We start from the raw sequence: 144,179 nt of genomic DNA, 5'->3' as shown, positions 1-144,179 counted from the left end.
ATATCTATTTTTCCGTTATGAAGTAGCGAATAATAGCTAATAAACTGATAAGTTTTGGAAAATTTTTATTTATTATTTATTTTATTTTATGCATTTTTTAAACTTCTTCTTCAATATTTTTAAGTGAATAAAGTGTTCTATATATAAAAATAATTATTTTTCTTTTTTAAAGAGCGAATAATGGCGTAAAAAGGGACAAAAGTCGTTTCGGGAGGCACGCACACATCACACCCCGTTACTCCCTATAATATTAACCTATAAATTTCTAACTCTGCCCGAAATTAGAGTTTAATGTATCAAGCAAATGTACCAAAGCAGTTTTTTATAAACCAATTAGTGGGTTCTCAATAGGCCAAAATATGTTTTGTTGACTAACCGGGAGAAGGTGCTTTAAGCTAAATATTCACGCGGCTAGTATGTGTAGCGAGCTGCAGTTGGTAGCGCGGTGGGCAAGGTTGATATGTAGTCCCGGAAGTCCAGGGTTCGAAACTATTCAAGGGCCGACTTTAATTTTTTTATTATTTATCTTATATTATGATTTTTAATATACTTTTCGTCAATTTAACGTGAATCAAGCGTTCTGAAATAGAAATATCTATTTTTCCGTTATGAAGTAGCGAATAATAGCTAATAAACTGATAAATTTTGGATAATTTTTATTTATTTATTTATTTTATTTTATGCATTTTTTTATTTTCTCTGACAATATTTTTAAGTGAATAAAGTGTTCTATATATGAAAATAATTATTTTTCTTTGTTAAAGAGCGAATAATGGCGTAAAAAGGGACAAAAGTCGTATCGTCAGGCACGCAAACATCACACCCCGTTACTCCCTATAATATTAACCTATAAATTTCTAACTCTGCCCGAAATTAGAGTTTAATGTATCAAGCAAATGTACCAAAGCATTTTTTTATAAACCAATTAGTGGGCCTTCAATAGGCCAAAATATGTTTTGTTGACTAACCGGGAGAAGGTACTTTAAGCTAAATATTCACGCGGCTAGTATGTTTAGCGTGCCGCAATTGGTAGCGCGGAGGGCAAGGTTGATATGTAGTCCCGGAAGTCCAGGGTTCGAAACTGTTCAAGGGTCGACTTTAATTTCTTTATTATTTATCTTATATTATTATTTTTCATATACTTTTCGACAATTTAGCGTGAATCAAGCATTCTGTATATAGAAATATCTATTTTTCCGTTATGAAGTAGCGAATAATAGCTAATAAACTAATAAATTTTGGAAAATTTTTATTTATTTATTTATATTATTTTATGCATTTTTTTAACTTCTTTGTCAATATTTTTAAGTGAATAAAGTGTTCTATACATGAAAATAATTATTATTCTTTGTTAATGAGCGAACAATGGCTGAAAAAGGGACAAAAGTCGTATAGGGAGGCACGCACACATCACACACCGTTACTCCTTATAATATTAACCTATAAATTTCTAACTCTGCCCGAAATTAGAGTTTAATGTATCAAGCAAATGTACCAAAGCATTTTTTTATAAACCAATTAGTGGGCCCTCAATAGGCAAAAATATGTTTTGTTGACTAACCGGGAGAAGGTGCTTTAAGCTAAATATTTACGCGTCTAGTATGTGTAGCGTGCTGCAGTTGGTAGCGCGGTGGGCAAGTTTAATATGTAGTCCCGGAAGTCCAGGGTTCGAAACTATTCAAGGGCCGACTTTAATTTTTTTATTATTTATCTTATATTATGATTTTTAATATACTTTTCGACAATTTAACGTGAATCAAGCGTTCAGTATATAGAAATATCTATTTTTCCGTTATAAAGTAGCGAATAATAGCTAATAAACTGATAAATTTTGGATAATTTTTGTTTATTTATTTATTTTATTTTATCCATTTTTTTAACTTCGATGTCAATACTTTTAAGTGAATAAAGTGTTCTATATATGAAAATAATTATTTTTCTTTGTTTAAGAGCGAATAATGCCTGAAAAAGGGACAAAAGTCGTATCGGGAGGCATGCACACATCACTACCCGTTACTCCCTATAATATTATCCTATAAATTTCTAACTCTGCCCGAAATTGGAGTTTAATGTATCAAGCAAATGTACCAAAGCATTTTTTTATAAACTAATTAGTGGGCCCTCAATAGGCCAAAATATGTTTTGTTGACTAACCGGGAGAAGGTGCTTTAAGCTAAATATTCACGCGGCTAGTATGTGTAGCGTGCCGCAGTTAGTAGTGCGGTGGGCAAGGTTGATATGTAGTCCCGGAAGTCCAGGGTTCGAAACTATTCAAGGGCCGACTTTAATTTTTTTATTATTTATCTTATATTATGATTTTTAATATACTTTTCGTCAATTTAACGTGAATCAAGCGTTCTGAAATAGAAATATCTATTTTTCCGTTATGAAGTAGCGAATAATAGCTAATAAACTGATAAATTTTGGATAATTTTTATTTATTTATTTATTTTATTTTATGCATTTTTTTATTTTCTCTGACAATATTTTTAAGTGAATAAAGTGTTCTATATATGAAAATAATTATTTTTCTTTGTTAAAGAGCGAATAATGGCGTAAAAAGGGACAAAAGTCGTATCGTCAGGCACGCACACATCACACCCCGTTACTCCCTATAATATTAACCTATAAATTTCTAACTCTGCCCGAAATTAGAGTTTAATGTATCAAGCAAATGTAACAAAGCATTTTTTTATAAACCAATTATTGGGCCCTTAATAAGCCAAAGTATGTTTTGTTGACTAAGCGGGAGAAGTTGCTTTAAGCTAAATATTCACGCAGCAAGTATGTGTAGCGAGCCGCAGTTGGTAGCGCGGAGGGCAAGGTTGATATGTTGTCCCGGAAGTCCAGGGTTCGAAACTGTTCAAGGGTCGACTTTAATTTTTTTATTATTTATCTTATATTATGATTTTTAATATACTTTTCGACAATTTAACGTGAATCAAGCGTTCTGTATATAGAAATATCTATTTTCCGTTATGAAGAAGCGAATAATAGCTAACTAACTGATAAATTTTGGATAAATTTTATTCATTTATTTATTTTATTTTATGCATTTTTTTAACTTCTTTGTCAATATTTTTAAGTGAATAAAGTGTTCTATACATGAAAATAATTATTTTTCTTTGTTGAAGAGCGAATAATGGCTGAAAAAGGGACAAAAGTCGTATCGGGAGGCACGCAGACATCACACCCCGTTACTCCCTATAATATTAACCTATAAATTTCTAACTCTGTTCGAAATTAGAGTTTAATGTATCAAGCAAACGTACCAAAGCATTTTTTTATAAACCAATTAGTGGGCCCTCAATAGGCCAAAATATGTTTTGTTGACTAACCGGGAGAAGATGCTTTAAACTAAATATTCACGCGGCTAGTATGTGTAGCGTGCCGCAGTTGGTAGCGCGGTGGGTAAGGTTGATATGTAGTCCCGGAAGTCCAGGGTTCGAAACTATTCAAGGGTCGATTTTAATTTTTTTATTATTTATCTTATATTATGATTTTTAATATACTTTTCGTCAATTTAACGTGAATCAAGCGTTCTGAAATAGAAATATCTATTTTTCCGTTATGAAGTAGCGAATAATAGCTAATAAACTGATAAATTTTGGATAATTTTTATTTATTTATTTATTTTATTTTATGCATTTTTTTAACTTCTTTGTCAATATTTTTAAGTGAATAAAGTGTTCTATATATGAAAATAATTATTTTTCTTTGTTAAAGAGCGAATAATGGCTGAAAAAGGGACAAAAGTCGTATCGGGAGGCACGCACACATCATAACCCGTTACTCCCTATAATATTAACCTATAAATTTCTAACTCTGCCCGAAATTAGAGTTTAATGTTTCAAGCAAATGTACCAAAGCATTTTTTTATAAACCAATTAGTGGGCCCCCAATAGGCCAAAATATGTATTGTTGACTAACCGGGAGAAGGTGATTTAAGCTAAATATTCACGCGGCTAGTATGTGAAGCGTGCCGCAGTTGGTAGCGCGGTGGGCAAGATAGATATGTAGTCCCGGAAGTCCAGGGTTCGATACTATTAAAGGGTCGACTTTAATTTTTTTATTATTTATCTTATATTATGATTTTTATTATACTTTTCGACAATTTAACGTGAATCAAGCGTTCTGTATATAGAAATATCTATTTTTCCATTATTAAGTAGCTAATAACAACTAATAAACAGATAAATTTTGGATGATTTTTATTTATTTATTTATTTTATTTTATTCATTTTTTTAACTTCTTTGTCAATATTTTTAAGTGATTAAAGTGTTATATATATGAAAATAATTATTTTTCTTTTTTAAAGAGCGAATAATGCCTGAAAAAGGGACAAAAGTCGTATCGGTAGGCATGCACACATCACTACCCGTTACTCCCTATAATATTAACCTATAAATTCCTAACTCTGCCCGAAATTAGAGTTTAATGTATCAAGCAAATGTACCAAAGCATTTTTTATAAACTAATTAGTGGGCCCTCAATAGGCCAAAATATGTTTTGTTGTCTAACCGGGAGAAGGTGCTTTAAGCTAAATATTCACGCGGCAAGTATGTGTAGCGTGCCGCAGTTGGTAGCGCGGTGGGCAAGGTTGATACGTAGTCCCGGAAGTCCAGGGTTCGAAACTATTCAAGGGCCGACTTTAATTTTTTTATTATTTACCTTATATTATGATTTTTAATATACTTTTCGTCAATTTAACGTGAATCAAGCGTTCTGAAATAGAAATATCTATTTTTCCGTTATGAAGTAGCGAATAATAGCTAATAAACTGATAAATTTTGGATAATTTTTATTTATTTATTTATTTTATTTTATGCATTTTTTTATTTTCTCTGACAATATTTTTAAGTGAATAAAGTGTTCTTTATATGAAAATAATTATTTTTCTTTGTTAAAGAGCGAATAATGGCGTAAAAAGGGACAAAAGTCGTATCGTCAGGCACGCACACATCACACCCCGTTACTCCCTATAATATTAACCTATAAATTTCTAACTCTGCCCGAAATTAGAGTTTAACGTATCAAGCAAATGTACCAAAGCATTTTTTTATAAATCAATTAGTGGGCCTTCAATAGGCCAAAATATGTTTTGTTGACTAACCGGGAGAAGATACTTTAAGCTAAATATTCACGCGGCTAGTATGTGTAGCGTGCCACAATTGGTAGCGAGGTGGGCAAGGTTGATATGTAGTCCCGGAAGTCCAGGGTTCGAAACTGATCAAGGGTCCACTTTAATTTCTTTATTATTTATCTTATATTATTATTTTTAATATACTTTTCGACAATTTAGCGTGAATCAAGCATTCTGTATATAGAAATATCTATTTTTCCGTTATGAAGTAGCGAAAAATAGCTAATAAACTATTAAATTTTGGAAAATTTTTATTTATTTATTTATATTATTTTATGCATTTTTTTAACATCTTTGTCAATATTTTTAAGTGAATAAAGTGTTCTATACATGAAAATAATTATTATTCTTTGTTAACGAGCGAACAATGGCTGAAAAAGGGACAAAAGTCGTATCGGGAGGCACGCACACATCACACACCGTTACTCCTTATAATATTAACCTATAAATTTCTAACTCTGTTCGAAATTAGAGTTTAATGTATCAAGCAAATGTACCAAAGCATTTTTTTATAAACCAATTAGTGGGCCCTCAATAGGCCAAAATATGTTTTGTTGACTAACCGGGAGAAGATGCTTTAAATTAAATATTCACGCGGCTAGCATGTGTAGCGTGCCGCAGTTGGTAGCGCGGTGGGAAAGGTTGATATGTAGTCCCGGAAGTCCAGGGTTCGAAACTATTCAAGGGTCGATTTTAATTTTTTTATTATTTATCTTATATTATGATTTTTAATATACTTTTCGTCAATTTAACGTGAATCAAGCGTTCTGAAATAGAAATATCTATTTTTCCGTTATGAAGTAGCGAATAATAGCTAATAAACTGATAAATTTTGGATAATTTTTATTTATTTATTTATTTTATTTTATGCATTTTTTTAACTTCTTTGTCAATATTTTTAAGTGAATAAAGTGTTCTATATATGAAAATATTTATTTTTCTTTGTTAAAGAGCGAATAGTGGCGTAAAAAGGGACAAAAGTCGTATCGTCAGGCACGCACACATCACACCCCGTTACTCCCTATAATATTAACCTATAAATTTCTAACTCTGCCCGAAATTAGAGTTTAATATATCAAGCAAATGTAACAAAGCATTTTTTTATAAACCAATTATTGGGCCCTTAATAAGCCAAAGTATGTTTTGTTGACTAAGCGGGAGAAGTTGCTTTAAGCTAAATATTCTCGCGGCAAGTATGTGTAGCGTGCCGCAGTTGGTAGCGCGGAGGGCAAGGTTGATATGTTGTCCCGGAAGTCCAGGGTTCGAAACTGTTCAAGGGTCGACTTTAATTCTTTTATTATTTATCTTATATTATGATTTTTAATATACTTTTCGACAATTTAACGTGAATCAAGCGTTCTGTATATAGAAATATCTATTTTCCGTTATGAAGAAGCGAATAATAGCTAACTAACTGATAAATTTTGGATAATTTTTATTTATTTATTTATTTTATTTTATGCATTTTTTTAACTTCTTTGTCAATATTTTTAAGAGAATAAAGTGTTCTATACATGAAAATAATTATTTTTCTTTGTTGAAGAGCGAATAATGGCTGAAAAAGGGACAAATGTCGTATCGGGAGGCACGCAGACATCACACCCCGTTACTCCCTATAATATTAACCTATAAATTTCTAACTCTGCCCGAAATTAGAGTTTAATGTATCAAGCAAATGTACCAAAGCATTTTTTTATAAACCAATTAGTGGGCCCTCAATAGGCCAAAATATGTTTTGTTGCCTAACCGGGAGAAGGTGCTTTAAGCTAAATATTCACGCGGCTAGTATGTGTAGCATGCCGCAGTTGGTAGCGCGGTAGGCAAGGTTGATATTTAGTCCCGGAAGTTCAGGGTTTGAAACTATTCAAGGGTCGACTTTAATTTTTTTATTATTTATCTTATATTATGATTTTTAATATACTTTTCGACAATTTAACGTGAATCAAGCGTTCTGTACATAGAAATATATATTTTTCCGTTATGAAGAAGCGAATAATAGCTAATAAACTGATAAATTTTGGATAATTTTTATTTATTTATTTATTTCATTTTATGCATTTTCTTAACTTCTTTGTCAATATTTTTAAGTGAATAAAGTGTTCTATATATAAAAATAATTATTTTTCTTTGTTTAAGAGCGAACAATGGCTGAAAAAGGGACAAAAGTCATATCGGGAGGCACGCAGACATCACACCCCGTTACTCCCTATAATATTAACCTATAAATTTCTAACTCTGCCCGAAATTAGATTTTAATGTATCAAGCAAAAGTACCAAAGCATTTTTTTATAAACCAATTAGTGGGCCCTCAATAGGCCAAAATATGTTTTGTTGACTAACCGGGAGAAGGTGCTTTAAGCTAAATATTCACGCGGCTAGTATGTGTAGCGTGCCGCAGTTGGTAGCGCGGTGGGCAAGGTTGATACGTAGTCCCGGAAGTCCAGGGTTCGAAACTATTCAAGGGTCGACTTTAAATTTTTTATTATTTATCTTATATTATGATTTTTAATATACTTTTCGACAATTTAACGTGAATCAAGCGTTCTGTATATAGAAATATCTATTTTTCCGTTATAAAGTAGGGAATAATAGCTAATAAACTGATAAATTTTGGATAATTTTTATTTATTTATTTACTTTATTTTATACATTTTTTTAGCTTCTTTGTCAATATTTTTAAGTGAGAAAAGTGTTCTATATATAAAAATAATTATTTTTCTTTGTTTAAGAACGAAAAATGGCTGAAAAAGGGACAAATGTCGTATCGGGAGGCACGCAGACATCACACCCCGTTACTCCCTATAATATTAACCTATAAATTTCTAACTCTGCCCGAAATTAGAGTTTAATGTATCAAGCAAAATTACCAAAGCATTTTTTTATAAACCAATTAGTGGGCCCTCAATAGGCCAAAATATGTTTTGTTGACTAACCGGGAGAAGGTGCTTTAAGCTAAATATTCACGCGGCTAGTATGTGTAGCGTGCCGCAGTTGGTAGCGCGGTGGGCAAGGTTGATACGTAGTCCCGGAAGTCCAGGGTTCGAAACTATTCAAGGGTCGACTTTAAATTTTTTATTATTTATCTTATATTATGATTTTTAATATACTTTTCGACAATTTAACGTGAATCAAGCGTTCTGTATATAGAAATATCTATTTTTCCGTTATAAAGTAGCGAATAATAGCTAATAAACTGATAAATTTTGGATAATTTTTATTTATTTATTTACTTTATTTTATACATTTTTTTAAATTCTTTGTCAATATTTTTAAGTGAGTAAAGTGTTCTATATATAAAAATAATTATTTTTCTTTGTTAAAGAGCGAATAATGGCTGAAAAGGGGACAAAAGTCGTATCGGAAGGCACGCACACATCACACCCCGTTACTCCCTATAATATTATCCTATAAATTTCTAACTCTGCCTGAAATAAGAGTTTAATGTATCAAGCAAATGTATCAAAGCATTTTTTTATAAATCAATTAGTGGGCCCTCAATAGGCCAAAATATGTTTTGTTGACTAAGCGGGAGAAGGTGCTTTAAGCTAAATATTCACGCGGCTAGTATGTGTAGCGTGCCGCAGTTGGTAGCGCGGTGGGCAAGGTTGGTATGTAGTCCCGGAAGTTCAGGGTTCGAAACTATTCAAGGGTCGACTTTAATTTTTTTATTATTTATCTTATATTATGATTTTTAATATACTTTTCGACAATTTAACGTGAATCAAGCGTTCTGTATATAGAAATATCTATTTTTCCGTTATAAAGTAGCGAATAATAGCTAATAAACTGATAAATTTTGGATAATTTTTATTTATTTATTTACTTTATTTTATACATTTTTTTAGCTTCTTTGTCAATATTTTTAAGTGAGAAAAGTGTTCTATATATAAAAATAATTATTTTTCTTTGTTTAAGAACGAATAATGGCTGAAAAAGGGACAAATGTCGTATCGGGAGGCACGCAGACATCACACCCCGTTACTCCCTATAATATTAACCTATAAATTTCTAACTCTGCCCGAAATTAGAGTTTAATGTATCAAGCAAATGTAGCATAGCATTTTTTTATAAACCAATTAGTGGGCCTTCAATGGGCCAAAATATGTTTTGTTGACTAAGCGGGAGAAGGTGCTTTAAGCTAAATATTCACGCGGCTAGTATGTGTAGCGTGCCGCAGTTGGTAGCGTGGTGGGCAAGGTTGATATGTAGTCCCGGAAGTCCAGGGTTCGAAACAATTCAAGGGTCGACTTTAATTTTTTTATTATTTATCTTATATTATGATTTTCAATATACTTTTCAAGAATTTAACGTGAATCAAGCGTTCTGTATATAGAAATATCTATTTTTCCGTTATAAAGTAGCGAATAATAGCTAATAAACTGATAAATTTTGGATAATTTTTATTTATTTATTTACTTTATTTTATACATTTTTTTAACTTCTTTGTCAATATTTTTAAGTGAGTAAAGTGTTCTATATATAAAAATAATTATTTTTCTTTGTTAAAGAGCGAATAATGGCTGAAAAAGGGAAAAAAGTCGTATCGGGAGGCACGCACACATCAAACCCCGTTACTCCCTATAATATTAACCTAAAAATTTCTAACTCTGCCCGAAATTAGAGTTTAATGTATCAAGCAAATGTACCAAAGCATTTTTTTATAAACCAATTAGTGGGCCCTCAATAGGCCAAAATATGTTTTGTTGACTAAGCGGGAGAAGGTGCTTGAAGCTAAATATTCACGCGGCTAGTATGTGTAGCGTGCCGCAGTTGGTAGCGCGGTGGGCAAGGTTGGTATGTAGTCCCGGAAGTTCAGGGTTCGAAACTATTCAAGGGTCGACTTTAATTTTTTTATTATTTATCTTATATTATGATTTTTAATATACTTTTCGACAATTTAACGTGAATCAAGCGTTCTGTATATAGAAATATCTATCTTTCCGTTATAAAGTAGCGAATAATAGCTAATAAACTGATAAATTTTGGATAATTTTTATTTATTTATTTACTTTATTTTATACATTTTTTTAGCTTCTTTGTCAATATTTTTAAGTGAGAAAAGTGTTCTATATATAAAAATAATTATTTTTCTTTGTTTAAGAACGAATAATGGCTGAAAAAGGGACAAATGTCGTATCGGGAGGCACGCAGACATCACACCCCGTTACTCCCTATAATATTAACCTATAAATTTCTAACTCTGCCCGAAATTAGAGTTTAATGTATCAAGCAAATGTACCATAGCATTTTTTTATAAACCAAATAGTGGGCCTTCAATGGGCCAAAATATGTTTTGTTGACTAAGCGGGAGAAGGTGCTTTAAGCTAAATATTCACGCGGCTAGTATGTGTAGCGTGCCGCAGTTGGTAGCGTGGTGGGCAAGGTTGATATGTAGTCCCGGAAGTCCAGGGTTCGAAACAATTCAAGGGTCGACTTTAATTTTTTTATTATTTATCTTATATTATGATTTTCAATATACTTTTCAAGAATTTAACGTGAATCAAGCGTTCTGTATATAGAAATATCTATTTTTCCGTTATAAAGTAGCGAATAATAGCTAATAAACTGCTAAATTTTGGATAATTTTTATTTATTTATTTACTTTATTTTATACATTTTTTTAACTTCTTTGTCAATATTTTTAAGTGAGTAAAGTGTTCTATATATAAAAATAATTATTTTTCTTTGTTAAAGAGCGAATAATGGCTGAAAAAGGGACAAAAGTCGTATCGGGAGGCACGCACACATCACACCCCGTTACTCCCTATAATATTAACCTAAAAATTTCTAACTCTGCCCGAAATTAGAGTTTAATGTATCAAGCAAATGTACCAAAGCATTTTTTTATAAACCAATTAGTGGGCCCTCAATAGGCCAAAATATGTTTTGTTGACTAAGCGGGAGAAGGTGCTTGAAGCTAAATATTCACGCGGCTAGTATGTGTAGCATGCCGCAGTTGGTAGCGCGGTGTGCAAGTTTGATTTGTAGTCCCGGAAGTTCAGGGTTCGAAACTATTCAAGGGTCGACTTTAATTTTTTTATTATTTATCTTATATTATGATTTTTAATATACTTTTCGACAATTTAACGTGAATCAAGCGTTCTGTACATAGAAATATATATTTTTCCGTTGTGAAGAAGCGAATAATAGCTAATAAACTGATAAATTTTGGATAATTTTTATTTATTTCATTTTATGCATTTTCTTAACTTCTTTGTCAATATTTTTAAGTGAATAATGTGTTCTATATATAAAAATAATTATTTTTCTTTGTTTAAGAGCGAACAATGACTGAAAAAGGGACAAAAGTCATATCGGGAGGCACGCAGACATCACACCCCGTTACTCCCTATAATATTAACCTATAAATTTCTAACTCTGCCCGAAATTAGAGTTTAATGTATCAAGCAAAAGTACCAAAGCATTTTTTTATAAACCAATTAGTGGGCCCTCAATAGGCCAAAATATGTTTTGTTGACTAACCGGGAGAAGGTGCTTTAAGCTAAATATTCACGCGGCTAGTATGTGTAGCGTGCCGCAGTTGGTAGCGCGGTGGGCAAGGTTGATACGTACTCCCGGAAGTCCAGGGTTCGAAACTATTCAAGGGTCGACTTTAAATTTTTTATTATTTATCTTATATTATGATTTTTAATATACTTTTCGACAATTTAACGTGAATCAAGCTTTCTGTATATAGAAATATCTATTTTTCCGTTATAAAGTAGCGAATAATAGCTAATAAACTGATAAATTTTGGATAATTTTTATTTATTTATTTACTTTATTTTATACATTTTTTTAAATTCTTTTTCAATATTTTTAAGTGAGTAAAGTGTTCTATATATAAAAATAATTATTTTTCTTTGTTAACGAGCGAATAATGGCTGAAAAGGGGACAAAAGTCGTATCGGAAGGCACGCACACATCACACCCCGTTACTCCCTATAATATTATCCTATAAATTTCTAACTCTGCCTGAAATAAGAGTTTAATGTATCAAGCAAATGTATCAAAGCATTTTTTTATAAATCAATTAGTGGGCCCTCAATAGGCCAAAATATGTTTTGTTGACTAAGCGGGAGAAGGTGCTTTAAGCTAAATATTCACGCGGCTAGTATGTGTAGCGTGCCGCAGTTGGTAGCGCGGTGGGCAAGGTTGGTATGTAGTCCCGGAAGTTCAGGGTTCGAAACTATTCAAGGGTCGACTTTAATTTTTTTATTATTTATCTTATATTATGATTTTTAATATACTTTTCGACAATTTAACGTGAATCAATCGTTCTGTATATAGAAATATCTATTTTTCCGTTATAAAGTAGCGAATAATAGCTAATAAACTGATAAATTTTGGATAATTTTTATTTATTTATTTACTTTATTTTATACATTTTTTTAGCTTCTTTGTCAATATTTTTAAGTGAGAAAAGTGTTCTATATATAAAAATAATTATTTTTCTTTGTTTAAGAACGAATAATGGCTGAAAAAGGGACAAATGTCGTATCGGGAGGCACGCAGACATCACACCCCGTTACTCCCTATAATATTAACCTATAAATTTCTAACTCTGCCCAAAATTAGAGTTTAATGTATCAAGCAAATGTACCATAGCATTTTTTTATAAACCAATTAGTGGGCCTTCAATGGGCCAAAATATGTTTTGTTGACTAAGCGGGAGAAGGTGCTTTAAGCTAAATATTCACGCGGCTAGTATGTGTAGCGTGCCGCAGTTGATAGCGCGGTGGGCAAGGTTGATATGTAGTCCCGGAAGTCCAGGGTTCGAAACAATTCAAGGGTCGACTTTAATTTTTTTATTATTTATCTTATATTATGATTTTTAATACACTTTTCGACAATTTAACGTGAATCAAGCGTTCTGTATATAGAAATATGTATTTTTCCGTTATAAATTAGAGAAAAATAGCTAATAAACTGATAAATTTTGGATAATTTTTGTTTATTTATTTATTTTATTTTATGCATTTTTTTAACTTCGTTCTCAATATTTTTAAGTGAATAAAGATTTCTATATATGAAAATAATTATTTTTCTTTGTTTAAGAGCGAATAATGCCTGAAAAAGGGACAAAAGTCGTATCGGGAGGCATGCACACATCACTACCCGTTACTCCCTATAATATTAACCTATAAATTTCTAACTCTGCCCGAAATTAGAGTTTAATGTATCAAGCAAATGTACCAAAGCATTTTTTTATAAACTAATTAGTGGGCCCTCAATAGGCCAAAATATGTTTTGTTGACTAACCGGGAGAAGGTGCTTTAAGCTAAATATTCACGCGGCTAGTATGTGGAGCGTGCCGCAGTTGGTAGCGCGGAGGGCAAGGTTGATACGGAGTCCCGGAAGTCCAGGGTTCGAAACTATTCAAGGGTCGACTTTAATTTTTTTATTATTTATCTTATATTATGATTTTTAATATACTTTTCGACAATTTAACGCGAATCAAGCGTTCTATATATAGAAATATCTATTTTTCCTTTATAAAGTAGCGAATAATAGCTAATAAACTGATAAATTTTGGATAATTTTTATTTATTTATTTACTTTATTTTATACATTTTTTTAACTTCTTTGTCAATATTTTTAAGTGAGTAAAGTGTTCTATATATAAAAATAATTATTTTTCTTTGTTAAAGAGCGAATAATGGCTGAAAAAGGGACAAAAGTCGTATCGGGAGGCATGCACATATCACTACCCGTTACTCCCTATAATATTAACCTATAAATTTCTAACTCTGCCCGAAATTAGAGTTTAATGTATCAAGCAAATGTACCAAAGCATTTTTTTATAAACTAATTAGTGGGCCCTCAATAGGCCAAAATATGATTTGTTGACTCACCGGGAGAAGGTGCTTTAAGCTAAATATTCACGCGGCTAGTATGTGGAGCGTGCCGCAGTTGGTAGCGCGGAGGGCAAGGTTGATATGTAGTCCCGGAAGTCCAGGGTTCGAAACAATTCAAGGGTCGACTTTAATTTTTTTATTATTTATCTTATATTATGATTTTTAATACACTTTTCGAAAATTTAACGTGAATCAAGCGTTCTGTATATAGAAATATCTATTTTTCAGTTATAAAGTAGCGAATAATAGCTAATAAACTGATAAATTTTGTATAATTTTTATTTATTTATTTATTTTATTTTATGCATTTTTTTAACTTCTTTGTCAATATTTTTAATTGAATAAAGTATTCTATATATAAAAATAATTTTTTTTATTTGTTTAAGAGCGAATAATGGCAGAAAAAGGGACAAAAGTCGTATCGGGATGTGCGCACACATCACACCCCGTTACTCCCTATAATATTAACCTATAAATTTCTAACTCTGCCCGAAATTAGAGTTTAATGTATCAAGCAAAAGTACCAAAGCATTTTTTTATAAACCAATTAGTGGGCCCTCAATAGGCCAAAATATGTTTTGTTGACTAACCGGGAGAAGGTGCTTTAAGCTAAATATTCACGCGGCTAGTATGTGTAGCGTGCCGCAGTTGATAGCGCGGTGGGCAAGGTTGATATGTAGTCCCGGAAGTCCAGGGTTCGAAACAATTGAAGGGTCGACTTTAATTTTTTTATTATTTATCTTATATTATGATTTTTAATACACTTTTCGACAATTTAACGTGAATCAAGCGTTCTGTATATAGAAATATCTATTTTTCCGTTATAAATTAGAGAAAAATAGCTAATAAACTGATAAATTTTGGATAATTTTTGTTTATTTATTTATTTTATTTTATGCATTTTTTTAACTTCGTTCTCAATATTTTTAAGTGAATAAAGATTTCTATATATGAAAATAATTATTTTTCTTTGTTTAAGAGCGAATAATGCCTGAAAAAGGGACAAAAGTCGTATCGGGAGGCATGCACACATCACTACCCGTTACTCCCTATAATATTAACCTATAAATTTCTAACTCTGCCCGAAATTAGAGTTTAATGTATCAAGCAAATGTACCAAAGCATTTTTTTATAAACTAATTAGTGGGCCCTCAATAGGCCAAAATATGTTTTGTTGACTAACCGGGAGAAGGTGCTTTAAGCTAAATATTCACGCGGCTAGTATGTGTAGCGTGCCGCAGTTGGTAGCCCGGTGGCCAAGGTTGATATGTAGTCACGAAGTTCAGGGTTCGAAACTATTCAAGGGTCGACTTTAATTTTTTTATTATTTATCTTATATTATGATTTTTAATATACTTTTCGACAATTTAACGTGAATCAAGCGTTCTGTACATAGAAATATCTATTTTTCCGTAATGAAGAAGCGAATAATAGCTAATAAACTGATAAATTTTGGATAATTTTTATTTATTTATTTATTTCATTTTATACATTTTTTTAACTTCTTTGTCAATATTTTTAAGTGAATAAAGTGTTCTATATATAAAAATAATTATTTTTCTTTGTTTAAGAGCGAACAATGGCTGAAAAAGGGACAAAAGTCATATCGGGAGGCACGCAGACATCACACCCAGTTACTCCCTATAATATTAACCTATAAATTTCTAACTCTGCCCGAAATTAGAGTTTAATGTATCAAGCAAATGTACCAAAGCATTTTTTTATAAACCAATTAGTGGGCCCTCAATAGGCCAAAATATGTTTTGTTGACTAAGCGGGAGAACATGCTTTAAGCTAAATATTCACGCGGCTAGTATGTGTAGCGTGCCACAGTTGGTAGCGCGGTGGGCAAGGTTTATATGTAGTCCCGGAAGTCCAGGGTTCGAAACAATTCAAGGGTCGACTTTAATTTTTTTATTATTTATCTTATATTATGATTTTTAATACACTTTTCGACAATTTAACGTGAATCAAGCGTTCTGTATATAGAAATATCTATTTTTCCGTTATAAAGTAGCGAATAATAGCTAATAAACTGATAAATTTTGGATAATTTTTGTTTATTTATTTATTTTATTTTATGCATTTTTTTAACTTCGTTGTCAATATTTTTAAGTGAATAAAGTGTTCTATATATGAAAATAATTATTTTTCTTTAATTAAGAGCGAATAATGCCTGAAAAAGGGACAAAAGTCGTATCGGGAGGCATGCACACATCACTACCCGATACTCCCTATAATATTAACCTATAAATTTCTAACTCTGCCCGAAATTAGAGTTTAATCTATCAAGCAAATGTACCAAAGCATTTTTCTATAAAATAATTAGTGGGCCCTCAATAGGCCAAAATATGTTTTGTTGACTAAGCGGGAGAAGATGCTTTAAGCTAAATATTCACGCGGCTAGTATGTGTAGCGTGCCACAGTTGGTAGCGCGGTGGGCAAGGTTTATATGTAGTCCCGGAAGTCCAGGGTTCGAAACAATTCAAGGGTCGACTTTAATTTTTTTATTATTTATCTTATATTATGATTTTTAATACACTTTTCGACAATTTAACGTGAATCAAGCGTTCAGTATATAGAAATATCTATTTTTCCGTTATAAAGTAGCGAATAATAGCTAATAAACTGATAAATTTTGGATAATTTTTGTTTATTTATTTATTTTATTTTATGCATTTTTTTAACTTCGTTGTCAATATTTTTAAGTGAATAAAGTGTTCTATATATGAAAATTATTATTTTTCTTTAATTAAGAGCGAATAATGCCTGAAAAAGGGACAAAAGTCGTATCGGGAGGCATGCACACATCACTACCCGATACTCCCTATAATATTAACCTATAAATTTCTAACTCTGCCCGAAATTAGAGTTTAATCTATCAAGCAAATGTACCAAAGCATTTTTCTATAAAATAATTAGTGGGCCCTCAATAGGCCAAAATATGTTTTGTTGACTAACCGGGAGAAGGGTGCTTTAAGCTAAATATTCACGCGACTAGTATGTGTAGCGTGCCGCAGTTGGAAGCGCGGTGGGCAAGGTTGATATGTAGTCCCGGAAGTTCAGGGTTCGAAACTATTTAAGGGTCGACTTTAACTTTTTATTGTTTATCTTATATTATGATTTTTAATACACTTTTCGACAATTTAACGTGAATCAAGCGTTCTGTATATAGAAATATCTATTTTTCCGTTATAAAGTAACGAAAAATAGCTAATAAACTTATAAATTTTGGATAATTTTTATTTATTTATTTACTTTATTTTATACATTTTTTTAACTTCTTTGTCAATATTTTTAAGTGAGTAAAGTGTTCTATATATAAAAATAATTTTTTTTCTTTGTTTAAGAGCGAATAATGGCTGAAAAAGGGACAAAAGTCGTATCGGGAGGCACGCATACATCACAACCCGTTACTCCCTATAATATTAACCTATAAATTTCTAACTCTGCCCGAAATTAGAGTTTAATGTTTCAAGTCATGTACCAAAGCATTTTTTTATAAACCATTTAGTGGGCCCTCAATAGGCCAAAATATGTTTTGTTGACTAAGCGGGAGAAGATGCTTTAAGCTAAATTTTCACGCGGCTAGTGTGTGTAGCGTGCCGCAGTTGGTAGCGCGGTGGGCAAGGTTGATATGTAGTCCCGGAAGTCCAGGGTTCGAAACTATTCAAGGGACGACTTTAATTTTTTTATTATTTATCTTATATTATGATTTTTAATATACTTTTCGACAATTTAACGTGAATCAAGCGCTCTGTATACAGAAATATCTATTTTTCAGTTATAAAGTAGCGAATAATAGCTAATAAACTGATAAATTTTGGATAATTTTTATTTATTTATTTACTTTATTTTATACATTTTTTTAACTTCTTTGTCAAAATTTTTAAGTGAGTAAAGTGTTCTATATATAAAAAAAAATATTTTTCTTTGTTAAAGAGCGAATAATGGCTGAAAAAGGGACAAAAGTCATATCGGGAGGCACGCACACATCACACCCCGTTACTCCCTATAATATTAACCTATAAATTTCTAACTCTGCCCGAAATTAGAGTTTAATGTATCAAGCAAATGTACCAAAGCATTTTTTTACAAACCAATTAGTGAGCCCTCAATAGGCCGAAATATGTTTTGTTGACTAAGCGGGAGAAGATGCTTTAAGCTAAATATTCACGCGGCTAGTATGTGTAGCGTGCCGCAGTTGATAGCGCGGTGGGCAAGGTTGATATGTAGTCCCGGAAGTTCAGGGTTCGAAACTATTCAAGGGTCGACTTTAATTTTTTTATTATTTATCTTATATTATGATTTTTAATATACTTTTCGACAATTTAACGTGAATCAAGCGTTCTGTACATCGAAATATCTATTTTTCCGTTACGAAGAAGCGAATAATAGCTAATAAACTGATAAATTTTGGATAATTTTTATTTATTTATTTATTTCATTTTATGCATTTTTTTGACTTCTTTGTCAATATTTTTAAGTGAATGAAGTGTTCTATATATAAAAATAATTTTTTTTCTTTGTTTAAGAGCGAACAATGGCTGAAAAAGGGACAAAAGTCATATCGGGAGGCATGCACACATCACTACCCGTTACTCCCTATAATATTAACCTATAAATTTCTAACTCTGCCCGAAATTAGAGTTTAATGTATCAAGCAAATGTACCAAAGCATTTTTTTATAAACCAATTAGTGGGCCCTCAATAGGCCAAAATATGTTTTGTCGACAAAGCGGGAGAAGATGCTTTAAGCTAAATATTCACGCTGCTAGTATGTGTAGCGTGCCGCAGTTGGTAGCACGGCGGGCAAGGTTGTTATGCAGTCCCGGAAGTCCAGGGTTCGAAACAATTCAAGGGTCGACTTTAATTTTTTTATTATTTATCTTATATTATGATTTTTAATATACTTTTCGACAATTTAACGTGAATCAAGCGTTCTGTATGTAGAAATATCTATTTTTCCGTTATAAAGTAGCGAATAATAGCTAATAAACTGATAAATTTTGGATAATTTTTATTTATTTATTTACTTTATTTTATACATTTTTTTTTACTTCTTTGTCAATATTTTTAAGTGAGTAAAGTGTTCTATATATAAAAAAAATTATTTTTCTTTGTTAAAGAGCGAATAATGGCTGAAAAAGGGACAAAAGTCGTATCGGGAGGCACGCACACATCACACCCCGTTACTCCCTATAATATTAACCTATAAATTTCTAACTCAACCCGAAATTAGAGTTTAATGTATCAAGCAAATGTACCAAAGCATTTTTTTACAAACCAATTAGTGAGCCCTCAATAGGCCGAAATATGTTTTGTTGACTAAGCGGGAGAAGATGCTTTAAGCTAAATATTCACGCGGCTAGTATGTGTAGCGTGCCGCAGTTGATAGCGCGGTGGGCGAGGTTGATATGTAGTCCCGGAAGTTCAGGGTTCGAAACTATTCAAGGGTCGACTTTAATTTTTTTATTATTTATCTTATATTATGATTTTTAATATACTTTTCGACAATTTAACGTGAATCAAGCGTTCTGTACATCGAAATATCTATTTTTCCGTTACGAAGAAGCGAATAATAGCTAATAAACTGATAAATTTTGGATAATTTTTATTTATTTATTTATTTCATTTTATGCATTTTTTAACTTCTTTGTCAATATTTTTAAGTGAATGAAGTGTTCTATATATAAAAATAATTTTTTTTCTTTGTTTAAGAGCGAACAATGGCTGAAAAAGGGACAAAAGTCATATCGGGAGGCATGCACACATCACTACCCGTTACTCCCTATAATATTAACCTATAAATTTCTAACTCTGCCCGAAATTAGAGTTTAATGTATCAAGCAAATGTACCAAAGCATTTTTTTATAAACCAATTAGTGGGCCCTCAATAGGCCAAAATATGTTTTGTCGACAAAGCGGGAGAAGATGCTTTAAGCTAAATATTCACGCTGCTAGTATGTGTAGCGTGCCGCAGTTGGTAGCACGGCGGGCAAGGTTGTTATGCAGTCCCGGAAGTCCAGGGTTCGAAACAATTCAAGGGTCGACTTTAATTTTTTTATTATTTATCTTATATTATGATTTTTAATATACTTTTCGACAATTTAACGTGAATCAAGCGTTCTGTATGTAGAAATATCTATTTTTCCGTTATAAAGTAGCGAATAATAGCTAATAAACTGATAAATTTTGGATAATTTTTATTTATTTATTTACTTTATTTTATACATTTTTTTTACTTCTTTGTCAATATTTTTAAGTGAGTAAAGTGTTCTATATATAAAAAAAAACTATTTTTCTTTGTTAAAGAGCGAATAATGGCTGAAAAAGGGACAAAAGTCGTATCGGGAGGCACGCACACATCACACCCCGTTACTCCCTATAATATTAACCTATAAATTTCTAACTCTGCCCGAAATTAGAGTTTAATGTATCAAGCAAATGTACCAAAGCATTTTTTTACAAACCAATTAGTGAGCCCTCAATAGGCCGAAATATGTTTTGTTGACTAAGCGGGAGAAGATGCTTTAAGCTAAATATTCACGCGGCTAGTATGTGTAGCGTGCCGCAGTTGATAGCGCGGTGGGCGAGGTTGATATGTAGTCCCGGAAGTTCAGGGTTCGAAACTATTCAAGGGTCGACTTTAATTTTTTTATTATTTATCTTATATTATGATTTTTAATATACTTTTCGACAATTTAACGTGAATCAAGCGTTCTGTACATCGAAATATCTATTTTTCCGTTACGAAGAAGCGAATAATAGCTAATAAACTGATATATTTTGGATAATTTTTATTTATTTATTTATTTCATTTTATGCATTTTTTTAACTTCTTTGTCAATATTTTTAAGTGAATGAAGTGTTCTATATATAAAAATAATTTTTTTTCTTTGTTTAAGAGCGAACAATGGCTGAAAAAGGGACAAAAGTCATATCGGGAGGCATGCACACATCACTACCCGTTACTCCCTATAATATTAACCTATAAATTTCTAACTCTGCCCGAAATTAGAGTTTAATGTATCAAGCAAATGTACCAAAGCATTTTTTTATAAACCAATTAGTGGGCCCTCAATAGGCCAAAATATGTTTTGTCGACAAAGCGGGAGAAGATGCTTTAAGCTAAATATTCACGCTGCTAGTATGTGTAGCGTGCCGCAGTTGGTAGCACGGCGGGCAAGGTTGTTATGCAGTCCCGGAAGTCCAGGGTTCGAAACAATTCAAGGGTCGACTTTAATTTTTTTATTATTTATCTTATATTATGATTTTTAATATACTTTTCGACAATTTAACGTGAATCAAGCGTTCTGTATGTAGAAATATCTATTTTTCCGTTATAAAGTAGCGAATAATAGCTAATAAACTGATAAATTTTGGATAATTTTTATTTATTTATTTACTTTATTTTATACATTTTTTTTACTTCTTTGTCAATATTTTTAAGTGAGTAAAGTGTTCTATATATAAAAATAATTATTTTTCTTTATTAAAGAGCGAATAATGGCTGAAAAAGGAACAAAAGTCGTATCGGGAGGCACGCAGACATCACACCCCGTTACTCCCTATAATATCAACCTATAAATTTCTAACTCTGCCCGAAATTAGAGTTTAATGTATCAAGCAAATGTACCAAAGCATTTTTTTATAAACCAATTAGTGGGCCCTCAATAGGCCAAAATATATTTTGTTGACTAAGCGGGAGAAGGTACTTTAAGCTAAATATTCACGCGGCTAGTATGTGCAGCGTGCCGCAGTTGGTAGCGCGGTGGGCAAGGTTGATATGTAGTCCCGCAAGTTCAGGGTTCGAAACTATTCAAGGGTCGACTTTAATTTTTTTATTATTCATCTTATATTATTATTTTTAATATACTTTTCGACAATTTAACGTGAATCAAGCTTAATGTATATAGAAATATCTATTTTTCCGTTATAAAGTAGCGAATAATAGCTAATAAACTGATAAATTTTGGATAATTTTTATTTATTTATTTTTTTTATTTTATACATTTCTTAACTTCTTTGTCAATATTTTTAAGCGAGTAAAGTGTTCTATATATAAAAATAATTATTTTTCTTTGTTAAAGAGCGAATAATGGATGAAAAAGGGACAAAAGTCGTATCGGGAGGCACACACACATCACACCCCGTTACTCCCTATAATATTATCCTATAAATTTCTAACTCTGCCCGAAATTAGAGTTTAATGTATCAAGCAAATGTACCAAAGCATTTTTTTACAAACCAATTAGTGAGCCCTCAATAGGCCGAAATATGTTTTGTTGACTAAGCGGGAGAAGATGCTTTAAGCTAAATATTCACGCGGCTAGTATGTGTAGCGTGCCGCAGTTGATAGCGCGGTGGGCGAGGTTGATATGTAGTCCCGGAAGTTCAGGGTTCGAAACTATTCAAGGGTCGACTTTAATTTTTTTATTATTTATCTTATATTATGATTTTTAATATACTTTTCGACAATTTAACGTGAATCAAGCGTTCTGTATATAGAAATATCTATTTTTCCGTTACGACGAAGCGAATAATAGCTAATGAACTGATAAATTTTGGATAATTTTTATTTATTTATTTATTTCATTTTATGCATTTTTTTAACTTCTTTGTCAATATTTTTAAGTGAATAAAGTGTTCTATACATAAAAATAATTTTTTTTCTTTGTTTAAGAGCGAACAATGGCTTAAAAAGGGACAAAAGTCATATCGGGAGGCATGCACACATCACTACCCGTTACTCCCTATAATATTAACCTATAAATTTCTATCTCTGCCCGAAATTAGAGTTTAATGTATCAAGCAAATGTACCAAAGCATTTTTTATAAACCAATTAGTGGGCCCTCAATAGGCAAAAATATGTTTTGTTGACTAGCCGGGAGAAGGTGCTTTAAGCTAAATATTCACGCGGCTAGTATGTGTAGCGTGCCGCAGTTGGTAGCGCGGTGGGCAAGGTTGATACGTAGTCCCGGAAGTCCAGGGTTCGAAACTATTCAAGGGTCGACTTTAATTTTTTTATTATTTATCTTATATTATGATTTTTAATATACTTTTCGACAATTTAACGTGAATCAAGCGTTCTGTATATAGAAATATCTATTTTTCCGTTATAAAGTAGCGAATAATAGCTAATAAACTGATAAATTTTGGATAATTTTTATTTATTTATTTACTTTATTTAATACATTTTTTTAACTTCTTTGTCAATATTTTTAAGTGAGTAAAGTGTTCTATATATAAAAAATAATTATTTTTCTTTGTTAAAGAGCGAATAATGGCTGAAAAAGGGACAAAAGTCGTATCGGGAGGCACGCACACATCACACCCCGTTACTCCCTATAATATTAACCTATAAATTTCTAACTCTGCCTGAAATTAGAGTTTAATGTATCAAGCAAATGTACCAAAGCATTTTTTTATAAACCAATTAGTGGGCCCTCAATAGTCCAAAATATGTTTTGTTGACTAAGCGGGAGAATTTGCTTTAAGCTAAATATTCACGCGGCTTGTATGTGTAGCGTGCCGCAGTTGGTAGCGCCGCGGGCAAGGTTGATATGTAGTCCCGGAAGTTCAGGGTTCGAAACTATTCAAGGGTCGACTTTAATTTTTTTATTATTTATCTTATATTATGATTTTTAATATACTTTTCGACAATTTAACGTGAATCAAGCGTTCTGTACATAGAAATATCAATTTTTCCGTTATGAAGAAGCGAATAATAGCTAATAAACTGATAAATTTTGGATAATTTTTATTTATTTATTTATTTCATTTTATGCATTTTTTTAACTTCTTTGTCAATATTTTTAAGTGAATAAAGTGTTCTATATAAGAAAATAATTATTTTTCTTTGTTTAAGAGCGAATAATGGCTGAAAAAGGGACAAAAGTCGTATCGGGAGGCACGCAGACATCACACCCCGTTACTCCCTATAAATTAACCTATAAATTTCTAACTCTGCCCGAAATTAGAGTTTAATGTATCAAGCAAATGTACCAAAGCATTTTTTTATAAACCAATTAGTGGGCCCTCAATAGGCCAAAATATGTTTCGTTGACAAAGCGGGAGAAGATGCTTTAAGCTAAATATTCACGCGGCTAGTATGTGTAGCGTGCCGCAGTTGGTAGCGCGGCGGGCAAGGTTGTTATGTAGTCCGGAAGTCCAGGGTTCGAAACAATTCAAGGGTCGACTTTAATTTTTTTATTATTTATCTTATATTATGATTTTTAATACACTTTTCGACAATTTAACGTGAATCAAGCGTTCTGTATATAGAAATATCTATTTTTCAGACCCGTTACTCCCTATAATATTAACCTATAAATTTCTAGCTCGGCCCGAAATTAGAGTTTAATGTATCAAGCAAATGTACCAAAGCATTTTCTTTAAAACCAATTAGTTGGCCCTCAATAGGCCAAAATATTTTTTGTTGACTAACCGGGAGAAGGTGCTTTAAGCTAATTATTCACGCGGCAAGTATGTGTAGCGTGCCGCAGTAGGTAGCGCGGTGGGCAAGGTTGATATGTAGTCACGGAAGGACAGGGTTCGAAACAATTCAAGGGTCGACTTTAATTTTTTTATTATTTATCTTATATTATGATTTTTAATACACTTTTCGACAATTTAACGTGAATCAAGCGTTCTGTATATAGAAATATCTATTTTTCAGTTATAAAGTAGCGAATAATAGCTAATAAACTGATACATTTTGGAAAATTTTTATTTATTTATTTACTTTATTTTATATATTTTTTTAACTTCTTTGTCAATATTTTTAAGTGAGTAAAGTGTTCTATATATAAAAATAATTATTTTTCTTTGTTAAAGAGCGAATAATGGCTGAAAAAGGGACAAAAGTCGTATCGGGAGGCACGCACACATCACACCCCGTTACTCCCTATAATATATTAACCTATAAATTTCTAACTCTGCCCGAAATTAGAGTTTAATGTATCAAGCAAATGTACCAAAGCTTTTTTTTATAAACCAATTAGTGAGCCCTCAATAGGCCAAAATATGTTTTGTTGACTAAGCGGGAGAAGGTGCTTTAAGCTAAATATTCACGCGGCTAGTATGTGTAGCGTGCCGCAGTTGGTAGCGCGGTGGGCAAGGTTGATATGTAGTCCCTGAAGTTCAGGGTTCGAAACTATTCAAGGGTCGACTTTAATTTTTCTTTTATTTATCTTATATTTTGATTTTTAATATACTTTTCGACAATTTAACGTGAATCAAGCGTTCTGTATGTAGAAATATCTATTTTTCCGTTATAAAGTAGCGAATAATAGCTAATAAACTGATAAATTTTGGATAATTTTTTTTATTTATTTATTTTATTTCATGCATTTTTTTAACTTCGTTGTCAATATTTTTAAGTGAATAAAGTGTTCTATATATGAAAATAATTATTTTTCTTTGTTTAAGAGCGAATAATGGCTGAAAAAGGGACAAAAGTCGTATCCGGAGGCACGCACACATCACACCCCGTTACTCCCTATAATATTAACCTATAAATTTCTAACTCTGCCCGAAATTAGAGTTTAATGTATCAAGCAAATGTACCGAAGCATTTTTTTATAAACCAATTAGTGGGCCCTCAATATGCCAAAATATGTTTTGTTGACTAAGCGGGAGAAGATGCTTTAAGCTAAATTTTCACGCGGCTAGTATGTGTAGCGTGCCGCAGTTGGTAGCGCGGTGGGCAAGGTTGATATGTAGTCCCGGAAGTCCAGGGTTCGAAACAATTCAAAGGTCGACTTTAATTTTTTTATTATTTATCTTATATTATGATTTTTAATACACTTTTCGACAATTTAACGTGAATCAAGCGTTCTGTATATAGAAATATGTATTTTTCCGTTATAAAGAAGCGAATAATAGCTAATAAACTGATAAATTTTGGATAATTTTTATTTATTTATTTATTTCATTTTATGCAATTTTTTAACTTCTTTGTCACTATTTTTAAGTGAATAAAGCGTTCTATATATAAAAATAATTATTTTTCTTTGTTTAAGAGCAAACAATGGCTGAAAAAGGGACAAAAGTCATATCGGGAGGCACGCAGACATCACACCCCGTTACTCCCTATAATAATAACCTATAAATTTCTAACTCTGCCCGAAATTAGAGTTTAATGTATCAAGCAATGTACCAAAGCATTTTTTTATAAACCAATTAGTGGGCCCTCAATGGGCCAAAATATGTTTTATTGACTAAGCGGGAGAAGGTACTTTAAGCTAAACATTCACGCGGCTAGTATGTGTAGCGTGCCGCAGTTGGTAGCGCGGTGGGCAAGGTTGATATGTAGTCCCGGAAGTCCAGGGTTCGAAACAATTCAAAGGTCGACTTTAATTTTTTTATTATTTATCTTATATTATGATTTTTAATACACTTTTCGACAATTTAACGTGAATCAAGCGTTCTGTATATAGAAATATGTATTTTTTCGTTATAAAGAAGCGAATAATAGCTAATAAACTGATAAATTTTGGATAATTTTTATTTATTTATTTATTTCATTTTATGCAATTTTTTAACTTCTTTGTCAATATTTTTAAGTGAATAAAGCGTTCTATATATAAAAATAATTATTTTTCTTTGTTTAAGAGCGAACAATGGCTGAAAAAGGGACAAAAGTCATATCGGGAGGCACGCAGACATCACACCCCGTTACTCCCTATAATAATAACCTATAAATTTCTAACTCTGCCCGAAATTAGAGTTTAATGTATCAAGCAATGTACCAAAGCATTTTTTTATAAACCAATTAGTGGGCCCTCAATGGGCCAAAATATGTTTTATTGACTAAGCGGGAGAAGGTACTTTAAGCTAAACATTCACGCGGCTAGTATGTGTAGCGTGCCGCAGTTGGTAGCGCGGTGGGCAAGGTTGATATGTGGTCCCGTAAGTCCAGGGTTCGAAACAATTCAAGGGTCGACTTTAATTTTTTTATTATTTATCTTATATTATGATTTTTAATACACTTTTCGACAATTTAACGTGAATCAAGCGTTCTGTATATAGAAATATCTATTTTTCCGTTATAAAGTAGCGAATAATAGCTAATAAACTGATAAATTTTGGATAATTTTTGTTTATTTATTTATTTTATTTTATGCATTTTTTTTAACTTCGTTGTCAATATTTTTAAGTGAATAAAGTGTTCTATATATGAAAATAATTATTTTTCTTTCTTTAAGAGCGAATAATGGCGGAAAAGGGGACAAAAGTCGTATCGGGAGGCACGCAGACATCACACCCCGTTACTCCCTATAATATTAACCTATAAATTTCTAACTCTGCCCGAAATTAGAGTTTAATGTATCAAGCAAATGTACCAAAGCATTTTCTTATAAACCAATTAGTGGGCCCTCAATAGGCCAAAATATGTTTTGTTGACTAACCGGGAGAAGATGCTTTAAGCTAAATATTCACGCGGCTAGTATGTGTAGCGTGCCGTAGTTGGTAGCGCGGTGGGTAAGAATGATATGTAGTCCCGGAAGTCCAGGGTTCGAAACTATTCAAGGGTCGACTTTAATTTTTTTTATTATTTATCTTATATTATGATTTTTAATACATTTTTTGTCAATTTAACGTGAATCAAGCGTTCTGTATATAGAAATATCTATTTTTCCGTTATGAAGTAGTGAATAAGAGCTAATAAACTGATAAATTTTGGATAATTTTTGTCTATTTATTTATTTTATTTTATGCATTTTTTTAACTTCGTTGTCAATATTTTTAAGTGAATAAAGTGTTCTATATATGAAAATAATTATTTTTCTTTGTTTAAGAGCGAATAATGGCTGAAAAAGGGACAAAAGTCGTATCGGGAGGCACGCAGACGTCACACCCCGTTACTCCCTATAATATTAACCTATAAATTTCTAACTCTGCCCGAAATTAGAGTTTAATGTATCAAGCAAATGTACCAAAGCATTTTTTTATAAACCAATTAGTGGGCCCTCAATAGGCCAAAATATGTTTTGTTGACTAACCGGGAGAAGATGCTTTAAGCTAAATATTCACGCGGCTAGTATGTGTAGCGTGCCGCAGTTGGTAGCGCGGTGGGCAAGGTTGATATGTAGTCCCGGAAGTCCCAGGATTCGAAACAATTCAAGGGTCGACTTTAATTTTTTTTTCATTTATCTTATATTATGATTTTTAATACACTTTTCGACAATTTACCGTGAATCAAGCGTTCTGTATATGGAAATATCTACTTTTCCGTTATGAAGAAGCGAATAATAGCTAATAAACTGATAAATTTTGGATAATTTTTATTTATTTATTTATTTAGTTTTATGCATTTTTTTTAACTTCTTTGTCAATATTTTTAAGTGAATAAAGTGTTCTATATATTAAAATAATTATTTTTCTTTGTTAAAGAGCAAATAATGGCTGAAAAAGGCACAGAAGTCGTATCGGGAGGCACGCAGACATCACACCCCGTTACTCCCTATAATATAAACCTATAAATTTCTAACTCTGCTCAAAATTAGAGTTTAATGTATCAAGCAAATGTACCAAAGCATTTTTTTATAAACCATTTAGTGGGCAATCAATAGGCAAAAATATGTTTTGTTGACTAAGCGGGAGAAGATGCTTTAAGCTAAATTTTCACGCGGCTAGTATGTGTAGCGTGCCGCAGTTGGTAGCGCGGTGGGCAAGGTTGATATGTAGTCCCGGAAGTCCAGGGTTCGAAACAATTCAAAGGTCGACTTTATTTTTTTTATTATTTATCTTATATTATTATTTTTAATACACTTTTCGACAATTTAACGTGAATCAAGCGTTCTGTATATAGAAATATGTATTTTTCCGTTATAAAGAAGCGAATAATAGCTAATAAACTGATAAATTTCGGATAATTTTTATTTATTTATTTATTTCATTTTATGCAATTTTTTAACTTCTTTGTCAATATTTTTAAGTGAATAAAGTGTTCTATATATGAAAATAATTATTTTTCTTTGTTTAAGAGCGAATAATGGCTGAAAAAGGGACAGAAGTCGTATCGGGAGGCACGCAGACATCACACCCCGTTACTCCCTATAATATAAACCTATAATTTTCTAACTCTGCTCGAAATTAGAGTTTAATGTATCAAGCAAATGTACCAAAGCATTTTTTTATAAACCATTTAGTGGGCCCTCAATAGGCCAAAATATGTTTTGTTGACTAAGCGGGAGAAGATGCTTTAAGCTAAATTTTCACGCGGCTAGTATGTGTAGCGTGCCGCAGTTGGTAGCGCGGTGGGCAAGGTTGATATGTAGTCCCGGAAGTCCAGGGTTGGAAACAATTCAAAGGTCGACTTTAATTTTTTTATTATTTATCTTATATTATAATTTTTAATATACTTTTCGACAATTTAACGTGAATCAAGCGTTCTGTATATAGAAATATGTATTTTTCCGTTATAAAGAAGCGAATAATAGCTAATAAACTGATAAATTTTGGATAATTTTTATTTATTTATTTATTTCATTTTATGCAATTTTTTAACTTTTTTGTCAATATTTTTAAGTGAATAAAGCGTTCTATATATAAAAATAATTATTTTTCTTTGTTTAAGAGCGAATAATGGCTGAAAAAGGGACAAAATTCGTATCGGGAGGCACGCACACATCACACCCCGTTACTCCCTATAATATTAACCTATAAATTTCTAACTCTACCCGAAATTAGAGTTTAATGTATCAAGCAAATGTACCAAAGCATTTTTTTATAAACCAATTAGTGGGCCCTCATTATAACAAAATATTTTTTGTTGACTAACCGGGAGAAGATGCTTTAAGCTAAATATTCACGCGGCTAGTATGTGTAGCGTGCCGCAGTTGGTAGCGCGGTGGGCAAGGTAGATATGTAGTCCCGGAAGACCAGAGTTCGATACTATTAAAGGGTCGACTTTAATTTTTTTATCTTTTATCTTATATTATGATTTTTAATACACTTTTCGACAATTTAACGTAAATCAAGCGTTCTGTATATAGAAATATCTATTTTTCCGTTATGAAGAAGCGAGTAATAGCTAATAAACTGATAAATTTTGGATAATTTTTATTTATTTATTTATTTCATTTTATGCATTTTTTTTAACTTCTTTGTCAATATTTTTAAGTGAATAAAGTGTTCTATGTATAAAAATAATTATTTTTCTTTGTTTAGGAGCGAACAATGGCTGAAAAAGGGACAAAAGTCATATCGGGAGGCACGCAGACATCACACCCCGTTACTCCCTATAATATTAACCTATAAATTTCTAACTCTGCCCGAAATTAGAGTTTAATGTATCAAGCAAATGTACCAAAGCATTTTTTTATAAACCAATTAGTGGGCCCTCAATAGGCCAAAATATGTTTTGTTGACTAAGCGGGAGAAGATGCTTTAAGCTAAATATTCACGCGGCTAGTATGTGTAGCGTGCCGCAGTTGGTAGCGCGGTGGGCAAGTTTGATATGTAGTTCCGGAAGTCCAGGGTTCGAAACAATTCAAGGGTCGACTTTAATTTTTTTATTATTTATCTTATATTATGATTTTTAATACACTTTTCGACAATTTTACGTGAATCAAGCGCTCTGTATAAAGAAATACCTATTTTTCCGTTATAAAGTTGCGAATAATAGCTAATAAACAGATAAATTTTGGATAATTTTTGTTTATTTGTTTATTTTATTTTATGCATTTTTTTAACTTCGTTGTCAATATTTTTAAGTGAATAAAGTGTTCTATATATGAAAATAATTATTTTTCTTTGTTAAAGAGCGAATAATGGCTGAAAAAGGGTCGAAAGTCGTATCGGGAGGCACGCACACATCACACCCCGTTACTCCCTATAATATTAACCTATAAATTTCTAACTCTGCCCGAAATTAGAGTTTAATGTATCAAGCAAATGTACCAAAGCATTTTTTTATAAACCAAGTAGTGGGCCCTCAATAGGCCAAAATATGTTTTGTTGACTAAGCGGGAGAGGATGCTTTAAGCTAAATATTCACGCGGCTAGTATGTGTAGCGTGCCGCAGTTTGTAGCGCGGTGGGCAAGTTTGGTATGTAGTCCCGGAAGTCCAGGGTTCGAAACAATTCAAGGGTCGACTTTAATTTTTTATTATTTATCCTATATTATGATTTTTAATACACTTTTCGACAATTTAACGTGAATCAAGCGTTCTGTATATAGAAATATCTATTTTTCCGTTATAAAGTAGCGAATAATAGCTAATAAACTGATAAATTTAGGATAATTTTTATTTATTTATTTATTTTATTTTATGCATTTTTTTAACTTCTTTGTCAATATTTTTAAGTGAATAAAGTGTTCTATATATGAAAATAATTATTTTTCTTTGTTAAAGAGCGAATAATGGCTGAAAAAGGGTCAAAAGTCGTATCGGGAGGCACGCACACATCACACCCCGTTACTCCCTATAATATTATCCTATAAATTTCTAACTCTGCCCGAAATTAGAGTTTAATGTTTCAAGCAAATGTACCAAAGCATTTTTTTATAAACCAATTAGTGGGCCCGCAATAGACCAAAATATGTTTTGTTGACTAAGCGGGAGAAGATGCTTTAAGCTAAATTTTCACGCGGCTAGTATGTGTAGCGTGCCACAGTTGGTAGCGCGGTGGGCAAGGTTCGTATGTAGTCCAGGGTTCGAAACAATTCAAGGGTAGACTTTAATTTTTTTATTATTTATCTTATATTATGCTTTTTAATACACTTTTCGACAATTTAACGTGAATCAAGCGTTCTGTATATAGAAATATCTATTTTTCCGTTATAAAGTAGCGAATAATAGCTAATAAACTGATAAATTTTGGATAATTTTTATTTATTTATTTACTTTATTTTATACATTTTTTTAATTCTTTGTCAATATTTTTAAGTGAGTAAAGTGTTCTATATATAAAAATAATTATTTTTCTTTGTTAAAGAGCGAATAATGGCTGAAAAAGGGACAATAGTCGTATCGGGAGGCACGCGGACATCACACCCCGTTACTCCCTATAATATTAACCTATAAATTTCTAACTCTGCCCGAAATTAGAGTTTAATGTATCAAGCAAATGCACCAAAGCATTTTTTATAAACCAATTAGTGGGCCCTCAATAGGCCAAAATATGTTTTGTTGACTAAGCGGGAGAAGATGCTTTAAGCTAAATATTCACGCGGCTAGTATGTGTAACGTGCCGCAGTTGGTAGCGCGGTGGGCAAGGTTGAAATGTAGTCCCGGAAGTCCAGGGTTCGAAACAATTCAAGGGTCGACTTTAATTTTTTTATTATTTATCTTATATCATGATTTTTAATACAATTTTTGACAATTTAACGTGAATCAAGCGTTCTGTATATAGAAATATCTATTTTTCCGTTATAAAGTAGCGAATAATAGCTAATAAACTGATAAATTTTGGATAATTTTTGTTTATTTATTTATTTTATTTTATGCATTTTTTTAACTTCGTTGTCAATATTTTGGAGTGAATAACGTGTTCTATATATGAAAATAATTATTTTTCTTTGTTTAAGAGCGAATAATGGCTGAAAAAGGGACAAAAGTCGTTTCGGGAGGCACGCAGACATCACACCCCGTTACTCCCTATAATAATAACCTATAAATTTCTAAATCTGCCCAAAATTAGAGTTTAATGTATCAAGCAAATGTACCAAAGCATTTTTTTATAAACCAATTAGTGGGCCCTCAATAGGCCAAAATATGTTTTGTTGACTAAGCGGGAGAAGATGCTTTAAGCTAAATATTCACGCGGCTAGTATGTGTAGCGTGCCGCAGTTGGTAGCGCGTTGGGCAAGGTTGATATGTAGTCCCGGAAGTCCAGGGTTCGAAACAATTCAAGGGTCGACTTTAATTTTTTTTATTATTTATCTTATATTATGATTTTTAATACAATTTTTGACAATTTAACGTGAATCAAGCGTTCTGTATATAGAAATATCTATTTTTCCGTTATAAAGTAGCGAATAATAGCTAATAAACTGATAAATTTTAGATAATTTTTGTTTATTTATTTATTTTATTTTATGCATTTTTTTAACTTCGTTGTCAATATTTTGAAGTGAATAAAGTGTTCTATATATGAAAATAATTATTTTTCTTTGTTTAAGAGCGAATAATGGCTGAAAAAGGGACAAAAGTCGTTTCGGGAGGCACACAGACATCACACCCCGTTACTCCCTATAATATTAACCTATAAATTTCTAAATCTGCCCAAAATTAGAGTTAAATGTATCAACCAAATGTACCAAAGCATTTTTTTATAATCCAATTAGTGGGCCCTCAGTAGGCCAAAATATGTTTTGTTGACTAAGCGGGAGAAGATGCTTTAAGCTAAATATTCACGCGGCTAGTATGTGTAGCGTGCCGCAGTTGGTAGCGCGGTGGGCAAGGTTGATATGTAGTCCCGGAAGTCCAGGGTTCGAAACAATTCAAGGGTCGACTTTAATTTTTTTATTATTTATCTTATATTATGATTTTTAATACACTTTTCGACAATTTAACGTGAATCAAGCGTTCTGTATATAGAAATATCTATTTTTCAGTTATAAAGTAGCGAATAATAGCTAATAAACTGATAAATTTTTTTATAATTTTTGTTTATTTATTTATTTTATTTTATGCATTTTTTTAACTTCGTTGTCAATATTTTTAAGTGAATAAAGTGTTCTATATATGAAAATAATTATTTTTCTTTGTTTAAGAGCGAATAATGGCTGAAAAAGGGACAAAAGTCGTATCGGGAGGCACGCAGACATCACACCCCGTTACTCCCTATAATATTAACCTATAAATTTCTAACTCTGCCCGAAATTAGAGTTTAATGTATCAAGCAAATGTTCCAAAGCATTTTTTTATAAACCAATTAGTGGGCCCTTAATAGGCCAAAATATGTTTTGTTGACTAACCGGGAGAAAATGATTTAAGCTAAATCTTCACGCGGCTAGTATGTGTAGCATGCCGCAGTTGGTAGCGCGGTGGGTAAGTTTGATATGTAGTCCCGGAAGTCCAGGGCTCGAAACTATTCAAGGATAGACTTTAATTTTTTTTATTATTTATCTTATATTATGATTTTTAATATACTTTTTGTCAATTTAACGTGAATCAAGCTTTCTGAAATAGAAATATCTATTTTTCAGTTATAAAGTAGCGAATAATAGCTAATAAACTGATAAATTTTTTTATAATTTTTGTTTATTTATTTATTTCATTTTATGCATTTTTTTAACTTCTTTGTCAATATTTTTAAGTGAATAAAGTGTTCTATATATAAAAATAATTATTTTTCTTTGTTTAAGAGCGAACAATGGCTGAAGAAGGGACAAAAGTCGTATCGGGAGGCACGCACACATCACACCCCGTTACTCCCTATAATATTAACCTATAAATTTCTAACTCTGCCCGAAATTAGAGTTTAATGTATCAAGCAAATGTACCAAAGCATTTTTTTACAAACCAATTAGTGAGCCCTCAATAGGCCGAAATATGTTTTGTTGACTAAGCGGGAGAAGATGCTTTAAGCTAAATATTCACGCGGCTAGTATGTGTAGCCTGCCGCAGTTGGTAGCGCGGTGGGCAAGGTTGATATGTAGTCCCGGAAGTCCAGGGTTCGAAACAATTCAAGGGTCGACTTTAATTTTTTTATTATTTATCTTATATTATGATTTTTAATACACTTTTCGACAATTTTACGTGAATCAAGCGCTCTGTATATAGAAATATCTATTTTTCCGTTATAAAGTAGCGAATAATAGCTAATAAACAGATAAATTTTGGATAATTTTTGTTTATTTATTTATTTTATTTTATGCATTTTTTTAACTTCGTTGTCAATATTTTTAAGTGAATAAAGTGTTCTATATATGAAAATAATTATTTTTCTTTGTTTAAGAGCGAATAATGGCTGAAAAAGGGACAAAAGTCGTATCGGGAGGCACGCAGACATCACACCCCGTTACTCCCTATAATATTAACCTATAAATTTCTAACTCTGCCCGAAATTAGAGTTTAATGTATCAAGCAAATTTTCCAAAGCATTTTTTTATAAACCAATTAGTGGGCCCTCAATAGGCCAAAATATGTTTTGTTGACTCACCGGGAGAAGATGCTTCAAGCTAAATATTCACGCGGCTAGTATGTGTAGCGTGCCGCAGTTGGTAACGCGGTGGGCAAGGTTGATATGTAGTCCCGGAAGCGCAGGGTTCGAAACTATTCAAGGGTCGACTTTAATTTTTTTTTATTTATCATATATTATGATTTTTAATATACTTTTCGACAATTTAACGTGAATCAAGCGTTCTGTACATAGAAATATCAATTTTTCCGTTATGAAGAAGCGAATTAGCTAATAAACTGATAAATTTTGGATAATTTTTATTTTTTTATTTATTTCATTTTATGCAATTTTTTAACTTCTTTGTCAATATTTTTAAGTGAATAAAGTGTTCTATATATGAAAATAATTATTTTTCTTTGTTTAAGAGCGAACAATGGCTGAAAAAGGGACAAAAGTCGTATCGGGAGGCACGCAGACATCACACCCCGTTACTCCCTATAATATTAACCTATAAATTTCTAACTCTACTCGAAATTAGAGTTTAATGTATAAAGCAAATGTACCAAAGCACTTTTTTATAAACCAATTAGTGGGCCCTCAATAGGCCAAAATATGTTTTGTTGACTAAGCGGGAGAAGATGCTTTAAGCTAAATATTCACCCGGCAAGTATGTGTAGCTTGCCGCAGTTGGTAGCGCGTTTGGCATGGTTGATATGTAGTCCCGGAAGTCCAGGGTTCGAAACAATTCAAGAGTCGACTTTAATTTTTTTATTATTTATCTTATATTATGATTTTTAATACACTTTTCGACAATTTAACGTGAATCAAGCGTTCTGTATATAGAAATATCTATTTTTCCGTTATAAAGTAGCGAATAATAGCTAATAAACTGATAAATTTTGGATAATTTTTTTTTATTTATTTATTTTATTTTATTCATTTTTTTAACTTCGTTGTCAATATTTTTAAGTGAATAAAGTGTTCTATATAAGAAAAAAATTATTTTTCTTTGTGTAAGAGCGAACAATTGCTGAAGAAGGGACAAAAGTCGTATCGGGAGGCACGCAGACATCACACCCCGTTACTCCCTATAATATTAACCTATAAATTTCTAACTCTGCCCGAAATTAGAGTTTAATGTATCAAGCAAATGTACCAAAGCATTTTTTTATAAACCAATTAGTGGGCCCGCAATAGGCCAAAATATGTTTTGTTGACTAAGCTTGAGAAGATGCTTTAAGCTAAATTTTCACGCGGCTAGTATGTGTAGCGTGCCGCAGTTGGTATCGCGGTTGGCAAGGTTGATATGTAGTCCTGGAAGTCCAGGGTTCGAAACAATTCAAGGGTCGACTTCAATTTTTTTATTATTTATCTTATATTATGATTTTTAATACACTTTTCGACAATTTAACGTGAATCAAGCGTTCTGTATATAGAAATATCTATTTTTCCGTTATAAAGTAGCCAATAATAGCTAATAAACTGATAAATTTTGGATAATTTTTATTTATTTATTTACTTTATTTTATACATTTTTTTAACTTCTTTGTCAATATTTTTAAGTGAGTAAAGTGTTCTATATATAAAAATAATTATTTTTCTTTGTTAAAGTGCGAATAATGGCTGAAAAAGGGACAAAAGTCGTATCGGGAGGCACGCACACATCACACCCCGTTACTCCCTATAATATTAACCTATAAATTTCTAACTTTGCCCGAAATTAGAGTTTAATGTATCAAGCAAATGTACCAAAGCATTTTTTTATAAACCAATTAGTGGGCCCTCAATAGGCCAAAATATGTTTTGTTGACTAAGCGGGAGAAGATGCTTTAAGCTAAATATTCACGCGGCTAGTATGTGTAGCGTGCCGCAGTTGGTAGCGCGGTGGGCAAGGTTGATATGTAGTCCCGGAAGTTCAGGGTTCGAAACAATTCAAGGGTCGACTTCAATTTTTTTATTATTTATCTTATATTATGATTAATACAATTTTTGACAATTTAACGTGAATCAAGCGTTCTGTATATAGAAATATCTATTTTTCCGTTATAAAGTAGCGAATAATAGCTAATAAACTGATAAATTTTGGATAATTTTTGTTTATTTATTTATTTTATTTTATGCATTTTTTAACTTCGTTGTCAATATTTTGAAGTGAATAAAGAGTTCTATATATGAACATAATTATTTTTCTTTGTTTAAGAGCGAATAATGGCTGAAAAAGGGACAAAAGTCGTATCGGAAGGCTCGCAGACATCACACCCCGTTACTCCCTATAATATTAACCTATAAATTTCTAACTCTGCCCGAAATTAGAGTTTAATGTATCAAGCAAATGCACCAAACCATTTTTTATAAACCAATTAGTGGGCCCTCAATAGGCCAAAATATGTTTTGTTGACTAAGCGGGAGAAGATGCTTTAAGCTAAATATTCACGCGGCTAGTATGAGTAGCGTGCCGCAGTTGGTAGCGCGGTGGGCAAGGTTGATATGTAGTCCCGGAAGTCCAGGGTTCGAAACAATTCAAGGGTCGACTTTAATTTTTTTATTATTTATCTTATATCATGATTTTTAATACAATTTTTGACAATTTAACGTGAATCAAGCGTTCTGTATATAGAAATATCTATTTTTCCGTTATAAAGTAGCGAATAATAGCTAATAAACTGATAAATTTTGGATAATTTTTGTTTATTTATTTATTTTATTTTATGCATTTTTTTAACTTCGTTGTCAATATTTTGAAGTGAATAAAGTGTTCTATATATGAAAATAATTATTTTTCTTTGTTTAAGAGCGAATAATGGCTGAAAAAGTTACAAATGTCGTTTCGGGAGGCACGCAGACATCACACCCCGTTACTCCCTATAATAATAACCTCTAAATTTCTAAATCTTCCCAAAATTAGAGTTTAATGTATCAAGCAAATGTACCAAAGCATTTTTTTATAAACCAATTAGTGGGCCCTCAATAGGCCAAAATATGTTTTGTTGACTAAGCGGGAGAAGATGCTTTAAGCTAAATATTCACGCGGCTAGTATGTGTAGCGTGCCGCAGTTGGTAGCGCGTTGGGCAATGTTGATATGTAGTCCCGGAAGTCCAGGGTTCGAAACAATTCAAGGGTCGACTTTAATTTTTTTTATTATTTATCTTATATTATGATTTTTAATACAATTTTTGACAATTTAACGTGAATCAAGCGTTCTGTATATAGAAATATCTATTTTTCCGTTATAAAGTAGCGAATAATAGCTAATAAACTGATAAATTTTGGATAATTTTTGTTTATTTATTTATTTTATTTTATGCATTTTTTTAACTTCGTTGTCAATATTTTGAAGTGAATAAAGTGTTCTATATATGAAAATAATTATTTTTCTTTGTTTAAGAGCGAATAATGGCTGAAAAAGGGACAAAAGTCGTTTCGGGAGGCACACAGACATCACACCCCGTTACTCCCTATAATATTAACCTATAAATTTCTAAATCTGCCCAAAATTAGAGTTAAATGTATCAAGCAAATGTACCAAAGCATTTTTTTATAATCCAATTAGTGGGCCCTCAATAGGCCAAAATATGTTTTGTTGACTAAGCGGGAGAAGATGCTTTAAGCTAAGTATTCACGCGGCTAGTATGTGTAGCGTGCCGCAGTTGGTAGCGCGGTGGGCAAGGTTGATATGTAGTCCCGGAAGTCCAGGGTTCGAAACAATTCAAGGGTCGACTTTAATTTTTTTATTATTTATCTTATATTATGATTTTTAATACACTTTTCGACAATTTAACGTGAATCAAGCGTTCTGTATATAGAAATATCTATTTTTCAGTTATAAAGTAGCGAATAATAGCTAATAAACTGATAAAAATTTTTATAATTTTTGTTTATTTATTTATTTTATTTTATGCATTTTTTTAACTTCGTTGTCAATATTTTTAAGTGAATAAAGTGTTCTATATATGAAAATAATTATTTTTCTTTTTTAAAGAGCGAATAATGGCTGAAAAAGGGACAAAAGTCGTATCGGGAGGCACGCACACATCTCACCCCGTTACTCCCTATAATATTATCCTATAAGTTTCTAACACAGCCCGAAATTAGAGTTTAATGTATCAAACAATTGTACCAGATCATTTTTTCATAAACTAATTAGTGGGCCCTCAATAGGCCAAAATAAGTTTTGTTGACTAACCGGGAGAAGGTGCTTTAAGCTAAATATTCACGGGGTTGGTATGTGTAGCGTGGCGCTGTTGGTAGCGCTGTGGGCAAGGTTGACATGATGTCCCGGAAGTCCTGGTTTCGAAACCCTGCAAGGGTCGACTATAAAATGACCTATTAATGGAATTTATTTTATAATATGTTTTTTAATATCAATTAGAAAACAAGTGAGAGCAATTCCTATAACCGAAATTGACCAGAGTAGACATAAAATGCGGGCTACACATTTTTTTTGTAACCCGCGTCATATCATATTTACACCATCATCGATTTTAGCGACACCTGTGCTAACTAGCTAGGGTGAAAGGGATGAAAAATGTTTTTTTGCTAATGTTAAATAAATATTTTTCAGCACATGTATACATTTTTGAAAATTTTGACACCTCTCCTTTGACTTGGTATTTATATCGAAGTTCTCTTGTGAACCAAAAAATTATTAAAAATTATTCAAGTGTCCGCTGAATGACCTCCTCAAATGAAGCAATTAATAATAATTAGAAAACAAGGGAGAGCAATTCTTATAACTGAAATAAACCATAGTAGACATGAATTGTGGGCTTCACATTTTTTTTTAACCCGCGTCATATCATATTTACACCATCATCGATTTTAGCGACACCTGTGCTAACTAGCTAGGGTGAAAGGGATGAAAAATGTTTTTTTGCTAATGTTAAATAAATATTTTTCAGCACATGTATACGTGTTTGAAAATTTTGACACCTCTCCTTTGACTTGGTATTTATATCAAAGTTCTCTTGTGAACCAAAAAATTATTAAAAATTATTCAAGTGTCCGCTGAATGTCCTCCTCAAATGAAGCAATTAATAATAATTTGAAAACAAGGGAGAGCAATTCTTATAACTGAAATAAACCATAGTAGACATGAATTGTGGGATACACATTTTTTTTTAACCCGCGTCATATCATATTTACACCATCATCGATTTTAGCGACACCTGTGCTAACTAGCTAGGGTGAAAGGGATGAAAAATGTTTTTTTGCTAATGTTAAATAAATATTTTTCAGCATATGTATACGTTTTTGAAAATTTTGACACCTCTCCTTTGACTTGGTATTTATATCAAAGTTCTCTTGTGAACCAAAAAATTATTAAAAATTATTCAAGTGTCCGCTGAATGACCTCCTCAAATGAAGCAATTAATAATAATTTGAAAACAAGGGAGAGCAATTCTTATAACTGAAATAAACCATAGTAGACATGAATTGTGGGATACATATTTTTTTTTAACCCGCGTCATATCATATTTACACCATCATCGATTTTAGCGACACCTGTGCTAACTAGCTAGGGTGAAAGGGATGAAAAATGTTTTTTTGCTAATGTTAAATAAATATTTTTCAGCATATGTATACGTTTTTGAAAATTTTGACACCTCTCCTTTGACTTGGTATTTATATCAAAGTTCTCTTGTGAACCAAAAAATTATTAAAAATTATTCAAGTGTCCGCTGAATGTCCTCCTCAAATGAAGCAATTAATAATAATTTGAAAACAAGGGAGAGCAATTCTTATAACTGAAATAAACCATAGTAGACATGAATTGTGGGATACACATTTTTTTTTAACCCGCGTCATATCATATTTACACCATCCTCGATTTTAGCGACACCTGTGCTAACTAGCTAGGGTGAAAGGGATGAAAAATGTTTTTTTGCTAATGTTAAATAAATATTTTTCAGCATATGTATACGTTTTTGAAAATTTTGACACCTCTCCTTTAACTTGGTATTTATATCAAAGTTCTCTTCTGAACCAGAAAATTATTAAAAATCATTAAAATGTCCGCTAAATGACCTCCTCAAATTAAGCAATTAATACAAATATGATATGAAGTTTTTTAAACAATTCAATGTTTATTTTATTCTATATCTTTATAGACCTTGATCTCCTTTGTTTTCTAATTATTATACAATTTGGATCAATTTATACAATTTTGTGCCAAATTTTCTTAAGACCTTCTTAAGACTAAACTTTCTTTAATTTCTTTTCTTTGAGTGCCAAATTTCTTAGGATCTGAAAATGCGTGATGAAATTTTTCTAACCTCTTTTTACCTCAAATTTAATCTTTTTCTTACCGAGAAGAGCATTTTAAATGTAAAAAACAAGGAGGATTTTATGATCTTACAGAAGCGTTGTTTTTATTCCTTGTTCTCTTTTCTGCTGCTAGGCATAAAAGTCTTCACTCTCTTTATGTGCTTACATAATATCCAATAATTATGTATAATTTTCGCAATTTGTTTGTAATCGACATTAATCGTTGTCGGTAATATCGTATATATAATAAAACACGATAAAAAATTTTACGACACATGGTATTCGCGATATGTCCTGAGAAGGTATTTTTTAAATATTGTAGCGTTAAATATTGTTATATCAACCGAAATCATTTAATTTCTTACTGGTGTCTTTTTTTTCCAATTCATTTCAAAAAAAGAAAAGAACCATGTAAAAATTTTAAACATTTTATTTTATTCTCATATTCTTGAAGTACACGATAATAAGGATGGTCAGGCGAATCTTGTGAAACTTTCGTTTCAACATGTGGGAACTCTGGTAACAGGTAGAAGATTTTTTTCGATTTTTTCCTCCCTAGTTTATGGACTAGCTTTTTAACCAAGCAAAGAATACCAATAGTCAGTAAAAGTGTTATTCCAATGTACGCAATGAATAATGTTGCGTTGGACATCTGCAAAAGAAATTTGAAATAAGTCAAAAATTTTAATTTAGTTTAAAAAAATAGTCAGCTCATCCTAAGAGGTGTTCCACGGAACCCAGGGTTCCACAGAAGGGTCAAAGGGGTTCCGATAGTTGGATTTTTTTAAACCAGTAATGTTTTTTAAAGCTTGCTTTACTATATTTTCATTAGATCAACAATTCGATATTTATTTTATCTTTTATTTATTTAAGTGAAATTATTCAAGTAAAGCATCAGTGAAAAAGAATGATTATTTTAAAAAAATATTTATTTTCAGAAAACAGTGTATTGAAAAAAAATATGAAAAGATAAGCATCCGCAAAAAAAAAATTGCCCTAGTATTTTCTATAAAATTTTTCATTTCAACGAAAATAATTAACTTAGGTATAAAGAAATGCCATTCATAGCCATTCAATCAATCAGGGGATTAATATCAGTTCTTTTTCATTTCTCCGAGAACCATAATTGAGTTTATTTTATTCATTTCCAGCTTATACATCCACCTAAGCAAACTCAGAATTAGTCGAAATGCCGCTCCACTCTTGTAAATTTCATTCTCTGCAACACCGAAATTAAGACAATTATTGATAAACATAATCTCCTTTCTCTCATTAAATATTTTCAAAATGATAAGTAGTGTTTCTTAATTTAATGAAGCACTTAATGAACTTTATTTATGAAGTCGGGGTTTCACCTAAAGAAGGTCAATCATTTTGGGTACCGTAGCCAGAATAAAATACAACAACAGAGGTTCTTGAACGGGTTTGCACTATTCTTTCCTACTCGCCACTATAGTTTGTCTAAAGTAAGAACTCTCCTAGTCATTCGTCTGGACCCGTGGCGGTGACTATGGTAACGAGGTATAACTATTTCAAGATGGGGTGTGGATTCATTGCTTGGGGCAAATTTTGGATCAGGTAGGCGAGAGAAAGGGAATCTTTTTCTTCGGTCTACTGTGTTTAGCCTTAGGGTGAAGAGCAGCTACTCTCCCTGAAATGAGCTATTCTTGTTTCCATACCAGCAGATGGCCTCAGTCTTCGTGGTGGGAGGAATTCTTACAGTAGACAAACTGTACTCTTTCTGAAATGCGCTGTTCTTGTTTCCATAGCAGCATATAGCTTCAGACTTTGCGGTGGTGGGAGTTCTTACCATAGACAAACTATACTGCAATTGTAAGGGAGAAAAAAGTTTTCTTTTTTATTTATTGTTGGTGTGTTCCGCATTTTCATACCATTGGTAAACAGTACTGTACTATTCATTAAAATATTTCTTGGAGAAAACATTTATATCAAAGAATTTCGCACATTTCGACCTAGAAAAAAAGAATAGAATGGCGGGAGCAGCGTACCCAACTGTGCATATAGAGTTGTCCAACAACCGGTTCACTGGTGACGTACCACCTGACTGTCACTCTGCTTCTTATGCGCATGCGCTGGATGTTAGTTCAAATAACGTTCTGCTATATCTGATTATTTTGCTCACCCTATAAGTTACAATATATTTGTCACATTCGCATAACGTAATTTTGATCTTGTCTTTTAACTATAAACAGAGAAGATTTCACATTGTTTCACATGATTAAAAGTAAATCCACAAAACATAACTATTGTTTAAAATAACAATGATTCATTACTGTTAAAAGAGATACATTTCCAATACAGATTATCGTCATTCCAAATTTTTTTGGGTGCATTGCCTTGAATTTTATTCAAAGAGACTTGCGAATTGTGCATTTTAAATCCTGCACTGGATTAACAGATTAGGGCGATATTTTGCTAATTCGAGCTCCTGCTCTGGATGCATGAGTGGTAACACCGACACTGCATCATGAACAAGTATTCCGTTAATTTTTCTTTCTGAAACGTAATTACATAGTAAGACTTGAGTTACAAAGATGAATTTCGTTAATTTTTCACCTTTGAAAGGAAATTTTTTGCTAAAAACGCCAACATTTACTTAATAGCAAACTGCTATACTTACTATACTATGCTATAGCAATAATAATATAAATCTTTAAAAATCTAATGAGGATTACAGTAATTGCTAAACTGTACCTTTTAATCCCAGAAAGCATGTAACCTAACGGTAACCTTGTGTCGGAACTTTCCTTTTATCGTCACGAAAATGTCAGTACTAAAAACCTTTTTTCAATAAAGCAAAAATATTGCAGTTTCAAACCTTTCATCCTAAAAGGATTAAAAATTATTTTAGAGCTTTTTTAAAAAGTATAGTCGCCCAGGTGAAAGGGTCACTTAAGTCCATAATGGCGTTTTAGTTGACATCACACTGGCGAAAGGATCAAATTTGCATTGTCTATTAAAATTTCATGACAAGGTAGATTTTAGCTGAGCATAGAAAACTTTGCGAAAAGAAACCTTATATTTACCTAGATTTAAAATTATTCTCATCTTGAGACTAGCTTTATCAAAGGATTTTTTCAATCTTGAAAACCCCAAGTCAACCTCGATTTAAGGTTTTTATATAGAAGGTTGTTTACCAAGTTTTTGGATTAGGGTAATGTGCTTAGAATAGAGCAGACTGTCACAGATCTCGTTTTTAGGTTAGAAGTTGTTACACGTAAACCGCTTTACAAACCTTTTCAGATTTACATTAAAAGCTCTTTGCTGCAGGGCTCGTCCTCCCGTCCTCAGCGGTCAAAAATTCCCCGCGGACAACGAATTTCTCGAATACGACGTCCGCGCGGACAGCCATTTTCCCGTTAATATTCGTGATACATTTTCAATTTTAGTTATCTTGCAAGAGTTATCTTGCAAGATATTTTCTCTGTCTGGGAGTACTGCAGCAGTTGAAAGGGGCTTTTCAGCTATGAATTTACAAAAAAAAAAAAAAAAAAAAAAAAAAAAAAAAAAAAACATTACGTAGGGGAGAGTGGGGTCAATTGTAACAGGGTACGATTGTAACAGAGCAAAAATTTCGAGTGTCGGGTTCTAGATTTGGCTCCTAGGTGGCGCACAAGGTGTATTTAATAAATTTACATGTACACCCCTGCTGGCAACTATTTTTATGTACTTTTGAAAGAGTTACATCACAAAAGATATTTTCACGCTACGTAAGTACTTTTTTTGGTATTGGAATATTATATTGTAACAAAGTAATTTTGTTTAAACAAATAAAAATTATTAGCTGAATATGTAAGTGGACACCTTAATTAACATTTCAAAGAAAAAAGATTAGTTTTGTTAATTAACTAGCATTGTTTTTAACAAATGAAGCTGAAATGCCGTCTTGGGGACGATTGTAACAATAAGTAAAGGGATGATTGTTACAGCTGAAAATAAATAATCTTATGTTTACAATCCATTACTTAACTCTTTAAGAACCACCAATAGTTTCCTATATCATTTATACAGTCGAACTCGTTTATAACGAGCTCGGATCTAACGAGAACTCGGATTTACCGAGGGAAACGAGAATATTTGGTTGGATGAATGTTAAGTCTATGGAACAGAAGTCGCTTTTAACGAGCAAGACCCGGTTTTAGCGAGCATTATTTTTCTGTCTTGCAATCTTTTTTTCAAAATGATATGAAATGCGCGCGAAATAAAAAAAAACCGCGAACTGAAACTTCAAAGTAAGCTAACAAACTACTATTTTAAATATGTAGATTAATGAAAAAAATAAATGTTTTGGTAAGAATCTTTTCCTTTATTTTTCTTTCCGTTTATTGCTTCTTTCCTTTAAGACTGTAGAGCAACTAGAAATTTTTTGCTGGTTGGGGGGGGATAGTTGTCATTAAATTAAGAAAAGTATTTAATTAAATTAATTAAAGTAAGTAAGTATTAATTAAGTTTTATGTAAACTCAATAATTTGACCTCTCCCCTCCCCCTCATCTGGTTGCACGCCTGCCTTAAGGACCCGTTTATTACGAGCACTCGGATTTAACGAGTACATGTTACGGTCCCTTTGTGCTCGTTATAAACGAGTTCGACTGTATTATGTTGCATGTGCATTATTTTATTTGTCACCTTTCACAGCATAAATTAAAATTTTTAACCCCTAAAAGTTAAAAGTTTAACCGTTTAGGTCTCTGCGCATTATTATTTTTTCTCCTAAAATATCACTACTATTTTGATCATTAAAAAAGCATATCACAACTATGATAATATGTATAATTAACTACGTTTTAGTTGAATTTATGAACTGTTACAATTGACCCCGTAAGTGGGATCAATTGTAACAAGTGTTCGACTGTCAAAAATTGTTAATAACTAATATAATAACATTTAAAATAAGGTATTTATTTTTTTTTCTGGTAGAGGATAGTCTATTTTAATCGTCTGTCAATTAATACTAATAATTTATTGGATTTTTTGTTAGTTAAAAATAGTTAAGTAAAAAATGTTACAATTGACCCCACTCTCCCCTACTGGTCTTAAACAAGAAGCGTTAAACGCAATTATGAACATCTACCTAAAAACCCCTTTCAGATTTCTGTGCAGAAACCTCTGTAAATCATTGGCTTGATTGTGGAACTGGCAAACGTCATATTTGATTCATTTAAAAAACGCAGTACCCTCGGATAAATTGACATTCCAGATAACTTGACCTTTGTCATTTAAATTATTTCATAAAAGAAGTAAATTATTTCATAAAAGAAATACTAGGTTACTATTAGTAACCTAGTATTTCTTTTATTACTGCATAATGTAATCCTAGTATTTGTAATCCTAGTAACTATTAATTCATTGTGCAATTTATATAAATGTTTGTAATAAATAAGAGAAAATTATATTTTTATTTATTTAGAAACTACGGGTTAGTTTCAAAGGAGGACCGGTACATTGTTGGATAAGCCGTCCTCGAGGACGGGTAAAATTTCTGAGTTTTTTCGAGCCCTGCTTTGCTGAGTGAAAATAAACCTTATTTTGCTATCTGGGAATACTACCATAAATTTCAACAAAGAAAAAAGTAGAAAAATATCCGTTTCTTTTCATCATTGTACATTAAAACAAGTAAATAATAGTCTATTACTTACTTTTATTCGTTTCAAGAAATAGCTTTTGAGTGTTAGGACGAACTTCCACGAACGAAATGAAATTTTAATGATTAATTTTGTATAATATAACATAATGAGGGAAATAGCATTGAGAATGTCACATTTTGCCGATAACAGGTGTTGGAAATTCATTTGTCCTGTGTTTTAGTCTGATATATGTCACGGAAATATGATCGCAATGAATAACTTTCAGTTTATAAAAGTAAAAAAAGTTATAAAGACAAAAAAATGAGATAAGATATTTTCATGATGTAGAGCGTGAAAAAAAAAACTTACAATTTTGATCTAATAATCAGCTTTTCAGGTATAAGGACATGATTTTAATGGTCCGATGCTTATTAATTTGAGCTAACGTTATTTTAAGTTATGAAGTCTGACCCTAAAATTTACTTTCTCTGAATAAACACACCATTTTTTGATATATTTAGATTCCCTTAAATTCAAAGGAGAGGTAAGAGATAGCCGTAATTCCAAAAATAAAAATTGACCCCCCCCCCTAGTTGTCAAAAGTTCATGTCAAAAATCATGAACTTTTTGCTTATTTTGTCATCTGAGAGTCATATTTTTAGATCTGTATTTATAAAGAATTAGTTGACAGATTATATTAAAATTTTTCATTTAAAATTACGTAGATTAAAATGGTTTAAAAATTTGCATACACTGTACGATTTGAATTTTTTTTCAACAATTATTAAAGTAAAGAATAATAAATAATCAAAAAAAAATTTTCACATGGAATTATTTCACATAAGCGAGTGATACGATTGTACGTAAAAAAGTTTTCCAACTGGATCAAAAGTTTAGCATTCCTAGTAATCAATTTTTTTTTCTTATAACATTTATTATATCGCTTGCTAATTTGCTAATTTTTTGTAAGAAATAATTGCTTAAACATGATCAAATGATCCTGAACATTAATTTTCTTAAAAAATCGTTTGGAATTAAAAAAATTAATTTATTAAATGGATGAAACTAAAAAGAAGTTATAACGATAAGTTTCCAATTTCTTCTATGCATGTAAAACAAATATGTATAAAGAATAATAACAAGAACTGAAAAAAAAGTTTTTTTTTTTTTCTAACTTACTGATGAGGTGGAACGTTTCTTAAAAAGTCAAAAGACTTTTCCTTTCTTTGCATGGGGAGAGGGGGGATAAGTGTTTAAAAATACCCTTCTAACAAAAAACGACTGAGAAAAGTTTTGAATCGCTTGTGATCGTTTTCTCTTTGACCATCTGCTTTTACAACAACGCCCTATTTACCATGCCTTCCTTTCTGACCCCATTTTATGTAGAGTTTCGATAGTTCCTTCCTCTCCCCTCATCAAAAAAGGGGGCTTTCCCACGGTGCTGCTACCTTCAAAGAAGCAGCCCAAGGACATATGGAGGCATATGGTCTTCTCAGGTGTATAAAGTATTGAAATTAAATAAGCAACATCCTGTTTACACATTTCAAGAGACTGCTCCCAAAGCACTCTTTGAGGGATGCTGTTTGTGAAATCATGAGCTAAGTCGATAGTCGATATTTTTGAAAAAAATTATGTTTAGAAATTAGCATTTAAATTCCTCGCAATCAAACATCTTATATAAATTTTAAATTACAAATAACTTGTCTACGATTAATAATATGACATATTCACACTATGTTGTAGAACATAGACTAGTAATTTTGAACCCAATCCAAAAGACCAGGGAACTTCTGGATCATGTATTGAGAGACATTTGCCTTCGTGGGGGACTTTTTCATGGAACTAACCGGCATGTGTGTTACATAAAGAGGAAAATCACAAAAACCTCTCACGTTTAGCCAGATGGCAAGGATATTTCATTCATTATGAAAAAAAAAATTTACATTACCCCAAAATTGCATGTTTATAATTTTGTACATTTTATGAGTACTCAACCTGCAGTCAAGGAACTTGATGTGGCCCTCACCTTTAGTTTCAATAAAGATTAAAAAATCACAGAAATTACAGCATTCAAGTGTTTAAGTAGTACTGATTCAAGTTATAAAACAATTTAAATTTTTCAGCGTTTTTTTTTTCTTCTTTTTTTTTCTTTCTCTTTTTTGAAATTGTGTTTTTTCTTTAAAGCTTATCGAACGAGAACATGTTTGAAATCTCATACTCATATGTGTTGGTTATCTTAGCATCAGCCCCGCTAGGGGCTCCAACTAATTCATCTGAGTGGAAATAAATGATAAATCGCCGAAGCGCAACTGAAAGGTGGAAGTTGGGGTTCAGTATCTTTTACTGAGAGAAAATTAAAATGAAGTAGTGAACAAACAAGTTTGAGAGAGAGAAGAGGCTTTGTGGCAGACTGCCTCGCCTCCCTTCGAGGTATTACCCCCGAGCTTCTCATGTGCACAGTAGCCACATAGCCTCAGAGAAAAGGAGAAATACATAATAAATGCGCAAAATTATTTACAAGTATTTACAGCTATTTACAAAATTTACGGGACAAAACTCCGTCGGATAGGAAAAAGGCGGTTGCCGGCCTATATTTTATGTTGTCTTTGATGAGCTCAAAATCAAAATTTTTAAAGTAATTGCACGTATGACAATGTTTGAAATAAAGTTATACCGGGTCTGAGTACCCGGTAAAAATAGAATTCCGCTGATTTCAGATACCCGGCAAATATTTTATTTGTTACCCGATCAGTACGCAATAAAATTTGATTTTATTACCCGACCGATTAAGGGTACTCGGCCGAATATCATAACATTTATGCCTAAAAGTCGTTCCCAGAGTGATTGAAAATTAAAATTGAGCTATAACAAGCACGACTTTCAGTCTGTTACCGATGATCATTTTATTTATACATGCTTTTTTTGAATATCAAAAATAAATCAATAATTTATACTGAAAATGTAATAAAATGTTCTTAAGTGAGTTTTTTGTTGAGTTATGTAAAACTAAAAATATATTTTTTATGAAAAAACATACTTTTAAAAAAATTAATTACAATTTTTTTTAAAAAACATTTGTCTCAATATTAACTCGTGCTTTATTTACTAGGAAGTTAAACTTCAATAATGCTCAATTTAGCCATTTGAAGAATTATGCGTTATTTGTAAGAAAATGTTCATATTCTGTTTGTAATTTTATGCTTCGATAAAATACATAGCTTACAAACCCAAATAATAAATACATATTATTTCATTTATTCATTTGCTGAAAGCAAATTTAGTATAAGAGTAAATGCATATATATCGCACATTTCTACACCTATCTTTGAATTTTTCTCATTATGATTTTATTAACGACATATCAATACAAAAACTTTTTTAATCTACTATCATATTAATTTAGTTAAAATAGTTTTCATCTGAATTTTCATGTCATGAATTGGATACTTCCATTTTAACATATTCATCTGTTTAAAAGGTCAGAGCCTGACTAAGGCAGGGGCATACGGGGCAGTTGCCCCGGGCTCTCGCATCAGAGAGGGGCCCCAAATCGAATAGAAAGTTCATTTTACGTTTCCTTCTTTAATGAACTTTTTTTAAAACAAAACATCAGTACAGTGCAAAATCCGTCAGTTTTACGTAAGTTTCTCCTAATTCTCATTGTTTATTTTTCTGTGAATTTTAATTTTCAAGAAAAGTTGGGCAATTTATAACATTAAGAAATTATTAAATTATTGATATTAAATCAGAATTTATTGCGATCAGTAAAAGTCAAAACTTTTTCTGCACTCTACGGCTATCGACCAAAAAAGTTTGTTCACTTGTAATCAGTGGGGTGCTGGGAGGGGGAAGGGAGCTATGGTCCCTGACATCTAGCCAAAGGGAATATGCAATCGACTGCTAAGGAAGCTAAAATTTTGAATTTTTTCAAGTTTTTTTGTAAAATTAGATTTTTGAGCAGTTGAATATTTGGCACAAGAAGAAAGTTTCTCGAAGAATAAAATTCCGTAGTTTTATTTATAATAAATTTAGTAATGTAGCTTTAGATCTTAACAACTTAAATATTCTTTTCATTTATAAAAATTTAAAATTGCATTTAATTGCTTTTCGAAAAAAACTTTTTTTTTTTTGCTTTTGAATAATTTTTAGTTACATAAATTAGTTAACACAGATAAATATGAGTAATTTTCAAAAATTACGAAAAACTTTCAAAAATTTTATTTTTTATTTTAAAATCCTTAGAATAGTTTTTTTTTAATTATTTATTTAGAAACCCTAATTAAAACCTTACAGAAAGCAGTGTAGTTTGTAACATTATTATTTTAAAATTTTACAGACATTTTATTATTTTATAGCTTTTAACTTCTATGTTCATCTTCTCTTAGGCCTAACACTTTTACTTAACAATAACACTATTTATTATAACTTTGACTGGCCAATATAGTTTGGATAATAATGATGTTTGGATAGTTAATGATGATGTAAGAAGGCAGGAAAATGACAGCATAAAATTCTACTTGTTCTTTATAAAATATAGTTAAATGGATTTTTCTCTGAAATTTTCATCTTATTTCCTACTGGATATATTTTAACGAAATGGTTTACCAATCATACATTTAAACAAAAATAATTAGTGCTAGGGTCATTTATGTAGCTCATAAAAAAAATTCAAATAAATGGTTGGGAGAATGACATGTTTTCGTGTGACATGTAAACTTTTGACTGAAAAACTTATTTTTTCGTTCGCCTTTCAACTAGGTGAACCAGGCTTGAAATCCAGCGATGACTGGTCGATACGAAATCTGCATCCGGCTCGCACGGACAGCAGTGCTGACGTAAAATATCCTCGGTGGCAGGGTATCCTCATGAGTTAGTGATAGGCATCCTCATTGGTTAGATTCCCCTTGCTGTCGGTCTAACCATAGGAGGTTTCGTGGTTTTCCTCCCCATGCAAAGAAAATAAGGGTTAGTTCCATCTTAAAGCTTCTCACGAAGGGCTCATCAATTCTTAATCCAGGAGTTCCCTTGTCTTCTGGATCGGTTTCAAAATTACAAGGCTACAGAGCTGAACAATAGCTGTCGTAAACCCAAAATTGGGCCGGCTGTTCATAGACGGTTATTAAAAAAAAAGACAAAAGAAAACACTTAGGAAATCATTCCTTTTGCACATGCGAAATTCATCATTTTACTGCACGATATTAGATTTCTGTGGCAGTTACAGCAAACTGTCATATTTGGTGAGAAACACCCATACATGCATTTATTAATTCCCTCATTTTATGAAGAATCATTCTTAGTACCGGTTGCCATAGTGACGCAGTAATTATAAAGTCTAACAAAGGCTACGAGGCTATAAATAAATTTATACAAATCGTATTATTTGTCAAACTTGTCAAGTTCAAAGAAAGAAAGAAAAAAATAAGACACCCAATAAAAACATGTCTTAAAAATGTTATGTGGCGATTTTAAGTGTTTCTCTCAGTGAAACTGCTAAAAAATGTTTTGTACAGAATGTTTATTTAGTAATGAAGCTTAGTTGGAAATGATTTTTTAGGGATCATAAATTGAGGAACACATTGTCATCCTTGTTTATAAACAACTGTTAATCTTTATGATACTCTTAACAAAAAATAATGACGTAGAATTTCTTATCAGGCTCTTTTTTTTAATCTTTTTTATCAGTTTACTGTTGAGAGGTTTTTATTGATTCACAATGTTTTCACTGAGATATTTTAGTACTTCGATCATAAACCAGTTCTGTAGCGTTATACTGTGCAGCAATTTCTTGTCAAATCTTTCCCACACAATTGTGCGACATACCCATATGAATCAGTACCGTCTTTGCGCATGGATCAGTGCCCGGGGGTCCCAAGCACTCAGGGGGCCCTTTGGAATTTGACTTCTTATAAATTGTATTAAAAAAACTAATAATAAACAGCATTGCATTATATATATTTTTTAAATGAATATATTCTCGTTTCCCTACAAATAGTGATTGATTATCATGCAGACACCAATAATTTGAATAGTTCATCACCAGGAAAACTTAAAAAGTCAACCGAAATCTATTCTATGTTGAAGTTCTTAGGTACTGAACTGTCTAAGTCATAATATCTCTAAATATGCTTGACCACCACCCACTCTGTTTAGTATTTATAATTAGTTGAATAAAGTAATAATTGAAAGAGTTAAGAATTACGCAGCCCTATGGGACAGCAACTTTTAAGCTGGTTATGTCTGATATGCATTGAAAGATGTTTTAATAACTTTAATAGTTTTAACGAAGTAATTCATACCTCTTGATTTTTTTTTTGTTATACCCCTTATGTTTTTTTAAAAATTTAATTATTTTAATTAGTTTTTTTGGTGTTGAAAATTATTTTATTATTTGAAGACTGCAACTCGTTTATTACCTCAATTTTTTTAAAAATATACATAGTTTAGAAATGCTTTATTTTATGTGAATTGAGTTTTTTTAGGTAATAAAAAATGTGTTTAAGTTTGTTAAAATTGTTGTATATCTCAAAATGCTTTATTTTTATGTTAAATGAAGTTTTTTAGTTCGATTTTTAAACAGTATGGAATGTTATAGGGGCCCAAAAAATTTTGTGCGTGGGGGCCCTGCTTACTATTAAGACCGTCTTATATACATGACCTAGATCTGGAACGAATCTTCTGTTTAAAAAAATATTTTCTGGGCAAAATATCACTGAAATGAAATATTACAGTAAGTAGAATGAATACCTTCCCCTTTGAAACACGTTTTTAGTAGTCACCCAAAATAAAAATTGTTTTCAATCTCATGAATGATGCTTTTCGCTTGTGGCCAACTCATGATGGTTACAAATTACTTTTTTCAAGTAATTTCCTTCGATACTTATCCCTTTCGAAGGGCAGTAAGATACCTATTTCCGCAGTAAATATATCATAACTACTAAGAGATGGTGCAGTTCTAATAGTTACCAAACTTATCATAATACTTTGTTTGGTACCTATTGCATCCTCTACAACATTTGAGTTTTGTGTGTTGACATTTATCAGTGAAAGCAAACAAAATCTGAAATTTTAAAGACAAATAGAATTCTCATAAGATTTTGATAAGGATTTTGGAGCATATAAACCATTTCTCTATTTGTCCTTTAATATGCAGTTTACATTTTTTATAAGTAGTGGTGGAGAAAAGTTCTCTTGATTTAACTTCGTTAATACATTATCTTTGCTTCCATTAGAAAAAAAAAATATTTTCTGAAACCTTCAGAATACCAGTTGTCCAATTACCAAAATTAATTAGGCGTCTTCTGAGTCAATAACTATTTTCTACAGTTCCCCAAAAACGAATATTTTCTTTATTAACTGTGCTGGTTAGTATATAGGCTTATTTTTTTAGTTTAGTCAATAAATATTAACCAACCTTAGTAAAAAAAAAAACGAATTTTGGAACATAGTCCAGCCATGTTAGCACGTTAACCTTGTCATTGAATTTATCTGACATAACGAATATATGTCCACTGATGTCTTTAAGACATTTGGAAAAAAAATAGAATCATCTATAGTAAAGTGCAGTAGTATTTTAAACAATGGCTGACGCTTAACCACTGAAAAAATTCCATTTTTCAAATGATTCTCCCTAACGATTTAATTGAAAAATTTCGGACGTACTTCAGAATCGAGGACTAAAATTGTCCCACTAATCTCTTTCACCCCACTGTCCTAATTTCAGGATACAAAGCTCTGAAGTTCTAAGAAAGATATATACAGAGATAGACCTAATTTTACAATTTATCATTATTGATATTCATGTATTGACCTTAAGTAATCTAAGTGTGGCGTCCTTTCTATATTTTTTCCTATATTTATAGAAATGTGTACAAGTGCGAATACGACGATAAAAAAAAATAAATTGAACAATGTCCTGTCCTAAATATAAGGCTATACAATTCAAAGATTATCTCCAGGAAGATTTTCCAAAACAAAAAATAATTTAATCTGCGTAAAATCAATCAAAATTAAAAAAATTAAATATTGGAAGTTTTTCTCTCTGTATTTTAAAATTCGTAAAACGTCGATGCCACCGCGGTTTCAGGAATCCAACTTTGCGTTACATTTTGTTTTTGTTGCTCTAAAACTATAAAATCTAGAAACTTTAAATTACAAATGTGCGAAAAAATTTACAATGTGTAAGCCGAAATAAAAAAAAAAGCTAATATTTTTATTATTAGTTTGAGAATTATTAACTGTTAAACTGTTAGTAAAAAATTACCACTTGAAATTCGACATGATGAAAGTGTCCATTTTGATTTGTTAACCAAACGAGATATCGTTTCGAAGTTACAGTTAGGTGCTTTTTTCTGTGAATTTTTTCTCCTGTGTTTTTTGCTTTAAATATTGACTATTTGTAGTCCACTGCTGTAGAAAAAAAATTTTTTCTTACTCGAGATCTTTATTTTATAAGCTCGATTATGATTTGATTTCAAAATAAGATAAACGGAGAAAAAAGGAAAGATTAGATGTAGCCAGATGTAAGTCTTAAAAATGTGTATTTACATTTTTAAAAGTAAAAAATAATGAAAGAGTGTTTCCCCTATTGAATTTTTTTTACGGGTAAAATTACGTCTCACTTATTTATTTTATTGAATCACACTATTTCTATTCCTTAGGTTAATTTTCTTTCAAGTAAAAATAACTATTTCTAAATACCGGTTTATTGTTTATTTTGTTATGAGTAACAAATCGGAATGTTCTTGTGTAAAAATTTAATTGTATGTTTTGTTCACAATATTTTTTTTTTTGTTGTTTTTGTGGAAAATATTGACTTTTTAGGTGAAAAAACAATGAAAAAATGAGGAACAGTTGCAGTTGTTTGTGAGCGGAGCCTACTAGTATCTTACTATATACAAAAATTTTAATGATGGTGTTGCAGTTTTCCACTGTTGTCAGTGCATTTTTATTGGTCGGCAAATCAAGTACAAGGATCCAGTTTTTTCCTCATTCATTTCCATATTGTTTTGGTCGTCATCAGCATAAAATTAATAAAAATCATATAGGTATTCGCGATCGCAACGAAACTATAGGGGGCGTTGTTGTATGAGACGCATACCTGCGATTTCTATATGAACCGTCATTCAGTTACTCTGGAGACGTCGTTATGTAGCGTGTAGCATTGCAACGTTCCTTCTTTAATGTGGCTTATTAAATTTAAAAAAGAAAAATGCTTGATCTTCTTCTTGTACAACCGAAAACAAAATGGTATCCCTTTTTATTAGAGAAGGAACATCCAAAACAACACATCGGAAAAATATTTTGTACATAACAGAAAAAAATATGTATATTCTTATAAGAGTTAAAACCTAATTGCCCGAGAAATAGTTTAACTAAATTTAATGATATAACATGAAAGGCCCATTTAAACTTTACATTCTATAGTTTTAAGAATCATATTAGTTCAAAAATTAAAATGAACAAAAAGTATACATAAGCCTCATAATTTTATGAAATTTAATTTTGTAAAACAACGTTTTTTGACAATTTTTTATCAAAAAATTTCAAGTTTCAATAAAAATCATTATTTAGAAACCTAAGAAAACGTAAAATAAAGAATGCTGATGAAACAAAACAAAAAAAAAAAAAATTCTATTTTGTCGCCATTTTTAGTGCTACGAATATTCGTCTTTGGGATTTGCCAAAAACAAAACAAGATGCAATTTTATTTTTTCAGGAGGGAAATATTTTACCGAAAAAAACGAAAATGTACCAATTTCCCACAACATAAAACTTTATCTTGGTAAACGTACGTTTTTGGAAATGTTATTTTCATTTGGAATCTTATTTATCAGAGTTCATATGGCGATATGATTGTTTTTGAATCTATGCTAAACTCTATATCGGCTCATTTTCCCACCGAAATCCTGGACTATTTTGATTTTAAATAAAGTGTTTTATTTTATGAATTGTCGCAAAAATTTTAAGTGTAGATTAGCGGCACTTAAAAACCGCCAAATCTGTAGCGGCGGTGGCGTTAATACGTAAGTACCGAATTTTTATTCCATACTTTTCTTAATCATATTACTTCAAGCATTGGAATATACAAGAAGTATACATAAACGCATAATGTTATAACATTTAATTTTTTAAAAAAAGTATTTTGAGAACAATTTTTATCAAAAAATTATAAACTAAAAAACGGAAAATAAAGAATTCTTAGGATAAAAAAACGATTTTAAGAATTCTTTACATTGAAATAAAAACTTTCATATTGTTTCTTTTTTTATTATTCTTATAGTTCTTAATCAGACGTAAAAAACCATTCTGTAGAGAACCATCATCAAATGAAAAAAAAATATTTACAAGCAAATTTTTTATTGTAAAAATCATTGCACTTACCTGATTTATGATTCCCGGAGAATTCCAAAATGATAAGTTCCTTGTTTGAAAACTTTATTCTCAAATAATAGATACATAGTTTATACCTTCATTACTTTTAGATAACATACTACACAGCAAAATTTTATAATTGATATGAATTTGAATATGTAGCTAAAAACAGAATAGCTGAATTCTAGTTGAACTTATTCTTTCAAAATTAAAAAAAAACTTACCAAGAAAACGATTTAAATTAATTAAGAATCAGCACAAATGGCACTATTTCAAGTAACTTGGATAATTTTTTATTGTTGTTTTCCGAATTATATGGATACAGAAATATATACTATTCTATAACGAAGAAGAATATGCTATAACTATTACAATTCTGTATGTTCTGAATTCATATTTATTCACTGGAATGACGAAAGCAATGTTGACTTCACTTTAATTCGTAATGAATTGAAGACAGAAGAAATGCATTTTACCTTAATACACACATCTGTAACAGTATCCGAAATCGGAAGTCATCAGTTGCAAGTTTGTTGATAATAGAAATTAAAAATTATTGAGGAATTTTTCTTCAAATGTTTGGCGTGTTCTGTTCCTGAAAGATTTACTAATATTCTGGAGATTTTTTTAAGTTCTTCGGCCTTTTCCTTAGGGAAATTTTGTTTCTTATTTGCTGCTAAAAAATGGCGTCTGATTCAGTCAATGACTTTGATGGAACTAAATGAAAACGTGATAAATTAATGTCCGGTATTTACAGGCTCCCGCTAGACGGCGTACTCGAGCGTTGCGATCGCGAATTAAGCTTTTAATTCAAGAGTTTGAAACTAACAAAATTGTTTTTTTATTATTATAATTATTATGTAAATTTAAGATAAATTATTTTAAGATAAATTTATTTAGAAATGTGGTCTAATCTTTTTAACCGCTTTGCAATTATTATTTTTGTGCTAATAACATTAATATACTGTTATATATTACAGTTAAAGAGATCTGTTAAATCATTTAGAACTTAACGATCAGCTTCATGCTCTATGAAATGCAATCAAAAATAGCATATAATATATCAGCCCGTTTGGTAAGCTAAAATACTAAATTACGGTTGTAAACTCATCAAATTTGTTTAAGCAAAATAATGTTGTAACAATATAAATGTTATTTTAAAGAATGATTATTGAGAAAAATTACTTCTGTTTACCAGGTAGATCTAAATATTTATAATACCAATAGTTAATTTTATTTGAACGTGAGAAGTGGAGGCACAAGCGTAAAACAACAATTATTGCGAAGCAATGGATTGGTGAGTGGCAGCGAACAGGGGACTTAGCCCCTAGTAGAAAATAAAATGAAAACTTTATTAAACTTACCACAATTGAAGTCTTTTTCAAAACTAGATTAAAAAATAAAAAGGTCCGTTTCGTAAGCTCCTAACAATCAAAAAAATAGTTGATGACTTGGATATTTTTTAATGATTATTCAGGATCATTAATTGCATCTCGTAATAAGTTAATAACAGCAACGTGTACAATACGATCTTTTTCAATCTTTAAGTATCTAAAAAAAAAGGAAATATTATTTTAAATTTCTCAATTTAATAGCTTTACCTTTACTTTGCATGAGCTTGTTATTATTATCTTACTTTTTTGAATGAATTAGAAAAGAGTTTTCCAATCAACTTGTTTTCGTTGAGTAGTCTTCTACTATTTGTTTTTAAATTCATATTGTCCGTGTAATAATTTTATGACAACTCAAAAGTTCAAACAAATAGTGTTTTTCACGATTTTTTTGCTTTTTAATTAGAAGGATAGGCTTTTGGTTAAAAACCGAAAAGTACTTCGGATCAACTTCGTAGATATTTAATTAATTTATAAACTTTTCTGGGATTGCTCAATGTTTTCAGATAAGTCATGATTTTCAAGAATGACTGAAATAGTTCATATTAGCTTCTTTTTAATCAAATATATAATAAAATATTTACAAAAAAGCAATAAAATATGGGGTGAGGAAACTTCCACTTTAATTTACTAGAATTTTTATTTTTTATTTTATGTGAACTAAATTAATTTGAATTGGTTGGATCCAGCTCTGTCTGCAGACGCTCCCCCCCCCCTCCGAAAATTGCTTTGCAATCTTTTGTGGTTTGCTTTCTAAATAATGTTCGCTTCTCTCGCTACTAAGTTAAATTCATTTGAAACTCATTCTAGAGTAAAATCCTAAGAATTTAAATCAGTTATTAAATTCTTTAACACGAATACCTTTAAAAAAAAAAATTCCAGCCTATAATAAGTTATTGAAAAATAAAAAATTTGAAATAAATGATATAGCAGATTGAAAACTTTCAGAAAGAAGACGAAAATTCTGCTTTTAAGAAACGCATTCATTTTCACATTCCAAAAATTTGTCGTTATTTACTTATTTTTATTTTTTTTAAGTTGCCGATTCAATTATGAAAGTAACATTTTATGGTCCATGACATTTCAGCCCTACTATTTCTGTTCCGTTGCCATTTCAAAACCCTACCGATTCCGTCCTGTTACTAATTTGTTTCGTCGATTTTGATACAGACATTCTATCCTATTTTATAGACGTTCGATCTTAATTACAATGCTTATGTTTCAATGGCTATATAAATATAATTTTTTCTAATTATTTTTTATTAGCCGCCTTTGGCGACCAGGTCAAATCAGCTTTCGAAATTGTCTTGTACAATATATAAACTTTAATGGAACATGCTGAATGCACAGCAAAACTGTTTTCTTCAAATTTCACATTTAATTATAAAAATAACTTTAAAGGTATTATTTTTTAGGTACAATCATGTCATTCTGTCAGTAAATTTAAATTTTTATTCTGAAATTGTTTTTAAACAATCCCATAAAATATCTTGTTAAAATGCCATTGACACGATAAAAACAATTCATTTAAAGCAACAAATGACCTGCGACTCAGCTGACATGAAAGATAATGGGTATTAAATATCATCTTCATTAATTCATAATTTATTCACAATAAAAACGTAATTGTATATTTCTAAAGCGCTATTTTTAACAACAGCGTTAATTAAAAACTTTGTTACTTCCTGGCCGATGTTGTATTGTAGTTTTTAAGTGCAAGGTAGGCGTTGTCTTAAAGTTGAAATTCTGAGAAATTCCTTGATACTTCAATATTAATGTCTCTGGAGAAAGTGATAATCCATTTTAAGATTTCTTATTTTATTACCTTCTGAATAAAGAGCATCGTAAAATAAAAATACATTTCATAGTTCGAATGCTTTCTTTTAAAAATAAAAATTCGCTATCACTCACACCAAAGAATTTTCAGATTAAATTGCTAATGATTCACGTGCGCCAAATACAGATTTTGCGAAAGGTGTTTTTTTTTCTTGCATTACCTAAGTTAAAAAATACGTGAAATTTTGTAGGTGTTTTATTGAATCATTATTATTTTTTCAAGACAGAATTTTTATATTACTGTTAATGCGATTTTTTTTTTCTTATCAAAATACTCCAAAACTTTCAAAATTAACAATAAAATCTTGTTTTATATTTGGTAATTGTGATAAAATTTCGTATTTTTATCATGATACCTTCGAGAATTTAATAAAAACCATTTATTCTGTTAAATTTACTTTTCTGTATACTTTGCGAAATATGTTTTAATAAGAACTATGATTTTGAAAACCAGAATTTCCGTTACCATTTGAAGAGAAGTATCGTCAAATAAATAGTTTAAATACCATATATTTTGATTTTTTTTTACCAGAAATGTCAATACAGTAAATTTTCTCCGTGTGTTATTTATATTCCTATTCTTAAGATCACAACTAACAATTAAATATCTCTAACGGAAAGGAAATATATCTCTTACATCAAAGAAATGAAGCACCCTCGCATTTTTTTTCTTAAATCTCAATGTTAAACAATTACTTTAACAATCAATAAAAAAAAATTATAAAATTGTGCTAATTGCATTATTGGGAGTCATGATGGCTCAGGGATAGAGCGTTCGCCTTCCAATGAGGTGAACCGGGTTCGAATCCAATTGATGGCTGGTCGATACGAATTCCGCATACACCGACCAGAGTGTTGACGTAAGATATCCTCAGTGGTAGACGAATCATGGATTAGAGTCCCCTTGCCGTCAGGCTAACCGTGGCAGGTTTTCGTGGTTTTCCTCTCCTTGCAAAGCAAATGCCAGTTAGTTCCATCAAAAAGTCCTCCATGAAAGCAAATTTCTCCCGATACTTGATCCAGGAGTTACCTTGTCTTCTGGATGGGGTTCAAAATTACAAAGGCTGCTGAGTTAAAAATTAGTAGTCATAAACCCAAAAAATAGGGTTGATTGTTCTACAATGATTATAAAAATAAAATTGTATTTTTGGAAGCGTGGTGGCTCAGTGGATAGAACGTTCCTCTTCCAATGTGGTCCCCCTGCTTTGAATCCCAGCGGTGGCTAGTTAGTGCGAATTCTGCTCCCGATTCGCACTATCCACATGTATGAACGTTAAATATCCCCATTGGAAGACAGACGGATCATGTGTTAGAATCCTCTCGCCGACCGGCTGATCGTGGGAGGTTTACGTGATTTTCTTCCTTATGTAACGCAAATGTTAGTTAGTTCTTCAAAATAAAATCTTATTTAGAGTAATTAGAAATGTAAGAGAAAAACTATTTTTGATTATTCAAAAAGAAAAAAGAAATGCTTCTCATAATTTTTCTATTTTTTCTTTTATTATTTTTTAAGTTAGTTGCTTGTGCAACAATAAAGATAAGAGTCTATTAAGAAAGAAAATATAATTTGGGGAAAATGTTGTTTACATGGAATGCTGTTTTTCATGGAATTATCATCCCAATGAAGCATGACACTTGAAATCGATAGATTTAGCTATCATCAGCTCCTTAACTGTGAATGTGAAAGAAATTTTCTAGTTCTTTAATAAAGTACTTTTTATTCAAAATAATTACAAAACAAATGAAAGACAATGCAGCTATTTACAATAAAATGATGTTAAAAAAATGTATAATGTGATAATAACGTGATTTTCCTAAATATTATCGACATTTATCTCGAAAATAAGATAATATATCTAGCAGAGGATGAGAAAAGCTAACTTCATCAATATATTTTCCTTTAAGCAGTAAAACAAACTCCTTAAATTTTATTCCAGTCAAATAAATTACATAAAAATATTTATTTCTAAAAATATAATGATTATTCACTTACTCTTTATAAAAAAATGAAAACAAGCCATATAAATAGGAATAATTTGTGAAATGATCTTTTTTCTTTATTTTTAAAAAGTGTTTTCATTTGTATGAAAATAGCGTAAACATATAATCTTATACAAGTCACCCACTGAAACCAATTTATTTAAAAATGCAGGGTGTTTTGTAATATCCACCTCGAATATATATTTTCAGAATCTTTCTCAAAAATAAACTAATAAAAGTTCACACGCGCTGAGTCACAAATTAATATTTATCCCAACATCTTCCTCACATCAATTTAACCTCGCATCTCTTTTTCTTTTTTTTTTTTTAAATACCTTTGGCAGTCAAGCAGGTTTGAATGTATTCAATATCGGCTTCCTTGTTGATAATTTGTTGGATTTTGATAAGGTTTTTTCTCTTCTAAATATGATTTGGGATTCATGTTGGTTTCAAATAAATTTTTTTATAATTTTATTTTGAATTTAGATTCTAAAAACAGATACAAAGGGTGGTGTTCACTGATCACCTATTTTTAATAAATTTTTGAATTGATTGTTAATTAAATTTCAAAAATTTATCATAACTTGTTTTAAAGTTGATACGTATAAAGAGTTATATGAAATTTTTGATGTGTCCCTAATATTTGGTTAAAAAAATATTCTGCGTTGAAACTTGATGAAAATCTTTACTAAATTCACTTTTAAAATTGGCAGTTTTATAAATTGGCAGTGTTATTAAACTAATGAAATTTGAGGAGTTTATTCACGTTTCATAGTTCGCAAATTAAAAATTATAACCAACCATCAGTTCAACTTGTTGACCTGATGCTGTTAAAAGTTTCCTAAAATCGAAAAATAGTGATTGTTTTAGGTCTTAAAACGAATTTCAAGTTTTAAAAAGGTGTTTTGGTCTTGAAATTAGTTAAGACTTGCATATAGATAATCACATTGTACTCCTATAACCGCACGAGTTTTGTATTTCAAAAATTATATGAACTCACAAATACATGTTAGTATAGTTATAAGACATGATAACGAAATATTTTTTTCTGATTTTGACTTGCGAAGAATAAAGTAAAAGCTATAAAACTTAATTGTTTTTCGAAGTGAAATTAACATTTTGAAAAACGGAGGAATACGCATGCTTCTTTGCAAAAATCGCGATCAAACGATAAAAATAATAATGTAAATTTTTCTGTTATCCAAAAAGTTTCCAATTGACCAAATATATTTAAATATGTGCATTTTAAAATAACTAAATTTTCCACGATGTCAAAAGAAAAAAAAACTGAAAGCTTGGTTTATTTTTTTTAAATACCCACAAAGTTTTAATTCGTTTTCTTTTTAAAGTATAAACATCAAAGGAAATGCTATGCTCATACGAAATACTGGAAATACATGCTAACTTCTGTATTAACAGAAGTATTTTCTGAAAAGAAAGAGCATTCAAGTAAAATAATTGTGAATATGCTACCGTGAAGGACCGAAATCAAGAGAATGTCGACTTTCACCGGTGAATGGCAACAATCACATACTCGCTTTGGTGAATGTTTGGAATATTTGTTACTTACGATTTAATATTAATTTATTCGTTGATATTACTATATTTATTCGAAATTTTCATACCTGCTGAAAATAGATAAGGAGAAACATCAGTGTTCGGAGTACCGGTTAAATGACCCCCGGGCAGTGACACTTGACCTCAAAAAACATTGATGTAGGGCACACCGGGCAAATGTATACCGGTCAGTGGCACTGAATCTCAAAAAACATTGATGTATGGCATACAGGAAAAATATATACCTCTCAGTGGCACTTAACTATACCTAATATATATTTCGGAATATGTGATTTTCAGCATTCTCCAGTGGAAGTCAACAGCCACCAATTTCGATCATTCACAGTAACAAATACACGAAACGGTAAAGCATTTTGGCGAAAAATGTTATTCTCAAATTTCCTTTTAACACAAAATATCATGATTTAAAACGTCGATTTGAAACACGTGACTATTTCAATGAACTATAAAAAAATTGGCACAACTTTAACAAATATGAACCGAATAGCTGAATAATAAAAATCCTGGTCCAATTTAAAAACAAAGCTGAGCAGATCTAGGCATAATCTTGCTCTTACAACACAGTAGATATCTGCTCTAGGTTCACGGGTTCGATATCATCAAGCAGCTCTACTCTCCCTATATCTGTAAAGTATATTTTTCAGGAATATTTTCCTCAAGTTCTTTCTCCACCGGGAGCACCGGGTTCTAAAATGAATACAGTTTGCCACAATTGTTGAATATTAATGTCCGTCCCTCTAATGGCGTCCTCATACGCAGGTGGAGGTCCCAGATCAGCAATGTACTGAAATGACAGTATTAGTAAACTATGAAAAAATATTTATAATCAGAATTGAAAAACATTGTCATACTTTAAGAGTATAGCAATAAAATAATAAATAGACAATAGACAATCAATTGAGAAATTAGTTTTAACCCAGATCGGAGACTGATGCCGATTTTCTATATATATATATATATATATATATATATATATATATATATATATATATATATATATATATATATATATATATATATATATATTTATATATATATATATATATATATATATATATATATATATATATATATATAATAAAATCCGTTTCACTTTTCTTCCTGGATCTTTCATTATTTTCAACATCTACGCCGTTATCTATCTTCCCTATTTACCAGTCTTGTTCAGAACCTTTTCGAACAACAGAACACAACCACGGAACCCCTTTCAGAACACATTTCTCTGCAACCACGTGTTTACCGTAGGTAAGGTTTCTTCATGCAAAACGTTCAAATTTTTTATGCACTTACGTAAGATGGACAAATACCTTGTAAAGGTAAAATCTTCTATGATGATGCACCAAAAATATTCAATGCTTTAAAAATAGAATACGTTAAAAATGTATTATAATTAAAGAAATGATTTTTTTTCAAGAGTTTTTGTGTTTTTTTTAGTTTTTAGAAATCTTATTAACTTTTTGAAATCTCACCCCGTTTTTGAGAATTCTCACGCATTTTTTACATATATATATATATATATATATATATATATATATATATATAATATATATATATATATATATATATATATATATATATATATATATATATATATATATATATATATATATATATATATATAATATATATATATATATATATATATATAATATAAAATATATATTATATAATTCCTATTCCGACCACAGTGCTGACGTAAAATATTCTCAGTGGTAGTCAGATCATGGGTTAGAGAACTCCTGGATCAAGTACTGGGAGAAATTTTGCCAAAGTGGAGGGCTTTTTGATGGAACTGACCCGTATTTGCGTTACACTGAGAGGAAAACCACTAAACCCTCTTACGGTCAGCCTGGCGGCAAGGGGACTCTAACCCATGATCCGTCTACCACTTAGGATATTTTACGTCAGCACTGTGGTCGGTGCAAGCCGAATGCGGAATTCGTATCGATCAGTAATTGCTGGGATTCGAACCCGGTTTACCTCATTGGAAGGTGAACGCTTTATCTATTGAGCCATCAAATCATAATATTAGTACTTTGACTCTTAATATTATGCAATATTGATGCGACCCAAATAAGGTAATAAAATGAACCATGTTTTGCTAATTTGAACCACCGAATCATGCAATGAGGTTTAATGAGGAATAACAATAGGGTCCGTCTTAACAGCATATTGAGGTTGCTGCAATTTCACTCGAAAATATGATTCAAATCTCCTAAAAATCTTAGACAGTACAATATTTAAAGAGACTCTCTCCTTTCGCCCGAATGCGCAACTGTCGAAGAGGGGGAGGAGACAAGGGAGGAAAATTCCTATTTAATTTTCAACAATAAACTGATGACTGGTATTTGCTGCATTCGGTAAATATCTTTCGATACATGTAAAATGCAAGGCCGTCACCCAATTAGAATTTCAGGAATCAATCGAGCGGTCTTCTACATTCTTTTTTAATTTTTTCTGATAAAATTATACCAATAAAAATTCTGAAATCAGCACATTTTGAAGGTAATATTAAATAGTTTATAGTTATCTGCTTTTAGATTTTTGATAAGTATCGTTGTGTACGTGCGATTTTATGTGAAAAGAAATTTTTAGCATCATCCGAATCGATTATCAATTTAAACTGCAATAAAATTAAACTTTAAAAAATCTAAAAATTAACAAGTGCGTAGTTTTAAATGATTAACTATAACCCATTTAACTTATTGCGTAAAGTCTTAAAAACTCCATAGTAGTTCTAAAAACTCCATAGTAGTTCTAAAAATTAGATCCTAATCCAATAATACTATTTCTCCTAATCTAAGAAAGTGACTCCTTTATTTTTCACCTTTTTTGAAGTTGCTGTTCTGTCGAATAATATTATATCATCAAAAAATATCAAGAAAACGTAAATCAAAATTTAAACTAAAATCCAAGATGGCGAAAATGGAGGTCTCACAAGATTCCCAAATCGTGTTCCACGGAACCGTAAGGTTCCGTGAAAGAGTCACAGGGTTTCCGAGAGTTATGACTTTTTTTTTTTACCACTTAGGATTTTTGAGACCTGTGATTAAATTCATTACCGATTAATTACCCATTATTTATTTATTATTTTCGTTATTTTTAAGAACTTATTTAATTACAATTCTAGTGAAGAAAGAAAGCAAAATTTAAAAAAATTCTAATAATCATAATTTCATTAGTTTAATCATTTAGTTTAATCATATTGAATAAATAATGAAAAGTGCAGAATTATGAAAAAAATTGGATTAGTATTTTGCATAGAATAAAAATAACCTAATTCAATAATGAAGAAATATGCCCTCACTATTAGCAACGCCTCCTAGAAAAGAAAAGGCCTACGCACTGGTTACCATAAGCGAGAAATCCTACCCTTTAGTAGTTTGAACGTAGTGACATTTTTCATATTTTTCCCTCCCTGCGCAGTTTAATAGCCCGTACGTAGTGACAAATTTCGTATTTCTCCTCACTGCGCAGTTTATGTTTGTTACGTCGGACTGCTAAATTTATTCGTGCAGAGGCCTTCTTTTTTCGAGGAAGTGTGGCCATTAGTCGTACTCATAGATTTTTTTGGTTCTTTTTCGTCCTTGTTTCGATGAAAACCTAATTTTAGCTCATGTATATTCAATTTATACATACTCTAAAATCAAATGACAAGAGCTATTTGCCTCCCCAGACCTGTAAATTTAACTCTGATATTGACATAATAATATCAATAAAACGGTAAGATAAAAAATAAAAAAATTATTGATTCATTTTCTTTTATAACCGTCGTTGAACAGCTGACCCAAATTGTTTGGTTTATGACTACTGATATTCAACTATGTATCCTGGTAATTTTGAACCCAATACCGAAGAAGACAAGGAAACTCCTGGATTAAATATTGGGAGAAATTTGTCTTCGTGGAGAACTTTTTGATGGAACTAACCCGCATTTCCGTTACATGAAGAGAAAAACCACAAAAATCTCAAACGGTAAGCCTGACGGCAAGAGGACTCTAACCCGTGATCCGTCCAAAGAATATAGAGGATACGTGATATGACGTGAGATATCACTGAGGATATTTCACGTCAGCACTGTGATCGATGCAAGCCGTGTGCGGAATTCGAACATCGCTGGGATTCGAACTCGGTTTCCCTCATTGGAAGGCGTACGCTCTACCTCCTCAGCCATCGCGGTTCTTATTCATTCATTAAATAGTTTCAAAAAAATTACACAAGATTTCGATCTATAAATATTTTCATATATTTATAAATTGATTTATTAATTATCAGGGTTCCGCCGAAAGATGATCGATCATTTAGGGTTTTCCATATCCGAAAAAAATTGGGAATTACTGCCTTAGTTTAAAAATAATAAATTAAGCAATGGCTTACCGTTCTTTCCATAGTTTCAGTGTAAGGTGGAGGACTTTCGAATTTCAGAAGTGTTTGCTGTTGGGCTGTTGTGTTCTCTAGACTGTTCTCTAAATCTTCAGGAGCAGATGAGAGTAGTGAGGGAACTGATTGGGAACAACGGATGAATGATGAGCGAGCAGGCGGCGATAAGGGTACCACAACGACATCCTCGCAACTGCGTTCACCACATGAATCATCATTGTTGTTCATATTGTCAATGGTTGAGCATCGAGATGTAGGAATAGGCTGTGCCTCTGGTCGATTAGGTGCCTTTTTACGGCATTTACCTTCGTGGAAAAAATTCCTGTTCGAGAAATAATGCGTTAGAACAGATAAGATTATATTGTTTTACACCAAATATGACAAAAATTCGAATTATGTTATTTTAAAATGAAAAATTTGAAAACACTAAAATCTCCAGGTTCACGAAGGTGTTATGCTGCGGCTGCTGGTCTATATCATTAATTTATTTAGGAAATGTTTTACATAAATAATGCGTTTTGCTAAATGTGTTTTGCTAATAGCTTTGTGGGAAGAGGAGTTATCGACTCAACCTTCGAGTTAGCATGTCGTCTTATATGCTAGTGAATTGATGTTCAGTAATTGTAGTGGTAGTTACGCCACAATACTCCCCCACCAGAAGTTTATCTGGGATACAATTATATGAACGGATACCACTAGTTGCAGTATCTGCGAAAAGCCAGGAAAGCTGTAATAAGTTCACATGATTTTGAGAGCTTGTGGTGAGAGCTGTATTAAGACCACGGTTGCGTGTGTGGCCCCTCCTGCTTTGCTGTTAGCAGTCGTGTGTGTAAATGAGACTGAGAAGCTACAGCGAGAGGAGGACGATAACGCAGTCAAAAATAGCTGTATTAAATTCTCTTGATTTTAAACGCTTGTGATGAGAGCTGCATTAAGACCATGGTTGTGTGTGTGGTCCCTCCTGTTTTGCTATTAGCAGTTGAGTGTATGCAGGCATCCGCTGTATGTAAATGAGACTGGGAAGCAACAGCGCGAAGAGGACAATAACGCAGTCACAAATAGCTAGTCAACTGTTCAATGTGGACAATCCATCGTAGAAGGCGAGATCGTATCACGTCCGGGTCACCAATGTGGGGAAGGGTCTTTCGTCAGTATTAAACTTCCTATATCAAAAGGTACCCCAAGATTGAATCGAGTTTTCATGTCTTATATACTATTGAATTGATATTTTAGAATTGTAGTGGTAGATCGATTTATTTTCGATTCGATTGTTTCGATTTATTTTCAATTCTTTAAGATTCCATTGAATAAATCTAGAATATATAGAAACGTCAGAATGCTAGAATATGTTTAGATTGTACTTTTATTATACTAAGTTATTTTATTGGCTTGAATAGTTATGATATAAAAATTCCTAATCCATCTCTAACAGGCATCCTAGATTTAATTCGCGAATAATGTAGTCTTTAAAATTAATAATGAAATTTTTGTTAAAACACACGACAGGGTTCGAAATGTCTCAAATTTTTAATATGCCCTAACCGGATATATTAATTTATAAAGATACATGCCAGATTGAGCTTTTTCATGCCCGAACATCTATATTGATAACATTTAAATGAAAACATATTAATGTTTTCATTATTAATCAGTCAAAAATAATGAAATTAACAACATTAGCAATTTATGTTGAAACACACACACAACAAGGTTCGAAATGATTCTACGACGTCTTAACAACATTATATCTTCATTAATGCATATAACTATAAATAAAAATAGTAAATGTTATTATCAGGAAAAAAAAATTCAGTACTTTTAACAAGAAAGTGTCTAACATTGCAGGAGTAAATGCACAGCATTATCATTAACAAAGATGTATTATTATAGAAATTATTGCGGACTATCAGCAAGGCTTAGGCTCTTCATAATATAACGACATTGTAAACTTTTTTATTGATTAATTAATTAATTAAACATTTACACTATATGCAGCGATTAATTTAAAATTAGCGTGTCTGGGGTATAAAAAAAGAGTAAGCTTACTTTATTAATAAATTCTCATGTAATTAAATTCAATAATATTTCGGCCTCGTCAAATCTAATCGATTTTTTTTCTCTATTTTTAAGTTCCCATCCGACATCTATCGTTAAAATATGAGGGATGCTTTATCAGTTTTTTACGGTATTTTTGATTAAATTCAAATTTGCATGTCGTGCATTTCAGTGTAAAAAAATGCATGCTCTATCGGAATTAATAAATGCCCATGTCGGAAATATAATTTTCGAACTCTAAAACACGCATACATAAAAGCACATTGTATTAAAAAATGTTTCGATACAGTAAAATTTCGACAGCTCTGTACTATTTACTGCAACTTCTGCAGCAGTTGAAATTTCGGAGAGAAAAAATCAATGCATTATTTCATTCATACTCTATGATTAATTTTCCAATATATATATATATATATATATATATATATATATATATATATATATATATATATATATATATATATATATATACATAATTTTATAAAAAAATTCAAAGCAATAATTTTTTAAGTCTATTGTTTAGTTAAAATGATCAGATTAGATTAAATATAACAATTTTATGGAAATGTAGTGAAATTGACCCAAATGGTAAAGCTGAGCCTGTTTATTAATAAATAATAAAATTGTTTTTATAAGTAATGAATTAATTGATACTTACAAGAGACACCAGCACAATAAGGGAGCTATCACAAAGCCTAATAGGAACAGCAGATGTTTTAATCTAAATTCTCTAACTTCTTCTTGCACTTTTTCTAATAAAAATTTTTAAAAAAAATAAATGAATTAATTAATAAAATTAAGGAGAAAGAAAATTTTCACAAATATTTTTAAGAATTTTAATTCAAATGTTGATAGACGTTAAAAGTTTTAACTGATCATGAATTGATTAATTTGAAATATTATTGCAAAATTCAATTCTTTTTCGAGTTCTTTGATAAATACTGAGGCAAACAGAGATGGCCTCTATTCTGACAGATTGAAAAATAAGACTGGTCATTTAAATATGTAATAAAAGAGAGAGTTTGGAACCATTAGTTAAAATTGTTTGCAAAACGGATATAGTGAACCGAAATTTCGGTCCCTTGAAGGTTCACTATAGCGGGATTTGTCTGTATATATATATATATACCCCGTGGCAGAATATCAGCGACACGGCGACATTGTCGCAGAACGTTACAGAGTTCTTGCAGAAAAAATTTTCTTTTGAAAAGCAAAAAAAATTCTGTTTTCCGTTCTACAAAAATTTACACATTTGAATCATGCATTTAGATCATTGTTTCTCAACGGGGGCGATACCGCCCCCTTGGGGGCGGTGGGAGTATGATTAGGGGCGATGAACTTGTTTTGGGCGCCAGGGGGGCGTTGGGTATATTTTGGGCAGTAGGGGGGCGATGAGCATGTTTTGTCATTCTAATTTAATTTTGAAACTTACAAGTAAAATTATTAAATTAAGAATTATTTAATAAATAAAATTAATATAAAAGAAAATGAATTAAATTAACATAGCAAATTAAGATTATCCGATGCACCATTTGTACCACCAATAAAACCAGCTTATATGACACCTATTCTCTGATCCGAACCAACAGAGAGCATCGCATGAGGTTTTGAATCTGATTCATTCAAGCTATTTCGCGAATCACTCTGACTCATTCAAGACATTTGGCGGACATTAAAGTGCATACGCTTTCAGTATGAATGTTTGATTTGACCCGTGTTTATGACTTTTTTCGTTAGCTTCCTTACGGTTTTTTCCCCCTCCGTTTCGATTCGATCTCATTGCTTATTTGGCCAGGTATGTGCGTGAATTAGTTCTTTACCATAAATTATTTATTAATTTGGAGAAATAGTTCAATTTCTTTCATCATTAGTATTTTGCTGGCACCAACAATGTTAGTTAACAAAAAGAAATGTCATCAATAACGTACCACGTACTTGAAGTTTGGATTTTTTCAATCGCTGTTGAACTCTCAACTGCCCATGTGTTTACTTGGGCAGTTGAGTTTAAACTAACAAAGTTTTGCCTAATGAGACAATGAAATCTTCCCGTCAGCAGGAGCATTTGCAAAAAACTTATTCTGACAAACAAAATAAAATTTTGCCATTTTTCACGAACATCAAAGACAAGTTTCTGAAGGCACCTTCAGTCTCAGGGTTACTAGCAACCTCATCACAAAAATGGTTTGATATCTTTTAATAATATATCCAAATTTATTGCTAAATCTGGGAAGGCTCATACCATCGAAGCAGAGTTGATACTAACGGTTGTCAAGGAAGTTTTAGGAACAGTTTTACACCATCCAACAGCATCCTAGTGTAATCAAATATCCCATTAAGCAACGATACAGTGCGGCGACGAAATGATGAGATGGCTGAAGACGATGAAGTTTCCTTATGCAAACTTTTGATATCCAGCGAATTTTCCCTTCAAGTTGATGAATCAACCTTGCCATGTAATGCAGGCTTTACTGTGAGCGTAGGTCCGGTTTGTAAAGGTAGAAAAAAATCATTCAAGATATGCTTTTTGCAAGAAACTTGATAGTAGATACCTAAGGTAAATCTATTTTTGATACTGTCAAAGATTATTTTACAGAGAAAAACATTCCTCCTGCAAATATTATGTCGATTGCCACTGATGGAGCTAATGCAATGTTGGGTCGACATCATGTGTTTATAGCCCTTTTGAAAAGGGAAATACCAGATATTTTAGCTGTTTAGTGCGTGATTCACAGACATCATTTAGGAGAAAAAAAACCTCAACGACCGTTTGCATCAGTCATATCTGCTGTGAACAAAATTCACAGTAATGCTCTCAACAATTGATTATTCAGAGCGTTTGGTATGATGAAGAATTCAATCGCTTGCAACTACACACCGAGATTCTCTAACTTTCCGAAGACGCCTGTCTCAATAGGTTTTGGAATCCTTTCGACTCTGTGCTTGAATTCCTCGAAAACAGAGACGTAGCTCTGAGAGACAGATTGCTAGAATTTAAGGAAGACTTTGGAGGATTTATTTGTAAAATTTAATGCCATTAATTTACAACTTCAAGGCGATGAGCTCAATTTGATCCCTACAGAATCTACACTTTCTAAAAAAACTAATTTTGTGGAAGCAGAATTTTGGGTTGAATGAGTTCAGCCAAGCAGGCGAAATGATGCAAAAGAATATGATGCTGATGCTGCAAATGATGCTGATGGTGCAAAAGAATATTGTGAACACTTTGACTCCTTGCACATGGACTATTCTGACCGTTTTAAAGCTGTTTTGTTCCATGGAAGTCCCTCAATGGGTTATTGGGCTGCGAACCCTTTTGTGAATCTTGAAACAGCAGAGGTTCAGATTTATGAGGAATTAGTTGAACTTGCAACTAAGGAAACTTTCAAATGGTGATCGTCTCACAGAATTATGACTTCAAGGTAACATAATGTCGCCCTTAACCTGAACTATCGTTAAACATTTTTTAAATGCCTTCCCTTCCTCCTACCTTGTCGAACGTGGATTCAGCCTCACTAAAAGTATTGAAACGAACGTTAGAAACTGGCTCTGAACCATTGAGTACAATCATCCCACTGACATAGTTATTTAAATGTTTCATTGATACTACTTTTTAGTGTAAAAAGTTATTTTGGGTGTTTTTTTAATCATTTAATTAAGAATAAATGATTCTTTTTAAGCATAGGTTTCTTTGTATTTTTTTTTTTCATTAAACGTATTTATTTTAATTACAACAAAAAGATTGTAATTATTAGCCGTGAGAAAAGTATCGAGTTAATGTACACATTATTTTTTTAAAAAACCAAACAAATTTAAGCTCTCTGAAAAAATTGCTTAAAAAATAATCGCTTAATTAATTCGCTTAAAATTTGCTTAATGTTGTCTCTTATAATTCAGCACACCTCCCTCCACCCCCTCTAAATAACTGGATTTTCACAAAGGGGGGCGTTGAAATATTTTTCGCTCCTTAAGGGGGCGGCAACGTTAAAAAGGTTGAGAATCTATGATTTAGATAATCACTTTTTGACACGCTCAATTTACGCCGATAGTATCGGAAATCGATGTAATTTTTCGATTGTATTTTCGGCAGTTATTGATATTGATTTTCACACGTATTTTAAATATCCCGATATATTTCAAACAATATGGAAAATTCAAATCGTGCATTTGAGTACTTTTCACGGCTATAATTCTATCGAATTTTTGACTGTTATTGTTACTGATTTCTCCATAGTTTTTAAATCCGATTTTTTATATGATATTAGTTGTTACACCAACCTAATCTGGAAACACGTTTAAGGAGTCCGATTCGCGTGATTTCGTCGTCGATCTTTTTTTTCAGCTAAGGGGACCATGTGGATTTCATGATTGTTAATTACTTTTTTTATTGTGATGATTACTTATAATTTGGAAAAGCGCACAAATAATTTGTGCGTTTTTCACCCAACAAAATGCGAGAATATCATCCTTAATATTAAAATAAAAGATTATTACTTATTCAATTTAAAAAAGTTATATAGTCTTTCTTGTAAACTCAGCGTGTTTGATACTTTCAATTAGTAACATACATGTTTGTTTTAATTAAAAGCATCTTGCAGAAAGATATTTGTGCTGGAGAGATTAGTCGCAGATAGTTCGAAAAAAATCTGCTACAGGTTATATATATATATATATATATATATATATATATATATATATATATATATATATATATATATATATATATATATATATATATATATATATATATATATATATATATATATATATATATATATATATATAAACTGCTGTTTGTAGAAAATGCAACACCATGAAAGAATCATCAGAATCAAATGAAATTTAATGCAGAAACGACTTGTACTGATACAAATAAATGATGAAATTTTCAAAACAAAAGAAACAAATTAAGCGTCCGAAATCAGTATTTGGTGCAGCCACCACGCGCTGCAATAAGTGCTGCTATACGACGTGGCATGGAGTCAAACAGATGTTGAATATCTGCTTGAGGAAGAGAATTCCATATCGCTTGTATGCGCAACCAAAGTTCGTCTTTGGAAACTGCAGGACGCGGATCACGAGTGAGACGCCGACCAACCATATCCCACACGTGCTCAATAGGCGACATATCCGGCGAATAAGCAGGCCAAGGAAGAAGTTGCATGCGTTGTGCTGAACAGAAGTCTCTAACAGTCCGCGCAACATGAGGGCGTGCATTATCCAGCTGAAAGATAGCTCCAGGGATGCCTTGAAGGAAAGGAACGACTTCGGGCTGTAGCACTTCACGGACGTATCTGTTGCTATTGAGATTACCCTCAATTCGTATCAAATTGGATCGTCCATGATACGAAATCGCACCCCAGACCATAACTCCGGGTGTTCGACCACTATGTCGTTCAATAATACACTCAGGAAGGCAGCGTTGACCGGCATAACGTCTAACACGAACACGGCCATGGGTCCACAAATTGAAGCGTGATTCATCTGAAAAGACAACTTGGTGCCAATCAGCTCGCCAGTCTCTGTGCTCAAGAGCCCACTGCCGACGCAGCCGTCGATGATCCGCCGTGAGGGGAATCCTGTATAATGGCACCCTTGCACGCAATCCACGGCGCAGCAGACGACGACGAATTGACGAAGCCGACAATTGTACACCTGTAGCAGTAGACCAATGTGCTGCCAGCTGCCTGGAGGAAGCTGTGCGATCATTCACCGCCATGCGGAGCAGGTGTCGATCATCGCGCTCTGACGTCACCTTCTGTCGTCCAGTGCCTGTTTTTCGAGTTGTTCGGTGCTCGTCGGTCCACTGCTTCCAAACTCGCATCACTGTGGAACAGTTCCGCTGCATACGAGCTGCTATTGCGCGATAGGAAAATCCTCCTTCTCGAAGGCCGATTATCCTCCCTCGTTCAAACTCCGTAAGTTGCTTGAATTTCTTATTCTTCCGTCGTGGAGGCATACTCAGGTCTCACTAAACGTTTGCCACTAACAAATAATCATAGACTATTTTCAACGTCCCGCTACAGCACTTTATTTATACGCTTTCAGCATCAATTCAGAGGGCGCTGCGCGCGCCACGCACGCGCGATGGCTCTGAAACTTTATTAATTTGCATAATATCCTATAATTGACATTTGCTGCGAATTTCATTTGATTCTGATGATTCCTTCATGGTGTTGCATTTTCTACAAACAGCAGTTTATATATATATATATATATATATATATATATATATATATATATATATATATATATATATATATATATATATATATATATATATATATATATATATATATATATATATATATATATATATATATATATATATATATATATATATATATATATATATATATATACAGAGAGAGAGAAATAGGCGAAAAAAATTTTCTATCGGCGAATGATTTTTTCGCCTCGAAGGAGAAACATATATTTAACTCGATCCTCAAAATTAAGTTAAAATGAATTTTCTAAACAAATCAGCATTTTTTATTCGATTACAGATAGATCGTTCGATGTGCCGCATAACTAATTAGAATTCGGTCCAAATAATATAAGCCTGAAACAAACTACCGTAAAAAAGTTTTCTATGGAAAAAAAAAATTAATCATAAGAAATTGTTAAGATTGGTATTTGGCGAAGACTTTTGAAAATTGGCGAATACGAAAAATGGAAATTATATTTATAATAATTTTATTTACTTATATATTTTGCATACATAATCTAGAGACTTATTAAACACTTTTGCTTGATTTATCGTTTTGGCACACAGTACGTTATAGAATTAAATGAAAAAGGTTTTACAAATATTTTAACAAATGACAGACAAATTTATATCAATTATTTGAATTCAGTTCGAATGGGTCAGTTGCATGCGATGGTTAAGACACTGAGCCGTTGTTGTGATGTCGTGGTTTTTTTCTACCCAGTAGCATTTTTCAAAGCGAGCCCAGTTACAAACCGATGGATATACCATCTTGTCTGCAAAGTAAAAGGCGATCGGTGTGCAATGCTGACCTCATTGCAACCATCATGCCGTTGGTACCGAAAATTGTTGGTCCCGACATCCACGCTCCCCTTTGCACAACAGCTATTGCGAGAATGCGTTTATTTAAATGCAAGTTATAGAAAATTAATCTAATGCATAACAAAAAATTTTATTGTCACATACATCTCTAAGAGATAATTTTATTAAAAAATGACTGAATACTTTATAGTAACGTTGATTTAGAATGCAATCATTGTAAGAGTTGTTCATTTTCACTTGTACTCAATCTTAAATTATTCTAAAGATTTTTGAATGAATAAAAAACTGGCAAACCAACAACTATCGTTTTGTTTAAGCTCACAGTTATAAATCGATATTACAAAAAAAAAATTGCATTATAATTTATAATATATATTTATATATATATTTGAAGCTGTCTGTTGGGTTCTTTATAACGATTCGAAAATTCATACAATGATTTTTCACTGCATGAATTTCTCGAATACTTCTAAATACCTCATAAAATATTTGAACTATTTCGCCGAATTTGCGCATTTTATGGAAACATGTGCAGCTTAGAGCTCGCAACGATGATTAAAAATAAATTAGATCGCGTCATTATCTCCACCAAAACGTTTGAGGTCATTTAAAAAAAAAAAAATCAGTCATAAATTTTTCATCCCTAATCTAGAGCTAAGAAGAGAGATAACGGATGTTTACCTCAGATGAATAGGACAGTTTCTCAAGAGAAAGATAAGGAGGAAATTGTGTATAAGTATCAATTCTGTTTAGCTCGAATATGCACATTTACTGGCATTAAAGAATAATAAAGAATTTCGAATACCTAAAAGAAGACAAAAAGCGCAAAATATACCTATAATTAGTTGCTGTAAATTGGGCAAAAATAATCCACTACACGAAAAATAAATTTCAACTATAGGAAACATTTTGCTCATAACAAGTAATAATTATTTCCCTATTTTTAAACTTAAAGCTGGAGACATGTTGGCTCAGCGGATAGAGCTATTGCCTCCCAATGAGGTGAACTGGGTTCAAATCCCGACAATGGCTGTTGGGTTCGAATTCCACACCCTGCTCGCACCAATCACACTGCTAACTTAAAATATCCCAAGCGGTAGATGGATCATGATTAAGAGTCCTCTTGCCGTGAGGCTAACTATGGGTGATTTTCGTGGTTTTCCTCTCCGTGTAACGCAAATGCAGTCAAGTTTAACTTTTCCAAAAGTAAAGTTTAAAGAGCGCTTTCTATGCTTATTCAGAAAGTGGCGCAAAACATCAATATCGCGAAAAGCCATCACAGTTTTCTTAAAAAAACGCTTGATGTTTAATTTTTTAATATTTAAAAAATGGGGCATTATCTGGGCTCATAAAAATTTGAAAAAATTGAGAATAAGGCAACGATTTCGATAATTTTTATCCAAGTGGAAAAATGTCGCCAATTTGGCGACTTTTTAAAAAAATTTAATAACTTCCAAAACATTTAAGTTCTTTGTCCGTTCTAAAGCCCAAATAAATTTTCTCGGCAAGATGGTATTTATAGTTTAAAATTATAACTTTGCTTACAGCATAAAGCGCTTAAACTGTAGCTTTTATTTATTTTCCTTGGCGAAAGTACTTCGAAAAACCATATTAAAAGTTAGGGAGTTCTGTCCTTCTTATAAACGAAAAATATTCTTAAGGTACAAACAAGACATTTGCGGACCCAATGATTAAAATACATCGGACAGTTGTATGCTCTACACATGGCTGTTGTATTCTTGTGTTTTCACCATCTGTGTACAAAACTAAAAATTTAGAGTAAACGGTAAAAGTTATTATTTACCAACAGAACTTCCGTCTGCGTTTTGTGAGTTGTATATTTCTTTGGTATGTATTATAGCTCTCACTCTTTTCCAGCGGTCGTCTAATATTTCGTTCGGAAACCAAATGTCGAGACAGTTGCACTGAAGAATGATCATGCACACAGGTCTGTCTGGATCTGGGTTGAAGCAATCTTCATGAGCATTGCAAATTACGTGCGCAGCACTTCCTGTGAAAGAAATTTCAATGATTAATTCTTTCAACATATTTAAAGCTATAAACCGAAACAATCAACTAATTACTGGATATTGTTTTTTAACTACCACTATATATATAAAATGCCAATTCACTAGTATATAAGACGTGTTATTCATTCTTCGATAAAAGTGTATCGTTGAAATTAAGGAGAAACCACAAAAGAATTAGCTTTATAAATAATATTAAAGAATTTCCTTTACTAGCATCCTCATCTCATGTTTGTCAGACAGTCCTTCCAATGAGGAAAAACAGGTTCGAATCGCAAAGGTAGCCAGTTGGTATTTATTCTGCTCCCGGCTAGTACTGACCACAATGCTGACATAAAATATGTTCATTGGTTAACCATGGAGAATTTCCTTGATTTTCTTTGCAATGTAACGAAATGCGAGTTAGTTCTAATTAACAAAATCCTCCATGAAGGCTAGTTCACACTAATTCTTGATCCAGGAGTTCCCTTATCTTCGGGGTTGGGTTCAAAATAACAAGGCTACGGAGTTAAAAAATAGACAGGCGTAAACTCTGAATTCGGTCTTCTACTCAACGCCGGTTTTACTTTATTTTATAACCGTTGTTGAACAGCAGACCCAAATTTGAGTTTACGTCTACCAATGTTCAACTCTTTAGCCTTGTAAATTTTAGCCCAACCCAGAGACAAGGGAAGTCCTGGACCAAGTATTCGCCTTCGTAGGGAACTTCTTGGTGGAACTAGTCCGCATTTGAGTTACATGAAGAGGAAAACCACGAAAACTCTTTAAAGTCTGTAGCAAGAGAATTCTATTCCATGATCCGTCTGATACTAAGGATATTTTTTCTGTCAGCACTGTGCGAGCGGGGTGCAGAATTTGCATCGCCCAGCCATCGGTTAACCTCATTGGGAGACGAGTGCTCTATCCCCTGAGCCACCACGGAACAACGCCGGTTATAAAGTAAAATACATATTCAGGGTCGTGATTATTTAACACCTTGTATACTTACTGGTATGTTTTCAGATATTTAAATGCTTTCAACTTCTGATTAAAAAGAGAATATTGTTACCGCCATAAGCTGGAAAGCCGTAAAAATGCATATCATTTATGCCGATAAAGTGCTTTAAAGGTCTCCGTAACATGTAAATTCAGAAATTTGCATCTCATTTTATCAACTAATTTCTAGTCTTTTTGATTGTAGTCACTTAATTCTTTAAATTCCGAAAAGCAAATAAATTACAAAATGTTCCCTAGTTGTAATAAAACTTTAAACCTTTTGATTCGTTGCATTATATTTTTTAAAGTGATTTATGATTGTAATGTGTTGATTTTTTGGCTGTAGTAACTTGAATTTCCGGATAGCGAAAAACAAATAAGATTATGTTAATTTATGTTTACCGAAACGTTGATGCTGTTCCAGCAAGGATTCAAATATCTAGGTAGTTCGCAGATTACCTAGATAATTTTAAGAAATGAAACAATTTGTTGGTACTTAAACGAATCACTAGGATTAATCTGAACACTTTATAGACTGATATTAATAACTGATTTACTAACTTATCTGATAAGACTCCTCTGTAAGGTAGATAAACAAAAATCTATGACTAAAATATGTTTCTTCAGACATTTACTTTTTATATCCAGCCATTGCTCGTCTTACTTTATAAGTACAAATGATTAAAGAATTTAGTTGAACATATTATTTAAAACAGCTTATAAGACTGTTTATTTGAACAAGCTTTTCACATCATATTTTCTTCTATTTAAGCAATTGTCTGAATAAATAAACGTTGAACTGAAACATGTTTTGGGACTGGAAAAATTGAGTATACTTTCACTTAACATGCTGTTCCACTACGGTTTTTCATAGGTTAACGTACTAAAAACTAAACAACACGTTCCATTTAAAAAAATAATACTAAATAAACGGTGTAACTGAAAAAGAAAAAGAAATAAACATGCAGTTTTAGCACATTCCTGATTTATTCCAATTTTTGTGACTAGATAACTTTTCATTCGGAGTATAACATTCGTTTCACAGTTGTGTTCTTATTAAATGTTGACAATTGTTACAAAAGGAAAGCATTGTCTTTAGAGCTTTTTTTTTTTTAAAAAAAAGGAGGAAAAAACTACTTGTTTTATAAAGAACACATAAATAATAAGTTTACAAAATTGAAATTTTAAATTAGATTTAGGTATCACACTTAGATATCATTTTAGACCACATTTAGATATCATTTTCAGCATATTTAGATATCACATTAGCACGTTTCAATGGATAACTATTTTTCTTTCTCTCACCTTTCCGGTTAATACAAAATAAAAATCATATCGTTGACTTATTACGTTTAAAATCCTGAGTATTTACTCTTTTATATACTCTACAAAGTTCCTTAAGTCACTTATGAATCTGAAGTTCCTATATGATATATGAATAGAATGTTTCATACTGATTGTATACCATATATTTAACTAACGTTTTGAATTTCGCATTTTGTTTGTTTTATATATTGTAGAAAATTTTCGGCTTTTTATGAACAAAATGCATAAAAATGTACATATAAGGCTTAAATAACTAGGAAGTGGAATATATTGTTGTTGTTTCCTATGAGTTTCCCGATGTCTGCGTGAATTAATATCTAAGAAAAATATTTATTTATTTTCAAATGGCGGGCACCTAAGTCTATTTCCCATTGGCCTCAGAAATGACAAAATTTCTACTCTGGTATCGTTACCCAGTGGGCACCAGTGGCTAAGCCACAGAGGCGGAGTAGCGTCGCCCACGTCATACAACCACAAACCCGTTCATAGGGCGGGTTACATTCACACAGTCACACGGAAGAAAGGACATAGAACAGAGAGGGAGAGAGAAAGTTACATCCATGCCTACAGTGGGATTAGAACCCACAACCACTGGCCCCGTAGTCGAGCACAGTAACCACTGATCGGTATTTACGAAAAATACGGATAAAAAAAAAATTATGCAACTGTAACAAAAGATTTTACGATACGATATTTTGTTAATAGAGCGGAAAAAAATATCGTATGATATTATAACTACTTTCATATTAACTAGGGACAGAGATTCTTCAGCCTCTAACTGAACAGAATCTTGCCGAACAGAATCTCATTCGAACGAAATCCTGTTGAATACAGAACTGCACAGAAATTGGATAGAGGCAGCCTCATACGATTGTATATTGTTTTGGCGAGAACACTTCCATGTTTCATCCTCTTCCAGATACGATACGGTAGTTCTTCGAGCGATATTTTGAATTAGAATCCAAAAACTCATTGGCATAGCATTATGGAGAATTTTTAAATTGCTGATAGTTTATCGTGCGCAAAGATAATAAAATGTGCACACTTAAAAGAGACTAAACAAATTTAAATCTTACCGTTAATTTTAGCTTCACATCGGAATACGCTTTGGAGTTGACTAGAAGGATTATTGAGCCAGCAAACACAAGCATCGGTATCTGTGTCTCTCAGGCAGATAGATTCTGATTTCAGTTGAATACCTTGCGGTAGAGGTGGACAGGCACCGGAACACAAATATTTTGATCTTTCACATTCTGTTATGGACCCCACTGAAAATAAATACAATGTTAACACTCCATTTAAAATACATTTCAATAACTATATAATAACAAGGTGTTCCATAATCACTGAGCTGAATATGTATTTTGTTCTATAACCGGTGTTGAACAGATGACCCAATTCTGAGTTTACGACTGTCATTCCTCAAATCCTTAGCCTTATAATTAATTGAACCCAGCCCAGAAGACAAGGAACTCACTCCTGAATCAAGCATTGGGACGAACTAAGCTTCATGGAACTAACTCGCATTTGCGTTACGTGGAGAGGAAAACCCCGAAATCCTTCCACGGTTGGACTGGCGGCAAGGGGACTCTAACCCATGATCTGCCTACCACTGAGGATGCTTTACGACAGCACTGTGATCGGTGCTAGCCGGGAGTAGAATACGTATCAGGAAGCCACCTCTACGATTCTAACTTGGCTCATCTCATTTAGGAGATGAACTCTCAAACCCCTGAAGGAATTTTTGTCAAAAATAAAGTTTAAAAAGTGTATTTATTTAAAGGCGAAAATTGTTAATTTGGAAGAGTCTCTAACTGCCGCCAATGGCAACCTAACAGGTTTTGGTATTTTTAATCTTATCCCGCTTTCCTCGGTAATGAACCGACAAGTTTTGTTAAACCTTTTCACAGCTTTAAACTAGCATCCGATACTACCCTAGAAGACAAATAATTTGAGCTTACATTGGACCAATATTCATTAATCTTGACTCAATAAGAGTTCAAAGTACCGTTCCCAGTATTGGTCTAGCAGTGCATGTTCTCATCGGAACCATATTAAGGTAATTTTTAGCCCAGATGAGGCCAAGGTAAAATTGTTGCTAGGGTTATTATAATATACAACGACAGCACGATTTTTTTTTATTTGTCTGTGTAAAAATATAAATGGTTTTATTCTGAAATAGATAATTTAATTGCAAGTTAAATTTTAAGGAAGGTTAAAATTTGAATTAACTAACATTTTGGACAATTTTAAAGCAAATAAATATCTTATAATTAAAGTCTTTGTGGATTTTGCTTTATGACTAAGAGATGAAGAAACACACTATAGGATCATCGTGCAACGTATACAAAAAATGCTAAAAATTGAAACTCATCATTTTTAATGAAATAATTAAATAATAAAGATTAAGTTAAATTGATTGAAATTTTTTATGAGTTATCTTTCTTCTAAATTAAGTATTTCTAAGTAAATGATCGCCTTTTTTTGCAATTATTAGAGGCTCGAACCTGTATACGCAATATACAGTGAATTCGCGATAACTCGAATCTGATAGGACTGACGAAAAACTTCGACATATCGGAAGTTCGACTTACCGTTAGTTTCGGTTTTGGACTTTCAAAATATTGTCGGATTATTTAATTGATGCTTATTAATTACAAATCTTCTAAATGCTTACAATATTTAAGATCATTTTTCTGACAAGCCATTTACGATAAGACTGTTTGAAGCACTTTATGATACCCTGGTCCATCGGCTGCAACTTTGCTGTTGTGTTTGGTGGGAGAAACTGCAAGTTTACTGCTTTCAAATTAGCTAGATCACTATGCGCTGTGCATTTATCCATAAAGAGTATCAGTTTTCTTTTCTTAGCGAAGAATTTCCGATCCAATTTTCTTACATAGTCTAAAAATAATACTGATGTCATCCAAAACTTTTTGTTAGACTTGTAATCCAAAGGATACGTTTTTACATTCTTGAAACATCGGGGATTTCGGTGTTTTCCGATAGCAAGTAAGGGCAATTTCTCTGTCCCAGGCGCATTTCCTTCAACTAGGACAGTCAAACGTTCCTTGCTCATTTTACCCCCTGAGCAGTTTTTATCCTTGAACATCATAGTCTTATTTGGAAGACATTTGAAAAATAAACCCATTTCATCAATATTGAAACATCATTTTAACTGTATCCTTGAAGTAAATTTGGTAACGTTTCATTTAACCACTGTTCACATACTTCAAGAGGGACAGCTTTAGCTTCTCCATGAAGAGTGCGAAAGACATTGTGTGTGTGTTGCAAAGGAAGGGACAAGATATCAGCTCCTGGTTTTTTTTTCTTGCTTCAAAAGATCCAAAAAAAATTGAGTTAAAGGGAGTAAAATTCGAGTAATCGAGAATAATTAACATGAAATTGAAGATAAAAGGGTCGGGACCTCATAAAAAAATCGAGTTATAGTAATATTCGAGTTATCGTACTTCGAGTTATAGCGAATTGACTGTATTACGTTTTAACTCTTATTATGATTATTTTTTAATTCATTTTTGAACTTTCTAGAAATATATTCTAGGAATATTCATTACTAAACACCCTGTGTATATTAACTAAAAATTATTTGAGAAAAATGAAGTTAAAAACATCCACACAATAAGTCACGTAAATGGACATTTCCAAGATAAAGTAAAAATTATATTTTAAAATTGAGGAATAATGTAACATGTAACTTATAATGTTCTATAATAGAAAGTAAAATGATTTCTTGAAATTTCGGACATTATGTTTTAAGAAAATAGTAAAACATACTGTTAATTACGTTATTTGGGACTCGTTATGTAAGAATTTTGAGACGTCGATTTAGAATTGTAAGCTATAATCCATTCAGCATTATAAAGGTGAATTGATTTAATGATAATATCAAGTGAAATAATTCACTGAAAAATAATGTATTGAACTGTAATATACTTGATTTATGTTACCTTAAGTTTTAACATGAAAATTTGCAATCTTGCAAATCACGACTTTTCTAAATCTCACGATCTTAATTTCTACAATATATCAAACCATGTATTTGATTGAAAAAGTTTTTTTTTTAAAAAAATACACACATAAACCAATTTTGAATGAAAATAAATGAAATAAGTTTTTAAACAGTTTCACAGAAAGTAGAATTTATAACAAATATCAAAATTAATTCATGAATAAATTGTCAAGACATTTCCGTAGATGTTCTGTAACACGAACTACAATCGCTAAAGTGAAAAATAGATTCCAAATTTGTAAATTTAGGAAGAAAAAAAAAGAAAGCATGTATATATCTGCCCGGGGGGTGGCTACAAGTTATACCTTTCAAGTTGGTCCTTTTCTGCGATGCTTTTATTTTTTTTAGTTTCTAACTGACCGCTGCCCAGAAGCTGCAAAAACTTGGCGATTGTTCTGCTACAGATCACGAAATGGAAATCATTCCATGGATTTTGTGAAATCGAAATTTAGAAAAGCAGCTGTTTAATCTTTGAAAAGAACTACATATTATAAGCTGTAAACTATAGATCTACGATTGAGATTTGTAAACTATAATTTAGAATATTAAAGTATAATTCTATAATTTAGAACAGTAAAACATAATTCTATAATTTAGAATTGTGCACTATAAATCTATAATTCATAACTGTAAAATGTAATTCGATATTCGAGTTGTAAACTATAATCATACAATTTAGAGTTTCAAAATATAATTCCATAATTAAGGACTGTAAAGTGTAATTCCATAATTTAGAACTGTAAACTACAATTCTATATTTTAGAATTGCTAACTACAATTCTATAATTTAAAGCTGTGAACTATAGTTCTTTAATTTACCATGATTCTATTCTTGAGATGTTTTTCCTCTCATAAACGGTTATCATAAAACTATTTTTGAAATGAAGCCGAAACTTCCCAATGCTATTTTAAATATTCCAAATAATGCTTCAGTTTCTGGCGGTTATGCTAAGTATTTTAATTGGCTGATCTTTAAAATAAATAAATAAGTAAAATATTCATGAAACTAAAAACGTCAAAGACTGTTGAAACTGTGCTTTGCTGTTTATTTCTAACTCCAGCCAATCAAATATCGTTTGCGGTAGCTTATTATCATGATTGGACGACAGTTAAGTGTCCGTTTCCTTTTGTTTATAACTAAACCAAGCCTTCATCCTCTTTTCTGAAAATAACGCAAAAGGTCAAACATAATTTTGATAACAGAAATGCAATACTATAATTTATCTTATAAGATAACGAATAATTGTCTTGTGATCCCAACTTTATTAATGGATTCATTTTTGCGTTTTCTTGGAGAATTGTTAATGTTAAAAGCAATTTTTTCATGCTATTTAGAGAAGCGCAATGGTCTAAAAATCCCAATCACCCGGTCGCTATGTCGCTAAAAAATAAATGTTCTTATAGATTCTAAACTATTTTCTTTTAGACCCAAAAACTTCAAATCGTTCTTCGATGTGTTTCTTTTAATTTATAGTACCTAGTGCCCGAGATTTTGACAGAGCAAAATAACTTTGACTTCAATTTTAACTATTATTAAGAGATGTCCGCTTTTTAGTCAAAGTTCTCTCTGCATTGAATTTTAGGAATAATTTAAAATCTGCCCGGCAGACATTAAATCACACAAATCACGGTAAGTGTGGCACGTATGGTACGTTCAGCATAATAGGCAACAGAAATATTCATCGTCGCCGTCAAGAGATAAGATAGACAGCTCATCTTAATTCTGCATTACTTAGTCATTGCTGCATTACTTTCTCAATGCTGTACTACTTCGTCATACTCTTGAGCATGAGCGGATTGCCCATTAGGCCAGACTGGGCCATGGTCTGGAGCCCTCAATGATTAGGGACCCCCTTAAAAAAATTTTGAAAATAAAATTAAAAAATTAGGAAAAACAATGATTTTTTTTAAAAAAAAATCAATTTCAAATATATATTAATGAAATACGATGATTTTTTTGGTTCTAATTTAACAAAATAAAGTAAAATTTAATTTATAATTATTTATTTTTATTTTAAATATGCTTTCTTATATGAAAAGATATATAATTACTTTTATAATTGAATAAATAAAAAATATACGGGGAAAAAATTTATTTAAGAGCCCCACGTACGCTTAATCCGCTTATATATGAATATATTGTTGTTGTTGTCGTTCATTTACGTCGCACTAGAGCTGCACAATGGGCTATTGGCGACGGTCTGGGAAACATCCCTGAGGATGATCCGAAGACACGCCATCACAATTTTGATCCTCTGCGGAGGGGATGGCACCCCCGCTTCGGTAGCCCGACGACCTGCGAGCGAAGTCATACACTTTACGGTAGAGCAGTTTAACGAGGACCAATACCGCACACCATCGGTCCCTACGCAGGCTGATCCAAGTGGTCACCCACCCGCACACTGACCGCAGCCAGTGATGCTTGACTTCGGTGATCTGCTGGGAACCATGTCTTAACGATCAGTCCACTGCGGGACTTGAATATATATATGATATGATATATAAGCAAATGAAGGGATTTAAAACAAAAATTTATTATTTACTTTTTTATTTTAAAGATTAATTTTGCTAAAAAGCTAACGTGTTAACAAGTTGTTTCAGTGGGAAGGCAAGGAAAGAATGAATATCGACTCGACATGGATTTGGAAAAATAGCATGAATTTAAAAGAAAAAGAAAAAAATTATGTTGGAAAGCTTAATATGTCTTCTCCTCGGTGAGGTTCGACACTTCGGAAATAATCTAGCGCCATTTCGGAATTTATTGCTGGAGGACAAGAATTTTAAGTTGTTCAAATAGTGTCATCTTTATTAAACTAAGTTTGTTTACATATTCTTAAGGGGTGCAGCGACCTACTATTTAAAATGTAAGTATTACTCTGCGTAAAAGAGTTTCTCAAAACACCGGAAAAATGTGGGAAAATAGTTCAGAAACAAATATATTTGGAATTGAAAATCCCATGTGTTCGAAAATGAAACATATTTTTGAGAGAAATGCATGTAGTCTGAAAAATGTGAGAGAGATGTTTGCTGGATTTCGGCAGGATTTGGTTTAGCTGTTGCATTGATACTCAAAAATGAGTATATGCTGTTTCAATTTTGAATACACGAGGTTCAGGTTCGAATCGAAGCTGTGCCTGGTTGATAAGAATTCTGCTCCTGGCACGCATCTACCACAGTGCTGATGTAAATTATACTCAGTGGTAGACGGGTCAGGGGTTAGAATGTCGTTGTCATCGGGCTAACCGTAGGAGGTTTTCCTTTCCATGTAACGCGTATGCAAGTGATCAAATTTACGAGGATTCAGAGTTGAACATTGATAGTTGAAAACTCAAAATTAAGTCGACTGTTCAATACTAGTTACAAAAAAAAAGAAAGAAAAACTTTTTTTCCTTTTAGCACAGCGTGAACATAAACTTTTGAAGTCACCCACCTTATGTTTAGCAGCTCATCATGTCGTATTTTAATTAATACCAAAATATATGCAAATTGCTATTTGCGCTTTAAAAAATAACATTAATACAAATATCTTTCTACGAATATTTTTGTCTTCGAATTTCAATATCTCATGCATGCAATTTTTACCCGCATTGATCAAGGTTAGTTTATTAATCAATCAACACATCTCCGAAGTCAGATATACGTTTAAAGCACGTGAAATGCATTTATGCCGAAACGTGAAAACTAGCTAGCTTATCTCTTGCCGAAATTATTAGAAGAATATCAAGTCAATTATAAAAAATAAATCTAAAGAAGATAACGGTTATTGCAAAAAAAGTTAAATAATGTGGTTTCAAACAGCGCTTTTAATATTATTTATAAATAAATATATAATTCTTTAATTAAAAAGTTAAAGAAAATTTCGTAATTTTTCTCTGAAAAATTGTATTAAGTAACTTATGAAAAAAGTTCAACATGAATATTTTGAAGCTTTAAAAAAAAAAAAAAATTGTACTGCCAAACAATATTTATTGAAAATTACAACGACATTAAAGAGAACCATTACCTACTAGAGTATATTTTATTTCACATACATAATCACATTTTATTAATCAGTGTAGGCTATTATAATGTGTCATTAAATTTTATTTTGTAATACAAAACGAAATTTGTGAAAAACTTCTTACTATTGAGAGCTTTCTTTGGAAATTTACAACAGCCACTTAGGATTAGAAATAATAATAGTAAATTAAAAAAATTCTCCGCCAGTTTCTATCCAAGTTTTCGATTTTTCAAATTTATTCTTTTTTTTCCTTCAGAACTGCATAACAGCGTTTCCCAACTCCTGGTCCACGGACCGGTACCGGTCCGTGGATCAAATGGTACCGGGCCGCCCATTTCATTAAAACTCAATTTAAATTCCTAGGTTTATACCCCAAATTAAAAATAAATCCCAAATTAAAAATAGTTCAATTAAAATTTTATTTATTTTAAAAAAAAGCCACCCGAAGGTAGTGACAAAGAATGTTTAACTCTTTAAAAATTTAAAAAAAACACTGCAATTATTTTCTCGTTCAATTAGTTTTAATTAAAAAAATTCAATCATCATGACTGTAAATATCATAAATAAAACATGAAAGCGCGGCGCAAAATTTACGTTGGAATTAAAGCAGAACTTCGTCTTCTCTCTCGATCGGGACTAATTGATTTAAGAAAGTTAATATGTTAAATCACCTTATATTTATGTTTTGGTGTAACTGTATTTTATTTTGAATGCATGCCTGAATACAATTAAATTAAAATTAATAAATCAAAATAATCTAAAACATAAACAATCAACGCCCTCCCCCCCTAGCGGGCCGCGGTAAAATTATCAAACGTTGACAGGTCCGCTGTGATAAAAAAGTTGGGGAACACTGCTGTATAAGATTCCTTTAAGCTACATGTTCATCAACTTAAAAGGTTTGTTTAACTTGGAAAAATGTAGCTAAGAAAGCAAAGTTTTCCTGCGAAATCATTGGCGGGAAGCGCATGAAGAAGGGAAAAAAAATTTAAGATCCAGTTCAGAAAAATATATACAGGGTGCTTTGTATCGACCATCCTTAATAGAGAGATTTTGAACTCTCAAGTAGCATTCCGCAAGCTCGGTTAGAGAACCAAGATTGTTTTGTAGCAACTGCAATGTTCATATATACGCTTTTATACGTTGGCTCTACATAAACTCGGTCAGAGAACCGAGGTTATTTTGTAGCAACTGCACTGCACATATATTACGTTCTTATATGTTGACTCTACGCAAAATCGGATAGAGAACAGAGTTGTTTTGTAGCAACTGCACTGTGCATACATTAAATATCTGAGTATGTTGTGTTAGAATATAAATTTATAGAATCCAAGAGAAAATTGAAGTTTGAAAACTTATGGCCCACGACTGCGAGGCATAAATAATTATTTCTACTTTTTCTAATGTAATATTTTTTTTTATTGCACTGTTTGTTATTGTTGGTTTGTTATTGCACTGTTTGATTGTTAAGTAGATTACATAATACCATGAATGTTTGACGCAGCAGCCGAATCTCACTCTTTCGTCAGTCAACTCATAAAAGACTAAAAAATAAATTATTTGGATGCCGGTATTAGTGAAACATAAGTCTACAAATATATGATAACATTAAATGTTTAAATTGTGATTCTCATTTTATTAATTAATTAAAACTATTTCCTTAGAATCTAGTTTATTTTGTTTATGCTACTTACGTTTATTTCAGTTAAAGTCTATTTGTTTAATTTAAAAAAATGAAACATGCTTCATCCAATTGTTCGTTAATAAAAAAAATAGTTTTCCCAGTGCCTTTTTTATATTTTGTGATAATGATTTATATTAAAAAAACAATACATAAACAATAACTTTTTCTCCAAAGAAAATGTCAATAATCACAAGGGCTTAATTTATCATAAGACCTGAGAGACCCCATGTCTAGCCCCCCCCCCCCCCATCTCTCGGGATTTTAATGTTGCTATGTTTTTTATTTTGTTTAATTTTGCTTTGTTTTGTTTATTCTTCGTTTTATTTATTCACTTTTGGTTTTGTATTCCTTTAAAAAATAGTCTATTAGAATTAGAAATTGAGTTAACAAAAATGCAAAGATATATAATTTCCAATTTACAAATATATCATAATTTATTTATGTCTTAAATAATGTAAAAGCATTTTATAAATAAACAGCAATTAAATTTGGTTTAAAGTTTCGGCCAGTGAGGCCCCGTATTGTTCTGTGACTTCAGGTCCAAATTTCATATTCATTGTTTCAATACATAAACAATGACTTTTTTACAAAGAAAATGTCAATGATCACCAGGACTTGATTTATTATAAGACCATGTCTACATCTCTGGGCCTTTTAATATAACTATGTTTTTTGTCTGTTTGTTTCATTTATTTATTTATTTTTTGTATACCTTTAAAAAATTGTCTATTAGAATTAAAAATTGAGTTAACAAAAATTTAAAGATATATAATTTCAAATTTACAAATATACCATAAGTTATGTCTTAAATAATTTAAAAGCATTTTATAAATAAACAGCAATTAAATTTGATTTAAAGTTTGGGCCAGTGAGGCCTCTTACAGTTTTGGGACTTCAGGCCCAATTTTCCAGATCGAGCTTTAATGGTCACGAAATTAATAATCTCGTCCATGAGACGATTTTCGATTAAGTAATTAACAAATCTCTTCACTTTCTCTAAAAGAAAGTTCTACGGTTTTTCCGCCAAGAAACAAAATTTCTCCAAATTATTGCAAATTTTGAAAATTAACTTCCCTCTTACTTCATTTCATATGCAAAACCAGAAACATTCAACCGTGTAAAAGAGGCACGCTATTCCGGCAATATTGCCAAGAGCATGAAAGCGTATAGAAAACTGCAATTATTAGATTAAATTTCTCCTTGAGAATGTTTTTTTGTTTTAGTTTAGCTGGCTAGAAAAATACAAAATTTATGTTTATGTTTTAGCTGCTCTGCTAAACCCTACTTTAAGAATAAAATTATCATTGTTGAAGGTTTTATAAATTTGATCAAGGCCACGTTCTCCCTCATTTCGAATTTCGATCACAATACCAATCTGCATTCAGTCCTTTCTACTTTCTAAGTTGTTCTTTATTGAACAAACATTTTAGTTTGTATATTTTTTAATCAGTTGCAGCTTTCGACGAATTCGAAATAATACAGGCTTGCAATGAAGTTTTCATATTAAAAACTGCTTTAAAAGACACTTAGAGGGGAAAAAAATCAGTGTCTTTTAGTTGCTATTTGTTGAACCTTGTGTATTAAAATGGGATAAAAAAGACAAATTTTGAGCCACTAGATGTGGTTAGATTTTTAAAATAGAAAAGATTAATTAAAAGAATATTTACTTAAAACCCTAAAGAGGTCAAAAGTAACTTTTCTTTTGCACAAATTGTTTGATTTTTACATTAATAAATGTATTTCTTGGTGAATAAAATTATGCGCATGATCTTTGAAAGCAATTATACACAAAAAAAATTTGGGAAACATTTCTAGTCTCTTAAACGGCCAGCAATTGTTCTTTTATCTGTTTCTGGTTGACCTGTTTTAAAAAAATGCGATATTATAATTTACATATTACGAAATTTTTCACCTTCCGACCATTTTCTAATATCAAAAAATGCAAACTAACAGTGCCTCTCCTACAATGTCCACTTTTTGGCAATTGCAAAAACACCTATGCTATTCGAAATATTTTGTCAATTTTTTAAAAAGTCGTTCGCATTTGTTTTAAATAAAATAAAAAATTTCTTGTACAAATGTTATTAAATGAAAGTTAATGTTCTTATTTCTACTTATATAACGAAAAAAATTAGTTTTCATGAAAAGATCAGTTTTTTTGGTGCATTGGTGGGGCTTAGTTTTTTTCTTAATGAAAAATCGCTTAATATTTGGAACGAATTCTTTTCTTTTGCGTTTTAATTAGAGCAAGATATTATGAAAAAAATTTGCTCCATTTTTATTCTTTATTTTTTTCTATTATTCTATTTCTTTTAAACACATTGCGAGTTTGTACCATGGGAAAGCATGAACGATTTTTAAAATCAAAGATAAACAATTCATTTTTATTCCTTTGGAGATGATATTAGACCGTTTTAGGGTGGCTATATTGAAACGTAGAACTAGGCAATATTTAACACTCAATTCTTATAACATTTGCCACTTTAATTAACTCATTATAAATAAACTCTTTAAGTAGAAAACTATTTACAGATATACTTCATTTATGATTAAAGACACGATAATTGTAAAACCTCTCACATTTTCACATGGTTTTGTATATCTATAAAACCCCTCCTAAATTATACTCACGAAATTTATTATACGCATTAATGTTCTCCATAATATTCATAATAACATTGTTTACACTTAACTTTCACGTCTAATTCTCGCAATAATATCCAATTTTTTACTAAAAGATTTAGTTTTAGTTGAAGCAAATAATATATACAATAAAATCACTCAGATTGGTTTTTTAATCTTAATTATTCGTTTACGTTATCACATTGCATTTTCACTTCTAACAATTACGCCTATAGTTAATTCTAATTGATCTTTCTTTTAAGCCATATCACATTTAATTCCTTAAATAAATAAATTAAGTCAGGTTAATCATTGATATTAAGAAATTAATCTTTCTTAAAAAATAATCCAACAATTCTTAAGCTATATCGTGATCATCCTACTTTTTTTAAAAGCCACGCTGGTTTAATCTTATGAAAATTATTTTCAGTAATACCAAAATATGCCTTATTTTTAAGATTGCTTCTTTAATTTTAAAACAATGCATCAGGTACGAATTGTCGGAGATTTTACCGTAAATTTGTATGTTTTTACTTTGCATTGTTGTTTATTGCATATTTTTAGTATATTTTTGTCTAGCATGTCTCTAAAGAGAAATCTTACATTATGCGTCCAACAAGCATCTAGTTTAACGCATTCTTTTTAAAAGCATTTTAAATATTTAAATATATTTAATAACAGACGTTGAGAAGTCGACCCAATTTTGGTTTTACGACTACCAATGTTCAACTCGTTCTTCCGTTGCCAACAGAAGAAAAAAATTCATCGGTTTTTCCGACCACGTATAAGAGCTTTACGTAATAAAAATAGATTTTTCAATTTATTATGAGATCCATACATTTACTTTGCCCTTTATTGTGGAATTACGAAAAGATAGCTCTAATCAATATTTAGTTTCGTATATAAATTCTTACTCATTTGAAATAACTATACTCATAAGGTGGTATAAAAAAAACTACTCATGAGCCGCTATCTCATTCAAGACACTATAAAGGGAGAAAAAAAAATTCAGATTTCAGGTGAAATAATTTGCTTTAGAAATATTTTATCTCAACTACGCGGATATGACCATGATAAGGTAAGTCGACTTTTTATTTTACAGTTTTTTTTAGCTGAATATTCATTCATACATGGGTTTTCGACCTTTATCGTCTGTTTCATGAATCAAATATTATATATAAGGATAAGAACTTATATGTAAATAAAAAAATATCTTGAAAAAATCGGGAAAATCTTTCCTATTTATTTAATGGTGGAGTACCTTAGTCATGGAATTGTACACAATTCATACAATGACGTGGCATTCAAATTCGATAACATTTATCATTCATTTAATTATTGACATACAACTATATAAAAATTATGTCAAGATAAAAACGAGCAAACGAATAGTTTATTTATAACCTTTAGATGTCTGATTTACAGGTATATTCTCGTTATTATATTATTGTTTAATAAATTATGAATATAAATATATAATTTTTGTATTTGCGCATTTTTTTATCACAGCTGTAGGGTAGTTAGCTTTCAGAAATATTATTTTTTAATAAATTAATGAACATAAATAAATAAATTCATGAATATAAATAAATAAATTAATGAATATAAATAAATAAATTAATGAATATAAATAAATAAATTAATGAATATAAATATATAATTTTACACATTTGCGAATTTTTTTTATCGGGGCTGTAGGGTAGATGGTTTTCTGAAATATTATTTTTTAATAAATCAATGAACATAAGTAAATAATTTTATACATATGCCCATTTTTTTTATTAAAGCTGTAGGATAGTGAGTTTTCTGAAACATTATTTTTTAATAAATTAATGAATATAAATAATTAATTTTATACATTTGCCCATTTTTTTATCAGCGCTGTAGGATAGTGAGTTTTTTGAAGCATTATTTTTTAATAAATTAATGAATATAAATAATTAATTTTATACATTTACGCATTTTTTTTTATCAGAGCTGTAGGATTTTTCTGAAACATTATTTTTTAATAAATTAATGAACATAAATAATTAATTTTATACATTTGCGCATTTTTTTTTATCAGAGCTGTAGGATAGTTAGTTTTCTGAAACATTATTTTTTTAATAAATTAATGAATATAAGTAATTAATTTTATACACTTACGCACTTTTTTTTATCTGAGCTGTAGGATAGTGATTTTTCTGAAACATTATTTTTCAATAAATTAACGAATATAAATATGTAATTTTATACTTTCGAGCATTTTTTTAACAGAGCTGTAGGGTAGTTAGTTTTTTGAAAACCTGACTTATAATTGAAGCCCGACTCTATTACAATTTTAACCGAAAGTAATAGCTTTAATGCAAGTAAATGTTTATTTCAAATTGTATATTCCTTTTTTATTATGATTTGAAATAAAACTATTTCATTTATAAGTGCATTTTATATAGCAACATAATTAAATTTGCAATTTAATCATTTGAATTAATAATATTTTATGTAATGTTATAATTTTTATACAGTGTTATAAATATTGTTTTATTAATATTAGTCTTAATTAATATTAGTTTTTATTGTTTAGTTTGCTAATGGTAAAAACATTTTTGCTTAACAGTCACATTTTTACACCAATTTACTTAATTTTAAATGGCAAAATATAAAAAAAATCGATCGACATTTTCTTGAGATATAAAAACTTCATTTAGAAGGCGAAACATCGAAATTAATATTAAGAGAAATTTCGATTGCTAACTGTAGGAATGTTTGTCTAAAGCAATTGAGATCATATTGTCTAGATCAGTGATTCTCAACCACTGTGCCGCGGCACTTTTGTGTGCCGCCAAATTCTTAAAATGTGCCGCCAAATATTAGAAACGAGGCAATAAAAATTATAATACTTTTTTTTATTACGAGTTAAGTTTAAATTGAAGAAAAGTGTGTATATATATATAATATTATATATACAGGGTTTTTCGTAATTACTTCCGGGCAGGAACTGGACTATCGCATTGATGTATGCCGTGTGACCAAGGGTTCACACATAGAACACCTGTAATGTATGTAAGTAAAACTTGAATACATTCGAAATTAATTCATACGTTTCTTTTTTTTTTTTCATATTCGTCTTCTTTTTTTTACCATAGCGCTTCGAAACCCCGGAGGGAATTATGAATAACCCTGTATATATATACATTTTATAATTTTTCCACACTTTAACCGCGTGAACATCTTTGTCGGTAATTGTCTTGTCTCTGACAATCTTAAAATAAGAAAGAAGTGTTTAAATTGTCTTTGACAATTTAAAAAAATGCTGAAATAAGTAGGAAATTTAATGACTATTAAAATTATTAATCAACAAAGGAAAGCAAGCTAAATATTAACTTTCAAATGGAAATAAAAGCTAATCATTAAAGTAAGCTATGCAATTAATAGTTATAAAAACAAATTAACAAAGGATAACTAACAGAAAAATAAACTAACAATTAATAATCACCAAAAATACTAGTTAACAGGAAATCACAAAAAAATAACAGTCAATAGCTATAGAAAACAGGCTAACAATTAATAACTAGCAAAAAAAAGTGAATAACTGTTACTAACTAGTAAAAAATTAGTCGAAAGAAATAATTAATCCCTTAATAAACGTGCTTTTGCAGTACACATTATTTCATTTCACATTCAAAATTATTATCACAAACTATTTAACACAATGTATTATGGGTAAGTAAACAACTTTTAAACTAATTTTTTTCATTGTGTGCCGTCAAATTTCGAAATCGTTAAAAGTGTGCCACCCCCCAAAAAAGGTTGAGAATCACTGGTCTAGATTATCTAGATGGAAGCACAATAGCACTAATAACTTCGCTTCTTAGCAAAATAAACATGGCGGAAAAAAAGACTGTTTTTGGTATAAAGTTGAATAGTTTTGTCCAAAACATATTTAGCACATAGAAAGGAAATTTAACAAGGAATTTTCGGAAGTTTATAACTATTCTACATCCTTTTTACTGAAGAATAATTCTTCTTAGAAATTGTGCTAAAAATAGACATTTCATTATCTTATCTCAGCTAAAATTCACTGACAAGAGATAATCATCAAATTTGCCATCTTTGTAGATTTTCCTTTCCAGAATAAGAAAGTGCAAGACAAATTCAAAATTTTGCTGATCAATGAATGAATTAACCCTTTGACGGAGATGGGACACCTGTGTCCCTTTTATATACAAATTTTTTTGACTCTTTAATTACAAGCAAACATATATTTTGGTGTTTTTTGATTATAAAAAGCAGTCTAATAGTTACTAAAAAAATCTAATAGATTACCGGAATTAAATTTGAACTAAATTGTAAAATCCAAAAAAATAAATAATTTTTTTTAAATTCTTATTCATAATTGTATCAATAATTGATTTTGTAAATTAAGGAAATTTCAATGAATAACGGTTTTTACTAGATCTAAATAATCTCAAAAATTGTAGTTTGGAAGAATTTACCTTTTACCTTTAACGCAGAAAAAAACACCGGTGTTTAAATGCTGTATTTCACAACCATAATTTATTAAAATGCTACATATAATATTTTTCACTCATTTTGACCTAAATTAATTGAAAATAATGAAAAAAAAGTATGCTTGATAAAAATTCTGCTTCAAGAAGCTAAGGTTTAAAGAAATTTCATATTAGCTTGAAAACGATGAGCCCAAAAACAACAGTAGTGTAATTGGAGCTGGAATGAAGCTCTTATTGGCAATGATGAGATAAGTTGTTATTAAACGGCATTTTTTGTTTTAAAAAAATAAGCTTACAGAAAAAAAAATCATATTAAAAACTAAAAATTTTTGAAATAGTTAGGAATTTTACGATGCAGCTTCCTGCAACCTTAATATGGCGATACCTTAATATGGTGATAATAATATTGTACTTGATTACGCGATGCACTATGTTTCAGCCAGTGGTGTGAAAAGGTGTGTGAATGTTCGAGGAAAACTTCTCAATTAAATGCCTCTAAAAAAGAAGTGAAGTCAAAAAAGAGGTAGGAAAAAACAAGAACAATTTAATTAAAAGAAAAAAGCTTGAACTATACAGAAATATAAATCCATTTCTAACTCATTTTGATGAAAATGTAAGCATAAATTATTCTTCGGCAAAAAATTTATGATTTTCAATAAAATATTCCTTAATATTATTAAAAAAATCTTACATTTTTATGACCAAAAGCATAATTATAATTTTTTTTAAATCCCATTTTTTTTTTGCTAATAAAATAGTTTGTTTGACGCAATTATATTTATTTATATACCTATTACAAAAATTAGTTCAAAAAAAAATATTTAATACATTTCGAGTTTTAGACTTTAGACTCCTTAATTGTTGAATGAATGCGTGATTCAACAATTAAGGTTATATCATAATATATAATTATATATATATATGATAATCATAATATATATATATATATATATTATGATTTTCATCGTAATTGATATTATAAATGAAGTGGTGGGAATTTTTTTTCCTTACATACTAAACCAACGAAACCATCACTTTTTTAATTATTTTTAGATTCCTAGTCAAAAATTAAATCAAACGCTAAATATACGAACGATCGCAAATATGCTATAATATATATTAATATCAATCAATATTTGAGTCACTAGTGAGGAAAACTGGAGGAAAAAACATCAAAACCAGTTTGATTGCTTAACATAAACTGAGCAGTGTTTAGCACACCCAACGATTTTTCCCGATTGAATATAAATTTCTTTCGAGTATTTAAAGTGGCAGCAAATCGTATGATTTTACATTTGAATATTATTAACAATATTAACAATTACGATATTGAAATAATTTTTATAACAGACCATAGAAACAAGCTGTGATGTATTTAAGTACTGACAGACTTTAAACTCAGTTTGTTGATGAGTTACTTCACAACCACTTTAAGTACAGCTAAAACAACTAAAACTGCTTCTGCCTTTCTTTCTTTTGGTAATCAAACAACTATTAATGTTCTAAGTCTCGCCTTCTTCACTAGTGATTAGTTGTACTTCAAAAATTTTTGGTTTTACCTCGTTTAAATATTAATTTGTGTCATCTAATACGCCTACTTCTTTTCATTTCTCTTTTAACAAAGACTCTTTAAATATATATCAAGGACACTTAATGCTTTTTTTTTAATAAAAATATGAGCTTTTTTCACTCCAATCTATTGCAAATTTTAAGAAAATAATAGCAATAATAATAATAAGGCATACTTAGCCAAATTACCCGAAGAATTTTTATTTTGAAATAATGTGGGGCTATTATAAATTGGATCATAGCTTGAATAATTTTGTTTAAAAATGCTAGAGTGCTACAGTCGTTCTCATTTAATTGCAGATCGGATAATCGAATTACCCATTAATACGAATAAAATTTAATGGAACCCAATCATTTTACATGAAACTAATGTTAAACTTCCCTGTTTAAATAGATATTTGTTGTTCTTTTATCCCAGCCTAATTGCATAAAGAAGAGATAAAGAAATTAAAAAAAATTCATTTTTGAGAAATGTTTCACTAGCTAAAATGGAATTTCTATTTTTCAGTTAAGATAAGGACGTGGTCACTTCAATATGGACTGCCTGTTCATTAGTTGGTCTAAAGAAATTTAATTTCGAAAGCATTTGAAAGGAATACGCAAGTCATGAAAGTCTTAGTAGAAACTGAAAGTGAAAATTTGACTATGATAAATTGGCAAATTAAACGGGTATAAAAACAGTCTTCAATAATAGATTTTTTTCGGAAGGGATCAAATAATATCTTAGTACCTATATTAAACTTTTCTCTAACATTTTATGTAACTTTAAATGACATTTATATTTTATGATACTAGTACAGACAGTTTTAATTATAATTGATCATAAAACTGAGTTTATTTAATCAAAACGCTATACTATTCATTAAATACCATTAAAAAGTAAATTTTCGCAGAAATTTAGAATTAAAGAGTGAATATTGCACTCCCCTTTTACCCACTTAATTCCATAGATTTGGCTGGAACCGATGGAAGCGGGGTTGACTATACCAACATTAAAAATTTCGAGCGATATTTTTTAAATGTCTAAAAATTGAGTATTATTTATACTATATAAGAAATTACTGAATTTATAATTGCAATTTTTTCACTTGTTTTTTGTGAATATAAAGACTAACTCTCCCCCTCTTCTTTTCAAATAAAAAATATGTTTTTTTCCTGACTATATTTTCTAACAATATTTTCTGACAATAATATCAGGACAAATTTTATTTGCATAATTTTGTAAATTGAAGTGACACTGATTCACTGAAAATTTGATTTCCTAATATGATTTTTGGGATTTGGAACGAATTCATGATACTATTTCTAAGGAGAGATTTGATTCGAATCCATGATACTGCTTATGGTTAAAGATTTGATTCAAATTCACAATACTGTTTGTGATTAAAGTTTTGACTTGAATTCACATAACTCTAAAGATTGGATTCAAATTATTATATTAACTCAAATAATATAATTATTATAATTCAAAAAGTGTTTGTGAGGAAAGGTTTAATTCGAATTGATGACGCAATTTGTAAAGAAAGATTTTATTCAAATTCACAACTACTGATTCTCAGTTTAAATATTTTAAAACTTTTAGTGTTATCTGTATTTTTATTAGAATCTCAGAATTGATTGATTTTATATTAAGCTATCTTGTTTTGTTTTTTTTCAATCAAGTAACCTTGCATTTTAGATAAGCATTTCATTGTGTTGGTTAACAAAATATATAGATGCGTGAGTACATTTTAAAGATTTAAAAGATACAGTGGTATGAAAGTGATTCAAGTCTGGAACTTAAAAGTGAGAAAAATAATTGAGAATAAATCACCTCATTAGATATTGAAACATCTAATATTGTATTGGAACAGGTAATCTTGTAAGAAATATATTGAAAAGGTACAATTAAATACATTGGTCAAAAAGTACTATTAAATACATTGGAAGATGAAAACAATGATAGCTGCGACCAGCTATTATTGTTTTCACCTTCATTCAATAACCATCCAATCAACAAAGGAGTTTAAAAGAGTTTCTTATATATATAAAAAAAAGAGTTCATTTTAAATTATTATATATTTAAAAAAGAAATTGGTGAAAATGATCAAAAAGGACTGTTTTTAATGGTCTAGAACCCTAAATAACATTTATCTTTAAATGTGGATCAGCAGAATTAATTGCAATATTAGCATTATGTGCATTAATCCTTTGCTGCTACATTACAGCTATTTCTTTGACCATTGCACACGCCTGTGTCGGTTTCAGACGTTGCAACAATACAAAAATCTGTAATTCTCAAGCATTTTTTGTTTATTATTGTACATATTCTTTCCAACACGTTTGCAGTTATTTAAAAAATAAATAAATTTCTAAGCTAAATTTTGTTATCCATTGCGTGGCTTAGATTGCAAAGTGAAGCGTTTGAAAGCAATCTAGGAATTTTGTTTTTCAGAAAAAGGCGATTTACCTGCAAATGATGAGCTACATAATAAAAGATGGAACCAAAATCTTTCCATTCAAAAAGTATTCCAATAAAATACGGCGCACCATCTAAAAATCCAAGTCAAAACGAATGAAATAAAGGTGTAAATTCCAGATAGCCGGTCACAATTCAACCGTCACAAATATCACTGCTTTAAAATCTATAAATTTCAAATCATTTACTGAAATAAAACATCAGTCTAGAATGTTATGAAGAACTATAAACAAGCACAACCAACGCACGCGCACTTTGTCTCTCTATTAACATAATAAAACCATAAGGTAATTGATCGAATCGTACCAAACCTGGGGAAAGCCCACCCCTCTAGCAGAAGTTCCCTACACAATAAATCATGACTCACCAATAGGACTTGCAGCCACATACAGAACTATTAGCAGAACATCGAACATGATGATACCGGCACAAAGATTTTCATCTCCGCTATCGCTCTGGACCTCTGCAGAGCATTTACAAAAATCATCATCTTAACACAAAAAAAAAAGAAAAGATAATTATTTACATCAGAGAAGAGCGAACTTTGATCACTAAGTATTTCTCTAATCAGAAACTCAAGACACTAAATCCCATTGGTGTCATAGACACAAACTGAGAGATAACAAAGTACGGAATGAAGCGCGATTCAGAGACTGATAAAAAGCGAAAGATTAAACAAATAATGAAAAAAAGTAAATCGAATTGTGGGTTCCTGAAGTATCGGGGGAAGGACAAACAAAAGCACCCCGCGCAGAACAGCTGCTGAGATTCTATGAAAAAAGGGGAAAGCGCTTCCGGTCACGATGGCGGTAGTGCTGCCATCTTGGGCATGCGCGAGTAACTAAACTTGTTCCGGTCTTTGCACCTGTCCTTGGAAGAGATACAGGAAGTTTCATAGAACCGGTAAAATTAACAAATGAAGCAATTTGTTTTCCATTCGTTTAACTATCGGAAGTTGAAGGATTATCCGTTAAGCTGAATTATTATACCTAGTTAATCTTTTCAATAAAACCTTAAGAAGCTCGTATTTTAAAGGAGTTTTAATTCGTTGACTCTGAGTATTTGGAATGGCAAAATACAATTTGTGTTGTTCTTAAATGAATGTTACATAATTAATAAAAAATTTGTATATTGCATATTAAATATGAGGTAGTGCCCAAAATAAAAAAAACGTGAGTATCTTAAATAAATAAGCTGCTTTTTTAAAATTTAATAACTCAGAAACTATATTACCGATGATCTCAAATATTACATTTTGCTGTTTAAAATTATGTTCCTAAATGATATAAAACTTTATATACCTGGAAATTAAAAAAAAAAAATGTCAGACTGCTTTTCTGTTAATAAATAAAGAATAATTTTTAAAAAAAATTTGAAACGAATTATTTGTAGGAGAAACAAATGTTTAAATTATGAGCAAAAAATTTTCGATTTGCGTAAAAATTTCTTATGATTCTCTTCTTCATGGCAAAATGCGCAAATATTAAAACTTTCAACCGCTCTCCTGGCATAACTAATCTAATGGTACCATATTTCCCATATTTCGTGGAAATCTGACAAAAAAAGGTAGGTAGTATGTTTATTCAGAGAAAGTGCGCTTCTGTGTCTGATTTTGTAACTTAAAATATCGTCTGCGCTATTTAATAAGCATATCTCTCGAATCATTAAGACTAAGTCCTATTATGTAAGAGACCTGTCATTAAATTAAAAGTTATTCATATTAAACTGATTTTTTATTTATTTTTTTTTTTGTAGCAAAAAACCTCAATCTATGCGTGAATTAATCGGATCGAAACAAAACTATTTAGTAAATTTAATAGATTTTAATATCGTTTTCATGAGATTTAGTTTTTTAATTTTCTTATTTCAAGGAAGGAAAGAGTGGTGAAAACATTAAGTGATTAGCTTAGCTGCCTTCCGGTAAGGCAAGTATTGATCTAATAATTATTGATTAGCCATGTGATTTGATAGACCGATCTGTCCCAGTATTTTCTGCGTTGAAGGTTTCTATTGATCTAATTCATTGAGTATTAAGCTGAATCCCTTAACAGATCCTTTTAACTTTAATTTATAACAGTATTTTATTGTTATTTGCAATTGTAAAATGGTTTATAATATTAAAACACCTTTCTAAATAACTATGTCATAAAATGAAGCGCAGAATTACATTATAATAATGAGGAAGAAGAAAAAAAAAACAATTCTCTTAGTTTTAAACTCTTGAATTAAAAATGTAATAATAGCAGTACAGGAAAATAACTTTAAATTAGGGATATAAAAATATTTATAGAAAAACACTACCTTTATGATTTTTATTAATTTTACGCTCATGACAATTAAAGCAATATGGAAATAAATGAAGGAAAATTGGATCCTACAACGTGATTTTCCGGCCAATAAAAATTCACGGACAACAATGGAAAACTGCCACACCATCAGTAGATTTTTCTATATAGTAAGATAAAACTGTTACTATACTTGTAACAGCTCAACACTTGTAACAGCCCCATTCACTTAATCATAACCTGGGGTAATTCCTGATCAAAAAATACAAACATCTGTGGAAAAACTATTCAAGATAGAATTTTAATATTTACTGGAAGTTTGTGGCTATATGAGATGAGTCCTATGCTGCCTTCTTTTGTTTGAAAATCTAATTAGAATTTAAAGGATTTTAAATTTTTAGTGATCAGGAATTACCCCTTCTCTTCATCATTTCTGGGGTAATTCCTGATCACCAGTTTTTATAATAAATGGGCTGTTTAAAAATAATTATACAATGATAATTAACTAATAAGACATTGAGATCAAACAAATAAACCAAAAAGATATTTTTAAGCAGCTATTAAAACGTTTTATTTAAAAGCAGGAATAAAGATTAACACTTCAGCTCTAGCAGCAGCTCTCACACTGAAATTTTTATTTTCAATCATTAAAAGAAATTTGCTATTTTTGCTTTCTTGAAGCTTAGCATCCTTTTTAGGCTTATTATTTCTCATCATATTCATATAAGGTTAATTTATCAACTTAAAAATTATTCTAACAATGTACACACATAAAATTAAGATAGAAGAAAGGTAAGACAAGCTAGAAATAGTGCATATCAGAACACATTTGTCTTGAATACAGTTAAAAACAAATTTTGTGATTATAGTTAAAATATATTTTATAGTTGTTCCACTTAATAAATATGAACTGTTATTTAAGAAAGGACAATTAACTATTTATTAGCTATTTTTTGTACTATTTATAAGAAGAAATGACAATGATCAGGAATTACCCCAGTGATCAATAATTACCCTATCTGTAGGGGGCAACATTTGATATAGTTTCCTATAATCAATTATAATGTTTACAGTAGATGTGAAACAATGAAACAAAAGCTTACACTATTTTTATATCAAAGAAAAAGAAAGTAACTCAAAATATTTGTTACTCAGAGAAGGAGGGGGATCTTTGCAGAAATGTGCACATTTTGAAACCGATCTTTGAAATGGAAAATACAGAAAGCATTTTAAAAGATACTTATTTTGTTAGATTAAACAAAAAACTATTATTAAGTAAATGTAGTTATACTTTAGTAAAGTGTACAAGCATTCTCGTCCATGTCTCAAATTTTAAAAAAATAATTTTTTTAAAAAATAAAACTAAGGTGATCATTATTTACCCCAGAAACAGAGTGATCGTGAATTACCCCGGGTCACCCTACTAAATATTTCTGAGGTTGGTACGATTAAGGAAGCAGGTGGTGCGAATTAGTTTTTTAAATCTCACCACTTGAAAACCTTCTAAAAACAATTAATTTCTAGTACTTTACTGTACAAGTATTATTACCAAAAAATAATTTAAGTAGTTGAATAACTGTATTTCATTATTAAAATAATGAAATGCAATGGGTACTTGCACTCCGAGAAAAAGAAGACAACCAATAATCACGCATGTGACCTATGACGTTAGCACCAAGCACCAGCTAATCTTTATCAGCAATATGGAGTATTAAAGTTGAACTAAGCTTCTCTACATAATTTAAAATGTTAATTAACGTTAAGTTAATTAAATACAAAACCGTATCGCACATTGAATTAGTTGAAATATAATTTTTTCTCGTCTTCTTATTTTACTTAACTTAGATTTATTATTTGTTTATGTATTTGATTGTAACCGTGATATATTTTTATTTTGTGTGTATCGCAAATTCGAAGCGTAATAAGTTTGATTATGTTCTACATGACTTCATGTCTATCTTCGTGTTAAGTAAGAAATATATTATGAAAGACTTGGAATCTTTATGAAAGAATCTTTGTGTAAGAATATAGAATGTGACACTTAAGAGAATTGATAATTGACGGGCTTGGCTTACTCGAAATAGATTGGAAAGAACAGTTGCAAACGTAACTTCGTGTAAATATATAGTGGTATAATTGAAATATTTGTGAAAGAACCTTTGTGAAAGAATATAGGCTGTGTTTCATAAGAGAATTGGAACCTGACAGGCTTGGCCTACTCGAAATAGAATGGAAGGAACAGTTGCTAACGTAAACAAATATCACGTTTCTGCAACCAATCAGGATCGAGATACGCACACTACGTCACTTGCAGGTATCCTAAGACTCCTATACTCTAATTCAGGGGCACTAATGCATCCTACTGTCAGTGATCCGTGCCTGATAAAAATTAAAATGTGAAAAGTGGCAAGACTTAGTCAATTCTCCTCTATATATTTAGTACTTGGTAGTAAATAGGGAAAAAAAGTTAGGTAGAAAAGTCCCAAATAAAAAAAAAAGGAAGAAGTCCCTGGAAAAACAGGGATTCAATATAATTGATTACTTATTCGACTTATTTTGAAACTTAATTCAAATAAATATACAATGGTTAATTTTAAGTTAACGGAAAGGAACTTATTATTACATGATAAAGATTTTTCGCTTCTCGATGCTCCCCCTCCCCATTATAACAAACATTTGAGTCATTTAACAGCGCAAAACTTTTAGGTGCAAATTTAAAGTACTGCTTTATTAGTTTGGCAAAATTTAAGAACGCTCTAATAATTTGTCCTTAAAATTAAAAATTATACTAATGCATATAGCAATCTTGGATAGATAATTTAGTACAACACATTTGCCAGCGTTTAAATTTTTTAATAATCACTTTTATTATTTATTTATTTATTTAAATTAATGGAAACAGATTTGGGTGGAATTGAAAATTTCTATGGGCATAAATTACACAAAAACAAATATATTTTTCAAAAATATTATTATCAGACGTACGAATATAAAACTTCTTTTCAAAAAATGATTAAATAAAATCGTAAGGTTTTGTTGGTATAATTCTGTCAGAAAAAAAATCTATCAAAATCCTAAATATCGTGCGCGACGAATACTGCCAAAAGATATGACCAAGCCAAGTAGAAACTATTTGCAGATCAAGTTAGAAAAATTTAAATAATGACGGTGGTAGATAAAAGAAGCATATTTCACTTTTCCCTCTCCATACCACTCCTCTTTGAACATTGCTCGTAAGGAAAAAAATCTTTTTAATTTCATTAAAGATTATCTTAATTTCATTATCGTATAGCTATTTTAAAAAGTTCTTTTTTTATATAAAATAATACTGTGGATCGTCATGAGTTTATACTTTTGAAAAATTCTTAATATGTTGAATAACATTCCGAATTTATCAAAACATTAATTTTATTTTATTTCATCATTATATTTTTTCCCCCATGAAATCAGCATTTAACTGTCCTTTTTTTTCTCATCTTAGATATAGAATTAATAATAGAATTAATAAATTCATCCCATTATAGAATTAATAAAATTTTCTGCAATTTTAAATTTGCTTAACCTTCCTGTACCCATGCTTTAAATTATTGAAGAAAAGGAGGCTTTTACTTAGAAATAAACAGCTTAAATGAATAACTCATAAATGCAATTTGAGAAAAACATGAATATTTTTGATTAATTAATTAAACATAATCAGTTTTTTTAGTTAATTTTTTTTTATCACATAAAGAAAATGGAAATTTTTATTTTTTGTGCATTTTACACATTGAATGATAATTTTTTAATGTAAATTGCCTCACTTTTTAATTATGAAACAAAAACCACAAAAATTTAAATAATATAAAATAATACGTGTCATATAATTATCCAAAAAGTCATTTGAGTGAATTTATTACCTTTCTTTTAGGTTATTTTCTTTTCCAGTGTAATTAAAACTAAACAACGAAGGTAAAACTAGTTATATTTTTAAATAGACTCGTTTTGTAAAGGCATTTTATGAAAAATTTGTATTTTCCGATTATTATTCTGTGAAAAAATTTATATATTTTTTAATTTAACATAAAATTAATGATAGTTAATTAATATTAACAAATAATTAATTAAATAAAAATTTTAAAAACTACATTTTTCAAATGATGAGAAACTATGAGTAATTTACATTTAAAATTCAGATGGAGTTTTTTTTTCTTTTTTAAAGTGATACTCTTTTGCGGTTTTTATTTTAGTTTTTTTTTTAGGTGACAATAAATTGTGCAGAAAGCACCATTTATTGTCAATTGTGCTGGAGGCTCCAATAGAGATTCAAGCACTCGAAATGGTCGAAAAACTCCCGAAATTTCGATTTCAAGATTCTATTTAATTCATGTCATAAAATTGTCCGACTTTGATTTCGTTTTTAAAGAAATTATACTGAAGAATTCATTTTTACCCCCCCACACACACACACACTACTATTTTGGAAGCATTTCACTCTTCTATTATTCTTTAACACAGTGTTTTTCCTTTGAATTCGAATATTTTGACTTCGAAAATTGAAATTTAAATTCAAAACTTTTCTTTTTGAAAAAAAAATAGTGTTTACATGTAAATAAAAATTAATGATTGAATAAAAATTATAAAAAAATTTCAGAAAAGTGTTTAAATATCATAATTGCACTGGTGCTAAAAATTTAGAAAATTTGCAGATTTCGCAGACTACCTTTATTACTATTTGATAGTTTAGAATGAAATTTGGTTTGAAAATAGATTGATAGAATGTAACATAGTTAATTTAATTTATAATGTATTTGTATAACATTCATAAATGAATGTTTTTTAAATGAATGTTTTTGACGTCAATTTAATTTTTTTTCTAAGAAATAATTCTTTGTATCATTTAAAAATTAACCCTTCTCATTTAGATATTTTGTGTAGGTCAGTTTAAATTTTGCCTAAACGAGCTAATTTTTGTCATCCTATTTTTCAAAAATTATTCTATCAATGATACTCCAGAAAGTTAGTTCGTAAAAGGTAAAAAAAACTTCGTAAAACGTAAAAAAGTTTAACTAGAGATTTAAGTGAAAAGTTGATAAGCTGCTGCAGTATTATGTAACACAGTACAAGTAAAAATCAATCAAACAACAATATTAATGCTTTGAAATGCTTATTTTATGTTGATTTCAAAGATAATTCTAATGTTCCTTTTTTTCTCTGTCACTATCGACGAGACGCAATTTTTATTTTATTTTTTATAATTGTAGTCTTGAAATGTAACTGTAGATGGCGTAACTGAAAAAGGATTTAAAATTTTTTTGGCTGGGTGTTTCATGAGCATTGTTGTCATTTTTCTGCAACAAACTTGCTCATAGCAAACTAAATTTTTACTAAGTAATTTTTAAATACAATTTATAGTTTAGAGTATTATTATTGTGATCAAGTAATAATGGCTAATAATACAGAAGATAAATCTAAAAAGTATCGAGTTTTAGTACTTGGGGGTAAGTTATTTTACTATTTGTTTCAATTGTCATTAACTAGCTTTGCAACTTGTATGCATTTATTAGTTGAGAATATAGGATAATTATAACTGTTTATTGCTAATTATCTATTTATTTTCGTGATTTCTATTTCTTTTGGCTGTAATTATATAAATTTATATCTTTCTAAAGGGAAACTATTCTTGAAAGATTCTATAAATTATTAATTGTTTGAATTATCGAGATATTTTTACCGAGATTTAAATTTGTGGTTTTAGAAGATACTATAAAGATGTGCTGCTCATAAAATTACTTAAAATTTTAATGAATTGCAGAAATGCAAAATTTCCACTCTTATAAAATCATAATTGTGTGATTGTGATCTAACAAAGGATTTGAGAGAGGAATAAAATTTTAAAAAAATAACATTTATAGAGAAAAAAATACCTATATTTATTTTATTACTTTAAGCGTTTTTTTCTTCTTTTTTCTAAAAATTTTTCAAAATTAAAAAGTGGTAAGACTTAATTATGAGAATTGATATGTTATATATTTTATAACGTTTATTTTGAATTTAAAGTTTTAAATTTTGTTTGCATGTGCACCTTTATATCCTTGGTGCATTATCAGTTTAAAAAGGAAAAATACTGGAAAAGTACATTTTATGTATGCAACCAAAAAGGTTTTTTATTTTATTGAAATATTTTTAGGAATAATGCAATAATTTTTTGCAACTAATCAGAATTGAAATTCATGATATTATATATTTTGACTAATTTTCACGGTACATTCGCAACAAAATCACTATATCTAAAGAAGAAACAAAGAAACAAAAATCCAAATAGATGCATGGCAAATAAACTTGTTTTACTTCATAATAAAAAGCTTACTTTTTTCGTTGTAATGTTAAAAATATAAATGCTTAAAATGTATTATTGACAATTGACATTGCATTCTAATAACAATTGTAATGCATTTAATTTAACATATTTTTCTTTTTATGATAATTTTGTGAATGAATAGAGTTTATCTAAATGAATTATGTTTTAAATGATAGCATTTAATGCTGGATTTTGCAATGTATGTGCTTTATTTTACAATTAAAAAGAAAACAATATTTCAAATTTGAACAATTTACATCATTCATTGTTATATTTTAACTCACTTTGTGCATTTATGCTTAAGTCAGTTCATTTAATGATTAAGTTGAAGGAATCCATGCTAAAAATGATACATTTAGATTGTAATAAATTCATACAAGAAATCATTAAAGTTCAAATAATGTAGTTTATAATGTTGTTATAAATAATGTTGCTTGTTAATTTTAAAGAATTCATGCTAGAAAAGATTCTTTTGAATTTTATTTAGTATAAGTATTAATTTAAGTAGTATATTTAGTATAAGTATTATTTAGTATAAGTATAATATTTAGTATAATTACAAAGACATGGGTGCCACATGGTATGGGGGGAGGGGAAAGATCCAGGGGATTGAATTCAGTCCCCCATTTAATATATATTTCATTTTTTTTTTTTTTTTTTTTTTTTTTTTTTTTTTTTTTTTTTAATTAAGCTTTTAAAAAAAAAAAAAAAAATTCTAACGAAAATTTTAAAACATTTTTCAGTTAAAATAAATTTAAAAAAAATTTTTTTTATTTTTATATTGAGTGTTATTGACTGAATTTGTGTAAATAAAATTTGTATTGTCAAATCAGAATCTGTTTGAGTTTAAATTGTTTTTCTCGATATTTTGAGATATTTAGTTTATTATTTTTTAAAAAATTATCTTGTGGAAAACATTAATGATGCAGTGAAAAATAGAGGTAGGAATGGCTCCAAGAAAAAGTCAGAAATTTAGATAATTAGTGTAAAGAGCTATACAAGGTTTAGCTGTTATTTTTTATTTGCTTGCTGTAAAAAATAAGATAATGAAATAAAGCGAAGAAGTAACTTAGAAAAAGTAATCAAGTCATTGATATAATAAATGCGCCATTCTCATGGTAAGTGAGCTATAATTTTCTGAAATATTCTGTTTAATAACAGACCGTGTTAATTGGTGAAAAAATAAGTTCAGTCTTGAAATTTTTTAAAGTGGCACCCATGCAAAGAATGGAATCTTAGCAGGTTACATTTAAACTGTATTTAGTACACACAATCATTTGGTAAAGATTGAACAATATTATGTATTTATGCTTCATTACATTAACTAATATAATCAATTTTAAAAAAAGCATAGGAAAGACTGAGAAAGAGAGTGATAACTGAAATTGAAAAAGAGGAAATAAAAAATGAATGCCTAAAAATGAAAAAAAAATTGAAAATGAAAGCATAAGTCTGCATGCTTAGGTAGTTGAATTGTTTGGGAGGCCAGGGATCTACATGCTTGTAAGGATGGATTTAAATTGATATATGAATAACATTCATTAAATGTTAATCAGTTCCGTATATTTATTTAATTTTATCAATTCATTTTAAGGAATGCATACTTTACAGGAATTTAGTACACACAAGCATTAATTAAAGATTGTAATAAAGACAATAAAGAGCACTTATGCTTTATTCAATCAATAATTAGTTTTAAAGAATACATGCTAGAAAAGATACATTGTATTTAGTACAACCATTAATTAAAGGTCAAATTGTATGCTTAATTTAACCACATTAAATAATTAATTTTAAATAATCCTTGATAAGAAGGATTGGTTACTTTATCTAAGCAACATTCGTTAAATGTCAAAAAACATTGTGCATTTATTAAATTCAATTAAATTATTCAATTCACATTTACAAGAATGCACATTGAAAAGGATTCAATTATATTTTATTTACGTAAGTAGTAATTGAAAATTCAATACATTGCTCATTAAACTGAATTTTAAGTTCATTTTCCCTAAGCATACATTTTTATGCCTTATTTGTAAACTTAAACCTATTTTTTTCTCTTTACTTTTCATTTTAATTGTAAAGCTACAATGCTCAAGGTAAATTTCATCTTAAACTGTTGGTTGCTTAGTAACGATGGAGATAGTAATGTTTATGGCGTAGATATGACCTAGCTTCTATTAAAAACCAAAAAAATTTTAAAATATTTAAGTTTTATTTCAAAATTCTTGAAAGATAATTATCATAAGATTACGTTTAAAAATTTACCTCAATAAATTGTGAAATAAAATTACGTATGTTTGTCATTTACCTTCTAAAAAGTTATTTAATTACAATTCACACCAGTAAAAATGCAAATATTTAAATAAAAGTGAGCAACTATGGTTACTTTAGTAAATAGGGTTGTACTAGATGTAGTGGATTCGAATCCACCCTGATTATCTGATCTATTTTATCTAATTTGTGCTATTTATTTGTATGTAAATAAATTAATGTAATAATATGCTCATAATAGAGGTGATATTTAATTCGTTTTAAAGCGGTTTCATTATATTGAATTACAGAAAACTTTTTTACTATTTTCATGTTTGTGAGGGTAGACTTGCAATCGAAATTCCGACTTGTTAGAGCTCTCAATTATTTGCCTACTATAAAATATTAAGAAGAAAAGGAAAAAAAAAAAACTCTATTTTTTAAGTAGCTTAAAGGAGGAAATAATTTTTATTTTTGTCAGACCTGAAACGTTAAACTCATCACTTTTATAATAAGTCCTAACATCACTGAAAAGTTTCAACAAGACTTTCCCTTTTTAATGTGCCTAGCGTTTTAGGCCTGCCAAAACAAAAAAAATTTCCACTACAAAAACGAAATACCCTAAAAACGAACTTAGAACAACTGTACAAGATAATATTATTTTTTTTTTTAATCTATTAATTTATTTTAATTAAATATTGAAAAAAATTGGGTAAAGAAGAAACTGATTTTGGTTCTCGATAAACTGGCGGTTTAACTCTGATGTAAAGAGACTTAACTTTTATAAATATTGGGAGGAATATTTCAATTGTCTTCTGGCGCGTTGCGAGTCCTCTTGATTAACAGCTGTTTTATGAAGCCGCTGTCAGAAACGTGTTTATGCCCCACAGCTCATCACGTGATTCATTCATTTGTCTGTGTACAGGAAACTCGGCATTGGTCTTACTTGGATGGAAAAAAATTATCTTTTTACTGTGTCTGAAGTAGTCAAAATACAATTATAAAAAATACATTGTTTAGAGAAACGCATTTATATATTGGTATTTGGTGATGCTGTCATTTCCAAAATGTTCTAAAAAATTGCAAGCGTTTTTTATAATATATTTTTTGATACTGTTAAGATTTTTATTTTTTTATGTACATTGAAAATTACGTTTAGAAAGATTTATTTCAGGAGCTGCAACCTCCGAAATGGGCAAACTTTTGCAAGTTTTTTTTAATATTTTTCTTTACTATTGGGCCATTATTATTATTTTACTTAAAGTGATAAAATACATTTTAAAGAAAAACGCATTTTTGTATTTGCATTCTGTGATGCCGTAGTTTCCGAAATGTTTTGGAAAAATAAGATAAAATGGCGAGAGTATTTATTAATATTCTTCGTTATTTTTAAGATTTTTTTGTACTTTGAAAATTACATTGGGAAGAAAAACGTATTTCAGGAGCTGTAACCTCCAAAATAGGCTAACTTTTACAAGCAGTTTTTTTTTTTTTTTTTTTTCCTAATTGAAAAACGTACTGTAAGGAAAACGCATTTCAGAAGCTGTAATTTCCGAAGTATACTGACTTTTGCAAGCGTTTTTTGTCATTATTGGGCTTTCATTTTGTATATTTCTTTATTTATGCGCTATAGTTTTAAAGGCATAGTATAATTGTTTTGCGTTGCTATGGCAGTGCTTGATATAGCCAATTAGTTAATGATTTAGCGAATGGATAAATCAGATTATTGGCGTGTTAGTAGAATGCGAATGAGTAAATAAGCCTATTTATAGGTTAATTTTTTATTTTATTTAACTTAACATTTGTGGTATATCAGTCGGCAACATTTTAATTTAATTTATTTATTTTTTAACGTTAACAGGTATTGAATCTTGCACTTATCTGAATTATCGTGTTTGTAGCAGGAAAAAAGATTATTCTGACATCCGCATTTTACGGATGTCAGACCCCGTCTAAAAACTTCCTTCATGACGTCATGTAGCTCTTTGCTATTCTTATAATGGTGCACGAAATATATATTACATAAAATCGTTATGTATTGCGCAAAAAGTTAAATAAAGAGCACTTAAATAACTTTAGCTCTAATACTCGGATTTTCCCCTTACACACTGAACCTTAATGATGCGACTAACTTTATACAAATAATTATTTTTGACTTTGTTATTAAAATTTCAAACGAGTTTTTTTTTTTTTTTTTAATTCTTTCATATTTGGATTTGTGTTGATTTGTTCCAAATTATAGCATTGTAAAAGATGTGAACATGCGACATTTCTTTAGCGAGCAAAATTCTTTCTTTTTATTACCTTACAAGATATCATTGCAAAATCGAGTTCTAAATATCGCCATTAGAGCTTAGTGTTTGCTTTATAAATAATGCTGAGCGATAACGGAATTTCAATATCGCTATATAAGATCGTGAACTATCGATATCTTACGATGCATGAGCCGCTATGGTTCAGGGAATGGAGTGTTCGCCTATCAATGAGGTGAATCGGGTTCGTATCCCCTGGTCGACACGAATCCATATTCGGCTTGCACCGACCACAATGCTGACGTGAAATATCCTCAGTGGCAGATGGATCATGGGTTAGAGTCCCCTTACAGGCAGGCTAACCATGTTAGGTTTTCGTGGTTTTCCTCTCTATGTAACACAAATTCGGGTTTCCATAAAAAAAAGTTCTCCACGAAGGCAATTTTCTCCCAATACTTGATCCAAAAGTTCCGTTGTCTTCTGGATTGGGTTCAAAATTACAAGACTGTGGAGTTGAATATTAATAGTCGTAAACCCAAAAATTGGGTCGGCTGTTCAACGACGGTTATAAAATACTAGGAGGCTCCGCCCCCTGCTCGCTAACGCTCGCCAACCCACGAGAATTGTTACGCAATCCTATGTGGTTCACGCCGTGAACCATGGCTCGCTGCGCTCGCTCGCCAATGAACACAATGCTCTAGCACAAAGATATAGTATATTATCATCAAAGACATAGTATTGTATCATCAAAGACATAGTATTGTACTTATGTAGAAGAATTCTATCAATGTTCTTATTGGCTTTTAAAAAAGTATATTAGCTATTTAGATTGTACATGGTGAAAAAATCCAAACATTAGCTAAATGAGAAACATATTAGCAAAATAAATTATCAAATATTGCAGTTACTCACCTAAATTTAACTAAATGTGTATAATAAATTAGTTAATGATAGAAATTCTGAAAGTTTTAGAAAATTTTTTTATTAATTAAAAATATAAACTTTAAACCCTAACTTTTCCTTGTGAGATAATAACCCTCAAAAATTCTTTCATTTTCAAGAACACAAAAATTTGTTTAATCGCCAAATGAAATATTTTTTGGTGATCAGCATTATTGAAATCAATTTCTATATTAATTAACATTTGTGATAAAGTACATAGCATTTTAGAACAAAATAAGGATGTTTTACATACAATAAATTAAAATGCATGGCTGTTAGCATTACCCAAGAAATACCACGTGGAGGTCGCCATGCTGCATTTCTAATCGGGAAGTTTTGATTTTGGCAGTTCCCCTTGCCTACTGCCAATAGAAGTTTCAATTAAATTTTTTCCATAAAACATTTTTTTCTGCAAAGCTCTAAGAAATTAACACTAAGCATTTAGAATTTCTTTGAAAACACAATTATAAATTTGGCATCTTGGAGCAATTACTGAAAGGCTGTCAAATGACTTAACTCTTGACAGGCCAACATAAAGTTGTCCATGACTAAAAACTTGTTTAGTCAATACTAAACTGATTTTCTCAAAAGTCTGACATTGTGACTTATTTATAGTCATGGAGAAGGCCAGCCTAATTAATTCCTAATTAAGTTTAAATTAAATATTATCATGTTTTTAGGGCATGAATCTGAATTGAACAACCTAAAAATGCTCACTCTGGTTATTGTTTCCGTTTTTAAAAGCGCTATATGTTGAGCCACCTCATGTGACATTTGCCATGTGACATTTTTAGCAGCAATCATTGGTCGATTTTCTAACGTTGCCATTCGGGGAGTTGTAATGAGGCTTTTTTTTGGAGCCGTGTAAGAGAAATATATATATAGATTATCATGTTTTTAGGGCATGAAACTGAATTGAACAACCGGATAATGCTCACTCTGGTTATTGTTTCCGTTTTTAAAAGCGCTATATGTTGAGCTACCTCATGTGACATTTTTAGCAGCAATCATTGGTCGATTTTCTAACGTTGCCATTCGGGGAGTTGCAATGAGGCTTTTTTTGGTGCCGTGTAAGAGAAATATATATATAGATTGCGATGCATCGCATTATTTTTTTCAATTCCGAGTAATTTATCATTTTGCTAAGTGCAATGCTCTCATTAGCCTAAAGACTCAACCCTCATTATAAAATGTTCCATAATTATCGTCATCAATAATATTCTCAATATTATATTCGATATTCATCCTTGTCGATACTGATCGAGATATTATCAAATTCATAATAACCGGTTGTACTCTCGACATATAACGTTTTCGATATTCATGGTTGTTGATATATATTACGATATTATCGCTGTCGATAATTGTTTTAAATTCAATATTTTTAGTGAGTGAGAGAGTATTCACGATTTTTACCATTACATTCACTTTGTAAGGATGATTTTTTAAATTTTGTTACCCTAATATTTAAAATGTATCAATATCTCACGATACATCGTCCAACTATAATAGCTGTAAGACATCCCCATTTCAATTTAAATGTAATTAACGAATCGCGATTGTTTCATATTAATTATTTGGCGATATTCCGTTTATTGAAATAGTTTTAATAACAATGAATAAAAGAAACCTTGGAGGGAATATCGACTTTAAAGCGAATAATTTTGCAAATACTTACTTTTACATCAGTAATTCTAATTTGTTGTCTAAAACAGCCTAGCCAATAAGCCTAGTTTTTTTATATTACATGAAATTATTTTTAAGCTTTATAGGTTATTTAAAGAATGTTTTTAATTACCAGTCATTAATTTGGACAAAGTTGATTGACATTTCTCTTTTTTTTTTGTGTACCCATTGCATAACGTATGGAAAAGCCTGTTTGTTTTGTAGAATAGCACCCAGGAATAACTGTCAAAACACTAAGAAAAGCTGGTACAAACTTCAGGATGATTATCAAATTATTCATCATAAAAATATTCTTTAAAGATTAGCTAAGCATTTATTTGGAGATGTAACCAATTTTTTTGACATTATAAATAATTGCATTTCTTATTAAATTAAATATTGCTTTTTTTATACATACTTTCAGGTTGTGGTTTTATTGGAAGAAATTTAGTTGACTATGTAGTAACTAATAATTTAGCGTCAAAGGTAAGACAAATACTATTTTATATGGTATTAAATAATTTTTTTTTTAGTTTCTAAATTTTTATTAATGCATTTTAAAGTATGTATTCAACTTCTTAACTCCTGAAATTATAGTTATGTTATGCTTTCTATGTATAGTAAAGTGGCTATGCTCTTTAAGATCCATTTAGAGTGCCAGCTGGTGGGAAACTGTAGATTTAGCATTTTTATCCAAAAAAAAAGATTAGAAAAGATTGTAGATCAAAAAAAGATTGTAGAAAACATTCAATATAAAGAAAAAGAGTGAACAGCAAAGTTGTTGAGCTTCAGCATCATCAATTTAGAGTGAATAAAGATCGTTTAGGCAACAACGCTAAGAAATTAATCTTAGAATTTGAATTGCTTGTTACTGATTTCTTACACTTTAACTTAACCAAGATCTTAAAAAAGGGGGGGGGGAACTTGTCATTCGAAAATACTTTTAATTTTGATTTACTGAGCTTTATGAAAGTTCTAAATTTAACAGTGAAAAAAAGCATGTATTGTATTTTTAAATTTCTTTTTATATTAAAGGGTTTCATAATGTCACAGATATGCATTTCAAGCATTTTTGTCTAGAATGTGTCTATGTCTATACATTGATGATTCTCTACATCTAAGTTCACTTTTCTTTCTATCTTGCATCGTTTTTAAGATCGAAACGTTAACTACTCAATTTCCACCAGGTGATGCTGAAATTAGCCTGCTTTTGTTTATAGCCCTCTTACTATACCTAGATACCAATTTTATTTCCATAGCTGAAGCTTTTTGAAAGTTACGAATATAGATACAGGCTATAAGATACATTGCCTAATTGATACTCAATAAAGCAGTTATAGTTTTAAAATGTTATTTAAAGTATTGTAAGTTTTTTAATTCAATGAATAGACAACAACTGATGGGTAGAGCCTGTTGAATGTTTTTTTTCCTCTGTAAATATTTTCCTCAAGTTTTTGTTGATATTTGAAGAAAGGAGAGAGGTTCGACTGGTTCTGTTACTAAAGAGTTCTATAGTTTGTCTGCGGTAAGAACTCCCCCCGCCCCAAAGTATGAGGCCATCTGCTGCTATGGAAACAAGAATAGCTCATTTCAGGGAGGGTAGCTTCTCTTTACCTAGGCCAAGGCAGTAAATCCTACTTGAAATAGTTATACCTCGTCACCGCCCTGGGTTCAGATGAATGGTTAGGGGAGTTCTTACTTTAGACAAACTATACTTGATCCCTTGCATGAAAAGGACAAGACGCACACATCACTAGTGATGCTAGTTTTAATTTAGAATAAAGTCAGCAGCAAATATTTACATTTTTAACTCTAAGCTTGGTTAACAGTTAATGTGTCTGTGAAATCAAATGAAAAAATGAATAGTTGAAAATTCAAATAAATCGAAATAAAACATGAACTTGCTTTTTCAAGTGATGAATTTTGAGAAAAAATTTTGTATTTTCAAAGTTGTTGAAGTTAATTTTATTTTTAAGTACAGAAATACGTGTATTGTGTTTAAAATAAACAAGTGGAATTCTGAAGACGAAAATTTTTAACTATTTAAAACTGCAGTTTGGAACTCATGGACCGCGGAACACAAGAAAGCAGTGTGGTATCTGAACCATACACCAAGCAAAGAAAAATATTTTGTAATGCCTTGTACAGTATGTTTTACTGACATATGTGCACATTATATATAATATAGCAGGTAGTGGGCCTCAAAATTAATTTGGTGGTCCGTTCAACTAAAATGGTTTGAAACTACTGCTTTAAAATATACCTTTAAATTATTTTTTACATTGCTATTATAAAAAAAAGTAACATAAGTTTTAAAGCTTTTGAATTTCAATAATTTTAATTTTGTCAAACCATAACATCTGCTATTATAACAATTTTGTCTGAATATTAAACTATTATTCTGTACTGTAATTACTTCTCTAATTCATCACTCTTGTTAATGTGACGGGTATATATTTAAAGAATATCCAAATTGAAAGTTAAAGTTACATTTTATTTATTACTAATCATAATATATATCAATAAGGAGAAGGAGGACCACACTTACCCATAGCTGCTCATATTGAGAGGCAATCGGACTGAGGAGACTATTGAGAGGCAATTCTCTTTCTGACTAACTCCTCTTTTTTTGGAGTTTATTTATATATATTATTTTAAGGGGTTAAACGTGGTCTCGTGTTCTTATCATGCATCCGAAGGTCGACAAATCAATCATCTTGTGACAAATTTCTAGAAAGTTAAAAGTTCAACTGACCATTCGATTGCGAGATGAGAGCACGGGATCTTAATCAACTGTTTAATTAACAAGTTTGACCACAAGAATTGTCACGAGGCAACGTCGTGACATTATTCTCAATGAAAAGATTATAAGAACCTTTTTTTTTTCTTATTTAAAAGCATTTTGAAAAAGCTTTGTTTATTTTAGGTTAGAGTTGTTGATAAAGTGCCTCCACAGACAGCTTGGCTAAACAAGCACCATCAGGTGAGGATATTAGGTACTTAACATTTGACTTTAAATATTCTCATAAACATATTTTCTTTATTAGGCATTTTTTTTTTTATAAAGCCTGTGAACTATTATAAAATATTGACTGTTTAGGTTATTATGCTGTTGTATGGTTTACCTTCTCCATGTAAATATGGGTTCCACCATCCTCAGCCATTATTTTCTCTTTTTCTTTTGAGTCAGACTTAGTTTACAGCACTGTATGATTTCTTCAGCCACTGTATCTAGTTTTATCTCAGAATATCCAATACTAATTTTTGTACAAACTTTGCTTTAAATATCTTGCCAATTAAATTTTTTTTTGTTGTAACCCTAACTATTAGGAAACTTTTATGTTCTAATGAGAAATTTTCGTTTATTGTTTAGCATAATTGTGACTAGGTCTTACAGAAATGCAGTCAAGTATTCTGTTTTTAAGTTTCGTTCATAATAGGGCATTCGCCTTTATGTTTGATAATAGATTTTGTCTGTGTTAATAATTATTTAATTATTTTTTTATTTAAAAATAACTGGGATTAACAATTCGGTCATAATCCATTATTAATCATATAAATTTTTTTTTTATCGTTTTAATTGTTCACAGTTTAAATTTTTTGCTCTTGTTAGGGCATATTGGTATGAATTATACATAAATATCTATAAAAGCAACATTTCAACTGATACTGACAAGTACAGACTTTTAATGTATTCATTATAGCTGTGAAAGTATAATAAAGCTACTAACAGAGATGACCTTCAAATTGTCTTTTCATTAAAAGTTGTAATTAAATATCAAAATACTGATGATTAATAAAAATAACAAAACTGTTTAAATACTACCCTTATCAAAAAAGATATACATGAAAAAATGAGCATGTTAAATTATAAATATATAATTTTGAGAAATTTCTACCCTAATTTGTTGAAACTCCGAATCTATCATTTTCAAATTATTAATTATCTATCAAATTTGAATAACAGCCTATGGAATAATTTATTTCTCATATCTTAAGTTTAAGAATTCTCGTATGGAATGAATGCATCATTATAAATTTTTTTCATGCGATAATTCAATTTTATTGTCTTTTTCAGATGATTTTTGATAATCCTATTGTTGAATTCAAAAGTGCTAATTTAATTAATCCAGGTATTTCTTTTTTATTATCATTTCTGTATTTTTATTTTTGATCACTTTTGACATTGAAAAAGTTATGTTTTGGTATGTAATTTTCATTTTATTTATTTCTCTAGATATCATTTTTAATTCACAAAGATAAAATTAAAGAACATTAGTCCATGTCAGACCATTTACATGTTTCTTACTTTTTTTAGTATTCTTTATTTATAAAATTATAATAACATTGAATTATTCCTAATCTTTCTTTAACTAATTAAAACAGTTAATTTTATTTATCTTTATAAAGTGGAGATATAATTTTTTTTAAATTTATTTCTTTTCTCAATAAATGTAGCCTTTAATTTTATTCTATTTAATCATGTACTAAATTCAAAGTTATTCCGCTAAGTAACAAAATCTGTTTTTTTTTTAGTATCATTCAGACCTTTCTCTCTGTTTTTGCTTAACTTTATGGGTTTGTGTTGTGTGTGTTCATCACACTCTAGTTAGTAACTGATAAAAAAAAAAATAATAATCTATTTTTAATTTACTGTTCTTAAAGTTCCACTCATTGTAGCTTATAAATGTTTACATAGAAGTTTTTTTTTTAAATCATAAGGATCTTTTTGTTGTTTAAGTGTTATGCCATATAAATAAATTTAGAGAACACAGAATTTGCTTTCCTTTTGGTAGTGTTCTTTTTCGATAAATTGTCTCTCTATGATTCAAAGAAGTCAGCTTATATTGACTTCACAGTCCAATATACTGTGCATACATAGCCCATTTAATTTGCTGTGGAACCATGTGGATTTGCTGTGGTCTCACTATGATCCAAAGAAGTCAGCTTATATTGACTTCACAGTCCAATATACTGTGCATACATAGCCCATTTAATTTGCTGTGGAACCATGTGGATTTGCTGTGGTCTCACTATGATCCAAAGAAGTCAGCTTATATTGACTTCACAGTCCAATATACTGTGCATACATAGCCCATTTAATTTGCTGTGGAACCATGTGGATTTGCTGTGGTCTCACTATGATCCAAAGAAGTCAGCTTATATTGACTTCACAGTCCAATATACTGTGCATACATAGCCCATTTAATTTGCTGTGGAACCAAATTTTTTGTATTTGATCTGCTTATAAACTTGCCAGTGCCAAAGGTCCAATGAGATAAAACAATTTTTTATATTCAGTAAGCTAAAATATTTATGTTTCTAATTTAAGTGGTTCTAATTATAATTTTTTACTGAAAAAGGTACAGTAAACTCCTGATTATTCAAGGGCAAATCATCCCTGCTTCACTTTTTTTTTCTTCAGTGATAAAAATATTTTTAATAAAAGTAAAATTATTTATTTTATTACAGTTTTACTACTTATATATTTGATATTTTATTAAAACTTTATTTTCAAAAAATATACGTACACATGTTTTTTTTTATTATTTTTTTTATTTTATTTATTTTTTAAATTTAACTCTGTGGCACTTTTATACATGAACTATCTATACACTGTTTTCTGTATTTTGACATTAGAAAAACTTTTGCTCTGAGTGGAATATTGCAAATAAAAAAATTTTTTATAAGGAGTGAAATTGTTTTTTTTATTATAGTTTATAGTTTTACTTTTTCACTGCATACTTAAAACTTTTTTAAAGGAGATTTATTTATAATGCTTAATTTTTTTTTCTTCAGTATCTTGTCAAAACGCCTTTGCAGATGATGAAGGACCTTATGACTTTGTTGTGAATCTTGCAGCAGAAACTAAAATGGGGCAGACAGATGCTGTAATTAAATATTTTGTATTATTTTTATTTAGTTCATTATTAGATACTAATAACTTTTTGTTTTATCTCTTTTGCTTCTGTCTCTTTTTAATGTATTTTTTCTTGTTGGATTAAATTTTTTAAACCGTTATCAAAGCTTAAAATTAACAGTGGTCCATTTATCTGAGACCCCTAAAATTAGAATCAGACCACCATGAAATAATAATTGTGGTCCTCAGACCAGAGAAATCATTTGTAAATTGAGTGTAAAGGGATGGTACACCGATTTTAGTTTTCTGTATTTCGGTTTGTTGTTTTGGTCTGTTTTTCTATTACGATATCTTAAGTCTGTTTCTTCATAATTTTTAATTGTGTGCATAATCTGTAATTTTTCTTCTAATTTAATATTTAATGATCTTTTTTTTTACTTTTAATATTTAATTCAATATTTGGTACTTATAGTAAATATGTTATGTTAAACATCTTTATCGGAACAGAATGGTAAAAACTGAGTTTATATAAATGTTAGTTTTTATTTTATAATTACTTTAAAAAAATTTAAGTATTGAATTAGTTAAATTTATTATGATTTTTGCTTCAAAACTTTACATTTATTTAGAGCATCTAAATAAAACCAGTGAAATTGTTACTAGTGAAATTTTTTAGTTAAAAGTCTTTCAGACAATTGACTAATTTTTCTTAATTTCTGATTATTGTTACTTTACAAGATCATTATTGGTAAACTTTTTAATTTTCATATAGGTTTATAGAGAAGGGATTGTTAAGCTTAGTGTTAATTGTGCCAAAGAAGCTGTTAAACACAATGTAAAAAGGTTTATTGAAATCTCTTCAAGTCATGTTCACTCAAGTGAAAAGGTAAATATTTATATTTGTCTCTTAAAATTACTCAAGTATGAATCATCAGATTTATTTATTTGTAAATTAATAATTATTGATTTTTTGTATTGTTACCTTCCTGTATTGTAAGTCATTAAATACATAAATTGCATTGTTATAAATTTTCATTTAAATCTATAATATATTTCTTGGATATGTTATGTCTAAACTTTTATAAAACACAAAACACATTTTTAAAATCTAATTAAAAATCTGGACTAAGTATCTTTGAATCAGCTTGAAATTTTAATTAGTAACTGTATCTTGTCTGCTTGTTATGTATTTTTTATTTTATTTCCATTTTAAAATATGTAATAATGAGCTGCTATTTTATACTTAACTGTGTAATGTAGAATGGATTTTTTTAACTGGTTCCTTCTATAGAGAATTTTAGGAATGCTCACAAATGTTAAAAATATAACTAAAAAATTTTTCCAATTATTTTTATTATCAAAAAAAAAAGATTTTTTATAGTAATTGTTTATATATAAAAAAAATAATAAAACAAACCCTTCTCAAAATTGAGTTCTAAAATATGACCCATTACAAAATTGATATCTTCTGTAGGACTCTTTATAAAATGGATCTCTAAAATAAGGACCCTTTACAAAATTTATTGCTAAAATAGGATCCTTTTCAAAATTGTTTTCCAAGATAGGACACTTCATAAATTTCAGAACTACTTAAACTAACCTTTAACAAAGTTCTAAACTCCTTTCATTTATTTATTTGTATTTAAAAGTATCTATATTCTTTAAAGTATTTGTAGTTTTTCATTATATATTGTTTTTAATGTAAACAAGAATTTAACGCAAGCAAGAATTTAGTTTTTACAAAATAAGTATGTATAAGACTCTGCATTGTTTTTCACAAAATTGCAAACACAGGAAGGTAGGATAATGAATGATCCCCTGTTATAGAACTGAGAACTGTAGAAGTACAGATATAATACAAAAATTATGAAGTTTTTTTTAATTTCATAAACTTAATGCAATAATGATTGTACTTATTAAGGATACTAATTTTTAGGCTGGATCAGTTCTTCTTTTGGAGAGCAAGAATAGTTGGTTTTAGACACATATTAGTCATTTTTAAAGGTCTAAGCCTGAGGTCTAAGAATTTAAAAGTCTAAGAATTGAGTCTTGATTACAAGCATTACTTGCAATTAAAATTAATTATAAATAATTCTTACTTATTGTTATATAAAGTAACATTGTAATCCTGATCTAGGTATGATCAATATATTTTTCTACTATTGTAATTTATATTTTCAATTATAGTATTTATTAGTACTTATGATCATAATTACTTTCTATCATAGATTGCGACTTGCAACTCTTAGTTGTCCTGGTTACTGATGAACATAATTACTAGTAATTATTAAATTTTTAGAATCAAAAACACAGTAAAAAATGTTATGGAAATTCTGATTATTTGTAAATAATATTTTTCCTAATCTGAAATTGAGATCTGCATAATTTTTTTTAGATAAGGTTGCTAATTGACCTTTAGTGACTTAAATTTTTTTCTTTTTATTCTATAAATAGTTAGCTTTTTAAAAAAATTAGCAATTTTGCAACTTTCTTTCACTTTTTTTTCTTCTTCCTCAGCACTAGAGCCTGTTACTAGTCAAGGCTGTCACAAAATCTAGATGCAGTGATCTTTGAGCCTGTTACTATGATGATAATTAAAAAATTTTCAACTTATCTATGCATATGATACAAGATCTCTTCCTCTTTCATTCTATTATTTTTTATCATTATTTATCTAAATTAAAGGCTCTCTATCAGTAAAATATGTCGAAGACGTACATATTTGACGTCAGAAGTATAGGTCTCACTAGTTGATTTTAGATTTATAATTTTAATTATTTAAGTTTTTATATTTAAATATTTTGATTTAAAATTTTTTGTTAATAAATGACCAGGAAAAGTAACTATATTGAACAAAGGGAAAGCTTGAGACTAAAAACTACTTTAACTCCTTCAGCCCTTTCATCCTAGTATTGGAAAACATCTTTATGTTACTCTATAATCCTCATTTTTAAGACTTTTAACAGCAAAATCTAGTGTTTTACTAACAATACATCCAAAAATAGGCACACACTATAAAAAATTTTCAGTATATAGTAGCACATCCGTAGCAGAGAAAATGATGAAAGCTTCTAGACATTTGAAGGCAAAACTATATATTATTATTTTTCAAAATATTATTATGTGTAATTTCATTTCTTGTATCTTAAAAATAAACTCTACTACAAATTAGGACTTTATGCCTAATTCAGCACTTTTGTGTGCTAAAATAATTAGAAATTGAATTTCACATGGAAATTTAAGATATGTTTACTAATAGGACATACGGCTAAGAGCAAACAAGGTGTCTTCTTACTCTTGTTCTATTAGTAGAAAACTTATGTTTTGTTTTAGAGTAGATTAACAATGTTTCTAAAAATATTGTGTTGTGTTCATAATTTTGAAATTTTATGGCTCCCATTGAATAATTACCTGAATATTTTTTTCTGTGTATTCCAAGTTACAACATTAAAATTCATTTTTATTTCTTTATATGTGATATGCTAAATAAGAAAGTTGTAAGATATTGCAAAGTCATAAGATATGATTGGTTAATATGATTGAAAGAAGTCAAAAGTTACAGAGATGCAAATTGGAAGGTTGCACGTACAAAACAACTTCATTTTTTGAGATATGTGTAAAATTTTTATGCTTTCATGCATAAAGAAATTGTTTCAAAGTATTTTGTACAAAATATCCATAAACAGTGCTTAAAATAATTTTTCTCATTTTGCTTAATTATAGCCAAGTGTCCTACTATTAGAGTATTTTTAATTAGTCGGGTAATTAGCAGAATGTTATAATATTTCACATTTACAATATTTATATGCAGAGCAGTATATTGAACTAGTCATTGATATTTTATCTGCCCTATTCAAAACTCGACTGAAAAGATTAAACTGTTGAGTTCAGGTTTAAGCTGAGTCTCTTTTACGTGCATTACTTATCTTTAGTTACTTTACTAATATGCTGTTCTTATACATTATAATAAAGGCCTCTCTTTTTACCTCTTACATGATCTGTTCTAACTATTCATTACTAAGTTTGTAGTAATTTCAATCATCAGTCTTTCTGTCTTACTTACCTTTTTATTTCAGACCCCTATTAAAGAATCAGCAAAACCAGATCCATGGACTGTAATGACCAAGTTTAAACTTCAAGTAGAAGAGGAACTTTCTTCTATTCCAGATCTAGACTATGTAGTACTAAGGCCTGCTACTGTATATGGTATCGGAGACAAAACTGGACTAGGTGGGTATTATTTAAAGGCAATTCCTTTCATTATGAAATGCACATTTTGATTTTTTAATGAAATTATCAAACTTTGTGACACTATTTTTATGGAAAATAAATAAATCTCTTTTCATCATTCCACATTACTGTTATTGATGCAATGATATAAAATCAAAGGTGCTTATTATTAAAAATTTTAATTCTACTTTCTTAGTAGTTTTAACCCTAGCATTATTTTTATAATGTAACTCCCACAAATGTAGGTGGCCCAGTGATAATTCCTCTTTTACTTTATTTATTTTGCATCATTTTTAGCTTATAACACTATTTCATCTTGTTAATTTGATAACATAATGTTATTTTTTGTTGAAGTATAACCTTTATCAACTTTTGTTCCAGTATACTCTAAAAGTTGCTAGATTTTTTTTTAAAGTATCTTTTTCCATTAAGCTTTTATCTTTTCAGATTTTAACTTGAGGATATTGCACAATTTTTAAATTACTATTTTACAAAATTTTTAATTACTTTTTTATCACCCCCTTCCTCCTTTAAAAAAAAAATTCTAATTGTAAAAAAAAAAATTTGTTATAATATGCTGGCAATTTAAATATGTTTTTAAATAATACAGTAGAGAACCGATTATCCGGAACGATCGGTACCATCGCGATTCCGGATAACTGATTTTTCCAGTTTTCTGAATCTTTACAAAATGCCGTTTTTTAATGTTTATAAAACGAAACTGAAAAATAATTTTGAAATAGTTTGAGAAAAAATAAAAAATGATAAATAATAATACACTTGAGTTTAAATAAGGAAAGAAATTATGAAATAAAAATTATATGCAGGCTTATATATGTTATTACTCTTATTATTAACATTAATAACATATATAAGCTATTTGTGCTTTTGTGAGATTCGTCTACAAACAGCTTTTGATCCGTCCTCTAAATCAGTTCTTTCGTCAACTCGATACGCCGTATGCTCTATATAACAAAATGGGCTCAAAATCTTGCAAGAAAGGAAAAAAAAAATTTTAATGGAAGAAAATTAATTTCCAGTTCCGAATTTCATTCCGGTTATCTGGTTTTCCAGTTTTCTGATTTCCGGATAAGAGGTTCTGTACTGTATATCCAAAAAATGAAGTTTGTTAACTCAGTTAAAATAATCAGGTATTTTTAAAGCACTTTTACTGTTTCTTTGTTTTGCTGTTTAAGTTTTGAAATCGCTACCCTTTATATTCAAATTATTAAAATTGTAATTTTACTTTATTTAATGTATTTTATGTTTTAACTCTCTTTTCCCCCCTCTCTTATTTTCTTTTTAGTACCTAGATTAGTTGTTGGTGCTGTTTACAAACACATTGGAGAAATGATGAAGGTAATTGATCCAAACATCTAAACTTTATTATGTTATTTAATAAATTATTTTGTACCTTATTACTGTTTTTATGTCATGAGATAGGATCTAGCTTTAGAAATTTGTTATATAAAGAATTTAATATTATGTATGGAATTTATTCTTGCTCACATAATATAGTAATGGCTTAGAGTAATATATTATGTTAAGTCATTACTTGATTAAAAACTTCATTCACTCCAAAGCGAATGAAGTTGTTAATCTAGTAATGACTTACTGCTTCAATATTTAGTATGTAAGTCAGTTTTAGTCAATATGTAAGCTACCTCACAGTTAAAGAAGTATAAAATTTTAATAAATTATTTTCACCGATCTTATTACTGTTTTTATGCCACTGAGTGAGGATCTAACTTTAGAAATTTATTTTATTGAGAATTAAATAGTATACATGGAAGTTACTCTTGCTCACATAATATTATAATGGCTTAGTATAATGACTAGTCAATATAATCAAGTAATGACTTATATGTTATATAAGTCATTACTTGATCAAAAACTTCATTCAACTTCAATCTAGTAATGACTTTCTGCTTCAATATCTTGGGATTTTTTATTTAGTATGTAAGTCAGTTTCAGTCAATATGTAAGCTACCTCATAGTTAAAGAATTATACAATTTTCCTCTTAATTTACATTTTCATTAACATGTTATAAAAAAAGTTATACATACAAAATTAGCTGAAGCATGCTATTATTGTTTCTGTATTAAATCCCATACTGCATTAAGGTGATCTAAAAATAACAGTGAATTGTTTGGGACTTAATTGTTAAAAATTATTAAACATCTAACAATACATAAAAATATAAGTAAAAAACTACATTTATTTTACATTTAACTCCCCCACCAGAATTTTATCAGTGATATAATTCGATGAATGGATATCACTAGTTTATTCACTGCTGTTTGCGAGATGCCAGGAGAACTGTAATAAGATCACCGGGCTTTGAGTGCTGGTTGTAGGAGCTGTATTAAGTTCACGGTCGGTGGCTCTCTTGTGTTGCCATTAGCAATCGAGTGTATATTGTATGTAATCGAGATTGAGTAGCAACAGTGGTAAGAATGGGATAATGTTGCTGTCACAAGTAGCAAGTCAACTATTCAATGTGGACTATAGGAGTGTTCAAATCGAAGTGGGAGTTTCTGTCTAGGTAGACGTTTTCACATCACATCCGGGTCACCAATGTGGGGGAGGATTCTTGACAATGTCAACTGTCATATATGAAAAGGTACCTCAACATAGAATTAGGTTAACATGTCTTACGTACTAGTGAATTAGAATTGTATTTTTGTAGTGGTAAACATGCTACATGTTTGTCAAATGAAAAAATTATAACTGAATATTTATCTGTGAGTTGCTAATTTGGAAATTTTCAGCTTCTGTGGAATAAAGATGTAAAAATGCACACTGTTCATGTCTCAGATGTTTGTAGAGCTATTTGGCATGCATGTTTGCATGGAAAACCTGGAGAAATCTATCATTTAGTTGATAAAAGTGGTACAAGTGAGTAATGCTGATTACTCTATATCTTTTATGAAATGTTTTATGAAATGGTTTTCTTATAACTTATTACTAGATCTATGTACTTGATAATTAAAGTGTTTGTCCCCTACACTGACTAATATTATATTTAAGTTTTTTCCGCAACCTAAAAAATTCTTAATATTATTACAAAATCAGGGTTGGCAGGTTTTTGACATGTGACAGTTTTTGACAGTTTAAACCATGGTTTAAACCGTCACGTCAAAAACCTCACTGTCAAAAATGTCGAAAATGTCAAAAACCTATATTCATATGTGAAATTTAATTAATACATAAAATTTATATATTTTTTATAAAGGATAGTGTTTCTAAATATGTTCTAGAAAAAATAAATTTAAAATTTTGAAGAAACACTTATATTTTGAATAGTAACCAAAATCTTGTACTTTTGAAAGCTCACATCTTTTGTAATATTATGTATTCATTTTCATGTGTTATTGAAAATCTGCAGTGATATTTTTAAGAAATTTATTTATAACCAAATTTAGTGTATAGTATAGATTATACTAAAAATTAGACATTTTTAAAGATAAACATTAGCAGTTTTGCACATTAGACATCTTCTAAAGAAAAATCTTTTTAATATTCTTTTAAATCTTCTTGATAATCTTTTTAACATAAGACAATACAAATTTAAGTGCTCTCTGTTAAATACACAGAGTAGTTGTGTCGATTTACAGTATATTCAGCCTATTCATTTACTATGCTGAAAATTTAGTTTATCCAAATACTTGTGAATTTCATTTTGCTGAATACTATATACATAGTTTTGTTGAATATCTAAATATTCAGCTGTTGAATAATTACTTCTTGCTTTCAAGATATGCATTATTTGTATTCTTAATACAAGTGGGGGAAAAAATTAAGAGGTAAAAATTGTTTTAAAATGATAAGTGTAATAATTATAACTAAATATAATAAACAATATGAATTATATTTATCATTATTCACAAATATAACTACTTTTAAATTCAAATTAACAATCTGGATAATAAAGATATTCAGTATAACATTAAAAAAAATTTTCATACACTTGTATCAAGTTTGTATTTATACAACATAACTTGTAAGTTCCGTATAAATATTAGTTATATGTTCCTTATATGTCAAAAATGCATAGTAATAAACTTTTAATTTTCTTAAGTATCAAAAAAAAAAATTTTTTTTTCAAAATATAAATATTTAAAAAAATTTTGTGCAAAATTTTTCTGCACATGCATTTGAATATAAATTTCTGAGATTTTAAATCTGTTATTTTACCTTAATTTTAATTAAAAAATATTTTAAAACCTGCTGATTACCTATAATATAATTAAATTTCAATATAATGCATGGCAACTGTTGGTAGTTTTGAAGTTTATATATTTTTTTGGCAAACTTTAGTTTTGGACATTTTTGACAGGTTTTTGACGGTTTAAACCAGTATTATACCCTTGTCATGTCAAAAACCACTTTTTGACGTCAAAAACCCAACCCTGTACAAAATAAATGTTAATTCTGAACTACAGACACTGGAACACCGATTTAGACAGATTAGCGTTTAAAAAAACGCACGATGGAGGGAAACTTAAAATCGACATATTTTTCAAATATTATGACTTACAAGATGTCTATTAAAAAAATTTGTGTTCTTTACTTGTTTTTAGATTTAATTTCAACAATATCCCTCTTAATACTTATTCTTTGCAAATTTTCTTTTTGGTTGCATTTGCAAATATATATTGTTTCAGAGTTTTTATACTTTTGAACTCTTGATCAGTTGTGGATATATCCTCCAATATTATTTCCTCATTTTCATCTGTGTCATTGGAATTAAGCATTAAATCAGATATTGAAAAGTAAGGGGAATATGTGTTACAGTCGATATACTCGTCATCAAATTCAAAGGAACTTTAACCATGCAATTTTATTCTGAAGAGTCTATGTTTCCGTTGGATATCGAGAAGACAGCTTTATTAAAACCATTTGAAATGTATTTTAGTCTAATGCTGTAGAAGTCTAATTCGGAGCTTCCAGCACACTTATTTTTGCTTTTGAAGCATCTTGCCAGGCACTGGAATCAAGAAAAAGAAAAGATGACCTGACCAGTTATTTAGTGTAACATTCTTTCAAAGATTGGATTATTCTGAAATTCAAAGATTGAAGTTAGCTGGAAAAAAATTCTACTTGCAAATTTTGCAATTTAAGCTCCCATATTTCTTTTAACTACCCTTCCTGCTCTTTTGCTCATCCCAACCACCTTTCTAATTTTGACTCAAGGGGGGTAATCCTGTAATAAAAACGTAAAAAGGGAAGAACTTGGAAAAAGTTTGTACAAGCATTGTAGGGAAAGAAAGATTTTGAAAAACTTTTAAAAAGATTCAGAAAAACGTATAAAGAGAAAATTTTTTAATAATGAGCAATTAAAAATCTGGAATAATTTTAAATTCTCAGTAAAGGAAATTTTCGTGGAACATCAGAAAATGAAGTGGATAACGGGATAACGTACAAAATCGACAATTTAAAACCGGTGTTCCACTGTATTTCTACTTTAAAGTTTGATTAGATTTTGAACTATTTTAATTGATATTTCATTTTATATTGGAACATAATAGTTGAATAAATGAAATAAGAATGTTGTACAAAATTTTGAAATTGTGCAAAACTGTTCTTGGAAAATATTTAGATATCAATGCAGATATCTTGCACAAATGTTTAGATATTATGCACACATTTGCATTGTACTATAAAAGAGTCTTTAGCAAATATTCATGAACTAGGATGATGCATTATGTTTTTAATGAATTTTGCAACTTAGCTATGTGAATTTTGTTTTTTAATTTATGTATCAAAAGATAATTTTGCCATATTGATTTATCAATTGTTATATTTATTGCTTCCTTTTTATGTAGTTTGATCAATATAGGCTGAAAAACATTCTAATAAAACAAATTTATATTTTTGCTCATTCATAATTTAATAAAAAAAGCCTAGTAAATAAGTTTCTTAAGTAATTTTAATTTGATCAAAGAATTATTATCTTTTTACCTGTTGGATCTAATTTTTAACTATCTTGTGTTAATCAAATTTTTCCAGCTCGAACTTCTGCCAAATTTGTGTCCCCATCAATTGACTCCACTGTTATGTTACTTACTATTAGTTATTATTATTAGTAATTATTATTATAATTAATTGTTATAACTAATTCTTAGTTGAGTTGAAATTAGAGAAAAGAATGCAAAAATATATGTTTCGCTTTATAGATTTAAAAAAAAGCAGTGAGAATTCCTGTAATAAATTTGTATTTGCTTTCCTGTAATAAAAATAAATAAATTTTTTAAATCTTTTGTTGCAGAAGAAATCTATTGTTCTTAACTTTAATACAAAATATTTTTAAAAACCTTGTTCCCTTGCAAAAAAGTTGTCCTTAATTTAACCAGATATTATATTATCTTACCAGTGAGTGAAATAAGCGAAAAACAGTTGATTTATAATAAATAGCAAAATTTTGTTGTTTTCAAACTGTTTCATTTCGAATCATTTCATTTGTTAAATTTCGAGAGAAAATTTATGCTAAATATGCAGGTTTCTTCACAAAACAATTTTTGATAGCTATTTATTAATTTTATGATTCATGACTTTTATTTAAATAGTAAAGCCAACTGCATGAAAAATGTGATCTATATAAAATATCTTTCTTAGTTTGTTTCTAGTGTTTTATAAAGGTTTTTCCATGTAGATTACATTCCAACTTTTTCAAAACATGTTGGTATTAATTAAGTATCTAGTAAAATGAAATTAGAATGATTTATTTATTTTTTTCTTCATTTTAAAATTTTATAATTGGTATTTTCCTTCATCAGATTATTATGCTTTGTTCGTATTTATTGGGATTCTTGTAAAAAGTGTGATTTAATCAGGGACGCAAATCGTTACAGATTTAAGTAAAGTTGGACTAATTTAACACCTTTTGTTAATGGACCCTACTGCTACGCATTTTATTAATTAATGAACAACTCTTTTTTCTTTGGTACACTTAATTAATTCCTATTTAAAAATTGAACTTATTTTGTTTTTTCAACATAATGGGAAACACATATGATCGAAAACGTTCAGTTCTATTAAATTCTTCCTGTATATGTAAAATATTATAAATATTTGACAAACTCAAAAGATTTTTTATTTTAAAAGATTTTGTTTTTATTTTTGTTTCAATTTTACAGCTCAGGGGAGAATAACTGATATAGTTTCAGATATTTTCAACATCAATCATGATTATTTTGGAACCACTCAGTCTACTTTAGCAAAGGTATGGAGGATTTTTTCATTTTAAAGCATGACTTCATATTATCAATAGCCATTTTTAAATTGTAATAAAAAAATCATTTATTCTTACTGCTTTTTGTTATTATTTTTATAATGTCCTTCAACCCTTTAATTTTCATATTGGTTTGTCAAATTTTCCCTAAAATCTCTTTGTCTTTGCATAATTTTTCTGTTGCAGTAAACTGAAAAAAAAATGTTTATCAAGGGGTTGCTCCAAACTTAGAAAATTACAAAATAATTATAAATTACAAAAAATGCATAATTTTCTCTGCAATATTTATCAGAAACTAGTTATTTTATCATGATTATGTAAAGTTTTTTTTAAATGTTTTTGAATTTTATTGATTTTAAGTTTATAAATTAAGAACTTTAAACAATAGAAGAAAAAAAATTTTATTACTGCTCTGATCCTAACTATGATTTTGAAATATTTTTGAGTGCTTGAAAAATAATTAAAAGTTGCTTATTTTTTTTGTTGAAAAGTCTGGCTATGCACACTGTTTTTCTGTTTATCAACTTATCAATAAGCATACCAATAATCTAATCAATTAAACATGTTATTCAACTAATCAACATTTAATTATATTTTTGTCAACTAGCATTGAAATGACTACTGACTTAAAAATAATATACGATTCTAATATCCTCTGTTTTTCATGCAATACATGTTTCTAATAACCTATGTTCAGTTTGAAAAACTAAGCAATTTAGGACATTTCAGTACGATAAACTTTTACAAAAGCAAAATATTTCTTTTAAACATTATTTATCTAAATTTTTTTTTTTAGAATAAGAAGAACCTTTTACACAACAATTTAATGACTTATGTATGAATTAAAAGCTACATTATTAATAAAGCAGGAAAATTAGTTGAAAAATATATAGCTTAACCAAAGCTGTGCTATAGATCATAACACATAGCGGGAGCAACCACTCTCGGTAACACAATAAAATGGTTGTTAATAGAGGTTGGTTGTTCTTACCTCCATTGACTTCAAAATTTTATCAAAGGCACATGATTTTTCACATGTGACTTTAATTTTAATCAATATCATTTTGTTGGTGCAGAAATGCCACTTGTGACTTCTTCACGAAAATCTGAGCGATATATAAAATTTTGTGTCAATAAAAATTGCCCCTACTGATGTTTGTAACGACAAATTTACCAATTATGAATGATAGATCTATTTTAAATTAATAAACAATGTTTTTTTTGTTTAAGTTTGCATTTAATTTTATAACATAAAAATTTATTACTTAAAAAAAATTAAAGGTTTGTTTGTTTGTGATGCTTAGTTTTTTTCTAAAATAATTTTTTTTTTCTAATTTAACCTTTAACTCTAAGACTAAGTCTTTTTAGCATTGAGTTTAGTGCACTTTGATTGAAACACGAGGTTGTCAATCTCTTTCAGAGAAAAAAAGCTTTCTAAATAAGAGTCACTCACGAATATTTTCCTTACATTTGAATCTACTTACTTGCTTAGTTTTATTTATTTTTTGATATTTTTCCCTGTTTCCTTATTTGACCTTTTTTCCGATTGGTTTGGAGGTTTACCCGATCGCTTTGAGAGGTTCTGATGGTTTCTCCTAAATGTTTTCTTCACAAAATCTATGGAAAAAATTAAGTGAGTTAAAATGTCGCAAATAGAGGAGGTGGTCTTTCCTGGAGGTATCACTGTATAATTATTTGAATATGTGCGTAAATTTAAAAATCAACTTCTTAATATTTTTAATTTTCAAGCTTCTAACTTGTTCCTTTTGTTTTAATTTATTTTTTCTAATTTAAATAGTTTTTTATTAATTGAAAAAATTGATTTTAAAAATTAAATAATTTTTTTGAAGAAAGATTATTAATAATTGTGTCTCCAATAACAGTTTTGAATATATGGATTTCACAGCAGTAAAAAAATAAATGTTAAAAAAAATTGGCAAATATATAAACTGCAGTATTAATGCACTAAATAAAACTATAATTTAAAGTGATATTATTTCTTCATTAGTTAGATATGTCAACTCTTGTTGAAGATATTAATGACAAGCATTTAGGACCATGGGCTGAAGCTTGCTCAAGAGATGGCATTGAAAATACTCCACTTAATCCATATTTACACCAGGTAATAAAAAAGAAATTAAGAATTTCAAAACATAAAATAAAAAAAAATTTATGTAAAAATATAAATATTATATTTAAGTATTTGAAGAATATATTGTTAATTTTTCCCCCTATTTTTATTTTAATAATGAAATAAAAATATCTAACTTAAGAAACTAAAACCTGTCAAATAAATTAGTAACAAGTAAGCATTTAATAATTGCAATTTGAGAATAATCAAATTATTAAATTTTGTTATACTAGTTTTTATTTATTGATTTTTTTATTATTGTTATTTTAAGAAATAATAATATTTTTATTTTCTTGGTAATATCAAAAAATATTTTAGAAATTGTTTTAAAAAATGTATTTATTTGTTTTTGAGATTAACATGGAAAGTAGTTTCATATGGAAACCTTGTTTTCCCATAGGTTAATTATATTTACTTACTTAAAAAGTTAAAGTAAGAAAATGTAAAAAGTAATTGTGTCATTACTAACAAACTATTTTTTTTCTTTACATTTATTTTATAAATAAATATTAAAACAATAGTAATTGAAAGTTGTTCAAACAGTAGGCCTACTTTTTTTTTATTTTTATTTATTTTAAATGTTATATATAATGTAAGGGTATAAATATCAAATTCTTTATTATTAGATGACATATTTTATGAACATGTTATGGATGTTTTTGGTTTCAAGTGATGATTGTTTTGATGTTGTTTGAGTTTTATTTTGTAGAAAATTTTTTGAATTATTCTGAAAGAATGAAAAATTTGCAAAATGCGTTAAAAAAAATTAGGACTAGTGGTTTAATTAACTAATAAATGCCTTAATAAATAACTTAACGTGGATAACTTAATAAATGCCCATTTACCTATAGCCAAGTATGTAATGTATTTACAACTTTTTCAATATTTATATACACAGTTGGCCCATTAGTGTTTTGAGAATTCTCATTGATAGTAAATTAACTCATAGACTCATAAACTCATAGTAAAATTATATAATAAGATCATCAATAACCACAAAGATGCAGATGTGTGTGGTGACATTTGCTTAAAATTCATAAAAATTATATTAGTATTAAATTAAGTTTTTTATTTCTTAAATTATTTGCTTGTTCCTTGCTTAATTACATTTACTAGTAGTATTTATCCATCATCGTTTCTATTATTATTACATTTTTTATTTTAATTGTAATTTAAAATTAAAAGTCTTTAAAATAAAAGTGTTGCTCCTTTATTATATTGTGAAATAATTGCGTGATATCACTTTATCATGCAACATTTTATGACAATGATAAATGAATTTTATGACAATGATAAATGGTAAATAATTTACATATAGATTTATAATATATATTTAATTGTATTTTATATTAAAATAAAAGTATTGCTCCGTTATTATACTATGAAATAATTGTGTGATATCACTTTATTATGCAACATTTTATGACAATGATAAATGGTAAATAAGTTTCATATGGAGATTTATAATATATATTTAATTGTATTTTATATTTGTACAACTCAGTACATTCCACATATACAATTAAAATAATGAAGGAATTGACTTTTTGCTCTATTTCTAAGTTTTCTCTTTGGAGTAGAGTATTGAAATTTTTTTACAATAATCTGAAATAAAATAAAAATTTAAAAAACCAATTTTTCGGATGAATTTGCAATTGTGACTAAATAATTGTAACTTAAAATTTATCTAAATGGAATGGAAAACCAAGTCTAGTGAGCCAAATATCTGTGTTGATGCATTATAGGGCTATTTTATGTGAACAATTTTTAATTTTGATGTAACAATCTGTTCAATATCTAGAGATTAAAATAATTAAATTATATGAAGCAGTCATGGGTGAACAAGCATTGAATTATGCTATCATCTGATATAAAGAATAAATTGGCAATTAATTTTCCACAACTTAATGAGAATACTTTTGTTGTACATAATTATTACACAAAAATTTATTTTAGTACATTGTTTGAGGAAGTGTATCTTTACCTGCATTACATTAAAAAAAAAGTTGCATATATATATATATATACAGTACAGAACCCGTTATCCAGAAATATTCTGTACTGTATATATATATATATACAGTACAGAACCCGTTATCCAGAAATCGGAAAACCAAATAACCGGAACGAAATTCAATAAATTTTCCCTCCATTTTTTTAAAAAAAATTTTTTGCCTTATAAGATTTTAGGATTTTTCTTTCTTTTTTGAAAGATATTTACCTTACCATCATTTTGGAAATAATCTTTAGTGTATTACTTAATCGTTTCTTCTTCTTTTTAAGATTATTTCCAAAAAAATTTTTTTAGTTGGGTTTAACATGAAAAAAGAACGGCTTTTTGTAGCGATTCAGAAAACCGGAAAAATCAGTTATCCGGAATAGCGATGGTCCCGATTGTTCCGTATAATTGGTTCCCTACTGTATATATATATATATATATATATCATTTTCTTTTGTTCTCTAATCATGTAATTAAGAAGTTATAACCTTTATTACTTATACTATTTTGATGATTAATTAAAATTAATATATTTATTTTTATAAATTAACTAATATAAAGCTGCCTTAATTGTAAAATAAGTTGTAAAATAAAAATCTAAAGTGATCAATTGTAAAAAAATATATAATTTTTTTTTTGTCATAAAATTAAATGAAATAGTAGTTACTAATAAACAGTTATTGATATTGAAGATAATGTTAAAATATTAATTAATCTTTGCAGGAGCTGTTATACCATAAGCATTTAAATCTTGATGGAAGCAAGTTTGAATCAACTGAATTTACCTATATAATACCAAATTTAACTAAAGAAAAAGTTCAAGAGGTTTGATTTTATTTATTTATTTATTTTTTTTTTTTGTATTTGTTCAGTTTCTAATTTAAATTTCATGCTTTGTTAAGCCTTGTGTATATAATTAACAAATTTTGTTCTAATTAGTTGATTACATGCACAAACTTTGTAACAGTTATGTTCTCAATATCAAAACTTTTTTTTACTATATAGTAATAGTAGTAATTGAATATTGTCTGCCTGTCAAAGATTACTTGAAATGAAGTACAATGTTGATATAAAAACAAAATAAAATTTGCCTTATATCAATTTACCTAATATTTTAAAAGCAACCAAGCAAATATTTTAAGTTTAATAATATTAAACTTTCGATACTTTTAAAAGCTTGAAAGTAAAAAAAAAAAATGAGGACTTATAAATTGAGTTTTATTGTTGTCACAAGCAATATGAAGGCATGCCAAAATTCAAGCTGCGGAGTGGATGATGGTTTGGACTGATATTTTAGTAAATTTGAGTAAACCAGCTTTTTAAAATTTATTGTTTCCACTGAGAATAGTTTATGATTTTCCTTTAATTTCAATTGATGAAATCTAAAAATCCCTAATACTTACTTAGACTATTTGCATCAAAGAATTCGCCCTCTTACTGTTTTAATTTTATTAAGCTACTCATCAACTATTTGTTGCCAAATGTATTTGAAACCCTCATCCATTTCAAAAACACATAAAGATTGGTGCTTAGTTCCTTCATTAACTGAAATGTGATAATTTGGTGAAATAAATCAATGTTATTCACTTAAGTAAGATTTTTAGTCAAGAAAAAATGTCTTTCAAGACTTTCTTCCAGAAATCTCTAAAATGGGTAATATATTATAGCTTTTTCAATTATCATTGGTCTGGGCCGTAAAATATATCAAAAATGAAATTAACTAAGAAGTTATATCAAATTATTTCAATGCTTCTTAGATGTGGAATTTGATTTTTGTCTGTTATTGCCCTTTAAGTTCATTTTTATGAATTTCACTGTCATAGGCCATTTTTTGTGTAAGAGGAACAATCTTTAAGTATGGCAAACCTATATTATAACATTTATTTTAAAAAAAATTAAGATATAGATTTAACATATGATAGGTATCTATAAATTAAAATGTTAAGGAAAATTAAATCATTCATCTAAAGAGTTTTTTTTAAAAAAAAAAAATATATTATTTTTCAGTAACATGCCACTGATGTTCAAAACTCTTTGGCAGTAGCAAAAATAAAGAACAAAAAATACTAATAGAAAAAAACTGCAGACTTTTTTCTTTACTATTGATATTTTTTGACTACTTTTATTTTACCTTGGAAAAAAATTGGAATTGGTCTGTTATTAGCCTTTTAAAATATATATAACTAAATTAAAAAAATGTTAGTAAAATTTTTGATTAAGTTATTTTTTATTTGTTCCTTTTATTCCAGCTAAAATCACAGAGTAAAAACGTTTCATAATGAAGTTGCCATTATTAAATATTATTCAATTCAATGCTTAATTAGATGTATCTGTAGATACAATTCAAACTTTGAGAATATATAGTCCAACGTTACGTTTCAGACATTGTTGAATACTTTAGTCATTTCTTATGTTACATTCATTCATTATGGTCCTTTGATAGTTACTTTTTTTAGTGAATTTTGCAAGGCAGAAAATTTTTGAATTGAAATTGCCATTATTAAACTCAGCTCTTATATCAAATGCTGAATTATTCAATTCAGTAACAGATATATCTGTTTCTAAACAAATCAGATTATACATTTTTTAAATTCAAAGTTTGAGAATTAGTCCAATATTATGTTAAAAGCTATTGAATATTTAAATATTTTCTTGATTGTTTTTTAGACAGAATTTAAACCAATTTCTAAACCAAAGTTCTTCTTTGTCAGTGCAACAGCCCCTTGCAGGCATTGACTGCCTCAACAGCTGACAAACGCCAGCGCCTCCTATCCACGACAACTCCCTTCCAATTTCTAATCTTTAGGGTTTTCAAACCAAAGTAGCAACTATTAAATATTCTGATATCCCGCATCTTAAATCAGCTAGTTATACCAATCTTAAATAAAAATAAAAAGATTTTTTACCTTCAATAAATTCTGGGATTCTGGGTTCCGAATTCTGGGATGGGTGAGGAAAAGTCAGATCAATGCCATTACAAGCATTTTTAGCACTGAATAATAGGAAAGGAAATAGTTCATTTTAAAATAAAAGTTTTTGCTTTTAAGTGTAGTATACCCATACAGTTCTATAGATAGTTTAAATCATTCTAATATACATATTTATATTACTTGCTATAGACATTTAAATATTATTTTTCAGGTTTTAGATGACTACGTAAAAATGGGAATTTTTCCATGTTCATTGGTTTTATAATGCACAGACAATGAGTGTAGCCTTGTAGCATCAGCCTCCAGTATTAAAAAGTATTGACACTACTCATCAAAATAGTATAACTCTAGTTTCTAGTCTACATATAAAGAAAATAGTTGCTTACTCTTTCGCTTTATCATCCCATATCAATATTTTGAATGAAAAATAAATCTGAGGTACATGCCTATTTACTCTCTCAAAGTAATTTATTAATATCTATATATATTTGAAATGGATTAGTTAAATATATGGCACCTGCCAAGATTAAGACTTACGCTCAAAATGTTTCATTGATTGAAATAATATGTTTATTATTTTATGACATCTTGTTAATAATTTACTACGCACATAACTAATTTCATATTAAGATGATTTATTAACTATATATACACATCATTTAGTTTGTTATATTGAATATTGTTATCCATTCCAAAATCATTTTTTATCAGTTTTAATATTTTTTATTAGTGTTTTAATGGTTTACATATTGTTATTTACAATCAATCGGTGATAAAATAAATTTTGAAATTCCAATGATCTTTTTGAGCTATTGGTATCCCATTTATCATTAAAAATAATTTTTTCAATATGTATATATATAATTCTTGACAATCAATCGGTGCAAAGAAATATTTTTAAATCCCAATGATCTTTTCAAACTATTGTTATCCAATTTATTTTGTTTGACTCATGAGCTATATATTATTTTACTCATTATATAAATCTTGATATTCATTAGTTTTATTTATATATGTTCCATTGTCTTTTCATTTTTTATTTGTTAATAGATTCAAAAGTTTTACAAATATCTTGTTATTGCTACCACAATTCATTTTGAACATTTTTTTAATTTTAAAGTATTCAATAACTTTTTTTAATTTGTTATTTAAGCATTCGTAGATCTTTAGTGTGTAATTTACTTCATTTTATGGCATTACTTGTCTGACAAAAATCGGTGATGTTAACTATATATTTTAAGATCTTGTTATAAATTGTTCCTTTCTTTTTTCCATTTTATTTGTGATAGCATTTTAAACTTGTTATTTGTAATATTTTCACTTTCAT

The 144,179-nt window shown here is 29.9% G+C and overlaps 2 protein-coding genes and 1 long non-coding RNA gene across 5 annotated transcripts; 1 reads left to right on the top strand and 2 right to left on the bottom strand.

Annotated features, from left to right (window-relative positions):
- Positions 1 to 41,762: 41,762 nt before the first annotated feature.
- LOC122270745 (uncharacterized) lies at positions 41,763 to 47,258 on the bottom strand. The gene is made up of 2 exons (XR_015434801.1): positions 47,007 to 47,258; positions 41,763 to 42,000 (listed from the first exon to the last, which is right to left on the bottom strand). It is a non-coding gene; the product is annotated as an uncharacterized LOC122270745 (long non-coding RNA).
- A 14,975-nt stretch (positions 47,259 to 62,233) lies between these two features.
- Positions 62,234 to 103,526, bottom strand: LOC110283246 (uncharacterized). Of its 2 annotated transcripts, none has more exons than XM_087166286.1 (6): positions 102,725 to 103,526; positions 82,957 to 83,148; positions 79,357 to 79,563; positions 71,184 to 71,277; positions 68,468 to 68,792; positions 62,234 to 64,874 (listed from the first exon to the last, which is right to left on the bottom strand). In XM_087166286.1, the coding sequence occupies exons 1-6, from the start codon at positions 102,771 to 102,773 to the stop codon at positions 64,746 to 64,748; spliced, it is 996 nt and encodes a 331-aa protein (XP_087022412.1). In that variant the 5' UTR covers positions 102,774 to 103,526; the 3' UTR covers positions 62,234 to 64,745. The 2 variants fall into 2 exon arrangements, with proteins under 2 accessions (XP_087022412.1, XP_087022411.1); XM_087166285.1 differs by having other exon boundaries at positions 103,101 to 103,509.
- A 6,761-nt stretch (positions 103,527 to 110,287) lies between these two features.
- Positions 110,288 to 143,227, top strand: LOC107455246 (uncharacterized). Of its 2 annotated transcripts, none has more exons than XM_043049297.3 (13): positions 110,288 to 110,495; positions 118,892 to 118,953; positions 121,394 to 121,450; positions 122,546 to 122,600; positions 124,267 to 124,358; positions 125,100 to 125,213; positions 128,404 to 128,557; positions 129,864 to 129,916; positions 131,330 to 131,456; positions 135,698 to 135,783; positions 137,801 to 137,914; positions 140,646 to 140,747; positions 143,064 to 143,227. In XM_043049297.3, exons 1-13 carry the CDS (start codon positions 110,441 to 110,443, stop codon positions 143,115 to 143,117), a joined length of 1,125 nt encoding a protein of 374 aa, XP_042905231.2. In that variant the 5' UTR covers positions 110,288 to 110,440; the 3' UTR covers positions 143,118 to 143,227. The 2 variants fall into 2 exon arrangements, with proteins under 2 accessions (XP_042905231.2, XP_042905232.2); XM_043049298.3 differs by having other exon boundaries at positions 110,320 to 110,495; positions 121,394 to 121,463.
- The last annotated feature ends 952 nt before the right edge of the window (positions 143,228 to 144,179 follow it).

The sequence above is a fragment of the Parasteatoda tepidariorum genome, chromosome 6 (assembly GCF_982258835.1).
Source record: "Parasteatoda tepidariorum strain Cologne lab strain chromosome 6, Ptep-v5.0, whole genome shotgun sequence".
In the NCBI taxonomy this organism is placed as follows: Eukaryota; Metazoa; Arthropoda; class Arachnida; order Araneae; family Theridiidae; genus Parasteatoda; species Parasteatoda tepidariorum.
This window is presented reverse-complemented; position numbering and strand designations above follow the sequence as displayed.

Coding starts and splice junctions, on each gene's coding strand:
- LOC110283246 (XM_087166286.1), bottom strand. CDS start 102,773: ATGGAAAGATTTTGGTTCCATCTTTTATTATGTAGCTCATCATTTGCA. Junction 83,149..102,724: donor ATGTAGCTCATCATTTGCAG/GTAAATCGCCTT, acceptor ATTTATTTTCAG/TGGGGTCCATAACAGAATGT. Junction 68,793..71,183: donor TTATTGTGCTGGTGTCTCTT/GTAAGTATCAAT, acceptor TTTCTCGAACAG/GAATTTTTTCCACGAAGGTA.
- LOC107455246 (XM_043049297.3), top strand. CDS start 110,441: ATGGCTAATAATACAGAAGATAAATCTAAAAAGTATCGAGTTTTAGTA. Junction 118,954..121,393: donor CTAATAATTTAGCGTCAAAG/GTAAGACAAATA, acceptor TGTTTATTTTAG/GTTAGAGTTGTTGATAAAGT. Junction 122,601..124,266: donor TGCTAATTTAATTAATCCAG/GTATTTCTTTTT, acceptor TTTTTTCTTCAG/TATCTTGTCAAAACGCCTTT.